Below are 130,366 nucleotides of genomic sequence, written 5' to 3' on the forward strand. Positions count from 1 at the left end.
CCATCTTGCCGGACCTAACCCTCGTGGGAAACATCTATTAAACCCCCAGATTATCCGTAATCTGCCCGGGGTCGATTAGTGTTTCTTCACGTACTTATGAAAGTATTTGAAAATAATCTTGTACTCAAATTCCTATTACGAATGTTTTGTATTTGTTTCTTAGGTTCATATGCGTTTGTGGTCTCAATATCAAACCACATACTAACTCCAACTAATGGTTGTATGAAATGTGATTAACTAAATCACATATGAAGTCAGATTCGAGGTTCACCATACGAAGGTTACGGTTGAGTCTACAAGTGTGTAACACAAACTCTCAATTTTCAAAATTGATATAATACTTGACCATTTTGACAATTCTCCTCTTTCAAGTGGACTTAAATGATGGCATTCATGACATTAATAATGTGTCCTTTTTATGTGGAGTGGGGTTTGCGTTACTCGCCGATTTTAAGTGATGAGGCAGTTTTAGTAAGATCGGTCCATAGGATGTCGTTTTTATCAAGAAAGAGGAGGGTCGAAGGGGTGGGCTAAGACAAGAAAGTTATTTATTATCTTTTTTTTTTCCATTTTCTTTAAGAGGTGGGCCAACTAATCTACAAATAGGCAATGTGAGGCTAACCCACTTGATAGAGACATACCTTTTAAGTGGAAGGTATCGAGTTCAAACCTGAGCAGCGGGTAACATTTATATTTATTAGTGTAAAACAGTGGGAGTGTCGTTAAGGAAAAAAAGCACATACTTTCGCTGTGTTTCCGAGTTCATTTATGAAAAGAAAGGGAAGAAAAAGAAAGTTTTCTCTTATTGTGCTTTATTTTGGCATACAAACTTGAGAACACCCTTTTATATTCCCTTTCTTTTCTATCTACTCTAATAAAAGACTACCATTTTTGTCGCCTGTCAAGCTCATAACTCTCCTCACATTTTTTTTCAACCAATTTTAATATATGGTCCTTATCTTTTAAGTCATTTCAATAAATAAATTCAATATTTTTATTAAATGTAAATCCTAACCGATTCATTTATTAACATTAATGGTGAAATAAGAAAATAAGGAAATATAAAAATTAAAGTTGTAAGCCTGTTAGAATAAAATTTTAAAGTCACGGTAATTGCAAATAAAGAAAATAAAGGTGCATAATTGTCGAATAATTTAGATTTGTATGGCAAACTAAAAATCGTTTTTAAACTAGGATTCGAGCAACAGTGCATAATTTTTTATATAATATTAGTTTCAAATTTGAATTTAATAATTTTCTCATATGCATTAGAACTCAAGAAAATGTATATTTTCTTAATTTTCTCCAAATATTTTGTATAAATATTGCAAACATGGATAATACCTGTCATATAAATCTTGGTGTTTAGCATTAAATCATTGAAGTTGAATATTTTAACTATAATCCATATGTATAACGAATTACTATATGAATCATCTGTCATTTTGTAAGGGTACATATGAAATTAATCATTTATTCATATGACTTTTTTGTGTAGTATCAAATATTTTAGCAATAAAAAGATCAATATTTAGTTTTCAATATTTTCTTTCATAATTCAGACAAAAATTTTCATAAACACTTATTTTATGACTTGATTTATACTTTTTCTTATACATTTAAATATAGTTAATTTAACATGTCTTATAAGACAAATTACTTAATTAAAAGCATTCAAAATTTTAAACCAAAAAATATGCTTCAATCCCATTCCACTATTTTCGCTTTTCAAAATCATTTAGGATATTGAAACCTAAAATATCGTTTTCATTAGGTATTTACATAATCTCAATATTATATTTATTTATTAATTTTATTTTTATACAAATACAACGAATTAGGTTTACATTAGTGTTACATGTTTGTTAGTACATAATTAAAGTGTTTATCATGGTTTATATTCAAAATAATAAAGCTATATATAGAATTTAAAAAAAAATTACAGTCATAACATTTATTATTAAAATATGTTATAAATTCAGTAAGATTCACACTCATTTAATGTAACTTAATATAAACATTTATTATTTTTATTTTTATTTTTTATCATTTGTAACTTAATCATGCTTCTCATTATTCCATTCTCACATTAATTAAAAAAATAGTTAATCCAGTTAAAAGTTATTTACCATGCTTCTATAAAATCGAAAATCTTTGCTTCTTTTTTGTTTTCTATAAGTTGTTAAAATATATATATCGACTATTAAATATTTTAACAACTTCCCATAATATTAAGTAATAACACGTGATTAGTATTCAAATTTAAGCATTTATAATCTAATACTTTCAACTACTGTAAATAAGAACAACTATCTTCACTTTATGCAACTTTAAATTTTCTAATATTCTGTTAACTCATTATTATTTGAACATGACTTTAAGGTTAGTATGCTTTTGTCATTTTCATGGCAATTACATTTCATATGAAATAAAAGAAATCATTTTGTTATACTTTTTCGGTTTTATATATTGCTTGATTATATAATTGTTAATTGTAAAATATAAAATCAATTAAAAATTTGTCATACAAAGAATATTAATACCAACAAATTTATCATAAATTCTAAAGATTCTAAGGATGATTATATCAACAAAGTTAAGGTAATCTGATTTTTGGGATAATCATGTATTTTTGATAAATGATGCTAGACTGTCGCTATCTAGTAAAAAACAATTAAATCAGTGTCCTAATCATCTTAAGCTAGTCAGGGTAAGTAGGGTGTCGAACCACGAAGAGTATGTGGTCAGTGTGAAGTGAAATCGATTCCTAACATTATGAATGTTCTTGTGAATTATGGCCAATACAGAATGTTCTTGTGAATTATGGCCAATACCGGGTATATAAGCAGTGATTCCAAATCCAGAGGTTAATCGTACTCTAGCAACTTTACGTAAGGCAGAGTTTGGTTTTTTTAGGGTGATAGTGGAAAAGTTGACAGATAAGTCGCCCTTACTGCCACTCTACAGAACCGTACATGAGATTTTAACCTATATAAAAGTGCTGATCACACTAGCAAACGATTTGGTTTTATAAGAAACGAACAATTAATCATGTATTCACTCAATCAAACAAAGCAAATCTCACCCAGGGTTCAAGCAAGTAAACTAACCGCGATCTCATGCAACTTAACATATTAACTATCAATGATCAACGCAGATTGACTAACTAGATAAACCTTAGGCATCCACGCTCGCTAACACACGACACTGGTTATCAAACGGTCCCTACCAGTGTGACTCAACTAAGGGCAAACGTATGCTTCATCATATTCAAACTAGTCAAAACAATCCTATAAGCAATTATCATAGCAACTGGCAAACTAATTGTTCTAATAAAAATAAACCTAAACCGACTGAGTGCACAATAATACCAGACATCAGTACTCATAGATTAATCAAAGATGATTACAAATAATTCGTTCTTAATACATGAGAAAAACTGTTAAATACAATACTTTACATCCTGGGTATGACTCGAAGGATCTAGCCGCGTCTCGGCATCTCTCGGTCTTCGATTATGATGATTTGGATCATTTCTATGGCTTTCAGATGAATAGAATTGATGGTAGGCTGCTCTCCTTCAAATGCCCTGGAAACTGAATGATCGCGCCTAGGGTCGTCAAAACGAGATATAAAAACAAACTCTAACTTTCACGACTAAGGGGACCATCGCGTAGCGCGATGGACCAAAAGTCAACTGATTATTATATTTTAAAGGGCATCGCGTAGCGCGATGCCCAGCCTTCCACACCCATCGCACTACGTGATGGGTCTCTTCACTCAGCAGGTCCAATAATGTGTCTCAATTCGCGTGCTGGACATCCCGGGTCTTCATTCCGAGCTCGTACGGGTCCAAATTAAACACGTTAAGTACCTGTGACCTGAAACACAATAAACAAGTATGAAGTACCAAAGTTCCTAAACTAAACAAATAAAACGACTAAGTTAACAAGCTAAAATATGTACAAATAAACCGAACACCAATAAACATGAGTAGATAATTTCAAATGACATCATATTAATTGATTAAAATGTATGATATTTTATGTGCATGAATATATTTTTTTTATTAATTTAACGTATACATTATCATTTATCTAAGGTTGGTATCTACCTGAAGAACCTTATTTGTCACACAAAGACACACCTATATGTTACCTAGTTTTACTTATTTATAACATATATTTATGTAATTTTAATATAAATTGTATCTGTAATAACTGTATATTTTGTAATCAAAACCAATACTGAGAGCTGGTCCGATCTCCGGCGAGAAAATGGAAAGCAGGAGGGTATTCGACGGAGGAGCTTCAGATTCCAGTAATAATAATAATCGAAACGCTACCACTAATCTCTCACTTCAACCTAATTACACTTTCCCAAAACTCCAGGTATATTATATCTATATATATTCCTACATCTATCTATATATACGCACTTTATTCAATTTCAGCTTTAGGATACTCGACTATTAATTGCATGATTACCATGTACACAAGTCAATTTCACCTTCATAGAATATTAGATCTCCTTTTGATCATTCGGTTCAGATTCGGACTGTGTTGAGTGAATTTGATCTGTGAATTAGGGTTTTTGGAAGCTTATGGTGCTAGTGCCTTTGATTTCAGGAAACATTAGAGCACTTAGCATCAATTGATCCGATACACTTGTGCAATGAAGCTAAACTCGAGTACTGTCGTGCCACACGAGACTTAAGAAGCTGCGGACGTTGTGTTCAAAGTGTGTTGACTTCGTGTGGTCATGCCTCTTTATGTGAAGAATGCAGCCCGCGCTGTGATGTTTGCCCGGTATGCAGATTTCCGATACCGAAAACTGGGAATAGACTTACTCGATGCCTGTTTTATGAGTGCGTTGAGGCAGGTCTTATTTCCAAAAGGTATGATGATAGGTTTCAAGAAAAAGATGGTGACAAACAACCGACGACTGATGTTGAAAGACTGCATTCGTTCTTTGATGTTGCGTTGGAGAACAATTTGTTATCATTGATCTGCCACTATATCCTTAAGTCCAAGATACGCTTATAATAATCTGGTTTCGATAAGTCTGAGATACGTTTATCTTAACAGTTTGTTAATAGATATCACAGATGTTTGTATGGATGAAAGTGCTGTTTCTAGTGACCCGATTGTTGCTTTATTGTTGGATGAAGTGGTTGTGAAAGACTGGTGCAAGAGGATGTTTAAAAATATTATTGCTGACCTTAAGCCAATTTGTATCCTTCAACGTTTTGATGTGTGTGCACTGTTTTAACGTTTGTTGTAGAATTGACCGACTTCTTTGATGTTGTAAAGATAATCTTGATGCTGAGAAATCGAAGGAAAAGTCAAGTGTGCTTCTCAAGTTTACAGTGAGGCTAAGTGGCATATCAACCATTCTTGAAGAATTGGAATCTTCTTTGAAAGATTCTCTTTCTGCACAGCTTCATGATATTTACCATCTACAGGAGAGCATATTAAAGACAAAGCAGGTTAGATTTAGACTTTTGGTAAATATTATCTTTTTAGTATGCGTTGTAATAGACTTGTGGATCATGATATCTAGTTAGGCAGTCATGCGTTACTTGTGATAACGGGTTCATTATAAAGTGTATTTTTTGTTGGAAATTTGTTTACTTAATTAATGAATGAACATGAACAAAACTTTTTCTTCATTTAGTTAAACGAGCGAACATGAGCACATGTTTCGTTCATTCACTTATGCTTGTGAACATTCGTTTACATTTGCTTATGTTCGTAAGTTTGCATATTTAAGTTTATGTATTCATTTAAATTGTTAGGCTCGTTACAATTTAGTCTAGTTTTATTAATTTTTAAGGCTCAACAGATTGATATTCACATTTACTTAGAAAGTTATAATTGGTGCCAGCTCAGTTATATTCATTTATATTTGTTTATGTTTAGTTAATTCATTCGTTTACGTTCGTGTGAACCATCTGTTTGTACCATTAGCAAACAGACATAAACAAACACGTTCATTTAATTAACTGAGTAACTGACGAACACAAACAAGAAAACCCTTACGTTTAATTGTCTGCGTCCGATTGTTTGTTAGCTAAAGTTAAATGGTTCACTTGTTCGTTTACATACCTAGTATTTTTTAACATGTCAACTTCCTAAATTGCGTTATTCAAGTATTTAGATTGTTTCTAATGATGCTATTATTTTCTAATCAAGTTGACACATTTAGTATTCAATTAAAAAATGGACAAAAGTGTGCGGGTCAACCCAAACCCGTTTGACCCCGTTATTTTTTTACGTGCTTGCACTCGGATTCCCAGCATATGGAGATGATGATTTGGTACACAAGGCACAGGTTTCTTGAAGATCTAAATCGCCATGAGAGTTTCTCATCTTGGCAATCTGATGTTCGTGAAAGAAGATCAATGTCTATAAAGCGCGCCTGGCAGTCCCCTATTGAAACCTCATCGCCACATGATGTGATCCTGTTCATTGATGATGCTTTATCAAATCTTGACAAACAAGAAGTGTATCCACCAGATAAAGAGCATGAACTAGAAATCGCAGGATTATCATTTTCCAGAGCCAAAATGGAGGGTATTATAGGAAGTTATCCTTTTGAAAACATGAAATCGGCTATTGATATTCTCTTTTTATGTGGAAGCTCGGATTTGGTGGTAGCAAAGCAAGCAACTGTATCCTTTTTCATGTATTATATATAGGCCTGTAAATGAACCGAATGCTCAGTGAACTGTTCGTGAATATTTGTTTATTTAACAAACGAACGAACACGAACAACATTTTTTGCTCATGTAGTTAAATGAATGGACATGAACACATGCCTCGTTTAGTCATTTATGTTTGTAAACATTCATTTATACAAGTTTGCTCATTTATATATTCATTAAAACCTTTTAGGTCTATCACAATATATTCTAGTTTTATGAAATCAAAATCACCCATTACAAGTTAGTCTAGTTTTATTATTAATTGTTTGGTCCAACATATTGACGTCCACGTTTAGTGTTTACTTTCAATTGGTCACTTAATTATGTTTGTTTATGTCCCGATCATCTATGTTCACTTAAGTTTGCTTGTTTATGTTTAACTGTGTTCGTTCGTTTACACTGTTAACGAATGAACATACACAAACCTGAACACGTTCATTTTCTTAACACACGAACATGAATAAGCAAACTCCATTCGTTTAATTGTTCATGTTTATTCGTTTGTTAAATTAAATTTAAACGAACAAACATGAATATGCACTGCTCATGTTCGTTTGGTTCGTTTACTGGCCTAATTATACATTACTAGGCCAAATATTTTTCCTTTTTTTTGACAAAACAATGATTTAATATTTATATCTCCTTAACTTAAAATAGTTTTTATATTATCTATTCGACCGGCTCTGGAAAATACCAGATGATAAGTGGAGATTCTGTGTAGACGATTTTTCTGCTACGTTTAATATCACGAGGCATTCAATAATGGAATCATTTACTTTCTATCTGCTAGATGACCACAGTGATGAGGCCCTACAGGTAATTTTCTTTTTTCTTTCATATTTTCTTGTAGTTTTAGTTTTATGTTTTAATCATTAATCGGTGTCATTTTATAGGAAGCTTGTCATCTTCTTCCCGAGATCGTGGGCCCGCAACACATCCGAAAGTTGCACAAGTATTATTGGAAAGACAAAATCCTTATTCAGCTCTTATGGTTTTAAGGTGGTCAGGTAGTGATAATGGGGCCGAGTTGGTCTCACTTAACGAGGCGATTACTGCGGTTCGGGTCCGAGTTGAGTGTGGTTTTCTGATTGAAGCGTTTATGTATCAGAGATCGGTTTGCACAAAAGTTAAGGCAAACAAAGTGTGACAATTAAACGATGATTCTGAAGATGGGTTGAGTTGGTTGGAGATACTCGTATCAGAAATTTGTCTTCTTTGCATTCGAAGGAATTTAATCGATCGGATTATCGGGCTACCGTGGAATTTAAATGAGGAGAAACACTTGCATAAGTGTCTTCTGGATTATGCTCTTGAAACACCTTTAACAAATATAGGAAGTCTTCTTCTTGTCTTCTATCTTCAGGTGATGTGTACAAATGTGCTGACGCGGACTTTGAAAATTGAACATTTTATTAAATTGCATTTTTTTTTGTCATTTTAGCGTTACCGATACCTTGAAGCGTATCAAGTTGATAGGAAGATTAGAAGCGTTGAGGAAGATTTCATTTCTAAGAATCTTGTTAATGAAGATGTGAAAAACCGAATGGTTGACATGCAACGTTTGAGAGCCGGGTTAGTTGTAAGTTATCTTTCGCAATCTTTTTAATTTTAATGTTACATGTGGTAGAAATATGAGAGGAACATGCTTTATTGTTGCAACTGATATATAAGAAACTTAGTAAAAAGTCAACATTGCAATCAATAGAGGCGTATAAATGAACTGAACGAACATGAATGGAGCATGCTCGTGTTCGTTCATTTAACTTTAACAGAACAAACGAGCGAACACGAATAATTAAACGTACATGTTTTTCTTGTTTGTGTTCGTTTGTTAACACAAACAAGAATTTTACTGGGTTTCTTTGAAAGCAACCTCTCTATTCTTTGGGATAGAAGAACGTTTTGCCTACATCTCACCCTACCCAGACCCAGCTAATAGCTGTGCTATTGGTGGGAATTTTATTGGGTTTGGTTGTTGTTGTTAACAATGTAAACAAGCTGTTCAGAATGTAAACGGACAAACATAACTGAACATAGATAAATGAACATACCTGAGCTAAAACCAATTTTAAGTAAATGTGAACAACAATGTATCAGGCTTAAAGAAGTTATTAAAACTATAGATTAAATTGTAATGGGCCTAAACGTAAACTAGCAAACATAAATGAACGTAATCGAACAAACATAAACAAATTAAATGAACGAAGCATTCACAAGCATATAAGAACAAACAAGACATGCGTTCGAGTTCGTTTGTTTAACTAAACAAAAAAAAGTTTTCGTTCATGTCTGTTTGTTTATTAGATAAACAGACATAACCAAGCGTCCAGTCGAACGACGGTTCATTTGAACGTTCGGTTCATTTACGCAGATAAGATATCTGATTATTATCATGCTTGATTGATTGAGCTGTGGTTCACAGGACAAAAGCATACAGCTATTGCCAGAAGTTGACCAAGAAAAAGTCAAAAATGGAGATATGACTGAGTTTACCTTCCCAGAAAATAACAACAATGCTCCAGAAAACCCTAATCTTTTCAATTCTAGCAACTTAACCTCATCATCATCATCATCATCATCATCATCATCGTACTCAGTATATCCCACCAATAGCAATGCTATGGTAGGGTCTGAGGAGGGTAAGATGTAGACAGCCTTACCTCTATCCCATAGGGATAGAGAGGCTGCTTCCGGTGAGACCCCCGGCTCGATAGTAGTTTTGAATCAAGCCTTGGACATAAGACACATAACACTCTATCATCGGGACACCGGCTGATTGGTGCATGTGCCCTTGTCTTTCGGCTATCAACGCCACCACATGATACCTGATTAACCTTCCGCCACTTTTAACGTTATAAACACCTCTTTTCTTCTTCAAATGAACCGTCGTTCGACTTAACCTCTTCTTACATAAACACCTCTTTTCTTCTTCAATCGGGTGAGGAAACCCCGTCACCAAAATCAAATTTTGGTGGATTAACAAATTACAATACTCCCGTTTCAAAATCTGTCATCAAATTTGATTATAACAACATCTACGACACCGTTAAAAGAATTTAACCGAGGCTCTTCAAGGATTTGGAAGAATAAGTATCTTCAAAACGAGTCGGTTGACCAGATTCCAAGATCTAGGAATATTGCTAGTGCTAATCTTGAAGATTCATCTAGTAGTATGAGTGTCTTATTAAAGTCAAAAGCTTCTGGTAAATCTGCATGGTTGAGTAGACTCGGTAAAGATGCTGGCATGGAGGATGTTATGGATATGTGTTGGAGGTATGAGAATATATTCTTTTCCTTTTTAACTTATTACTCTCTTATATCATGAAAAAGCTACATTTGTTTATGTTATAGTTTTAAGTTAAATATGCTTTGACTGTTTATCATCAATATTTTCTAAAGCTGATAATGGACAATTATGTAATTTACTAATTTTAATTTGGAATATTTTCAAAAAAGGCAAGGCTGTATTTTTCTTGAAAAATGAAAGTTCATTTCTTTTAAGGAGCATAATGTTTTTTTCCCTTAAGTTTTTTTCTTTTTTTAGCGATCCCGTATGTTTTATTTTGGAACCATGGATGATTTATAAGCTAGCATTTTATTTTTTCTAGAATAATCACTTAACATTTGCGTTTTTATTAGTCAAATATCTAAAATATCCTCAGAAACAACATTGATCAGCCTTGTGGATGATAATCAATGTTATATTATGATTCTAGGCTGTTCATGAGCCGAGCCGAGACAATGCAAGCACAGGCTCAGCACAGATTTGAACCTGAGCTGAAAATTTGAGCTGTAGCCCGGCTTGGCTCGATTTGGCTCAGTTTTAATAAAAATAATGACAAATTTTATGAATTGCACAAACAAAACGAACACTTCAACTTTCCATGAACAAAACAAACACCGAGCTGAAAATTTGAAGTGTTTTATTATAACTGAGCCGAGCTTTACAGCCCTAGAATCATAGCATTGATTGTCATCCAGAAGACTGATCATTTCTGTTTCTGAGTGTATTTTAGATATTTGAATAATATGCAAATGCATATGTTAAAGCGATTATTTTAGAATAAAAATAGTGCTAACTTATAAACAATCAACTATTCCTAGAGAAAAATTAAAAGATTTTAGGAAAAGAGAACATTGTGCTCCTAATTAATTTCAGAAAAAAATGAACTTTCTTTTTGTAGAAAAGCAGAGTTTTTCCGCTTTTGGAAATATTCCTAGTGAAAATTACGTAGTTGTCTCCATTATCAACTTCATAAACAAGCTCAAATTTTTAACTTGGTTTCAAATTTGAATTCTCTGGCTCGGCTCATCAACAGCCCTAGTGATGATTCTTAATGGACAAAAATGTAATCTTTGCTCAGCAACAAAGATGAAAGGCTTCCTGTGCAAACAAATATGAACGGTGGGCCCAGATGGCGGTCAGATGATGCAAGTGACCATGAAGATCAGCAGAGCATTGATAGACTGACAGGCGGCGTTTCCACAAGAAGATTAAGAAGAAGCAGGCTCACCAGAATATGACTTGTTTCAAGATTTCACGGACCCAGAATATGACTCGGTTAAAAGTAGGTGACAGTTTTTTTCTGGCATAGTTTTGTATCTTATTAGAAGATGAGTACAAATAGTGTTCATTTGAAACTTGTGTCGTTATCAAACAACTTATTTTTTGTATCTATTGCATGTTTACTCATAATCAATTAATCTTTTCTCAAATTTTCGTGTTTAGTTTGAATTTGATTTATTAATAATAGTTAAATTGGAAAAAAATGAGATTTGTGTCCAACAAGTTCCATCGAACAGTTTTAGTTTCACATCATGAGAAAGGATTTTGACTACGAAGCAAGCATTTTGACTAGTGATCTGGTTTTAAAACTATAAACTAGTTATTTGTATCTAACTAGTATTACCATCCCCCCCCCCCAGCGTTTGCTGCGGCAGGGTATAAAACCGCGATTTACATATCCACTCCACTCAAATATATGGAGTTACCACCACCGCCACCTTCGCTCGCCATCCCCTCTCCCACGGCCAGGAACCAACGTTAACCATTATGAAAACTAAACAAAGTGCAGACTGTAGGTCAACCACACACGCTCGTTGCGTAATGTTGGCACACAAAAATTAGACCGAATCTTAAAATAAAGAAAAAAAATTAACTAAGTCAACTTAACATCTGCGTATTATGACGGGGATATGTTAAACAGCGAAAATAGACATAAAAACGTTGAACCACACACATGCGTTGCAGCTTGTTAACTCGTTAAATTTAGACGTAAATGTTAAACAAAAAAAATTGTAAAAGATGAAAAAGTACGGTAGACCAAAGTTGAAGGTGGAAAAATGTTGGCAGCTAAAACTAAAAAATATTTTACGACATATTTGTAAACTATGAAAAGTGTAGGGGTCAAAAGAAAAATATAAAGAATATTACATGTACAAATTGGATGCACTTTGTACAAAAGAGTGAGGCATAGTTCTCAACAAATGTATTTGTATAAATTTGAGGCGGTGAGGACGACCGCAAGTTGCAAGGTGGCGGTTGTTGTTCGACAATATTTCGGAATGAATGTCAAAAAGAATGAATCTAAAGCGATTCATTCCAATTCAAACTTATTTCATTTTCTAAGTAAACATGTTACTATGAATCATACTGATTAGATTTAATTCTATTGAAGATGAACAAACCACTCCTAAACATATAAAACTAAACGTGTATAACAGAAACCAAACTAAGTATGAATATACCGGTTATGACTCATGTATACATTAAAAAGCCAATTTGCTTACTGTTAAAACCAATTTGGTAATCAAACAAAAGACCAATAAAGAGAAGAAACTAAAAAAAAAGAAGTAATGATACCAATTTGGTAATCAAGAAAAAAAAAATGTATCATGTGTACATGAGTATTTACGGTTAAATCATCTTTTATGTAAATCTCATCGGTCATATAATAACTTTATAGATTATTTATTAGGTAATTAAAAATCTAATTAATAATTAAACTACAATCCACTTGTTATGTAGGGGTAGGTGAATTTTACATATAACAACTTAAGAATAAAATACTCATTGCATATCATATATTTTTCTTTTACCAATGCTATGTGAGGTGTGAACGGCGAGAGGTGAGTTTGACACATAGGCAACACGTATGCGATGGAGGTTTTGTGTTTTGATTCTGAAATGCGAAATGCGTTTGTGAGGTGAGGTAGAAATGAATCATTGGACTATATATGATATTTAGAAAAATGAGAAAAAAAAAAAACCTAAACTCGTGCCCGTGCTGTGATTGTGTCCCATGCCAAAGGGGTCAACCTAAGTGGTTAACCCCTGTAGAAGCAACAAAGAAAATAATAGTAGTTAAAAAAGAAAACCTTATTCTAATAGTTTTTTAATTTATCTTTTCAATAATATCATCTTTTCATGTATCCATCTCTTCTTTATAATTTTTTATTATACTAATAATTAAACATTTTTAAGTTAAATAATCACTCTTAAATCAAAGTGAGCTACAAGTACAAAAGGAGGGATCTTCAAAGATTTATTAGAGATATTGTTGTTCTTTACATTATCCTATACGGCTGCACATATAGGGCCCCAATTATCGTTTTTGTTCTTTTCTATTATTCACATGATTTGGTACTTCATAGATAAATAAAGGACCCTATCAGGGACACCTAGGCATCTTTTATACATCCCGTATAGAATTATACGAAAAGCTATACGGGGCTCTATACGTCCTTTATAGAACTATACGGGGTGTATTGGTTGGTTTTTTAGAAAAAAAGGTGCAGATGTTCAAAGAATTCTCCTAAATAAATGATCTCTTTGTTATTTAAATTATCATTGAATATATAAATATATAGTTTTCATGTCGGAAGATTTTTGTGATAATATAAATTAATAATGCAGCTACTTATGACTTTATGAGATCACATCCTGTTTTGTATCATACATAAGTAGAATTATAAAAGTTAATTAGAGACTTATATCTTTCTTGTGCATGTTTAATCACTAGAAAAGTAGAAATATAAACATCAATGAAATTTTATCTCAAAATTTGAAATTTGTAGTAAAGATAAGAACTCAATTCATTAAGAAGCATTAATACAAAAAATACATATCTATGTGGAAAATCCAATATAAAGAATATTTAACGTACAAAGTCTTTTTGCGTCATATTGCGCATGAAATAAATTGATTACACATAAAAGTTAATTGATTGCGCAGAAAGTAATTGTGCATCAAGTAAATAGCTACGCATTATGTTTATGTCTATATACACTTTGTACGCTTACGATAGTTTTTCCATATATATATATGTAATGGCTGACATGAGGGGTATGTTTAACGTGCTCTTTTTATATGATTACTAGATTTTATCCCCCCGTATTACGGGGTTGTTTTATATTATTTGTTTTTAATATTTATATATGTATATTTGGATTTTAATTTTATTTATTGTAAGAAAATTAATAATTAATATACTTGAGGTTTGATGATAAAATGGCTTCACAAATAAATGATATGTTATAATCTGGTTTAAAAACTATCTGGGTTTGGTGATACCCATTACCCGTTTATTTTCTTTATTATAAAATTTTTCTTAATTATAAATAATATCAGATAAGATATTAATTTTTAGAATATCCCTATTTTATAGGATTTTCATATCAAATATTTTATAAGATTAGTTTTTAATTTAATGAGATGCTATAACTCATTTAAGAGCTAATTTGCTTTGGTGAGACTATACCCGTGAATTCGGGTCAAATGCATGAGAAACCTTCATTTACAAATAAAGCAATCTGATGGCTTGAGAGAATGATTGTTTTACATTTTTTGTTTTTTTAATATTTAGTTTTTGGATTTTAATTTTCTTTATTGTAAGAAAGTTAATAATATACTTAGGGTTTGATGATGAAAGGGTTTCATAAATAAATGATATGTTATAACCCGTTTAACAGCTATCTGGATTTGGTGATCCATGACCCGCTTATGTTTTTTACTATAAAATTGTTTATTAATTATAAATAATATTTTTTTTTTAATTTGATATTAAATTTTAGTATATCCCTATTTTATATGATTTTCATATCAAATAATTTATAAGATTAATTTTAATTTAATAAGATGTTATAACCCGTTTAAAAGTTATCTGGTTTTGGTAAGAACCATACCCATGAATTTGAGTTAAATCAATGAAAGATTATGTATTTAAAGTTGTAATTATGTACATAGATTGTGTTATTTGCGCACATAGATGAAAGTGATTCGGGTATATAAGTTACGTAATCATCTAACATATTTTAGAGGTATCAATTTCATACCAAAACCCTTACCATACATATAGTTATTTTTAAGGATTTTTACATATTTCCTTTTCATAACCTTTGAAATTACATATTTTTCTAAGATACAAGTTTTTAATGCAAAATGTATAACGTTCTTTAAACATTATTTGGAGAAATATGTAATTTCAAAGTTTAAGAATAGAAAATATGTAAATGCCCTTTTTTAATATGTATATATGCGTGTGAAAGATAAAATGTGAAGGAAGAAGAGATAAGGTGATATAAATACTTTTTTGGTGGATGGTGATAGAAGGAGCCCAAGTGTCGAAAATAAATTTGAATAAAGGTTGATGATAAGGTAGTAAATGATATGATCTCATGTGTTTTGCCAAACTTAGTACATCCAAACCACCTCTCTTTCCCATAAATACGATTCGCACAATTTATGAAAACTTCATTTTCACTATTATTGACAAATTAGTTAAGATAATAAAAAGATTTATTTACATGGTAAAATAACGAGATTATTTTATACTCGATTTCGTTAGAACTTTTCTCCGCTGTATTCATAAAAATCGAGTAAAAATGAAGAATAAATTCATGATTGTTATGATACGGAAATTGCTTTTGACAGCAAAAGCGTAAGTTAGAATTATCGTTAGGTAAAGTGTAATTGTGAAATATTATCGGCCATAAGTTATAGTTATGCTTATTAAAATCTAATTTTCTTATTTAAAAAGTTACTAACTTTTCATAATAAAATGTATAGGATTAGGATAACAACTCAAAACTGAATTAATGAATTTGAAAATCAAATATCCGTTCATAAATAAAAGGAACTCACAATTCACACCATTGACTCAGTTGGATATTAATATTCCACGTCGAGAAACACCACCTCAAAGACGCCAAAGGCCCCAAAAGGCCAAATGCGGCTTTCATGCCAATCGATGTTTAAACGTGTCTATGTTAGTTTATATTTTTTTTAGTATATAATGCTTTTAGTACATTTTGGTACAATTATTGGTTGCTTTTAATTTCTTACAGATCATATCTTATCAATTTTATAAACTTTTATCAAGATTTACATACTAAAATCTACCTATTATATTAAATCAACACAATTTTGTCATATGTCATTCAACTAGACCTTTCACAAAGGCTTCAAGTGTACAAGTTTCTATTTTTACAATTTTCCTTTCATGAATGATAAAATGAAAAATATATTGTTGGTGGGAATTGACTTCACTACCTTACTTTCAAAATGTGCATGGCTTACCAACTCAACTATAATAAATTGATATTAGTCTTCTCTTTTTCTTAATTGGTATAGATTCACAATCTTCCATTTTATTACTTTTAAAATACAAATAAAAATTATTGTCACTAATCTATGTATTTTAAGAGATTATTTATATTTGATGAATTCATAAGATATGTTAATATATATATATATATTATTAAATTTAACTTTTTTTTATTTTACTTTTTAGCTACCCGTGTATCACACGGGCTATATCCTAGTAGAGTATATAAAACTTAATGTTTTGAAATAATCACACACCTGCCAGTTGAACCGGTTATGCCAGATTTTAGTAAGGCAACCGGCATTAAGACTCGTAGTATGTTTGGACGGTTTGTTAAAATATCAAACCGCTGTTTTTTTTTATTTTATAAAATACTGATTTAAACCGGCAAACCGGTTTTAAGCCAAGAGATTTTTAATATTTTATTTGTTGCCCATATTTTTTAAAAATGACTTTCAATCTAGCGGATAAATTTGAAACGGGTAAACACAATAACTAACGAATTCGTTAGTCAACCAGTTTCACATCCAACAAAACAAGTAAACAAAACTTGGGATTGAGCATATTTAACTATTTAATGTTAGGTGCTGTTTGTTTTTCAGAGGTAAAATGTCAGAAGACTGCGAAACCACATCTGCCAACATCTGTAGCAGAAGAGGTGGACCAAAACTCTGCAGTCTGCAACAAGAAGACTGTTTGTTTTTTAACATCTGCAGACTGCTAAAATAAGCTGAAATTTAAATAATTAAAGAAAAATAAGTAGTATAAACGATGATGGTTCGGGTGAAATATAGGACTCAAAAATCTTTAAATACCATCATCTATAAATATCAAAAGAAACTAAAACTTGAAATTCATCAATGATTTAATAATCACTATAAAGAGGCTCAGACCTATCTAAACATTGGTGCAAAAGGTTCAAAGTGCCATGGCTGCAAGGGTACCTGCCATCCTGCATTTTTGCCACGCCAGGCACATATCCTGAGCTGATGTTAACTCGAACAACATTAGATCATCACAGCCACAAACCTGATTTCATATTTCAAACAACCATCGAAAAAACCCAAATCAAATGTCAATCGACATCGACAGAGGCGGCAACCGGCGTCAGAAACCGTGGATTTAAAAGCCATCACTTCCCCACACCGGAGTACAGCCACCACACCGAATCCGGTAACAATCAGAGGTCATAAACCCTAGATTTAACAACCGTAATTTCCCAACATCGGAGAGCTGCCACCACCACACGATCGCTGCCTAGGGTTCGTAAATCAAACCCGGTAACAATCGGCGATGATGGCGGCAATCGATAGAAAAACACAGCCATAAACAAAGATTATGGTGACAACAAATGAAAAGAATAAAATGAAGAGTGAAGAATTGCTGGTGGAGTCATCAGTAGCAACTTGGCTCATCACTTCTGGGAGAAGAGGTTAAAGAAGTAATAATACCAACACTTCTGGGAGAAGAGGGCGCGCGGACGTTTTTTAATGAAACGTCTTCGAAAAAACAAACACACTGCAGAGCCCAACGTCTGCGCGCCCTCTTCTCAGTGCAGACAAAAGAGGTGGAGAAGTCCTTCTGAGGAAAAACAAACAGCACCTTAGTCATTTTTCAAAAAGGATAAAATGAAGATATTTAACTATTTAATGTTAAAAAGTTGACAAACTTATACCGTAATTTTGACCAACGATATATAATTCGTGCACACATACTAAATAGAAGTTTTATTCAACTCCAAGAAGACCCCAATTTATTCCATGACACGTTTATAAATAAAAATATCTTTGACCAAAGTTTAATTTTTATAGCGTATTAATCACGTGCAAATTCACCGCCAACTCATGCGTAGTTGCGTATAACGTGGACGGAAGTATGGATATGTTACAATTTCAGGAGTCTCATTTTGTATTACATTCACTTTTAACCCAATACATTTCTTTTCAAAGGTTTCAAAGAGAAACAGTTACAAAACGTTGATTATTTTAACCAAAATGTGTTATAAATTTTGTATTTTAATACAAGTATTATAAAACAGCAGATTTTGAATGCTTTAATAAGATGTATTCATGTATATTCTTGACCTTTAACTTTTGATATCAGCCAATAGCACATCTCATATAACTACGCTTCAACTTCAACACTTGTCGGACTTGATTATTGTGACTGCAAAACTCGATTCACAAACTTAGTGAAAAATGTAAATGATTGTACTTGGTGTGAGCAACGCAATAAATCGGCTATTAAACTTTCAGTATCATATATAAATTACATATAAAATAACTTTTGAGGCTACTTAGCAATTAGCATTTGTGTCTATGCATTTGGTTAACCTAGCTCACAACACATGCGTTAGAATGAAGGTATTAAGTATGAAGTATGAACATACGAGGAATATGACCATAATATAATATAGGTTATGTAAGTCTCTAACTTAGAGAACAAGAAAACCTATTCTAGGTTGGAAACAAGGGCCATTTGTAAAGGCAAGTGGATGCATATGAAAAATGATTTTTATAATTTTTTCTAACAAAGCTAATTGCTTTTATATCTAATAATAACACATGCGTATAAACTATTTCGTATGAAAGGAATAAAATATGGGAAACCAAGGCAAAGAAAACGAACATAAACATGAAATTTGATCTCAACAAAAATCGACTGTTTCTGTTTATTATAATTCTTGATACCCTAATTAAATATCTCTTAACAATTTATTAATAACTTAAAGAACAAGAAAACCTATTCTACGTTGGAAACCACATTTCCTTATTTAACTCGATTTCCTTACCATTCAAAATAACATAACAAATAAATTAAGCTTATTTTTAGAACTCTTACGGTTGTACCTTTGACTTTCACTTTTAACTTGTTTCAAGATTAACTTTCAAGTTTTCAACAAATTTGCATGCGCTAATCACTTGCACATATATTCGTATGTTTATCCTCTCATCTACCAACCACATTGGGTGTGACTTGATTGTCGAAGTTTGAACCAATCAAGTTACCTTATGGAGGTTCTAAATGGGAGCTTTTCATTTAACACTTGACAGGAAGCCGGATATTATTTGGTTAATAAAATTCAATAGAGACCAATAATTGAGGAAGTGTGAGATTTTATGTGCTAAAAAGCATTAATAAAACTTATGCAAGTGTATGATATTTATCATAACTTTTTTTTTAGCTTCTAGTTAAGAGAAAAATATTTGATTTTTTTACTAGTTTTTTCTTTAAAAATCTTACAAGAACCAGCTACACAATATATATATATATATATATATATATATATAGAGAGAGAGAGAGAGAGAGAGAGGAGACGGCTTAACGGATTGCATGCAATTTGAATTTTGAAAAGACAAAAAACTCGTTAACACCACCACATTGTGGACTTATCACCAACACTACAATAAACTATATGATATGTAGCAATATTCATTACGTCATATGTATTATCCTATAACATAACCATAATTGATTTGTCTATAGAGTATAGAATGTATTGTTAGTTAGTTGCAACACTTCTTTTGAAGGTTTTAAAAAATTTTCAATAAAACGTATACTCTTTTCATATACGAGTATACAAAAATAAAAAAACAAAAAAAATAGTAATAATTAAAAGAAATTCGACGCTAAAAAAATAAATAAAAAATTATATCATCCAAGTAAATACAAGGACTAACTTTATCAAATACCAATAACACAAGGATCCCACAATAAACTTGATACCCTGTCCATCCTATATATATTACTTGCAAAAAAAAGGGATAGATTTTTCGCTTCATTTCCATATTTATAATATTTGATCAAATTCTTTATATAAACTCCCCACCACCATCAATCCAATTCATTATATTAATTATAATTATTATCCCCAATTCGATTACTCAACGCAATTGAGCGATGACCAGGCGATGCTCTCATTGCAGCAACAATGGCCACAATTCAAGAACTTGTCCTAATCGAGTCCTCAAGCTATTCGGGGTCCGGATTACTGATGGCTCCATCCGAAAGAGTAAGAGTATGGGCAACTTGACCCACTGCACCGGATCCAGTAACAACTTATTCAACGCCGGTGATTCGCCCGGAGATACGCCGGATCTTAACGCCACTGCTGACGGGTACGGGTCTGAGGATTTTGTTGCCGGGTCGTCTTCAACCCGTGACAGGAAAAAAGGTTAAATTTTGTTTTTAATTAATTTATTTTGTTTTAGTATTCAATTTTGCGAATTTGTTGTTAATTAGTACTATCGGTGTTAGGTATGTGATTAAATTGATGTTAAGTTTTAAAATCAAATTGATGTTAAGTATTTTTTATTATTTTTATTTTGTTTTATAATTCAATGTTGCAAATTTGTTGTTAATTAGTACTATCGGTGTAGCAGGTATTGGTTGCTTTTTTAGTAATCAAATTGATGTTAATAATTCAAAATATTATTGTATTTGATTTTGTTCATTTAATTTTGTGCTGACTTTGAGAGAATCATTACACTAATATTTGTATATGTTGAAGATTTTTTATTAATGCCATTTAATTGCTTCTTTGCTTTCTGAATTCAAGAAACTTAAAAGTTTGGTGCATATATTAATTATATGCATTTAGTAATCAATGTGTTAATCTCATACCGATACCATTTGTCGGTTTTGGGCTCAAACCCGTCGTTAGGTTTTTGGATTTCGCGATGGGTTTTTGCTTCGGTTTTGCCATTTGGGTTACATAAAACCAGACTGTCTGTTTTGGGTTGGGTTCGGTTATGTACTGGCCGGTTATATTACCAATTTATTATATTATCAAGTTTTCCTTAAACGGGATGCGGGTGTTTGGTACTTTGGTTTGCAGGTGTTCCTTGGACAGAGGAAGAACACAGGATGTTTTTACTAGGTTTACAAAAGCTTGGAAAAGGCGATTGGCGTGGAATCTCAAGAAATTATGTGATGATAAGAACACCAACTCAAGTTGCAAGCCATGCTCAAAAGTATTTCCTCAGGCAAACCAATGTTTCTAGAAGAAAAAGACGGTCCAGCCTCTTTGATATCGTACCCGATGATGTAAACATCACTTAACTGCTTTATAAAATGTTTGTTATGTAAACATTGAATTCACTCCTTTCGTGTTTTTTAAATTGTGTAGTCACAACCCAAGCAGCTGACAATACCGACACTAGAAGAAGAAGGCGAGTCAATGGAGTCGATGAATTCTGCTAACTCAAACACGGTTGACTTTCATGTTGAGGCGCCATCTGCACCACTGAATCTCGAACCGTCACCATACTTGTATCTGGTCATGTTTCCAGCGTATGTGCCTTCACTCATACCGGTTGCTATCCCGTACTGGCCCGGACCGGGGTCAGGTCAAGATCAAGGTTCTTCGGTCCAAACCGAGTCTCATGAGGTTCTGAAGCCGACAGCTGTTCATTCAAAGAATCCAATCAATGTGGATGATCTTGTTGGCATGTCGAAGTTGACTTTAGGTGAGCCAATCGGTGAAGGTGCACCGAGTTCACTGAAAGTGGTTGGAGGGTTGAGCAGGCAGTCTGCGTTCCATGCGAGTAATCCGGGTCCGGGAACTTCTAACATGGATTTAAACCATAGTCCTATTCATGCGGTTTAGAAGGCAAAAAGGATCTTAAGTTTTTATATTTATATTATAGGGTTTAGTTATGCTTATAGACTATACTATTCAGCCTGTTGAGTTGGTTTTTTTTGGACTTTGGTTTTTGGAAATAGTTGAACTAGTCTTTTTGCTAAAATGCTTAAATTGAACAGTCAATTAGTTCTTGGTTAGAATGCTTTTAAAGTTGACCTGTCCTAAGGAGCGAGCGAGAGAGCGAACGAGAAGTTGTTCGAGTGTATTTCGAGCGAGTTTCAAGCCATTGGTTACTATTGAACAATTAATTGAATATGAATATTTTCATAATATGTATTGAATATGAATATTTTCATAATAGGCATTGAATATATTGTATAGTAATTAGTTTTTTTTTCTTATTTTACCTTTCTGTCACTTAGTTTGTCATTAATCTAAAATTGAATTAGTGAAATTTCAATCCTTGAAATCCATTTTCAAGATCAGATTACCAACCTGCAGCCATACTGGATTCAATGCTTTTAGAAGACATGAAGACACTGCTTACACAATCACCCACACCAGGAGAATCCACTCGTTAATGCTTAAAGTGCGACGGTCGCCTTTTGTATGTTGCTAACTTGATTTTTAAACAGAAGCTTAGAAAAATATCATTGTAATTACCGTAAATTCGTAAGCTTTAAAATATTAAATATATGGATATGAGGTGAATTTATATCAAGTAAAATTGATCGAGCATTAATAGCAAAATAAAGAAACATAATGAGATATCAAGTAAAATTGATTAAGCATTAATAGCAAAATAAAGAAACATAATGAGATAGTAATAATACTATTCAATGAAAAGCTAACATGACTTCAGAAATGTAACATTGTAATTTATTTAAATGATTTTAAGTCAAAAAGATGTAAATCGAAATTCAACCAACTATAAAATGTGTTATGCTATAGAATGAGAAAACTAAACGCTACAGTAAAGTGTGTGGATTTCTCGAATTGCCCACAGTTAGTTTTTTTTTTTCAATTTGATTTGAGTAACTGAGCATATGTTTCTTTAAGCTTTACATCCCTCTGTCTCTTCTTGACTTTGTCCAATTATTGAGAGAGAAACGAACACAGAGCCGCGGGAACCTTGCCGACGGCCTTTATTGGTCGTCTTGAGTTTTGTCTTCGGCTGGCCTATGTGTATGAGTGCCCGTAGTCCCTCTCTCTCTTCCCTGTAACAACACAAGTAACCACATCATGATATTGTCCGTTTTGGTTGGACGAACCATCATCTCTTCACGGATTAAAAACACAACACGCCATGGTAGGGAAGGTACTTATAAAGAAGGTTTCATTTTTAATAGACTTAAAAATACTTAATTATAGAACATTGCATCTTTTTTCATGTTATCCAACAAAACGCAATTTCAAAGTAACTTCTTTCCAAACCGTCAGGGTAACTTCTTCGATTCATTTTTACACATTTATAATCAATTCTCAGTATTTATCTTACATAATTATCACCAAATTTAATGATATGAAGTTAGTAGTTAATCATACCAAACAAGAAAAATTCTAATTCAATCAAATTCCAAAAATCCCTTTAAACATTCCAAAGGTGGCGAATTTGCCAATAGCCTTAGCACACAAGTCGAACGACCAAAGGTGGCGAAATTGTTAGCACTCGCCTTAAAGCAATCAGTAGCAACATCACACACGAATCGGAAATCCGGAAACAACATCCACAACTCCTAATTTCTATAGCCCAACTAACAATAAAAGAAGCATCATCCACACGATCCAATTAAAGGGTATAAGGAACTCATGACTCACACCCAATATATCTATATGATATATGACGCAATTTATTTATACTTTTCATGGAACAACAAAGAAAATCTGAGAAATTATCATAGAACGTATACTCTAGTTAATTACATAACAAATTGGGAAAAAGAAAATTAATACAGAAAAACTTAGCATCTTGCGGACATAATTATTACTAGTATAATGCATATACAACTACACAGTTATTATATTTATGCTGCATATATTATTTCACAACAAAGTACAGGCCGGGCGTGCTGCAATATGAATCAAGTGATAAAGATACAGGAAAAGCATCACATATAGAACAAAGATGCCACCAAAAGGCACATTGATCCTATTTTTCCAAAATGGGCAATAATGGCATAAATCGAGGTGGGATCAAGACCTGCAACAGAAATGATACGTTCTGCTGTGGAAGCCAGGGCGTATATTAGGAGATTGGTAACAAAGAGCTTGATGAGTTTGGAAAGGGAATCCAGCTTAATTTCTACTAAAGCAAGTAGAACATTGATTATAAAGCCTAAAGCAGAATGGGGCATGGCGACAACTCCCCCAAGGCCCCGAATGCAACTCGTCGGTAACAGTGAACCTAGAGATGGCACAAAGGCGCAACTACACTACCGCTTATTGCTATTGATGCTAGAATAACTACGTGAAGGCCGTGTGAAGTTTGATTTTTAGGCTTTGAGAAATTTATTCATGCATATAATGTCTTTAACATAATTACATGTGAATACAGATTCCTATATAGAGATCTCTTTTAGGTGCACCACAGATTGCATAAATATAAAATGGGAGAGTTTCAGAGTTAGTGCAGGGCAATTCTCCTTTGGCACTGTTATTCTTCTCTACCCTATGCTTCTTGTTACTACTTTACTCTATATTCTTTGCATGTGTTGTGGTGGTGCTCCTGCATGTATGCTTAAATAGAGTTATCTAGTTGAAACAAACTCATCGATTAACTGAACCAAACTGACTAAACAAAACTGGTCGGTTTCAAAACTCCATAACATAGGTTTAATTATGCAATCTTAATTTAAGTATTTAACCAAATATCACAAACTTTATTACCAAATATCATAAATCATTGGTACTTTGTTTCAGCTTTATAAATATATTTCATTAAAAAGTAGTGTTTGCATTGATACGAAAGTCAACCAGAAAACAAACTACGTTGCTAGCCATTTACCAAGATTGGACTTGGAATGCGGACAATGGCCCATAGTAGTTAGTGGCGGACTCAAGAAACTTTCTTAAAAAAGTATATGAATATAAAAAACCGGTAAAAAAACAACAATTTTTGAACCTGTTTGATTAACAAAATGAAAACTTAAATAAAAAAAAGGTTTATTATTTTAAATACATTTTTTATCAATCAAGATTAAAGTAAGAAAAGACAAGCTCATAAAAAAACCATTTTAGTGAATACTTTTCAAATAACTTATTTTAAAAAATACTCTTTCCTTTTTACGTTTAAAAAAAAAAAAACTCTAAACATGTGTGTATAATATGATTAAAATAGTAAAGCCAAAGTTATATTTTAAGTTAAAGTAAAAAAATTAAATATATCGCATGTCAAATTACATGTGAAGTCTTGCATTTTCTTTTTTTTTTTCAATTGCCATCTTTCATCATAAAGAATGGAATATTCATTCATGATTGGGTTTTCACATTTAACCCTTTATAAATGATAAAAATTACATAATCACTCCTGAAATTTCAAGTTTTCATATTTAACCCTTTATACACGGGCCCTTTAAAACAAATTTCAAGTTTCCTATGAAAACTCATTTGTTTACTAAGTAGAACGGTCGGAGTAGTGGTAGCACCTGACATGTGTATATTGAAGACGAAGTAGAAGATTAAGACCCGCTTAAACTATTATAAATACTTGTCTTTGTGTGATAATATTTCTTTGACATTAAACTCTTTATTTATTTATGTTTAATCTATAAGTTTCAATAAGAAATATGTTATTAACAATTTTTTATTTCAAAATGATCAATAAACTAAAATTATCTACCCCCCCCCCCCTTTCTAGATTCTTACGAAAATATAACCCATAATTACACAAGTAATTAATTAGCATTGGCAGGACCCCACAAGTAAATTGAGAGGATTAATCAAACACGTACCGATCAATTTAGCAAATTTTAGTCAATCAGACTCAATTATGTATGCATGCATGACATTACGTGCCAAATTAATGTTTGAATACGTTTTTGTTTAATTGCTTGGGTTTACAGGCTAATGCTTTGATCCTTAGGAGCTTAACAGATGGAAAAGGTATATACCCCGTAAGTGTTCACTGTTACACATCTGGCGTGCCATTGCTGTGAGTTAGGGTCATTCTTCTTATGTTAGGATTTCTATGTCTGTTCAAAAATGATTTAGGCTGCGGAAGAAGAGCATAGAACGATCTCACCATTGTCCAGTTGCAAGTAGACAAGTAACTAGATAACAAACCATAGGCAGTTTTTTGGTACTAAGTTCCCTTTTTTTTAAGGCAAGACATATGATTCGTTTTTGGCCCAAAGTAGAAGAGGAAACGCGACAGGAGAATCCGGGCAGGTCAACAACTGTGGGCCTTGCCTTCGTCTGCATTCCAAGCCCATTCTTGGTCAGTGGCCTAACAAAAGGATTAACCCAACATAATGTTAAAAACTTAAATAGCAGATCTTCCGAGTTCCGCCCTTCATTGAGTTGTCTAATTTCTTCCTGAAAAACAAAACCTTTTCAATTTGGAAAATGTATACAATCAGAAGGTTGGTTAATTATAAGGTGTTTCCAAGCCGTGAACCGTTGGCCAGACCATTACACCTGGGCTGTTAAACCGTGAGCCATATTGTATTACTCTTAGCATGACCGAACAGGCCGGTTTGGTTGGTTTTCACACCTTTAGAACATCCCTAGGTGACTGGTGTGGTAGTTTCCATGCTTTAACCGACAAAACCAAACCGACCTCAAAACCGATGGTTTGGTCAACTATTTCTTTAAAAAACCGATTTTTGTGGGTTGGTTTTGGTTATGCTGTGTGTAATAACTGAATCAGCCAAAATGAATGAAATGTCATCAATTTGAAATATCATGCATGCTTAATGTTTAGTTGGAGGTTACAGAAGATATTCTGATTAATATTTAAAAATTGGCTATTACTAAGAACATTTTACTAAGAGTTAGTAGAACACACTAACTTTGGATTTGAGAAATTTATTGATGAATATACTGCCTTTAAAACAATGACATGTTCATACATATTCCTCTATAAAGATCTCTTGTATGTAGTAATTTCACAGAAAATGGAATAATTAATTTGGGCAATTCTCCTTTGGCAGAATGTTCTCTATTTAGCTTTCTTTTGGCAGAAGAATAATAATGCAGTTCTCATTAGGCATCCAAGTTAACTTTGTAAACAAATTCTTACCATTCCATCATATATATTACATTAGATAAACAATATTACAAGCCGATTATTAGGAATACTTGTCAATCCAAGTAAAACTTAATTATAATACTATAGATATATTACACAGATTTTATTACATCCAAGTACCGTATAATAATACAACGCGCGTCAAACTGAAAAACATTAAAAAGATAACAAACACACCAACGATGCCACCAAAATAGTAAAGGAAGCAATCCTCCCCAAACGAGCTATGATGGTGCAAATGGAATCAGGACTAAGTTTTGCAACAACAATGAAATGTTGGGCTGCTGAAGAGAAGCCATACACGAGGACACATATAACGGACAACATGACGGCCTGAGGGTGAGTATCGAAAGGAAATTTTGTGTTTCCCTGAGATTTGATTGCCACAAAAGCAAACAGATAAGTGATGACAAATGTAAATGAAGATGGCAGCGTGTCTTCCATGAATGCTCCTTGTGGGTAGTAATTCTTCAAGAGTTGGAGGAAGAAAACAACAGCTTTGAAGAAGACGTTATGGCTGGCTTCTACTTGCGCGACGTTGTTAGCTTCTTGGTCATTTTGATTATCAGCTGAAGGCATCATTTTTGTGTTAGGATGAAAACAGATGATGAGACTGGAAGATGTTTTTAGTGCAAGCAAATGGTCTAAGTTTTATAGGAAGATGTCAATTTGTCACTAAAGTTAACTTATTCAGAGCACATTCTGCCAAAGGAGATTTGCCCTGCAATATGGTGTTTCAAATCATAGTTATTAGATTTTCTTTGAGTGGTGATTGAGTTTTGTAACACCCTCACTCACCTAAATACAACAGCCTACATGGTCAGAGTCCTTGATCGTATATGCTTAACAAGGTTTTTATATTGCTTTTGCTTATTTGTAACTTGTGTGTGCCTTGAGAACTGTTAACTCCGAATGCTTTTGTGTTTTGTTTTGTTTTCCCCCCAAGTTATAGATTGTTAATATGTTTTTGCTTATTTTTTGAATGACTATATGATAATTAATACTAGTTCATATATGTTAGACAGTAATTCATGCTCCAAAGAAGTCCAAAACAAGTAAGACTTCCATAGCCCCATACTTGGTCAAAACTATTTAACAAATTGCTTATATATAACATATGAATCGTTGCATCTTTTCTAATTTAACCTAGGGAAATCAATATTTCCTAGTTGAAGCATATTTCCTGAATTTCGACCCAAACCTTCCTAAATCTGACAAATACCAGCCAAAGATTGTTTCGTTCTTGTTGCTAAGCGTTGTCTCATGAGCCTTAATCGTTTTCTCAATATCTTGGTTCCTGGTCGTCATCGTAACTATGGTGGTCGAAATTTCTGTTGATCGAGCGTCCAATGATCAGTACTGAATTGACAATCTGCTTATTTACATTTGACGCCCGAATTACTACACTAGTACAGTTTACACCATCCATTCCTTAACGCTAAGCAGGCAAGTCCGGTCAGGCCAAAACAGGCTACGGTTAAATTAATTTTATGGTGGCTAGTGGTGACGAGTGGAAGTAGCAGAGAAGGTACCCAGAGCCAAATATATCACATATAATTATAAATATGGAAGATGATCAGCTGAAAAGAATTATGGATTATGGTTTGACTTATACAGAATTTCCTTCGGTTACTGAAAGTTAATTAGATGCTGCAAGTTGGATTGCAAACATGACGGATCACTCTTCCACAAGTGGATGGTATTCTTTCTCGGGGGAGGAGTTGCATTTGAGCATCAAAGAAGCAAACTTGCATAATCAACTCAACAATGAAATATGAGTTTGTGACATTAGCAGCCGACCACTAGTATCGAAGTTGAGTGCCTAAGAAATTGATTTATGAAATTCCATTGTGGCCTAAACTCACACATATCCATCAGCTGTGATAGTGAAGCTAGCTATCTTGGCGAAGGTTTATAATTAAGTGTGCAGTGGAAAGTCTATACTCTTAGGGGTATCCTAAAAATAAAGTTTGGACCCAGGAGCAGTGGCAGACTCAAAATAAAGTTTTTTTCTATCCCTGTGAAAGATACGCATGTCTAATAAATTTTTCGATTCAAATTCGGTCATGATGTCGTATACTCATGTATTCATCTAGCTTTTTATTCAATTTAAAAAGTATCTATATATGTTCTAAACATCTTATCTTAAGCATATATAAACGAAATCTTTAAAATCTCTCTGATTGCTCTCTATATTCTTTCAAGCCACTAGATTGTTTTATTTGTAAATGAAGGCTTCTCATGCATTTGACCCGAATTCACGGGTTTGGGTCTCACCAACCCAAATAACCCTTAAATGGGTTATAACATCTCATAATATTAAAAGCTAGTTTTAGAGCCCGTGTCACACACGAGATAATTCAAATTATTAAATTATAAGTAAAACAAATAATTACATAGCGTATATGAAAAAAAAATGTATTACATCTATACTTGTATCTATACAATGTGTACATAAATTGATTTTATTTATATCACAAAATGATTTTTTTAAATGAACTTAATAAAAAATGTCTGTACAAAAACGTACCCGAGAATGCTTATTTCTATTTAAAAATTCGTTCTCGGTGTCCTATGTGTATAATTGAAAGAATTTTGGGTATGAACCAATTTTGAAAATAAGACTTCTCATACGATAGTAGTGCTAACCACTCAGCCTAAATACAAAAGGAGTGTTACCTTTATTGATATATTTATCAATTTACCACCCATCAAAGGAAAGTAGAACATTAAATTGTAACAATGGATGTTTTTAAGAAATATATTTTTCTGAGCTACACCATGAAAAAGATTTTGAAAAGTTTAAGAGGGCTTCTCGACTTTGTCATAATGACATTATAAAAAATAACATGTTAACTCATTCATTTTGTGAATATTTTGTTTCACTTGAGCATAGTTTTGCATGACATGCTTTTCATACAACGTTCTTATCACCATTGAAGGAAAACTTAATGTTGACATGAATATTTCAAATTTGATAAAAGTTAAGCATTGATATGCATGGGGGTGGCATGTCGAAAATGCTCGCAATCTTTTCTTAAATTTTAATAGTCGAGGGAAAAATAGTCAGTTTGCCAAATCCCGAACCTTTTTATTATTTCAAAAAATGCATTTAAAAATAAATTTGAAACCCGAATCATGTTTAAAATTCTAACATTTCATACTTTTGACAGTGTAAAATCAATACTTTGAACCCATAACAAATTTGACGATAAATTTATTTTGCATTCTCAAACTTTTAAAAATACTCAAAATTTTCATTTTTGGCCCGTAACAAATTTTGACACAAATATAGTTAACTTGTATCAAACAATCTATTTACCAACTTTTGACCTATAAAATTAAATTTAAGTTACACAAAAAAACTCGAAATAATTTTCATTTGAGAAACATGATTTGCTGTTGATTTTTGGAATTCACTAAGTATTTTGAAATACATAGTAAAATAATATGTTAATATTTATATTTATAAAAATATATAGATATTATATAAAGGGATTTTTACATATATCCCCTTCCTAAGATCATTAATTACATATATCCCCAACCTAAAAAATTCAATTACATATTTCCCCTCTTTAAAAACCATTAATTACATATTTCCCCAAATCAACAAATTAATTACATGTTTCCCCCTTTTAAAACATATATATTACATGTATATCCATTTCATTAAATATAACTTATTAAATGACTATTTTAACCTTATCCTTAATAAAAGATTTTACATATTTACTCTTCCTAAAACATATGCACATATTTATTTATATCTTTAAAATTAACTTATTGAATAACTTTTTTTACTAAATATTTTTATCAATGTCAGACATGTTAACCAGCGTTGGATGCGTTGCACGTCTGAAGTTGGGTAATGCGTTCGAAGCCGATTAACGCGTTCGACTCGGGTTAACACGTACAACACCGGTAAAAATATTTTAGTAAATTTAAGTGTAAAATATTAATTCAATAAGTTAATTTAAAAAAAATGGATAAATATGTATATATGTTTTAGAAGGAAAATATGTAAAAAAAATTTGTTAAGAATAAGGGCAAAAATAGTCATTTAATAAGTTATATTTAATGAAATGAATAAATATGTAATATATGTGTTTCAGAAATAGGATATATGTAATTGATTTGTTGATTTGGGGAAATATGTAATTAATGATTTTTAAGAAGGGGAAATATGTAATTGACTTTTTTAGGTTGGGGATATATGCAATTAATGGTCTTAGGAGGGGGATATATGTAAATGCCCCTTATATAAATATAAATATAGTGTAAAAGGAAAGTGAATAATTATTGATTTATTACATATATTAGGGTATATTAGTTTTGAAAGGAAAAAATTATGAGAATTAACCAAAACATGACAAGTGTCTACATTTATTAGAATAGGTAGATTAATTTCACCAAATATTTGATGTAAAAATTCTATAAAATAGGTATATACTAAAAAATAACATCCATTTTCTAAAAAAGATATTATTTATATTAAGAAACATTTTTATAGTAAAAAAAAAATAAGCAGGTCATGAGTTTCACCAAACCCTGATAGCTTTTAAACGTGTTATAACATCTTGTTTATTTGTGAAACCCTTTCATAATCAAACCTTAAGTATATTATTAACTTACTTATGATAAATAAATTAAAATCCAAAAAATATATAAATATTAGAAACGAAAAATGAAAACAATCCCCCGTAATACAGGAGATAAAACCTAGTTATTTCTATATACACTAAGTATTAAAAAATACGTCATTAATATTCAAAAATCATCAACTAAAAGGCTGAAAAAAGAAATTTTTTTAATACAATCCAAAAAACAGGAAATTTTGTTTATTATTCTAGATTTAAATTAATTAATATTGAAAAAAAAAGTTGACAAATATTAATGATAGGTCTAAATCTTACTTTTACTTCTACACTAAACGTCTAGACTAGGTCATTACACTAATATTTATTCAGGGCTATACCACACATCAAACGGAGAAGCATAAAAATTTTTTTTGCACTAATCTTTTACTTTGTCGACAAAGTTTAGGGGTAGCCCGAGCTACCCCTGACTCCTATATAAATCATCCCCTGCTTAGGTGTTAGAACAACATGATTTGTAAGCTGATCATGCATATTTCAATTATACATATTTATATTATATATAATATAGACAGAATTACAGAAATTGTCTTTTATATTTCACCCAAATTTCATTCATGGTCTCTGATCTTCAAAATTGATATTTTTTGTCCTTTACGTTTTAAAATCCTTCAGCGTTTGTCCTTTTCGCCTAACTTAGTTAATTTTCTCGTTAAGTCAGGTCATGTGCCTTACACATAATGACAAATTAGTCATTTTATCTATTAAATTAAAAAACTATTTTAATAAATAAACAAAAACAATAAAAGAATATATATTTATTCTCTCTCTCCACCTTTTTCTTTTTCCCCAATACCACAAAGCTCTCATGCAACCACCACCAAGCTCTCCGGCAGCCATCACCGCCGTCATCTTCTCCGACAAAGAAAACCACCTCCACCAGCACTCTCACCAGAAACCACCACCAACAACACCACCTCCGATCTTTTTTTTCCGGCGATTGTTGTGGTGGGAGTCTGATGATAGGGCCCCACCGTAATCCAAGTGAAAACTGATACCTGGAATCATCAACAACTTCCGTTCACTATTTGCTTCCGGCCGTCAAATATTCGCCGGCGATATTCGCCGTCGCCGGTGAGCTGAACTAAAATGAAAACGAGTGAGTGTGTAACTTTTTATTTTGGGCCTTGGGTTTTCATCACTGTGTGAAATTTGCTACAATGTTTAACGAAAACCTTCCAGTATATATCCAAGATTTAGCTTTAGCTTTAGCTTTAGCTAGCCCCATTGAACAACAACAATCATATTATTATTATTATTATTATTATTATTATTATTATTATTATTATTGTGTTGTTGTTGAACCCTAGTTTCATAACCTCGTGTAACAGTTTATAGATGAATGTTTTGTGGAGTTGGGGTTTAAGTGTGTGTAATAATAATAATAATTCTATCAATTTGACTTTATCTTCATTTGACAAAGAATATGCTTTATCCCCATTTTGTTAAGTTCTTTCTCCAATTAATTGGTTTGAGTGTATTATGTATTGTTTTAATTGGGGATTTATAGCAGGGGATTTGATTTTTGTGAATTTAAGGAAAGATTTGATAATCTTCTATTGGTGTATTGGTGGTGGTTTTCGGTGGGAGTGGAGGTGGAGGTGGTTACCGGAGAGCATGGTGGTGGCTACCGGAAATCTTGGTAGCTATGGAGGAAGAAGAAGATGAAGAGAGAAAAAAAGAATTAAATATATATTTTTAGTTTTTTATTGTTTTTGTTTATTTATTAAAATAGTTTTTTAATTTAATAGATAAAATGATTAATTTGTTCTCATGTGCAAGGCACATAACTTGACTTAACGAGAACAATTAACTAGGTTAGACGAACGCTGAAGGATTTTGAAACGTAAAGGACAAAAAAGATCAATTTTAAAGATCAAGGACCACGAGTGAAATTTGGGTGAAAGATAAAAGACAATTTCTGTAATTCTGTCTATAATATACTAATGGGCAAATTAAGACGCTTATTTTAAATAATTTACAGCATTTAATGCATGAGTTACAACATTCAATAAGGACAAAAATGTCATTGTTACATCAAATCTCACGTGCATTTGATTTTTTTTTCAAAATAATTAGAATTTTTATTTATTAAAGTTACAACATTGGTCCTTCATTTTTTTAATAATATATTTTTATTTTTACTTTTAGCCCAATTATCCCCATGCTTTTTAAACGGTCATAACTTTAATATTTTTTAAAATAAATGGTATCATAAAAACGAGCATTTTATTATCATTAATTTGAATATGATATTGCTATAGTTTTCGAAGTAAAAAAAAATTTATGCAGAAGTGTTTGCGGTTCAGTTTTGATGGCTTTAAATTAAACCATGAGCCAACTTTACACGTTTTTTTCATCGTCGAAAACCAAAACTGAACTGTTTAAAATTAAAAACCAACTAAGCCGAGCCATTACCAACGATTAGGTTCTGATATAGTTTCTACTTCGATAATAAATTGAGTTTATAAATAAGAATTATCTGCCTATACATTCACTTCAAACTAAGTACCAACTAATACGTTTTTTAAGAGAATCATAATATGAACAAATATAACTTTGGTCACATAAATGATAAATCTTATTAAAATAAATAGAAGGTGAATTCATTACAAGAACAAAGATTACAAAAAATTCATACTAGAAATTGAGCTAAATTAAAGTTATAATAGACGAGTTTACTCATATTACATAAAACTTTGTTTAACTATATCTAATATATATTATAAAACATATCTAATACTAAATAAGTAAATAATTAACGTTTCAATATGTACGGTCAGATCTGGCTTCAACCGTGAAATCAAACCGACGAACGGCCTCACAGTTTACAAAATAATAAACACCCATAATTTGTTACATGATTACCAAAATATGTGTTTCCTGCTGCATCATACCGGCATTCTTCTAATATACATACATACATGTACTTGAAATATTACAAAGAGATGAGTAAGGGTAAAGCAGTACAAGTGTAACACAAACTATTTAGTTATGTCTTTTAACACTAACATCTAATATAAAAAAAAGGTTTTAAAATCAAAATACACATTTTTTATTTTATTTATTCTATCTAGGTTATGATATAAAGTTGATTGAAAACCGAGATGGATTCTAAACCGCATATTCTTTGGTGTTGTGAGTTCAAAAAAATACATATTTTTTAATATAACTTTTATATATTTAAGTGTAAGAATAAAAAAAAAAAGAAAAAAAACTTGTGTTTTGATGTTTAAAATTTTTAGATATTACATGTTAAAAAATATTCAATAAAAAACGTTGGACGTGACATCATTTTGATAGCACGAGACATCCAAACGGGTTAGACTTTGGATAAATTCTACAGAACCGGACGGAAAGGGTGATGCCACGTCGGAAATGGTGGTGGGTAAGTTTGGAGCATCACGCCAAAATTTCATTGTCACGAGTCACGACATTGCGATGCCAAATAGTAGGTGGGAGTTTGGAGAATCATGACAAATTTCTATTGCCACGTCAGAAATTGCGATGCCACATCAGAAAGAGTTTGGTGGGAGTTTGGAGACAAATTTCTAAAGCCACCTCGGAAGCTTCGTTGCCATGTCAGATACTGCGATGCCACGTCAGAAATGTGGATGCCATGTCCTCTATCCATCTATATATACATCACTCTTGATCCTTTAAAGTTTATAAACTCAGATCCTTCAACCATCACGCCTATGATGAATCCTTCTACAACCGGTTATAAACGAACCGACGAAGAAGAAGCTAACAACAATGGGCAGCTAGAAGACAGCCGTAGCATCTTCTCCAGAGCTGCTGTTTTCATCCGGGAGCTTTGGAGCAACGAGCATTCATGGAAGACATGCCTGGTCCATTTAAGTTCGTTATCACTTCTTTGTTTGCTCTTACTGCTATCAAAACGCAGGGAAATCCTAGATTTCCTCAACAGACCAACCCTTGGGTGTTCAAGCTCTCCGTTACCTGTGTCATTGTCTACGGGCTCTTTTCAGCAGTCCAATATTTCGTTGCGACCATAAATTATCGCCCGAATTCCTGGAGTGCCATCACCACATCTTTGGGAAGGATGACTTGTTTGTGTATTTTGGTTGCTTCCTCGGTATGTTTGCTGCATTTCTGATATGTTTCATTCGTATATCCAGTAATTGATTATCTAATTTTACAAGTTGTTGCATACAAGACAATATTTGGTTGATATTAATGTTTCAAGATCATATGTTTTATCTCTTAATTAGTATTCGTTTGCTAGCAAGATTTTATGTGCAGCCAAAGGCCACTTTGTATTTTCATGATTTTTGCATATATTGTAAGTGACAATGATGAACAGATATTGTTTGCGTTAACAGTTCTACATGTAAAATGTTATTGTCATTTAACTGGACAAAATCGTCGTATTTTATATTACATCATGATCATGTGACAAACCAATCATTTTATATATTTAAATAACTCGTTGCACCAAAGACGTTAAAAAGTAAACTAGTTTGTTATAACTCGTTGCACCTAGCTTCTGGGTCAATTTGATTATCAGCTGAAGGCATCATTTTTGTGTTAGGATGAAAACGGATGATGTGAATGAAAAAAAAACAAGTTATATATTCCAAATTTTGAAATACACTTCGTCATTGATTACTACAACATAAAGTTAGTTTAAAGTATAAAAAATATGCATTTTTATAAAGTAGATAAGTTGAGGGCAAATCTCCTTTGACAAAATGTACTCTGAATAAATTAGCTTAAGTGACGAATTGACATCTGCCTATAAAACTTAGACCATTTGCTTGCACTAAAAACATCTCCACCCATTGATTTTTGTTGACATGGTATGGCGTTTAAATTGGTTTATGGGTGGAGACAAACGTTTTTGTTACGTTTGGTTTGCATTCTCTAACGTTTGGGAGGTGGGTTTGTAGTGACCTCACCACAACCACTACACACAAATCATATATATACACACACACACATATATATACATATTTATTATATTTTAAAGAGGCTTAGATTGGTTTGTGGATGGAAAAAAAGTGAGGTTTTTTGATGAAAAGTTTAGAATATAATGTGGCAATAAGGTGGACGTTTGAATTGGTTTATGGGTGGGGATGCTCTAATAACATCTTTCATTCACATCATCCGTTTTCATCCTAACACAAAAATGATGCCTTCAGCTGACAATCAAATTGACCAAGAAGCTAGCAACGTCGCGCAAGTAGAAGCCAGGCATAACGTCTTCTTCAAATTGTTGTTTTCCTCCAATTCTTGTAAGAATTACTACCAGGAAGGAGCATTCATGGAAGACACGCCGCCATCTTCATTTACATTTGTATAAAACATATGCATTTTTAAAAAATATGCTAATTAATTAGTATATATATTTTTTCAAATCTATAAATAAAAGTGATAAAAAAATATAAAAGAGAGTTAATATTTCCATTTACTTTTGAAGTTATTATTAACTTAACTTGACCAACTAGTTTTGAAATATTTTTTTCTCATTGAAATATGTGACTATTATGTACCGATCCGACACAACCCGACCCCACCCGATCCAATCCGGGATGTTTTAACATACGGCAATACAAAATTTACCAATCTGACCCCTGCGGAAAATATTTCTGGGTCCGCCATTGGGCGTAACACACGTCACACAGTGTGATGAAAAAGCTCGGAATCCAAACTAACAACCTCGTAAGACCTAGCTCAAAACCTTCGTTGTCAATATCTACCAAAAGTAACACAATGACAACACTTACTTGATATTTACAAAGCTCTTCTATGTAAACATAAAAATGAATCACAAGTAAGACGCTACTACAAAACTAAGCATTTGCAACAGCCTATTTTGGGTCGGAAAACGGTTGCAACTACCCTGTTGTGACCGCTTTGCAACCGAAAGTTTAGTCGGAAAAATGCTTGTCGCAGTTGCTCTGTTGCGACCGTTTTGCGACTAGTTACATTTGCGACCGTTCTTCAGTTGCAAATCTTCCGACCAGTGCCGCGGTCGCACATCTTCCGACGGGTGCTGCGGTCGCAGATCTTCTGACGGGTGCTGCGGTTGCAGATCGTCCGACCGGTGTTGCGGTCTCAAACCTTCCGACCGGTGCTGCGGTCGCAAATTTTCCGACCGGTGCTCGGTTTCTACGATCAACCTGCACCTGCTCTCTTGAGGCGGATTTACGACCATATTTCTGTCGCAATGCAATAGAAATATTTTTTGCAAAAAAAACTATTAAAATATCAAATCATAAAATTATAGATGCAACACAAACAAAACTGGAAATTTCTATAAAAGACGTTCAATAGAAAATGTTATTCGAGTTCTATAAGCATATATAAAAATATGTTATTCTAGCAATACATGCTTTTTGGTAAAGAAAATGCGCATATGCTTTTCTAGTTGATCCGCATATTCATGAATACAGCCTCCTAATTCGTGTCTTCAGTCTTCACATCTATTCCTCATGGCCTGCTCATCAGATAATTATTAACATTCTAGTTGATCCAAGTTCTAAGTTCTATCTCTAACGCCAATTAGTAAAATAATTTATCGATTATTCACCTGCACAGGCGCTCTTAGGCTTGATAGACGACCATCATATCCATGAGCTCTAAACCTGCACTTTGTGAGCATTGCAGAAAACAGTTAAATTCATGCAAAGATTCATAGGAAAGAGTAAAAAAAACTTCAAAATAGCATGGAAACCATAATTAATCTTGACTGAGTTATGCAACTTAATCGTTCTTACTAATGCAGCAATAATACTCTCCTGGAAATATACCTTGAGAGCATGATGCCCGGCCTTAGTTCATACCTAACCACTATACAAAAGAATTAATTCATGTTACACCTTAATAATATACTACTCCCAAGTCAATAACAATTGGCTAACGAACTAAAACAGTTTTAAGATTTATTACACACTTAAGTTTCAATTAATTGCAATAACAACGGTAGATATTAATGTTCTACTACAATATAGATATATATTACATAATATAGACTGTCTAAATATGAAACGAGCCTACTTTTTATTAAGAGACATGATACTGTTAATTTACAATCACCATAAGATAATGCATAGAAAAAACATTTACATCACCTAATTATGTAGAGTAACAAATCTTACCTCATAGCATATCCTACTGATACAATGACGGCTACAGCCAAAGTGTTTGTTAAGTTCCTGTATATATCTAATTTGACCAACATTCATTGTCATCGAAGTATAGAACCCATTCAAGTGATACCCATGACAATAGCTAAGATAATTTATCACACAATAGAAAATATTATTGTAGAAAGTGGAAACTATTGAAGGCCCTTAATAGAATAAACTCATATGGGCTTATTCCTAAAATTTGATACATTTTCATCCTTTTGTTTGACATATAGGATAATTCTACACTCGTTATTACCCTCTATTTAGATAACAAAAAAACAAGGTGGGCAATAATGACTAGGCTAGTGCGTTTTGCTTTACTTTGGGATTATAAAGACTATATTATTTTAATGATAATCTAATCTTCTGCATAAAATGAACGTGTTGCATTAAAATGCACTATGGACAACTTTTGACATGCTCAACCAGTTTCTATTTCAGCTATCTTTTTAGTTTAACCCATTAGATCTACCACAAACAAAATATAACTCAAACCAACCATTCATATGCAAGCGGGTGAGTTTGTGTCAGCCCAAAACATTTTAGAGAGAGAGAGAGAGAGGAACCTTTAGCAGCATCATTCCAAGATCCGAGTCATCATGCTCCAATGGTTTTTCAACAACAGAACCTCGACTCTAGCAGTAGAAGTGATCGTGTGCACTGGTTCAATGAATGGAAAAAACAGTTCAGCCTATATTTGAAACCAAAAACCGAATAAACTCAACCGATACCGAACCAAATAAAAAATATATATAATCGATACCGAAACTGAACTGAAACCAAAAAACAGAAACCAAGCCTAAACAACACTGAACTGAAACCAAAAGTCGAATAAAATCAAATCGAACAAAAGCAAAACGAAACGAAACTAAAAAAACCGATACTAAACTGAAACTAAAAATCGAATAAACTGAAAACGAACCGAGACAAAAAAATCCGACTCCAAAAAACTAAACAAATTGAAACCGAGGTGAAACATAACCAACAACCAAAAAAATTGAACCAAAAGGAAACCAAAAAAACCGAAATTAAAAACCAAAAAAACTTAAACCGAAACAAACCACATGGTTGCTACCATAAAAATCATTTGCAAAGAACCATAAAAATAAAACTACCCCCTTCCATTCAAGTTTGATAAACCCTAAATCAATTTAAACTTAAACTTAAACACAGAGTAAGATGTTATGTAACATCCGGCCCCTCGCACCACCAATATTGTCTGCTTTGCCCACGAAGAGCTCACGGATTTGTTTTTGGTTGCCCAAGTAGAGATTTCCCAGGAGGTCACTCATCCTGCTACTACTCCCACCTGAGCACGCTTAACTGTGGAGCTCTCCTCTCGTCCACTACCGTTAAGCCCAAAACACGTTGGTGATTTAATAGGCGGGACATTTACTTATGAACCAATGATCTCTCCTGTCCACGACCGATGTGGGATTTGCCTATAACACCCCCCCTTTTGGACTCATTGTCCTCGATGAGGTTTGCCCCACCATCCAATCCAGATGTGGGATTTGCCTAAGGTGTACCTCGTGACACCCCCGGGGACTCACCTTCTCTTATGAGGTTTGCCCCTCCATCCCGCACGGCACAGGAGTGTCTCTAATACCACTTGTAACATCCGGCCCCTCGCACCACCAATATTTTCCGCTTTGCCCATAAAGAGCTCACGGATTTGTTTTTGGTTGCACAGGTGGAGACTTCCCAGGAGGTCACCCATCCTGCTACTACTCCCACCTGAGCACGCTTAACTGTGGAGCTCTCCTCTCGTCCACTACCATTAAGCCCAAAACGCGTTAGTGATTTAAGAAGCGGGACATTTACTTATGAACCATGGACCCCTTAAGGGGGGTGGATTATGACATCCCACATCGGTTGGGGAGGAGAACTAAACATTCTTTATAAGGAGGTGGATACCTTCCCCATCATAACGCGTTTTGGGCGCTTAATGGTAGTGGACGAGAGGAGAGCTCCACAGTTAAGCGTGCTCAGGTGGGAGTAGTAGCAGGATCAGTGGCCTCCTTGGAAATCTCTACCAGGGCAACCAAAAACAAATCCGTGAGCTCTTTGTGGGCAAAGCGGACAATATTGGTGGTGCAAGGGACCGGATGTTACAAGTGGTATCAGAGATAATCCTGTGCCGTTTGGGATGGAGGGGCAAACCTCATAAGAGAAGGTGAGTCCTCGGGGGTGTCGCGAGGTACACCTTAGGCAAATCCCACATCATGGATTAGATGGTGGGGCAAACCTAATCGAGGAAGATGAGTCCAAAAGGGGGGTGTTTGTAACACCCTAGGCAAATCCCACATCGGCCGTGGACAGGAGAGATCATTGGTTCATAAGTAAATGTCCCACCTATTAAATCACCAACGCATTTTGGGCTTAACGGTAGTGGACGAGAGGAGAGCTCCACAGTTAAGCGTGCTCAGGTGGGAGTAGTAGCAGGATGAGTGACCTCCTGGGAAATCTCTACTTGGGCAACCAAAAACAAGAGCTCTTCGTGGGCAAAGCGGACAATATTGGTGGTGCGATGGGCCGGATGTTACATGCTATTACTTAAATAGATACCAAAAAATTTGCTACAGTGAAATCTTCAAAAATTGTTACACTAAAATGGCACATCAAAACCTTGAACAAAATTTGAGACTAAAGAACTCACCAGCAAATCAAAGAGGATGAACCCGATTAAGAGAGGAGACGGTCGACTCTTCTCTTCTCGTTTTCCACATTTGAAGCTTCAATTGCAAATGTAACCAAACAAATTAGGAGCCATATTATAACTAAAAAAAACAAATCATAGCAGAAGTAACCCTTTTTGTTAGGTTGAAGAATGAAACTTAACTTCAAACTTTGAAAACAGTTAACAATCATTTAACACTTACAAATACAACATCAACTTCAAATGTAGAAAAAAGAATAAAAAAAAATTAACAGGTTATAGAAAAATATTTGCACAAGAACAAGAAGTTAAACAACATCCAGATGTAGCTGAAAATTATCATCCCATGATTCTCCGTTATCCAGCTTTTTGATACTACTGCCAAGAAATGCTGCAGTAGATCACCTGATTTCGTTAAAAATGTAAACGTTTCAGAACTTCTCAAGGCAATAAATAGACACAGTTGCTAGATAAGAAATGCATTACCAAAGCCTAACAGATGCGCATCATGTAATACTCCTAGCTCATCCATCAATTTCCAATCACTTAACAGCTTTGATAGTATCTGACATCCAATATTGTGTACCTGAAGCATTATTATTATTATTATTATTATTATTATTATTATTATTATTATTATATACAATAATATAACTATTAACACATGCCATGTATAAAATTGACTTTCAGTTGAACCATATTCGTGTGCCATGATAACTACAACAAAAACATAATTCAGATTCAACAATCACCGAATCACTACATTAGTCTATAAAACCCTAGAATGCGTAAACGGTAGACGAACATCAAGGCATCCTATAGATGTCGTAACCGGTTTTTGAGTTGAAAATCCCTACCTATGTAGCTGCCGGTTCGATTATTAACCGGATTGGTGTTAAAAATTGAGAACCGCACATAAGCAAAGCGGTCTAAAACCGAAGCGCAAAAGCGCACCGATCGTCGTACGGGGGGCACAAGGTTTTTATATAACTTTTTTATACGTCTCATAAGTTTTTAGCATCCCATATTCCCATTCCATTCCCAATGTTTAGCTAAAAATAAGCTTTATATAGGATTTAGTATATAAATTACCTATATGTACAACCTAAAAAGTCATGTGGTACAAAATTCTGAAGAATAAATATGAGCTGTGTACAAAAAGCTAAAGCTGCCTCAGGTGCGTTTTTTTGCTTAAAAACAGCGCCTGAGCTGCACTTTTTGGCCTTTTGTCACCTTGTATAGGCAAACCGCAAAAGCGACAACACCATCCCTTTGTATCACTTGCTCTGGTGCGCTTAACGCGTGCTTTTTTAAAACCAAGTTAACCGGCTAACTGTAACATCCAACTTTTGTTAAATAATACATAATAGAAAGTTTGTTATTAATTGTGTGTCGTTAAGTTAGTCGTGTGTTAAGTATTTGGATAATATTTGGAGTAGGAATTGGGAATGGGTGGTGGGACCCATGAAACCCCCCCTCTATATAAACCCAACCGCTTCTTCCTTTCTTTTCTTTTCTCATCCAAACACACGCACACACACTCAAGAAACACACACATACTCTCTCTAGCACTCGGATTTAAAATCCAAGCCAAAGAAGGGTGGAATCTCGTGTTTAACATCCTCAAGCAACAAGAATCACGTCCAGATCTGAACTCGAACCCGAAGCAAAAGGTGGGTTTTGGTTTAAATGGTTAAGTTTTATGGTTAGAATCGTCATGCAAACATATATAATGATAGATCGGGTTGTAAAATGTAAGAAAAATATAAACTTGGTAAGTTATAACCTCTTGGGTACACTTTAAGATGAAAAGGTGGCGTTGGACTATGAGAGATATGGGTTCAGGATCAGGTGCATGGGGTCAGAATGTATCGAAAGATGGCTTTAAAATGGTAAAAACGACGAAAGGCAGGAATTTCTCATCGCACAGCCATGCGAAGCGAAATCAATAATTTCGCATCGCATGACCATGCGAAGCGAAACAGTTCCATGCGAAGCGAAAAAGTTATGTGAAGCGAAATTCCATGCATGCGAAGCGAAATTCTTCCATGCGAAATTTTATAAAATTCATTTTCTGTTAATGCATTTTTGTTCACCCCCAGCTAGGGGCGCTGCCCCTTGGACCCTGCTAGGGGCTGCCGCCCCTAGACCCCGCTACCAGGGGCGCTGCCCCCGGACCCCCGTTAGTTGAGGGTTTCATAAATTTAGATATAGGAAGTAGTGGTAATAGATAATTGACACGCGTAATGTATTGTACAGTTAGCCGTGCACAACTAAAGAAGGGAATTACCATTAACAGCGAGAGAAATCGACTCCAGGTGAGTTATATCCCCATTTCTCTTTGAAATGTTTTCGGGGCTGTGTGCATACTCCTATGTGATAGTTAATATATTTACTTAATTGATAAGTGTATGACTATGTATTGGATATTATTACTATATAATGATAGTATAAATGAGCATGTATATATATATATATAATATTATATACATGAGACAGGTAAAATATACACGTATGATAAATGTATGGTTATTCGAGGCAGTAGGGACCAGACCCTTATAATATTTGTGATGTTAGGGACCAGACCCTTATAATATCCGCGATGATAGGGACCAGACCCTTATAATATCTGTGATGTTTAATATAGAATAGCTTATGATATACCATAGGGTTTTATGAAAGAAAGTATGTAAGTACGTATGCATGTATATAAGGTATGTATGAAAGGAGTAATAGAAAACTAAGGTATGAATACGTATCTTCGGACGCGTACGAGTAAGGGTATGAATGTATTGTATGTTAATTGATTAACTAGAACTCATTCAGCATAGCTGACTTTTAGTATGTACGCATGCAAATAGGTTAAGGTAACTGGCTTAAGGAGGGACACAAGGCATGGACTGAAGAGACTGGCATCCATGATGAAGTGTTATGACTGTTTTAATTAATTATTTATGAAAAGACAATTTGTATGTTAAGACAAGAATGAATGTTTTGTAATGTGATGTTTGAAGTTTTTAATTATTCCGCGAAGTTTTTAATTTACTCTGATTTTAGAACTGTGTTTATGAGTAAATCCAACGCCAAAGTAGGGTTACCGGGAACGGGGCCTTACACTAACTGATAATATCTTACTGATGTTAACCTTATAAACATTAACCGTATTAGCCTATGTTCAGTTAACCGGTTTCTATGTGAAAATCCCTAACCGTCGGTTAGTAATTGGTTTCGACGATTTGCACCTCTAGTACAAATGCACATGAATTTTGCTTTTGAAATTAGGTTTAGTAAAGTAATTCACCAAATACGAATAATATTCTACTGAAAGCACGTCGTCGTCGTCGTCGCCGCCGCCGCCGAAACCGTACAGAAAAATCTCCTGATAAAATTAGGTTTAGTAAAGTAATTCACCAAATACGAATAATATTCTACTAAAAGCACAATATCATCATCATCATCATCATCTACAAAACCGTACAGAAAAATCTCCTGATAAAATTAGGTCAAAATTATCACGGAAAATTAAACACTACTTATGCAAATTCATCACTGATTTCAAGTTCAAATCGTACATCAATTGAATAATTATAGACCGGTAACAAATTATTATTACGATTATTCAAACCTTGAACGGCTTCCTGAGCCTGACACGCAATACGTGTTCTACGGCTACCTGATTTAGACCTTAGGCTCCCCGATCCAGACCGTATGTTTGATTTCGATAAATTTACAGTGTTCTGGCAGCCGGAGACGGAGGATGAGGCGATCGGAGACAATGATGCCGCCGGAAAGCCGGAGGTACGTAGAACTACGAGAGTTTCAAGCACACCAGCCATTAAAACGAATATGAAAATGGATTGGAGAGTGTGTTGTGTGTGTGGATGACCGATGGTTTTGGTTTCTGTTATTCGATTAGATAATTGCCTAATTGAGTGGATGGATGGGTATCACGTGCTTTGCACACCTTTTGTCTTCTTCTTGGGCTGGATCATAGGTAAAAGTCACATGCTGTGCTTTATTTTTAAAATAAAAGTTAAAACTCCGACCGCTTAATAGTCGGTTGCAAAAACTACGACCGCCTACTGGTTGCAAAAGAACTCCGACCGTGCCAGCGGTTGCAAAAACTCCGACCGTTTACCGGTTGCAAAAAACTCCGACCGTTGAAAACTCTGACCGAAAATTAACGGTTGCAAAAACTCCGACCGAAAATTGGCGGTTGCAAAAACTCCGACAGAAAATTAACTTTTGCAAAAACTCCGACCGCTTAGCCAACAGTTGCAAAAAAACTCCGACTGCCTAGCCAACGGTTGCAAAAATTCCGACCGCTTAGCCACCGAAAATTAATGGTTGCAAAAACTCCGACCGCTTAGCCACTTTGTCAAGTAATTTACATTTTCGGTAGCAAATTTGCAAATCGGTCGCTAAATTTGCTACCGTTTTTTTTTTTGTAGCAAATTTTGGTAACAATGGCTGAATTTTCTAGTAGTGAGACTTCCATACTTGCAACAACTTTGGCAAAAACTCTTTTAATAATTGGGTTATAAAATAGACAGAAATACCAATTTTGTCCTTTAAACATAGCTGATTTATGGATCAGGTCCTTTAAAAAGTTTACTTTCAGGCGGTGTCCTTTATATGACATGTTTATTTGATTTTCGTCCTTTTGACTAACCACCATCCAATTCATCCGTTAAGTGGTTACATGTGACTAACAAGTGAAAGGCTTTTTGGTCTTTTAACATTCCTCTAAACCATGTCACATATCTTCTCTCTATTATCCTAACATTTCAACCCCAAATCAGTTACTGACAAGAAACCAAGACCCTTTGTTCTAAAATCAAAACTAGTGAAGATCGAACAGAATTAGGGTTTTTGGGAGTGATGGGTGGGTATTCGGTTGAAGAAAAAGATGAACAGAGAGAGAGGGATTATATTAAAAAATATATATATATATATTCTTTAGTTTTTTCTAAAATCATTTAAATATATTTTTGGGTTTTGTTAATAAATATTAATAATAAGGGTCTGAAAGTACCATTATGCCCGTCACATGCTAAGCACATGCTTGGACTTAACCAGGTTTTTGGATGACATTTAGTTAAAAGGACGAATATCAAATAAACATGTCATATAAAGGACACTGTCTGAAAGTATACTTTTTAAAGGACATGATTCGTAAATCAACTATGTTTAAAAGACAAAATATGTATTTCTGTCTATAAAATATGAATATTTCGCTGTTGAAGCATATTTTCTGATTGACAATCTGCTTATTTACATTTGACACCCGAATTACTGCACTCTTACATTTTACACCCTCTACTTATTACAGTTTACAACAAAGTTATTGGATTTTGATAATCCTAACTTTTAATTTTCTTTTTACATTTATGTGGTTGGTGTATGATAAAAAAATGTATAATTAGTGGGCATATCACCCGAGAGCCAAGAACATGATTTTAGCTTGTTATAATAAGGACGTTAACATGAGGAATTTGAGATATGTGGTCTAATAGCAGATCAAGGCATGCTAGGCCCCCTCATCTAGGAGAATACATGTCCAAAACAATGAAGAAAGCATACCGATCAGTAATTAAAGTAAAGTTCCGAATAGCAGACTTGGCGCACAGCGCTATCTTAATGTCCAAAAATCAAAGTTTATCAATGTTATCGTATAATTATTATTTATAAGAAAAGTCCAAAAACAAACTTTATCAATTCCAATGTTTGTGTAAATATGCATGAATTGTTGAATGATATCGTTTGTGAATTACCAGAATATTTCAGATTAATATATGGAGACATATTCATAAATCTCTTGATAAACATGATTCTAGGTTTAAATTTACCAGTTTTATAAATAATTAATATAATATTATTGTATTTTATAAAAATATGGACTAACAAATAAAAACTATTTTTAAGACGTTTAGGTTTTATCGTCCATCCATCGTCCTTTTGCATTTGTTCCATTCACCCCCAGCCGAAACTTAAAACGAAGTTGTCACACATAATAAGTATATAAAGGAAGGGGTCCTTGCCTATGGTTTCTTCAGACTCTCCCATCATGGCATCATGCAATTCAATCCATCATCCCTCACCGACCATAAAGAATGAATCAGCTGGCCACCACAGAAATCGATATACGACCCCCAACCCTTGAAGACCAAACTTGGTACATTCTTCACATCGGTCAGCCAAATCCCTGTCCGTCAGTTCTGGGTTCACTATAACCGGGGAGTAGTCTTTAGGGGAGAAGGTGTTGCCATGCCACATTCCACTCTATGCTTTATAATCGACGCTCTCATTGCTTTAGCAGCAATTAAGTCTCAGAGCGTACCTGGATTCCCATTTCAAACTCATCATCGGTCCATCATGCTATCTGTTACCAGTCTCCTCATGTACGGACTCACATCCGCAGCAGAACTCGTTGTCTCTTCTGCAGGTCTTGATGTCACTTTTGCTTATGCCATTACTGCTCACTTGGGGAAAATATGTTCCTTGTGCATTTTGGTGGCCTCTTTGGCGTTTTTATTCTATAGTATACGTGATAATTTCCTGTATCTCTTACTTGTTGGAGCAAACTTTCATGTTCCTTTCTAAATAATGTATGCACGCTGTGTAAAAATGCTATGGATAATAAGTGGACATGCTCTGCATGTCGGTAATGTAATAATAATGCTTGCAAGATGTTAAGTTCGTTGCCAATCCTATAAGAAAAGGTGTTTTTTTCCCTGCTTAAGGGTTTAGTGATTCTCTCATATAACTGGAGACGTCTGGAGTGTATATGTTCATGTTCCTTGATGACGGCTCACCGATATTTTTGTTCCAAATTAGTAGATTAAAAACTGTGTTTCATGTCTTATAGATATTCGTTGTGAATCGTGAGCTCCTTTGCCGATGATTTTGTATAGGGCCTTACTGCTCCACCTATAATTATGGGTTAGACATTCCCATTCACCTTGATTGTAATTTGTGAGTGTAAACCATAAGCTTGTTTAGCCCTATCTACCTTTCTATGGTATATGAACAAGGACATTAGGAATTTAAGGGATGTGGTTGTGCTTTTGAACCATGTGTCATATACAAGTCCTTGTAAAACTTGCAACAAGACGACGCAATTATAAAAGAAATAAATGTTTTATGTAAATTCCTAAACTCACATAAATATAAACACAAATAAGGATATTTCCTCAGGAAGAGTAGATTACAAATGATAATGCTATTATGCTAAATTCAGGTGTTTTCACGTCTCGTCTCTTTATAAAGTTAAAAATGATGAGATAAATTATAAAAGATCAATAACTCTCTTTTTCAAACTAGCTGCTGTAGATAAAATATTAAAAACTAACAAATAAACTTGACTAATATACCAAATAATGAAAACTATAATAGATAACAAACCAGCATATAACTTATAGAACGACTTTAGAATCAATTATTCAAATAATTTTGATGCATAAGGAGTTGATAACTACTAAAAAGGGCCGAGCTGAGTGAGAGTGATGTTTGTTTATAGTATTAAGATGAACCAATGCTATTCGCAGCAACCAAACACTACAAATAAGAGTTGTTTTACCTAGGGCAAACTTGTCCTAAACAATCTTGTTATGGGAAAAGACTAATCATTGATACTAGCTTCATCGACTTGTTATCGACTGTACGTCACCGTCTCACCATTGGATCACCCATAGTTCTTTCTGCAATAGAGCGATTTTATTCATCAGTGATCGTACTTTATTTGATATAAAATTCTAATACAATATTTTGGTTTGACTTGTCGTAGGAGAAGTGATGTGGTTTGCACAGCTTGGTTAAGAATGCATTATTTATTTACAATCACACCGACATTGGAGAAATGACCGATGAATGTCATTTGTCATTTGCTTTTTTGGCCTTCATGCAAGTAATTTGGTGGACCAATCACTGCTCAAGTTTAATTTACATAATAGTAGAACATTGAAAGAAACTTAATTAAAAAACACAGTTGCTAATAGTTTGAATGAAATGGCAAGAGTCTGAAAGTTTCAAGCCCACACTTACAGCCCCCGTTTGCTGTTGTGGGTGTGGCTCTTTCTTTCGCCCCTCTCTCAACGGGCGTGAGGTAAGTTCATTTGTTAATTTCATTTATATTACCTAATCACAAGTACACACTTCATCTCATTTCTTAAAAAAATATATATTTAAAAGATGGAACTACTATGAGAGTATTACACATCCAGCAGGTCTTCCATTCTTATCTCTATAATTACACTACAAATCTTTATATTTATCTTTTTTCTTCAATTAAATAATATTTTATTATACTTTTATCAGTATACTTTTCTTTCTGCTTTACTCTGAATCAGTTTTCACTTAAATGGTTTAGACCATTGCATATGGATATAGTGTAAATAAGAAACAAAGTTGGTGTACATTGCTATGTAAAATTTTATACATAAAAAAAATTAAGACTGTGGACTAGAGTGAATGAATCTTGACTAAAAAGTAGTCTTTTCTTTCTTTCTTTTTCTTTAATAGACAAATTAAATAGAAAAACCTAATTTGACTAATGGGCTTAACTTTGAATATTCTAAGCAAGAAAAGCGTTATGCCTTTTCGGATTTTAGGTAAGGAACTTAATTGCATTGTTAAGTTATCAAGTAGTTATTTGAATTATCGATTTTGAGTGAGAAGCAATTTGAATTAAGAATAATGGATATGCATCAATTAGAAATATGTGATCAATAAGGAAAGCTAAAATTTCAAAAAGATCAAAAGATCATAGCTTTTTTTTTATGACAATCTAATTTATTTACTATATATGGTAGTTAATTAAAAAATAAAAAAGTAACTTTTACATAGGTATAATAGGTATAACAGGGATGAGCTCGGTACCGTACCGATACTGACCGGTATCGGTATCGAAAATCCCGATCTTGAAAATCGCAAATTTTTGGTACCGGTACCGGTACCAAAATGTTCGGTTCAGTACCAATACGGTGCCGGTACCGGGACGGTACCGGTATTTAAGGTAAAATTCGGGAAATACCGGTACCGTACCGTACCGATTCCGAAAACTCAAAACCTTGGTACCAACGGTACCAAATCAGTACCGATTTCGATACCAGTACCGGTACCAATCGGTACCATACCGATTTTTGCTCATCCCTAGATATAAGACTCTTATTCATTTTTTTAACTTTCTTTTGATGGTTTAACTGTATAATTAAATAGAAGAAATTTTTTTTACATAAAACCAAAGTATGTATGAATGTGATTGGTGGTAAATTGGTAGACCTACTCTTTGAATCCTCACACCCGTTAACACACTAGCGCTTAAAGGGTATCAAGCTCCCTTAGCGCGCCTCTACTGCTCTACACAATACTTATAATGATTTCACTAAGAAATCGTTGGTAAGGTGACAGGAACGTCACCTCACTACAAATAGCCAAATAATATTATTACATCAACATATCCACCAACAAACATATTAAAGAAAAAAAAACTTCTATTACACCATAAAATTAATGATAATGTAATATTAGATAAATACACTACGTTTTTTTTAATATCAAACTAAATGTGTGAAGAGAATTCCTGCCCCTGCCCCTGCCCCTGCCCCTGCCCCTGCCCCTGCCCCGTTGTCAATTTTATAATTTCGTTTTGATCCATCTTTAACAATAGCTGTACCAATTAACAAATTTTGTTGAATGTGTCAAAAACAAAAAGAAATTTACAGTTATTGTTTACTAATAATGTTAAAATAAGATCAATATCAAATATAGGAAAAAGTTAAAATACAAAGGAAGACAAAAATGAGAAGGGTGAGAAAGATTTGTGGCTACACAAAAAACCCTTTAAAAAAAATTCTAAAAAATTAATTAAGAAAATCATAACTCAAAATATAAATGAAAAAATAAAAAAAACAAAAATGTTTCCCTCATCATTCTCGTTAAAAAAAAAACCCCCGAAAAGACACAATGCAGACAAAAGACACAATGACGAAAATGAACAAAAGACACAATAAATCGCAAAATATAACACAATGCCGAACAAAATGTAACACAATGTTGACTAAGAGCATTCTCAACCTATCCCCTATAATTTTGTGAGGGGAATTTGTATATTATAGGGTGGAGAGAGAAAATGTAGTGATTTTTTGTAAATTTGGGGGAAAGGTAGTGATTTTTTTGTAAATTATGGTGGAGAGAGAAAATTGTAATAATAAGTGTATAAAAAATATTATTTAATTAAACTGTAGAGAGAGATGTGGTGTTATATAATGTAATTATGGAGATGGGGATGAGGGACGGGCTGGGAATGCTCTAAATATAACACAATGTCAAGGAAAAAATACACAATCAATGACGAAAATAAACACAAAACACAATGATAAACAAAAAGATACAATGGTTTTTTTCACTCAACATAGTGTCTTTTCCGAGATTTTTTTTTAAGAACGAGAAAGACGGTAGAAACATTTTTGTGTTTTTACTTTTAAATTTTGAGTTATGATTTTTTATTTATTTATTTTCAATTTTGTTTGAAGGTTTTTTGTATGGCTATAAATCTTTCTCATCCTTCTCATTTTTGTCTCTTTTTATAGAATAACTTGACCATTAGATATAGGCAATAAATATTGAAAAGGTTATAGTACAAAACTAATTGAAGAAAATATTAACTTTCTTTTATTTACCGAACTGCCCCTATGGCCTGGCTGTTAGGCTACATGGTGACATGGTGTGGACTCCCACGTACGAGCATTTGATAAAATGTCAAAAGGTTACAACCGTTTAAGTTGAATACAGCAAAACAAAAGGCAATATGATATCTAAAACATATATGGTTTAGACTTAAAATATTTCTGTGGCTAACTTGTTTGTAGACTAAAATCATTTGTGAAATTATAAAGAAATTACGAATAGGGATATACTCAAACTTAGTTTGTGATTTGCATAAATACGTAAATTATAGCATGTGACGCCACTAAATCTGAGGTGGGTGCGAAGGATCAGGATAACGTGGCAATGGCACTTTGTTTAAGTTGATTTTATTTACTAGCAATCAGCTTTGAATAAACTTTTTAGTTTCACAAGTTCCTCTTGTTGGAGATTAAATTGGATTTAATCGTGTTCTTGAATCGTGAATACAGAAACTAAAATTCTTGAGGTCGCCGGTACTGTTTTGAACGAAGAGATCTTGGAAACGGGGTTTCTATAATAATATTATATCGTCATAATATAATTGAGCTTTAGAAGAATCTGATGAACTTTTATGAACTTGAACTATTAACTTCAAAACTTCAACATTATTTCATGCTTCTTTTGTGTTACTTTAATGCCCAACTAATAAGATAGCATTTTGAGATCTTGCATCTCGAACTCATTTTTCATTTGACTTTTGAATTTCTCAATCTTGGTTTGACTTGATCCAGTCACGATAAGATAATAAAATCCAAACCTTTCAATGTTTTGTCGAGTTTTTCATTGCAAGCTCATGGGCCTTGGCGAAGACCGTATAAAGCCTTTCGTAACTTATAAACCATACCGTGTTTCCCGGAAACTTCAAAACCATTAGGCTGCTTCACGTACACTTCTTCCTTCAGCTCGCAATTTAACGCCGATTTAACGTCCAAATGGTAAGCGAACCAACCATAATTCACTGCAATTGCTAAAATCATCTTCCATTCTCGCCACCGGGGTAAAGACTTCATCAAAGTCTACCCCATGCTTTTGCACGTACCCCTTTGCGACTAATTTTGCTTTGTACTTTGTTATTGACCCGTCTGTGTCACGTTTGGTTTTAAACACCCACTTCAAACCAATCGCCTTGTGACCCATTGGTTGGTTACATAAGTCCCACATTTTGTTTTGTTTGATTGAGACTAATACGGATCTCATTACTTCTCGTCATTTTTTAGAATTCTTTGCATCTTCAAATGTAACTGGTTCTTCATCTAGGGTAAGACATTATCCTTCACTCGACATTACATAATCTTCAAATCTTTTAGGAGGGACCTTTTGACGACCATTTGGCCATACAAACGTTGGAAGACATGTTAAGAGCATGTGTAATAGATTTTGGTTGAAATTGGGATGACCATTTACAATTAATAGAATTCTCCTATAATAACAGTTATCATGCAAGCACTAATGTCGTCCCATTTGAAGCACTTTATGGATGAAAGTGTTAAACCCCGGTGTCTTGGGATGAAATATGAGAATCAATTATCAAGTCCCAAAATTATACAAGAAACTACTGGCAAGATAATTTGAGTCAAGGAGATATTGAAGACTGCACAGGATCGTCAGAAGAGTTATGCTGGCCATCGGCGTAAACTGTTGGAATTTCAAGTTGAAGATAAAGTGCTACTGAAAGTGTCTCCATGGAAAGAATTAGTTCGATTAAGCCAGAAAGGAAAGTTGAGTCCAAGGCTTGTTAGACTATTCCAAATTATTAAACGAATTGAACAAATAGCTTATCATCTAAAGTTACCAGAAGAAATAATCGGTAATGCATGATGTATTTCATGTAAGCAACTTAAGGAAGTTCTTAGCTGATGAATTATTAAAGATTCCTCTTCAAGATATTTAGGTAAATGAAAAATTGAAATTCGTTGACAAACCTTTAAAAAATGAATATAGAAAAATCAAGAATTTCAAGTATAAGAGACTCGTTCTGGTCAAAGTGAAGTGGAAGTCAAGACGCGGACTAGAATATTCTTGGGAATTGGAATCAGAAATGAAAAGAAAATATACGCACTTATTCAAATAAATCTCGAGGATGATATTTAAAATAAGGAGGAGAAAATGTAACAATCCAAAATGTGTGATTAAGAATGTGAACTATGGGAAAGTGGGTTTGTCCCACACTGGTAAAATAAAAATGGCTTATCCCACATTAATAGAATGATAAACTTGTGAGCTCCTTATAAGGACGATGGCTCATAAGAATATATTATTATATGACAAGACACACTTGGTAGCATTAATAGAATGATATTCCACATTAATAAAATGATAAACTTGTGAGCTCCTTATAAGGAGGAGGGCTCATAAGAAGATATTCTTATATGATAAGACACACTTGGTAGCATCAGCAAGGGTGTAGAGCACTTGACGCACACCCACACGATCGCAGTCATGATCACTGGCGAAGTGCAATGGGCGCAATGTGGAGCATTTTGCATTTCGCACACCCGCATCACTGTCACCCTACGTGATGGATAATTACAAACTAGTCTTTTTGTTGAGTGGGACAAGGTCATGACAGGTGTCGAGCCGATTGGTGAGTCAAATTTGTCATGCTACTTGATGGATAATTACAAAATAGGGCTGACTCGGCAAGCCTATAAGACCATTGCGCTATGCGTTGACCTTCCTTTTAAGCTGTCGCGTTGACTCTTACGGGTCATAACTCGGTTGGCCGCGTTGACTTAACCGAACCGGTCCATTATTTCCTACAATACCTTGATGTAAACATTTGGTAAACCAGGTTACAAGAGATTGCCATACGCAGGAAAAAAAGGTAAAAAGGTTTTAATTTACGTGATCATAATCATGCTACATGGATTTGATGTAAGATCCTATGAAAGCACTTAGGTCCACAATAAATGGAATGCATGTAGAGCATATGTTAAAGCATAGTAGATATCTACCTCTATATTTATAATTACCCTATAATTACTATATTTACTCTCTCATTTTTAATTAAATAATATTTTTTTTGTCTTTATCGTTACATTTTTAATCTGTTTCAATTACAACCACTTCAAAAAAGTATTAAAAAAATTATAAAGCGTGAACATTGTTTCTCCATTTTTACTTATTAATAGTAACTTTTTTTCTCTTTCTTTCACTCACAAATAATTACAACTACTCCATAAAATATAGAGAGCACGTACACTCACATATTTATGGATGAGTTGTGAATGCCTTAAGTATATAGAGATCTAGACATAATCAAAGCAGGTATGGTTTAAATAATCAATACATTTGACTAGTTTTAGATATGCTTGTTGCATAAGTATGATCCTATATATTAAGGTGGGGTCATCCTAGATTCGTGATTTGAGATGATTTGAGAGAGCTTGTATAATGTACTGTTACCTTATATTTAATCCATTTGTTCTTCTACCGGAGTGATCAATAATGACTTAAGACTTTTGGGTCAATGATGTGAATGATACATGTTTGTTCCTGCAGTTTCTTTAAAAATTGTGGTTCATGATTCAGCAATAACTTGAATTTTGTAGTTTGGATACAATGAACCCAATTTAAAAATAGATTGAATTAAACTGCTAATCACACGATGCTACTTCAGATCGAAAACAAGTAGGGCAAAGAAAGTTATGAGTTCGCATTATGAAATCGGAAAAACATCTTTCATGGAGAAAAACAAACTAGGTTATCATAACATCTGTGAACACCCACGAACAGATAAACTTGATTAAACAAGCAATCACACAAACTTTCAATCAAAACCACTTTTCGTCTAGTTAAATAAGTAATCACCGATTCATATCATCCTGAACTCAAACCAACTAGAGTACTAAATAACTTTTCATATAAATAAGTAATCATATATTCACATATCATTCTAAACTCAGACCAACTAGAGTAATTAGACCAATTAGAATACTAGACTGGCACACGTGCATGTGATTAAAAAGAAAAAAATTACAATAAAGTTTCAATTTCAATGTCTCATACACACAATTCAGATTTATAGGGTGCAGGCGACCCACCATGGAGACCCTTAGGCCCGCCCTGGTGGTCTTAAATAGATAATCGTATTGTTAAACTGTATGAACATATATTTGAGCTTCAGAATTTTGGTTTGGCATTTATTTCTGGATGTCACTAGTATTAACTACTTTGAAGTATTTAAAACCATTCAAACCAAAATGCGTTTGTATCCCAGGGTACAACAACCGAAACGATATGTGTACTGCCGGTGATGGATCTCGCACTCGAGAAAGCACCGAGCTTCTTGATGTTCTTGAATTATGAAAAAGTAAAGAAGATAAACATAAACATGAAACATATTTTGAGAGTACTCCTCTCTAAGGTTATGAAAGACTAGAGAACTCAAACTATGCGAATTTTGGTATCTATCAAATTTGTGAGTTATGAAACTCATTTTGACCCAAAGAGAATCCAAACATATCATTTATTTGGATAATTAATTAATCTTGTAATAAAAAGATTGAATTTCTTTAATAATTAGCCTACACCAACTGAGTCTGTCGTGTGTACCGTGCAAGCATCTAGATGTCCTTGTCGTGTAACTTGCACCTTCATTTAGGTGTGCCATGTGTGTGCAACACAGGATCCTGTAACATTTGTCATTTTCCAAATCCAAAACCTGACCCGCTTAAAACTTTGGGTTTTTCATTTTTAAATATTTATGTTGGTTTATGTTAAGAATTAATCATTTATGGTTTTAATCTATAAGTACAAACTCTATTTCATGCATTATGGTGCTTAAAATTGTATTTATACAAGTCTAGGAGTCATTCTTGCCAATTTCTGAACTTGCTGCAAAACTTCATCCGTCACGCTACGTGACGGCCATGTGGGAACTCATGTCGCCCTACACGACATGCTACTTGCAAACGTAAAATTCGTTTCTTCTCGTTTAAGTCTCCAAATCACTTCTAAATTCGCTTTTGATTCGATTTCTTGATTCTAGAATGTTCCTAGATTAATTCCTATCGAAAACCACATACCTTTCTCTCCAAGTTTTTGAGATTTCATCTCTTAATTAGTGTATTTCATTTCCATTCAAAAGAGGGTGGCGACGCAGCTTGTTGCCCGCTTACCTACCTCTCTATTGTAATTAGATCCTTTTATGAAACCAATAAATGTTGGGATTGTTTGATAAACATAAACTTTCAAGTTTTATGTAAAACTGATCAAATAATCGATTAAACATAAACCCTGATCCAATTCCTATATAAACCAAGCTTCTTTGCCTTTGCCACATCTTTACAAACCATCAATTCCGTTTCTCAAGTCAGATTCAAGGTGTTCTTAGTGTTCTTTGTCAGTTGACTTTAAAAAGTCAAACCCGCCTTCAAAACTTCATCTTACACTTCTTATTCGGGGTAATTTGTATTTGTTTAATGTTCGTTATCATACTTGATTTAAAACACATCTATTCAATCCATGGATTAGAGTTGTTCCAAGGTTCAGTTGAATCAAATTCTTAAAACCAGGGTTTATGTCTAAAAATGGGGATTTTTTGCTTAATTGTTCATTAAAACGAATTTTAACAGAAACTAATAATCAAATATATCGTTTTATATATATTAGGTTCGTAGGAAGCAAATCCAAAACCTCATTCGAATGAAAGAACTTGAGAGGGTCTCACAGGCATCTCTCTTCGAGCGGCAGTGCAAGCCGATCTAGTTTCGGGATCAAGTCCGATAAAACCCGAACACTCGCTTAACTTATTTTAATTTTCCATCTTGTTCGGTTCGCGTATTCTAATCAAACCGAATTGACCAAAACTCATTAAATAATATTTTCATATAGGTTTTATATTAAAAACCAAATTTTTAATTATTTATTTTATTAAAGCTGCAAGTTCGTTTATTTACTCGTTAAACTCCCGATTTAAGACCCAATCACCTAGAACTTGGATTTTCATTTATTTTCTTTTACATTCTCCATTATTAAGTCATACTATTTTCCAATTAGTTTTTTTTTAATTATTTTCTCTCGTGTTGGTCGGCTAGTCTAGAAGTTCATTTTTACTTGCTTAACCCGTCGTTTGTTTTTAAGATGAATAACTCATAGTCCCCGTTTTACTTTTCAAATATTTTGGGGTGTAGCATTGTACCTATTTCAACTCGAATATTTATTTATATATTTACATCGCAAACACTATCCATACTTATCTCATTTTGATTGATTTCATCTATAATTGTCATATGCTTACTTGTTACTTGACAACTTGCTTAGATGATTAGTTGATTGGCTTGTTATTACGCAAGCGCAAACACGAACTCAAACTCAGAGCAGTTTAGCTTGGAAGGTTACATGCGCTTCCCTGTAGACTGACTACGTGTCAGGGATGAACGGAAGTTTTCATTACATTATTCACGTTTAAATTTATATTTAATTGATGTCATTATGATAATTGGATTGTTTTTATTTTATTATTGCGTATATATAAACCCGACCTATGATTGCTCACCAACCTTGTGCTGACAAATACTATTTTTACAATGTTGCAGGTTAAGTTGCTCGATGAAGTGAAGAACGCGTAGTTATACCTTTAGGGTATTTGATAAAAATAGGTAGAATTTGATAGGTTAATTGTTGTTCTTTAATATTAATCCATGTAATGTGATATTATTTGTAATAATATAAATTTAATATATTAACGCTTTTTATAGTAGTGCGTGCTTATGAGCAATCGTTTTGCCTCGACATTTTCTGTCGTAAGTTGGGGTGTTGTAGATAACATGTCACTCATGTATTATTCTTCCATAACTTTTAGGTTGTCCACTTGAGTCTGATACTATATGAAACACTAAAAATGAGTCATGGTCGTCTCCAAGAATTGCTAAAAAATTTTGGGCCGAAGGCGAATATAAATTCGAGCATTAGGTAAAATATAAATCCGATAAGTTATATATAAAAAGTAATCGAGTATTGTATATGATTTAAATTTAGGCCTGATTTTAAGGTATTATTTAAACAAAACTTTTGATTGGTCATAGTACAACTTTTTTTATAAATATATACATATAAATTTAAAAAAAAAATTGGGCCTCTAGTATGAACGGGCCTAAGTTGGTCGACTTCTCTGCCTCCCCATCCCAGATGGTCCTATAATGAGTACTCCTTATGGACTTGGTTTGGTTCATTATGATGCTCTTATGAAGTAGACACAAACCCGTAAATAGTTATTTATACAACTCATATATATAAATATAATTATTAATGTCCAAAAATAGCGATGCTCTCACAAAGTAGAACACAAACCATTTTAAGTTTTATCCTAGTACCAATGTTTCACAAGATGACAAAACCTTAATTCACTTCTAAATTTTCTTATCTTTTGTTGTTTTAACAACACATCTTGAAGCATTGATTTTCATTCATCATAGGTCCATTTTGGACTTGGTTTGGTTCATTGTGATGCTCTCACGAAGTAGAACACAAATCCGAAAATAGTTATTTATACAACTCATATATATAAATATAATTATTAATGTTCAAAAATAGTGAAACTCATTTTAACTATAAATTTTTCTAACAAGCTCCATCTAGGCACGCCTTAGCTTGGAATTAAGCTCTTAAGAAGAGCACACATCCATATATTATTAATTATACCTAATCGATTTAAATAAACCAATTAACCTAGTTATCATTTGATTTATTTGATTGAATTTGACTCAGTTATTCGAATAAGCAAGATTTATAAAATTACTAGAAACCGAAGCGAAAGCCAAATTCACAATTTGGTTAGATTTTCTCTTAGGTTCAGTTTTCGAGTTTTTTTTTATTCTTGGTCTTTTACACTCTTAACGAAAAGCGGTTAGCGAGGTATCCCCTTGAACAAAATTGCCCCCACACAAACAAAATTTGTAACGTCTGTTGACATAAAATCAAAGAGGCACACAAACTCCGCACATTAGTTTGTACCCAAACACACCTTCTTGTGCAATTTGTTGCAAATACTTTTCATTATTACAGGACAATCCTTGTGGAATAAGTTTCTAGGAGAACAAGAATATAACAAACAAAGAGGATATGCCAAGTTGTCTGTATGCTTCACGATTTAGGGGTCGCATATAAAAATTATTCAACTATTTACAATTAATCCAAGAAGATGTCATTTGTAAATCGCCATTGATCCACTTAGCATTCATTGAGCGCCTTAAACGTTTTTAATTTTTATTTCTTTAATTTACGTTTTTAGCCTTAATTTTAAATATAACTATTATAAGACCTCTAGACTTTAACAGCTTTCTAATCTAAACAATTTCGTAATTTTTTTTTTAAATTCCCATTTTTGTTAGGAATTTTTTATTTTTATATTTTTTATATGTCTAACGACTCTGACTGAATTATCGTGTCCAGGACTATTTGCTGAATGGTTGCAACGCATGGGTGCCACCGGTTAGAGGTGGACAAAAGAACCAGTCAACCGAACTGACCCAAAAATCAAACCGAATCATTTTGAAACCGATTATTTAAAAACCGGTTTGGTACCGATTGAAACCGGTTGTAATTTTCTCCACCTAAACCGGTCAAAACCGAACAAAACCCAAAACGAAACCGATCATAACATGGTCAAGAAACTGGTTTCTACTCGATCATAAACCGCTTTTGACTTTTGTTGTTTAAACCGAACCATTTTGAAAACGATTATTTAGAAACCGGTTTGCAACCGATTGAAATCGTAGGTTCGAAACCGGTTTGTAATTTTCTCTACTGAAACCGATCAAAACCCGAACTGGAACCTAACAAAACCCAAACCGAAACCGATCATAACCTGATCAAGAAAGTGGTCTCTACCCGTACCTAGAGGTGGACAACAAAACCGGTTACTGGAACCGGTTCGGTGGAACCGAACCGGAACCGAACCGGTTCCTACCCGTTTTTCGTAGGAACCGGTTCGGTTCCGTTTCAACCCGGCGATCCGGGACCGGTTTGACATTTTTGGAGGTGGACCGGGTAGGAACCGGAACCGAACCGGAACCGGTTCTGGAACAGGTTCGACCGGAACCGGTTCGGAACCGGTTCTAGCCGTTGGAGTAGTTCTAGCCGTTGGGAAACGGTTTAATGGCTGTTTTTTGACCGTTGGGGTCAAAAATGGTCGTTTTTTGGCTCCCCAAACACCCCACTACTAGTATAAATAGGTATTTGGTGTAATGGGTTCATCACAACACTCAAAACGCAAACCCGAACGCAAAAAAATACAAAAAAACGCTATTACAACGTTCTGAGTTCTCTAATCTCTTGTTTTCTCTTCTTCTATATTCATATTTGTTGTTATGGCTGCCTCACAATCATCGGTTGGTCAAGGTTCCACCGCCGGACCAAGTTTCGTTCGTATTGTACCTCATAATCGTAATCAAGAGATTTGGTGCAATTGGGATTTGGTTGAATTGAGTGACCATTGAAGGCTCGGTGCAAGTTTTGTGGAATTTATTTAAACCCACTTTCGAATTCAAATTTGAAGAAACACATCGAAAGACCGTATTGCAGGGCGTTGAAACAGAACGTCGAGTCGCAAGAAACGCAAATGGATAGTGAAGGCGGAATATTTACATACCAAATTGATCGAGTTCAAGATCGTATGGCGAAGTTTGTGATTCAAGAAGCTTTGCCGTTTAGCCACTTCGACAACCCTCGCTTAACCGCCATGATTCGAGATACGCTTCAACCACAATACACTCACGTAAGTCGTCATACTCTTAAACGTTATTGTTTAAAATTGTGGAAGAAGGCCAAAGAGGTACTAATTGCATATTTTGAAAATATAAATACGGGAATAAACTTAACTAGTGATGTTTGGTCGGCTCCACATGGTCTACCCGAATCTTATCTTTGTGTCACCGCTCATTGGGTAGACCCGTCATCGTGGGAAATGATGAAACGCACCATTGCTTTCGAACTCTTTGAGTATCCACATACGGGAGATAATTTGTTTGAAATTTTAGATTATGTTATAAAAACTTATAAACTAGAAAATAAAATATTTTCAATTGCATTTGATAACGCGTCGAATAATACATCGGCGGTTGATAAATTAAAATTAAAATATACGCCGATTTGCAATGGTGTATTTTTTCACTCAAGGTGTGTTGCACATATCATTAATTTAATCGTGCAAGACGGACTTGCTTCGGATGAGGTTACATCGGTTATAAACGATTTTAGAGTAATGCTACATGAAGTTTTTAAGAAAAGTAAAAAAAGACAAATGGATTATAGAAAATTTTGTAAAGATACGGGAAGAAAAGCTTTGGGAGCTAATTGGGATGTACCTCATCGATGGAATTCCACTTGCATAATGTTTCAAAGTGCTTTGAAACAAAGAGAAACTTTACAAATGTTTCATTCTAGTCTTGCCGATAATGATTTGGCAATCCCCTTTTCAAATGAGAAATGGGAAATTATCAATGACTTATCGACTTTTCTTGAAGTTTTTAAAACATCAACAACGAAACTATCGGGAACGTATTATCCGACAAGTCCCTTGGTTCTTTCGGAGTTATTTTTAATCGTTAACAATCTTAAAGAATTTGAAAATAAAAGTCCAATGTTTTCAAACATCATATTACCAATGAAGTTTAAATTAAAAAAATACTTTCTTGAATTGCCACCGATTTTTACTTGCGCCGCCGCTTTAAACCCAATGTTAAATGTTACGGGGGTTGAATGTGTGATAGACGAAATTTTTTCAGCCTTAGATATGCATGAAGTTGACCCAAACTTTTCAACAGAGGCACAAAATGATTTTAACTTGAATTTTAAATTTATGTATGACTTTTATATAAATAAATATGGGTCAAACATACACATACCTACGCCGGGGGGGTCTTCATCAAGTTCAAGTGCTACTAGAGTACGAGACCCCATGATTAGCCTTATGAACACCGTTCGCAACGTAACGGCTAAAAAACAAAGGGGTAACACCCCTTCAAGCGAACTAGGAAGGTATAGTGCATATGATTTCTCTACCGGTTTATCCGAAGAGGAATATGGCACTTTTGATGTTTTGGCTTGGTGGAAGGTAAAGGAAACCGAGTTTCCGATTCTTGCCACCATGGCCCGTGATTTACTAACCGCCCAAGCTTCTACTGTAGCTTCGGAATCTGCTTTTTCTCTTAGTGGCAGGGTAATATCGGTGAGAAGAACAAGACTGAATTCGGAGTCGGTGGAGATGTGCATTTGCTTGAAGGATCACTTTGACTCAATCGATCGTGTTCAACACGTAACCACTCTGGAAGACGAAACACCACTTGATGTTCGAGTGCACGACGAACAAGAAGGCGTTTCTACAAGTAATTCTGATGAATAAGTCGCCACTCAATAATTACGACGAACAAGAAGGCTTTTCTATAAATAATATGTCACACTTTATATTTATAAGTTTAATGTTTTGTTAGTTTGTTTTTGAATATTTTAAAACATGTAACCTTTTTTTTTTGAACTTCTTAAAGTAAATAAAATGAATTTTATGTTAATTGTTTTTTTTATTTAACATGTTATACAAATACGAATCGTATAACACCGCTCTTGATTATAATTCAGCATTTGACTTGCGTAAGCCAAAAGACTATAATACATAGCAAACTCAACAAATGTAACACGATACAGATTTAAGTTCACCATTACACGATACAGACTAATCAATTCAAACACGCTGACACTCATAGCATTAAGTTCAATATGTTGTTTACCATTGCTCTGTGGGTGAACAACAAAAGTAGCATGAGCCTCTTCAGAAATCAGAAGAACACAAATCATCACCTACACAATCAGCGGAAACGAAAAACGAAAAAAAAAATAATATTTTACACTGTAACCGGTTGGAACCGGTTACAGTGTAAGAACCGGTTTAGGAACCGGTCAGAACCGGTTCCACCGGTTCCGGGTCCGAGGGTTGGGGAACCGGTTCGGTTCCCTAACCGGTTCGACCATGGAACCGGTTTAAACAGTGATGTTGACTAATGGAACCGGTTCTGAACCGGTTCCGGTTCCTTTGACCAACCCGATTTGATCACCCATACCCGTACCGATCATAAATCGGTTTTGACTTTTGTTGACCAAACCAGTTATATATCGGGTTTTGAAAGAATAGAGGGGTGAAAGTGTAAATAGCATCATTATAAAACCAGTTAAACCATCCCATCCCATCTCATCTCATCTCCAAAGAGGGCAAACTTGACATAACAGGGGGTGGGTTACCCCTAATTTTCCGTCAAATCAACCGTCGAATCGAATGATGAACTTCTCTCTCAAACGAGATTCTCAAGATTAGCTGCTGAATACCGCGATTCGTTTCGTGTTTGGAGGAATTAGAAGAATCAAGCGTGGGAAGAGGTCGGCAAGTGTTCCGTGACGTCAGTCCTTCAAATTTCATCCACAAAGTTTGTTAATTGGAGACTTCAGCTCGTTAAATCCTTCACTTTCATCGATATTGAACCGAAGAATCAACGCAGATTATTAAAGGATTCGGCGTGTGAAGAAGCTTAGGGTTTGATCTTTTCGAGTTACTGAAGAGTGGAAAAACGCAAAAAATTAGGGTTTCTGAGCGTTTAATTTTTGTACTGTTATTAATATTATTATGTTTGTTTTGGTGTTCAATTTAGGCGTTTGATATTTTTCCTTTATATTATAACGCCTTCATTGATTACTGGTATTATCTTGTTGTTCTTGTTGCTTGTTTGTTTTGAGGGAAAAGAAAAAAATTTATTAAATAGTTATGGCAGTATATTACAAGTTTAAAAGTGCTAAAGATTATGACTCGATTTCGATCGATGGCCATTTTATAACAGTTGCCTCTTTGAAAGAAAAAATATATGAATCCAAGCAATTGGGCAGGGGCACTGATTATGATCTTGTTGTCACCAATGCCCAAACTAATGAAGGTTGGTATTATAATAATGATTTCGTAATAAACGATATTAGGGTTAAGAAAACTTGTTTATTGTGTGTACATATTTACAATTTCAGAATATCTTGATGAAGACATGTTGATTCCTAAAAACACTTCGGTTTTAATACGCCGGATTCCCGGACAGCCTCGCAAGCCTATAGTTGCAGCACCTCTTGCTGAACAAACCGAGTACTTTTTTAAAACCTTTTAACATTTTAATAATTAGTTAATATAATATTTGGTTATTTAGTTATTGTTTATGATTTGCACTGCAGACCGAAAGGGGTTGTTGAGCTGGCCAGTGCTCAACAGGCAAAGAGTAACTTTTCAGGAGCCGGTGCTTCTGTTACCAACAATTATGTAAGCTTTGTCTAGTGATAATATTATTAGGGAAAGTTTATCGTCTCTTAGGATTGTAACAAGCTTATCTGGGAATTTGTAGTTTGATGGTTCAGAATATGATGAGTTTGGAAGTGATTTATATGAGATTCCTGAAGTTGTCCCGGTTATGTCTAATAATCAAGTTAATGAAGCTCCGGCTCCTAGTAAAGCTGACGAGGACAGCAAAATACAAGCCCTAATTGATACACCAGCCTTGGATTGGCAGCAGTGAGTTTGAGCTTCCTTCTTTGTGATAATTTGATTTCATGATATGGGACTGATGTTGACTTCTTGACCTTCAGGCAAAATTTTGATGGCTTTGGTGGCGGTCGGGGCTTTGGGCGTGGAATGAGTGGTAGAATGGGTGCACGCGGTTTTGGTAATTATTATATAGGTTTCGTGTTTTCAGTTTCTTGTATGTAGCTGATTTAATCATATAATAAACTATATGCCGTGTATTTTTTCATTATTAGGCAGATGGTTTGTTTTATGTCACTGTAATAACATAACTGTGTGAAAAAATGTAGAAATTATGCTATTGTTTAAATCTAAAAGCAGATTAATGTTCTTGTTTGTTTGATATTCATTATGCCTGGGAAACTGGGCAGACCCGGCAGGCTCGGGTCATGGGTCAAAACAGATGCAGTCAGAACAGGTTTGGGTCAATATGGGTTCTGAGCAAAAGGAGTTTGTGTCAAAATGGGTCGTTTTAGAAATCAATTTGGTTCAGGCCAAAGGGTGATGGTAACTGCTAACCCTATTTAGACCATTTTATGTTAACATGATTTATAATGATTAGCCGTTTTGACCCATTGAGTAATTTAAATTGAACCAGATTGACCTGTTGACTGATTTAGATATGATTCAAAAGAAACCGTTTACATTTTCTATTTGCCAAACTAACCCATTTAAAAAAAATAGGTCATGGTTGCCACCTGTAATATTCAATTATTTGCGTCTATACATCAATTATGGTGTTGAAAACTAAGTCACTCTTTTTTTTCTAATTTGTTAGGTCGGGGAGGTGGTTTTGAGAGAAAAACACCACCACCAGGCTATGTATGCCACAGATGCAAAATGCCAGGTAGATTCATCAATCTTGTCACACCATTTTACTTTCAATTCCGATATAAGGAGCTTTATAACTTACCCTTTTTCCAGGTCATTTCATTCAACATTGCCCTACAAATGGTGATCCTAATTTTGACATCAAGAGAGTCAAACCGCCAACTGGCATTCCAAAATCTATGTTAATGGCTACCCCTGATGGTTCATATGCGTTACCAAGTGGTGCGGTTGCGGTCTTGAAGCCAAACGATTATGCATACAGTTTCCCTCATGTTTTGTGAATCTTATGTAATTTATTATAAAATATATGTTATAATTATAGGGCGGCTTTTGAGAAGGAGATTGAAGGTATGCCGTCTACGCGTACAATTGGTGATCTGCCACCCGAACTTCACTGCCCGTTGTGTAAACAAGTGATGAAAGATGCGGTTTTAACAAGCAAATGCTGTTTCAAGAGCTTTTGTGATAAATGTATACGTGATCATATTATCGACAAATCAGCGTGTGTTTGTGGTGCGACAAATGTGCTAGCGGATGATCTTTTGCCTAATAAGACGTTGCGCGATACGATCAACCGGATTTTGGAGTCGAATAATAGTAGCGGTGAAAATGGTGGCAGTGCTTATCATGTTCAAGGTGTGTATTGTTAGGTTTGTAAACGAACCGAACGCAGTATGTTTGTCTTCGTTTGTTTATCTTTAATCAAGTGTACAATCAAAACGAACGGGTTTTTCTTGTTTGTGTTTGCTTGTTAAGAAAATTAGCATGCTCGTTTATGTTTTGTTCGTTAACAGTATAAACGATAGGTATTGAACATAGATGAGCAAACCTAACTGAGCTAAAACCAGTTAAAAGTAACATGCAGAACAATAATTGAGCCTAAAAAGTTGTTAATAACTAGACTAAGTTGTAATGGGTTAAACAATTTTAAATGAATGCATCAGTGAACGGAAAATAACGAACTTAAACCTACGTAAGCTAGCAAACATCAATGAGCATAAACAAGCGAGCATATATGAAATTTTAATGAACAAACATTCACGAGTTTCTTAAATTTTTCAGATATGGAGTCTGCAAAATGTGCACCACCAGCACAGCCTAAAATTCCTTCCCCTGCCCCATCCGCAACCTCCAAAGGGGAGCAACCGCCACCACAGGATGAGGGTGATACAAAGGTGCAACCGGGGCCCGCGGAGCATGATGTGACACCTGTCGTTCAGCAGACTGAATCGGGGAAAGCTAAAGACAATAAAGCCCCTGATGTGTCTGAAGCTACTTATGAATCCAAGAGTGTGATGGAACCGGTCCCTTCACAGGGAAGTGGTCGGCCCGTTGATGATGAAGTGCAACAGAAGCAAGCTCCGACTGAAGCCGGTAAATATTCTTAGTTTAAAAAAAAGGATGAAGATAAAAGTATTATTTTGTAAATATTCAGTTAGTGATACTAACAATAACAATATCTTGCTTACGTTTTTTTTTTCAGTGAAGAAGAAGAAAAAGAAGAAAGTCAGCATGCCTATGAGTGGTACATGTTCTTATTAATGTTTTGCAGGCTTGTAAACAAACCGAGCGAATACAAATGAGGCATGCTCATGCTTCGTTCGTTTATTACTTCAACTATAAAACGGTTGAACACAAACAATTAAACGTACATTAATTGTTTGTGTTCATTTGCTAAGAAAATGAATGTGTTTGTGTTCATTTATGTTCCGTCATTAACAATTTAAGCAAACAGCTCATGAACAGATATAACAGAACATAGAATAACGGACATAAACAAACATATACGAATATAAATGAGCGAATGAGGCATGTGTTCGTGTTCATTCGTTTAGCTAAATGAACAAACATTGTTGTCCGTGTTCACTCATTTACTAAGTAAACGAACTTCTTATCAAACTGTCAACAACCGGTTCACTGAACGCTAGTTTCTTTTACAGGCCTAAATGTTAATAATACATCGTAAATAAGAATAAAGGCTAACATACTTATTATTTATTTTTAATTTTTGCAGCAGCGGAGATGCAATGGAGGGCGTCACAGGAGTATGGCCCCGAGAGCTATATGATGCCTCCGGGTCCCAATCCTTACAATCCATATTGGAACGGGATGCAACCCGGAATGGATCCATTTATGGGCCCGTACGGTGGTGGCATGCCATATATGGGTGGTAACGGGCTTGGGCCTGGGCCCATGGACGTGCCTTTTGGTGGCATGTTCCCCCAAGACTCATTTGGTGTACCGGTTGGACCCATGATGCCTCCTTTCATCCTACCTCAAAGGTATTGTTGACTTTCTGGTTTTCAACCTGCTTTTAGTAATTATTAAGTTTTATAAATTATGTTAAATAGGGATCTTGCTGAGTTGGGAAGGAACATGAATCATGGTGGGCCCATTATGAGTCGAGATGAGTTTGAAGCACGGAGAGCTGAGTTAAAGAGGAAGCGGGATTTTGAAAAACGTGGTGGAACCGGAAGGCTAGTTTTAGCTTTTGAATCATGTTATTATTTCATAATGACATAATTTATTTGAACATTTTAGCTTATAAATTATTTTGATTTGTTACAGCAGCAGAGAGTTACCAAAAGAGCGGGAATTCAGCCGAGAAGATGGTCCAATGAAGTCAAAAGCTGTATGTAACTATTTTTAAGATTTATCTTGCTATTTGTTTGTTTACACTTTACTAAAACTGCTGGTTTGATTACAGAGACCGGTTCCACCACCAAGCAGTGATGGTCACCGCCACAGAACCGAGAGACCGTCACCTGACCGCCGTCGTTCCCGAGATGACGCCCTGTCCTCAAAGAGGAAATCTTCTAGTGATCGTTATGATTATGATGACTACGACGACTCACACCACCACCGCTCACACAAGAGTCATCACCGCCAGTCGGAATCATCATCTACTAGAAAACAAGCCCGGGCTCCGCCAGTCTCAGAATCCAAACCAGTTGAGGTAACTGCAACTGCAGCCAGTGATCGGAAACATAAGCCGAGCGTGTTTTCTCGCATCAGTTTCCCGGAGGAAGAAGCCGCAGCGGCAGTGGCAGCGGCGGCTTCTAAGAAACGAAAAGTTACATCGAGCTCGTCGGAAGTGGCAGTGGTTGCTGGATCTGCAGCAGTGGCCAGGAAGAGCAGTGCTAGCCCTGCAGCTGCTGCAGCCGACTTAGATTACGAGTCTAGTGACGACGACAGGCATTTCAAGAGGAGACCGTTAAGATACGAGTCGTCTCCAGTGAGGGAACAGGGCCGTGATCGAAAGCACTACAGCAAGCATAGATAGCTGAAATGAAGCAATCGTGCAATATGATCTCTCCTTTTTCCATGTTTTGAGAATCCGAATACCTTGTGGTTTTTTTTTCTTTATGGTGTATGAGCGTAATTTTAACCTTTGATTTGAGATAAATAAAATATTTGAGTTTTGCAATTTGTGTTTCTTTTGGTTCTTTTATAATAACTATAACTGATTTTTAATTTTTGTTAACGCACGAAAAACACGCCTATGTAGCGTATAAATGTGTAGGCTGTGGTTTTAATCATGTCATTCGTGTCGAAAACGAAGTAAACAAGATGTTATAAATTGTTGGCATTTGTATATTTGTTTTAGTTGTTAGCTTTACAAAGGTTATCAATAGAAAGCTTTGCCATTGCTGCAGTACCAACAGAGTTTCTGGGCATTATCACAAATTCACTTTTAAAATGTAGAAAGAAACTTTACAGATTATTAAATCAAACAACTATGATTGGAATATTGGTAAATATAATTAAATAACCACCCTTAATAAAATAAGAACACTGCATAGTCAAAATATCTCTCCATTAAAAAGGAACATAACATAATCCAAATCCAAATTAAAACATAACAAAAGACAACTAAGTTTTCAGTCAAGAAACCCAACATACAACTCAATGGGTTTACCCAAACCTAGTTGGGTTCTCGCATGCTCCATAAAGCGGGCAAAGAAGTCGTCGTCCCTGACAAACAAATGGCAATACGTAACATCCGATGCAGGCATTGCACGTTTGTAATTAAGCATCAAACTTCTCTCACCGTCACCTAGGTCCACATCATCCATTGCAGGCTCCATCAAATTATCCATCAACTCCAAATATGTAAAACCCGGAGGCAACTTCAAAACATGTTGCCTGAGGGTGTTTCCGTTGTCAGGCGTGTACTCCCATTCGCCGAACTTCCATGACCCCCCGGTATGAAGCACTATTTCTATTTCTACCAACTTGTTTTCAGATGATTCCATTATCCTAAATAAATAAACAAAGCATCATAACATAAAGAAATAATAACAATATATTAATTAAGCAACTACTGTCTCATGATATAGAGAGTTTAATTTTCTAACGAATCAAAACTACTACAAATTCATCGCATAACTTACTTAATTGATACTAGAACTGACTACTATTTTATGACAGCAGAAGATAAAAATATATGTGGAATCAAAACCCTAAAACATATGTTGTTCAGAAACAAAGGAATAGAAATTAGTTTTGAAATAAAAAACTGTAACATACTAACCTTTGAAACCGAAATGAAAATCGAAACGGAGCCCTAACTGCATTTGCTTATATATGGGGTAAAATTTGAGTTACCTACACATATGGTCCCTACGGTTAATAGATTGGAGGTGTAAGGTTAAAAGTAACAAGTTTGGGTTACGTGGTTTTGATTTTTTAATAAATTCAGGGTCTGATGCTAACACTAACTGATGGACACTACCATGACGGAACCATCGTCGCCAGAGCAAACCCTTTTTTTTTCACGTGATATTCTCTTGTAGGCGTAGCCCCACCGCACAATGGACCAAATGGATTATAGTTGGATTAAGTTTCTCTCTCCTAGGGATGTTCCATGTAAGCGATGACGTGTACATCAATGGTGACTGGATTCGTCATCTTAGATGGTTGGATCCAAGTTTATTCCTTTACACGCCATTTCGTTGCGTGAGAGCACAAGATGAGACCAATCATCTAAGATAACTGAATTGAACGCCAAATCATTGCAAGCTCACGGATGTATTCCTTTAAAGATGCATATATGATTTGAAAGGCATGCAGTTTTAGTTTATGGAATGTAACATTTTTTGAACAGTATTCTCACTAGTATTCTCATGCAAAGAAAGTTACGTTGATAATTTTGATTCTACAAAACAAAGCCAATACTCTTTCCTTGTATATTTATCCAACCTTCAACCTTTATGTATTATATTATCAAGTCTTACGTTTTCTCAAGTTACTACTTCACATTCATTCTCATCTTATTTTAGTAACCTTTAGCATACTCTTTCATCCTCACTTAAAATGTATCACCTAAACAATGCTCCACTCATTGATGATCTTTTATATTTACACCAGTCACACTGGACGACTAGGTTGTTCAAAATGTCGAATGTCATGGCAACGAGCTTGTTATTAAATTGAAGACAAGTGGCATGCCTGCTCTGTTTATTTAATTAAAGCCCATTATTAGTTTCTTGGGGATTAAGTTGTAAAACCTAATATGCTCTATATATATTCGTTGTACTTGTAATTCCTCATTACGAGTGAGGCAGAGAGCAATAATAAAGTATCCTGGTTGCAGCCCGTGGACGTAGGTCAGCCAACCGAACCACGTAAATCTTGTGATCTCTTGCATTATTATCGTGTTTGTGTGTGCTTTGCAATACCCGAATCCCTAACAAGTTGTATCAAGATCCGAGGTTACGGTTACACACGGACGAAACACAATGCTAGAGAAATTGTTTAGTCGGTCTAGGGTTTAAGGTCGGCAGCTCCTAGCCGCCTACCGGCCGCAGTCGATGGTTTGAAGATCACCCAGTAAGTTTCATCGAATAAAGGCCACTGCCAAAAAAAAATTATTACCGCCAATTGGTTTTCTTTTCTTCTTTGGTATTGCTTTGTCTTGTGAAGCAACCGACAGGAAGACAACCAGAAGCCACAGGTGGCATAGCATTGTCGGTCAGAAAGAAACCAAAGGGACATGTTTGTGTTTCTAGTTGTTTCAGTTTTCTGATTAGGGTTTGGGTTGGTTTGAATTTTGGTTTTGGGATTTTGATCATCGGTTTTTGGCTGTTGTCGGGCAGTTTTGCCGAGTGGTTTTGTGGTGATTTTCGGGGGTTATTTTGTTTGTCCGAGTTTTTCTTGATATTGTTACCTAGATCCAAAGTCGGAAATTCTTAGTTTGAGATAATGGCTGAGAGCGGGAAACTTCAGATTGAGAAGTTTGATGGTAAAGACTTTGGTTGGTGGAAAATGCAAATGGAGGATTTGCTAGTTCAGAAGGATTTGGACATGGTATTAGGTGAAAGACCGGAGAAGAACCAACCAGATGAGTAGGAAACTTTGGATAAGAAAACCAAGGTAGTTATTAGATTGTCGTTATCGAAGGATGTTGGGTTCAACATCTTGAAGGAAACCACAGCGCGTGGGATAATGAATGCTTTACGAGAAACCTTCGGCAGCTAATAAGGTTTTCCTCATTCGTGAACTGGTAAACACGAAGATGAAAGAAGGAAGTTCAGTTACAGTACACATCAATAACTTTAACACGATTTTGTCAATACTTGGGTCAGTTAGTATCAAATTCGATAATGAGGTTCAGGCTCTGCTACTGTTATCATCATTGCCAGATAGTTGGTCAGGGACTGTTACAGCGATTACTAGTTCTACCAGGGAGTTCACTTTTGATGGGATTCGGGATCTTATTCTAGGCGAAGACGTCAGACGAAGAAATTCAGGTGAATCAACAGGTGATTTAATGCATGTCGGTAGAGGAAGAAGAAATAACAGAGGTAGTGGGAGCGGGAACAGGAAAAGGAGTCAGTCTAGGACTCGGAAAGATGTGGTATGCTGGAACTGTAACGAGGCAGGACACTTTAGGAATCAGTGTCCGAATGATAAGAATGAAAAGAAAGAAGTCAACACAGCAGAAGAATACTTAGAGGATGAGGCTTTAGTTCTTAGTGTTGAGGGTAATGTTGATTCCTGGTTCATGGATTCTGGTGCTTCATTTCATGCTACCCACAGCAGCGAAGCATTGCAGAATTTGAAAGAAGGTGATTTTGGTAAGGTTAGACCGGCGAACAATGATGTTCTTGATGTTACGGGCATGGGTGACATGAATTTAGTTACTTCAGCCGGTTCATGGACCTTGAAGGATGTCAAAGTGATTCCAAGCTTAAAGAAAAAGTTGATTTCTGTTGGACAGTTGGATGAACAGGGGCATGAGGTTAAATTTGGAAACGGACAGTGGAAATTTGTTAAAGGAAATCTTGTCATAGCTCGAGGAAGAAAAAGGGGTTCGTTGTATATGGTCAGTTTATCGTCTGAGGGATTGACCGACCCAGTTAAGAAGAAGACCAAAGTCCGGTTCACAGAGTCTAGTGGGCAGAAGAAGGTTTATTTTGCAGGAAATAAATCCAGAGCCACAGGTCAGATTCATGTTGAACGTGCTAGAAAAGGTTCCGAGAAACCAGTAAGGGGTTTTCGTGGCAGTGGGAGCACTGCGGTCGACCAGTCAAAGCTTTAGCCAGAGTTACCAGACAGTGGGTTAAGAGAACCGGTATTTCAGCAGTTAAAGTCTCTCCAGAAGATTACCTACTTAATATGGAGAGTGTTGTTTGTTCTCAAGGTATTCCAGGATTCGGCAGTTCGTGTAAGTGGGAGCCGGTAGGGATAGAGAATGAGTCAGTGGCAGTGGTAACCATGGCTGATGTGTTGGAGCTCGGGGGAGCTTCAATGGACCTTTAGGTTAACTGATGGGAAGGCAGATGCAACCAGGAAGACGAGGAAGATTACAAGAGGTACAAGCGATCATCGATAGGCAGTTGAAGATTATCAAGCCTCCAAGTGGGAGATTGTTGGGTTTATGGATGCTTAATTGGGCCCGAGTTAAAAGACATCTTTTGTGGCAGACTAATTAAATTGAAGACAAGTGGCAGGCCTACCCCGTTTATTTAATTAAAGCCCATTATTAGTTTATTAGGGATTAAGTTGTAAAACCTAATATGCTCTAAATATATATTCGTTGTACTTGTAATTCCTCATTACAAGTGAGGAAGAGAGCAATAATAAAGTATCCTGGTTGCAGCCCGTGGATGTAGGTCAGCCGAACGAACCACATAAATCTCGTGTGTCATCTTCGTTTATTATTTTCTCTTGTAGTATTATCGTGTTTGTGTGTGCTTTGCAATACCCGAATCCCTAACAGTTTATGGGTAGAGTGTCTAGTGTAAAGGCACCAAGGAATCTCGATGAGCAAAGTTAAAGGATACAATATCTATTAGGTATTGTTGTTCGAGATGCAACAACCATTGTTCTCAAAAAAATAAAATCCGCCATGTCTTAAAACCCAACTGCAGAGGAGTTAACAAAACGTGCACGCTGTGTCATCCTTTATTTATGTGGACGTTCATTTTTAGTGATACCCCCAACAACTTGATAAGCTTGTCATTTCTAAATCACCTAGAAGATTTAAAACAAAGTGGGCGACTAAGTTGGGGTAGTGCTGTATTAGTATCTTTGTATAGAAATATGTGGTCTGGTGTATTTCCTGCAGCTAGGGACGTGGATGAGAATTTGCGTATTAGCACCCGTATATTATCATAATTACCAAAATACAAGTCCATATGCCACTATGTATGTTACAACATACTTTATTTTTATTTTAAATTCAAATATTGCTTAATATATATAAATCTTTTTTAATTTTCATAGACGGAGGTCGCTTGAAGTTCAAGGATGCACCATCCAATTTGGTAGTAACTTGAGAAAGATGAAAGGCTTGTAAATGGAATACATAAAGGTTGAATGTTGGATAATTATATAGGAAAAAAGTATTGTTGTTCTTTCATAGAATCAAAATTATCAACTCCCGTGAATCAAATACTAGTGAGAATAGTGCTCAAAGGATGTTACATTCCATCATTTAAAACTGCATGCTTTCAAATCATATTTGCATCTTCAAAGGAGTACACCTGTGAGTTTCAAATTAATGAAAGTAGGGAGTTCAATCTAGGTATCTCAAATAGCTGGTTTCATTCGTTTGCTGCCACGTGACAGAATGGTGTGTAAGGGAATAAACTTGGATCCAGCCACCTGAGATGGTGGATCTAGTCACAACAAATTTACATGTCGTCGTTTACATGGAATGCCACTATGAGAGATGAACCCAATCTAGATAGCTAGGCACCCAAAATCCGTTTAGTCCATTGCTAGGGACCTAAAAACTACTTTTTTTCTTAATAAACCTACTGCTTTAAGAATCGATAATTAAGCATGATGGCAAGCCCCTTCGCGATTTTAATTCCCTAGCCGTAATTTAAACGGTCTGACTCACAGTTTGACCTAATCTAATTTACACCCCCATAAAAAACTCTTTTACAACGACAGAAATACAATTTTTGTCCTTTAAACATAACCACTTTATGGATTGAATCCTTTAAAAATTTTACTTTTACTCTTTATCCTTTATATGGTAAATTATTTTGGTTTTAGTCCTTTATACTAACTAACCACCATCCAAACACTTAGTTAACTGACATGATGTTCAATGCATGTGATGGGTATAATGGTAATTTCATTTTATCTTTTATTTCATTATAATTAAAAAAAAAAAATAAAAAGAGACCAGGTCTTCTTCTCGCTCTTCCAAAATGCTTCCCTGTGACCACATCTTCATCTTCATTTAACCCTAACACAGACAGCCCACCCCCATCTGCAAATTGTCGTTCAACAGCCCACCTCCACCTAAAAACCTTCATCATCCCTCTCTCTAGATCTTGTTCATAACCCCTGAAAACACTAGATCTGTCGCCGAGAATGTCTCTTAAGCACCACAGGACTCTCTGTCGAGAGTGCGACGTCTATCTGAAACAGTGAAACTTGATGGTGTCTTTAGTCGGCCGCCTTCAAGCCCGTCGATGCGGCCACCCGAAACCCTTTAATTGGAGCACCTTAACTCCTGCGATGAGAGATGATAAACACAGTGGTTTGAAATCAAATTTGAAGAACACAAGTCTGCCTTGAAATCCAACGATGGTCACGGATCTTAAAACCCAAATCTCTGAGTACAATGCTTATTGTTTTTGTAAAAAATTGACCTTACAAACATCGATAATCTGGAATTTGAAGTTAATTAAGATTATTGATATCACTTTTACATGAGAAAAAATTAAATCCATTTATGTTTTAGCCATGGATTTGAAGAGTTTTTTTATCTTTATCGTTTTCTTCATATTGTTCACCATATCTCTATACAATGGCTTTGAAGATTTGGGGTTTAAGAGCAAATTGGTGAATTGTTTGTTTTTACATAGACAAGACAACAGTAATACAGAAGATGAAGGAGAAGGACAATTTAATATATTAGAATGGTATTTTAGTTAAGGAGTTGAAATTACCAAATTGCCCATCACATGCATTGCATATGATGTTACTTAACTGACTTTTTGGATGGTCGTTAGTGTAAAGGACTAAAACCGAGATAATTTACCATATAAAGGATAAAGAGTGAAAGCGAACTTTTTAAATGATTCAATCCATAAACAAGATATGTTTAAAGGACAAAAGTTGTATTTCTGTCTTTTACAAGTTTTATATTTGAATTTTCATGACTATTACAATTATTATTTTAAATTTAAATTGCAACTTGATGAAAAATGTTGCCTGTTTTCTATTGATAAAGACATTAACACATTAACAATGTTAGGTATCAATCGTAATAATAAAATAGTATGAGGGTTGAGAGTGTAGCTAGTCAATTGTAGTTATTAAGAGCATGTTTGGGATTGAGTTTGAGAAATGCTTATTGACTTATTGGTGTTTTCAAAAAACCAATAAATTAAAATGTGTTTGGCAAATAAAAAAATCTTTCTTATTTTAGCTTTTTGAAAGGGTTAAAAAATAGTTTTCCAAAAGCCCCAAATCCTGACTTTTCAAAATGATTTTTTGAAAAAAGCCAATAAACCAATAAACATTTTTCAAACTCAATCCCAAACATGCTCTAAAAAAAATTGTTATGGGAATGAGGTTAGTGAATGATTTTGAGAGTTTTGTCTCCCTCTCCTCGGTGATTCTTTTTCTTCTCCCATCTTTCATTCGATGGCTCACTATTTCTACACGTAACAAGCACTTACGTTTAATTGATGTATTTTTCGATAACATTTCATTCCGTTGTAATTACGCCCTCCTCCTTTCCACGTGAAAAAACGACATTCAAAAAGCTAAAAAGGGATGCTGAGACCTGATAGATGTTATGTAGCATGCAAATATGATGTGTGCGTAATAAAGTACACATCAATCCAACATCATTGTGCGTATTCACCACACCACAAAAGCCGGGTGTCATAACGGCTAATGAGGTGCTTGGGTTGGTTATTGTTGTTATGATATAAGTAATCCAGTGTCCCAACGCCTCCTAAGTATGTTTCAAACCGCAAATGAAACAAAAAATGCACAAATGAAAATTCCTCAAACCACACTTTAATCACATCACAGTCGATATTTATGAAATTACAAAAGCCCTAATTTTATTGCAAGTTTGACACCAACACAGAAAAGACAACATACTACTCGCCCACTCTTTTATAAGATTCTTGTCCATAGAGCCTAGCCCGCTACAGAACGAACACAATACAACTACCTGCAAAGAGATGTTCGACGCCATTAGATATCTGAAATGACAAAAAACGCCCATAAAACCAAGGTTATGATCCGTTTGAACTCACATGCAAAGGTTGAAATCATACGACAGTTTAAAAACTATGAAAAAATTCCAATGATTTGAAAAGATCTACAGATTTCCTTAAAACATATCATAATTATAAAAAACCTGCAGCATCCAATAATAGTATGCAACAAGAAATACACAATATCATGATTCACAAAGTAGCATTTATCAGCTTTCAGTAAGGCTGAAAACGAACCGCCGAACCGGACTTCCGGATGTCCGTTCGACGAGAAGTTCGTTTATGTTCGTCCGTTTAATAAACGAACCGAACATGAACAAAAAACTTTCGTTCGGTAAGCTTAACGGACGAACACGGACAGAGACTGCGTTCGTTCAATAGCGTTCGTGAACGTCCGGTAGTGATATGTAATCGTTTATGTTTGTTTGTCCATTAGGGTCCATTAGCGTCCGCTTATACAATATTAATGAACGAACACGAACAAACTCAATTCCTTGATGAATGGACACGACCACAAATTTTCGTTCGGTAGAGTGTTCGTGAACCGTCTGTTTTCGTTTGTCCGACAAAAGTTTAAGAGACGAACACGAACAATGTCTCATCCGGTTCGGTTCGGCCCGTTTACAGCCCTAGCTTTCGATTAGCACAAAACAATCATCCCAAGCTATATCATCCTACTAGACATTATCATCACCATAAAGACGCCACATTTCTATAAAACAAGATGCTAATAAACCTAAAATCAATACATTCTACACATTGAGAGTAGGTATATTCAAATACCTTCAATGGATCATCCCGGTTTTCCTAGCATAGGCGAAAATCCCACCGGCTTCAATGACAGGCCCCGCATCACCAATCGGTTTCAAATTATACTTCTTCCCGGTGGTATGATTAATCAAAAGACTCTCCTCAAGCTCAATTGTCACCACATCTCCAGTACTACACTCATCACAAACCCTAACTTCCGATTCCAACGGATATATCTCTCCGGTCGCAACCGAATTTCTAAAAAAGATCCTCGCATACGATTCCGCCACCACGGCCGTCACTCCCGCAGCTCCCAACGCCACCGGCGCGTGTTCACGCGACGAACCACAACCAAAATTGTCTCCGGCGATTACTATTGAGTATTTTGTTTGGTACTCTCCCGGGTCAACGAACCGGGTTTTGTAAGATGCTGGAAGTCCGATTAAGGCGTAGGATCCAAGTTTTTTGTATTCGTCGGGTTTTGATGGGACTAGGGTTAGGTATTCGGCGGGAATGATCTGGTCCGTGTCGATGTTGTCGCGGACGACGTAGCAGGTGCCGTGAAATGACGTGGCGGAGGCGGGTGGTGGTGAGTCGGATGCTGACGTGGCGGAAATGGGCGAACGGCGGGTTAGGGTTTGGGAAATTAGGGGTTTGAATGAGTGTGTCTTTGTGGGGTTGGAGAGATTGACGGTGGAGATTGAAGCGGGAGATTGGTGGTGGTGGCTACGGCGGGTTAAGGAGGATGAGAATGTGGTGGTGTTGGTGAATGACGTGGCGGCGGCTGCCATTGTTGGCTGTGTTTGTGTGGTGGAGGACGAAGAAAGGGATATGCAGGCGCGTCGATGAGGCCAGCAGCCTTGATTGAATAAACTTGGCTGGTTATAGCCCAAATTTTATAACTGAAAATGACCATAATAAATTAATAATAGCCGGCGGAATTATATATGTCCACTAGTTTTGCCGGTTGGCAGGTTAAACCTAAGTAACGTCCGAATTTTAGAAATAATAGATAAAGAAATATTTAAATAAAGTTTGTTATTTAATCGTCATATATAAGCCATAAATTAAAATAAGATATGGTAGGCTTAAATGGATATAGACTTAACAATAATAAAACATGGACTTAGTGAAATAATGGGCCTAAGGTCCATGAGCTAAGGGTATAAGTACCCCTTAAACCTTTCCTAAAACCCTATATCTCATAATTCCATACATTTCCATTTTTACCAACACACGCACTCTCCATACGTTGAAACCGAAAACGAGATCCAAGTTGTTTTAGTGATTTTCGCATCCAAACAACAAGAAGAATCAAGATCTAGCTCGTGTCAAGACTAAAACTCTAAACCGGATTTCGCTTAGAGGTACGTTTGTAGTATAAAGGTGGTGCTTTCGATGTTGGTTCTCCATGAAAATTAGTAGAACCATAGATCGGGGCCTAAGGGTTAATAAAAATATAAACTTGACGTAAAAAATGTGGACGTTGAGGGTCGGATTCGTTTGCCTCATTGGTTAAGTTTGATGCGTTCATAGATCTAACGAAATTTGAGTGAAAGATTGGAACTTGAATCAAACCAAGTTTTGATTTTGATTAGTAAGAGTAATAGAAGTAAGTTAATAAAAGTAATAATAATAATAATGTAATAATAATAACAATAAATAGTAGTAACAAATGAAGAAAGCATGCAGCAAAACAATAATCTATATATAAATTAGTGAAATGGAAGGGATACTATCCAAGCATTCTAGCTTAAGTGGTGGAGCAGTTGCTTTGAGTGTGAGAGGTCACAGGATTGAAACCCGGCTTTCGCTTAAAAATTTTTTTATGCGAAAAAGTTCATGCGAAGTGGGCTGCAAAGAGAATGGAATTAGCCCAGCTACTAATATAGTTCTGATGGGCTTGTTATAGCCCAGCCCAAGTGTTAATAGGTCTGTTCTTTAGTTAATCCAAGATGAACCAACAAACTAAACTAACCAACCTAGTCACCCCGTATAACCCGATATATTTTTTAAGAGAAATAATCCGCTAAAGCAAAGAAATATGTATATATAAAATAATGGGAAGATATGAACGCAAAACAAAGACCGTCATTAAAATGAAGTTATTTCGTTAGATTTGTTAGCCCAAACAAACGAGCCTAGCTTATCAAGTATGCTAGATTAATAAATAACAAATTTAATTAATTATGTTAGTACGTGGTTTAATTAATGAATATATATGTTAAACAATTAGCCGCGCACAACTCAGGAAGGGAATTACTATAAACGGTGAACGTAACAGGATCTAGGTGAGTTCTAGCCCCTTTTATGTGTTATGTTTTTGGGGCTGTGTACATACTACGATGTGTTTAGATTTATACATTTAACTTAAATGGTAAGTGTATATTAGATATATGTTTGTGTATGAATATGAATGTTATTAATTGATTAATTAGTATGCACGTAATGTTATATTAGTTATGATTGAAGGAATTAGAAAGGAAATGAGATGAAGTTAGAATGGTATGGTATGTTAGAGGGCACCGGGCCCTAATAATAACCGAGGTATGTAGGGCACTGGACCCTTATAATATCCAAGGTAAGTAGGGACTGGACTCTAAGGAGATCTAAGGTATGAAGGACACCGGATCCTTATAAATTCCGAGGTATGTAGGGTACTGGACCCTTATAATATCCAAGGTATGTAGGACACCGGATCCTTATAATTCCGAGGTATGTAGGGCACTAGACCCTTATAATATCCAAGGTAAGTGAGGATCGGATCTTATTAGTATCCAAGGTACGTTGCTAGTAAGAAGTATGAAAGTATGAATGTATGTATGTATGTACGTATGTATAATTGAATGATAGATGATTGAGTAATGATCAATAAGTATCTTCGGACGGTATTGGTAAGTAAGTGAATGTAATGTACGTTAATTAACTAGAACTCACTCAGCGTAGCTGACTTTTAGTATACACGCAGGCGAGTAAAATGAGACAAGTTGCTTGAAGAGGACATGTGGCAAATAAGAGGAAGACTGGCATCGCTATGAAGAAGACACCCGTGTCGTTTGATGTTTTATGTTTTACGTTTTATGGATTTATGTTATGATATTTTAAGACAAGATGGTTATGTTATGAATGAATGAATGACCTTTAATTCCGCGAAATGTTTTAATTAATTCTGATTTTACGAATTATGTGAATGAGTAAATCCAACCAGCGTGAAAGTAGGGCACCCAGGTCGGGGGCCTTACAGTTGGCGACTAAGGAAGAATGGTGGTGGCAACGGTCTAGGTTGTTATTTTGGGGATTTTGTGTAAACAAGGGCTATTATTCAAAAAGCATTTGCTCAAAGTGGCTATTTTGGTCATTTTCCATTTATAGCTTCTTAAATAAAGTTTTTACACAACATTAAACCATAATGATAGGGCGAGCCTTGTGTATGAATGGGACGTCACGGATTTAATTTATAAATATGGATGTGTACATCAGTTTCAAATTGTTCCGACACCCCATTCCTATTAGATTAGTTAGTAATGAACCTATAAGAACGTTTAGTTAAATGGGTCATGTTTTTTTTAATGTTTTTATGTCATAATTAAATGGGTCATGTTTTTTTAATGATTTTATGCCATAACCTGAGCTAATTTGAGTAGTTTGTGACAGAACTTAGAAGATAGAAAAAGAAATAAGCTTCAAGTTTTATAGTTTAACCATAAAAGTTTTATATTTATATTAATACTTGTGATAAATTTGTAATGTAGTTTGGGATAAGAGAGTTGGACTATTTTTTTGCCAAATTCTAACATGAAACCATCTGGTGCGTATATTTAAATTGATTTTTGTGACGCTTTAGAGTTGAAAATAATATTTAGATGCAAAAGTTATCAATAATTAAGGGGGCGTCCGATTTATAAAGAGAATCAACATTTGAGAGAGGCAGAGAGTTGAACTTTGAAGGATAATTAATGAGCAACAGTTTTATAGCTTCAACGGTCAAAAAATCACTTGACCTCGTACATGCACATGATGATTACAGGACACAGGAGTCCCCATTGTTGTGTTCAACAATGATGAGTTATTACTATAAATAACAATAAATAATTACGAAATAACTTCCTTAATGCTAACAAATCTTCCCAACTCAATTGACAGTTGTGCTGCAACACCAATAGCTACTGCAATCAACCCATCGTTTAGATCCACCAATGGTATTTTCTTCCCTTCTGCCTTCACCGCATTCAAGAAGTTCAAATGCTCCAAGTAGCTTGAACCATGGTGCAACCCATCATATCTAACACATCAAAATGTTGATTAGTTTACAATTGAAACAACATATCTTTTAAATGTATTTGACACGCTAGTCATTACTAAAAGAATTTAAAATTATTACTTGATTCGATGATCTTCGGCTCTCATGGTTCGTACACCATCTCTTCCTTCAACTCGCAGACCATACCGAACAATATTCTCGGGAACAAAGGCTTCGCCCTGAAAATAACAATATAAAATACTTAAATTAAATAACTATCACAAACAAAATATCACATTCTATAACAATTTGATTAAATCAATTCAACATATGAAATGCTACAAAGTTGCAAAACATTTTTTTGATTTTGACTTTGACTTTATGGTACATGTATCAAACCTTTCCAATTTCACCAATAACGGAAATTTCTTGCTCATTTTTACTTCCCTCGGCAAACATACAAAGATCAAGCATGCCTCTCGACCCGTTTTCAAATTCAACAATAACATATGCGTTATCAATAATATCAGGCACCTGAATAAAAAACACAATATACAGGTTCAATCACAAAATAATTTAAAAACTCTATTAGTTTAAATTATTTAATGTTTTGATTTTTGACTTTTGACTTCTGATTCTGGAAGTCAAAAATATAAAGAGCACAATACCTTTCCATCATAGATTTCATCTTTATGATTTAAATCAATAGCTCCAGAAGCCATTACACGAACAGGATTCGAGCCAACAAACAATCTCATCAAATCAAGAAAATGGCAGCATTTTTCAACAAGAGTGCCTCCACTGTTACAATTAAACCTGTTCCAATTATTCACCTATAAAAAGACATAACTGATCAAGAACATAATCATCAAACCAAACCTAGTACAAACAAAAACAGTCGGTTAGTACGATTTCTACCTTAACTAGAAATGGGAACCGATGTTCTAGAATCGAAACCATTCTGACATGTCCCAATTTTCCACCATGAACTATATCTATCAATTTAGCCACAGGAGGCATGTATCTATACTCCAGTCCAACCTGTACCAACATTTCTGGTCTCTTTTTAGCTGCTTCTATCACCTGCATTATGACCAAAGTTAGCCCTTGATAACCGTTTAGTGGGTCCTCTTTTCATTTATTCATGTATTATATAAACGAGCGAAGAAACAAGCAAAGCATATGTCTTTTAGGGTGTGCATGGGTAGGCTTGGGCCAGTTTCGGTCTCAAACTGAATCAAAGACCAAATATTCTGTTTGGGAGTCTTTGAAAACCGTTAGCTTTGTGTTTTTTTGGTTTTAATTACTTGCAAAACTGAAGCTGAACCGAAAATTTAGGTTCGGCTTGTTTTTTGAAATTTGGGTTTTTCAGTTTTTGAAAACAGTTCGGTTTCGGTTTTTTGGGTTCGGGTTCGGGTTCGGTTCGTCCTTTTCTGTTTCGATCACATGCAACGAAACCGAATCGAAAAATCGGTTTTTGAGTTTTTGGAAACTGTTTGGTTTAGGTTCGGATTGATTTTTTCTGTTTTAATTGTATGTGAAACCAAAATCGAACTAAAAATTCGGTTTATGAGTTTTTGAAAACCATTTGGTTCCGATTTTTTCAGTTTGGGTTCGTTTCGGTTTTAATTACATGCAAAACCAAAATTGGACTGAAAATTCTGTCTTTACTAAAGCATAAAACCAAAATGTTGGTTTTCGTTTGGGCTCTGTTTTTTCAGTTCGGTTATGTTGATTTTTTAGGTTACAAATCGATTCTTTCGCAATACTTTTTAAAAGAAAAAAAAAAAGAATCGTTCACGTGTGTCAAATGTAGGATCTTTTATGAGAAAAAAAGGACCCACAAAACGAAAATATGATTTCTGTTATGAGAAAGTGAATATATAACTCAGACTAGAATACAACTTCCACTTATGTCAGCATAAGTTGTGTTTTACCCGATCCCATTAATTAGCAGGACATTATATTGGTGAGTCACGTGAGTTAAAAATAATGATTAAATTATAATGCTAACCTGTCTGCAGTCTTCTACAGTTGTGCATAATGGTTTCTCCACTAATACATGATGAGTTCTAGGGTGGTTAATAATATCCATCAAGATTTCATAATGAGTCATATTAGGAGTTGAGATAACCACAACATCACAAAGCCCACTGTCCAACAGTTCCTTGTGTCCTGAAAACACCTGTTACAGTAATTTCATAAAGTTTTATGTTGTATAATGTCATGCCCTTTAGTTTAGAGACCATTAAACCAATATTGTGGACAAGACTTCAGGCCCAACAAAAGGCTAGAGGGCCCAAGTTAGCCCTTCCCTTTATATGAAAAAACACCTAATTGGATAAGTTTTCAACTCACATCCGTTGTGTTTTTGATTATCCATTACAAAAAGGAGAAACATAACATTTGAAACTTTTGGAAACAACTATTTCAAATTCACCTCCTAAAAATGAGATGTTCTTGCACTTAAAAGGACCCACAACAAATTTGTAGTCAAATTCTCAAAAAGAACAAGAATTTGCACCGGTGATTCATAAACTTTCTAGTGGTTTACTCTCAAAAATTGAAGCTGTTTCACTTGATAGGACCCACACCAAACTTTTTGTCAATTCTACGTATCCACACATATACCACACATATATAGATGGCAGACTAAAGTGTGGTTTTTATCTGTATGGTTTTTTAAATCTATGGTTTTAGTCTAATAGTTTCAAATATCCAATTTTCGTCCCTGTGAATTCGTTTCACTTGCAACTAAACTCGACCCTACTAACCTTGTTAAGTCTGGTTGTTAAACTCATCAGCGTGCCCCAAATAAACCTCAATCCTAATTCGCAAGCCCCCTCATGTGAGGAGTTGAGGTGTATTTGGGAACAAAAAAGGACAAAATTGTTTCTCACGTGAAAGGCACGTTGATGGGTTTAACGATCAGACTTAACGCGGTTAGTGGAGTCGAGTTTAATTGCAAGTGAAATGAAACCACATGGACGAAAATCAAAAATTAAAACTATTGGACTAAAACCACATATTTGTACAAACCACATGAACGAAAACCGCATTTCACTCTAGATATTATGCATGTTTACATATTGATATGTTGAAATTAAATGAGGAATAAATGTTTTTTAACATAAAATGGTAATTAAATTTCAAAAATCTGCAGTCAATTTTTTAACTTCATTCCCTTCGTTACAATCTATATATTATAAACGCATAAAGCCATAATAATATTCATAACTTGTGATATAGTGGGGCAGACGGTTACCTAACTAGCTTATGTTTCACATTAAAACAAAATATACACGTATATTTTATGGTTTTAATATTGATTCTAGAAAAATGTCCATATAAGGTGTATATTTGTAATAACTAGAGGGTGTATGAAACCGAAAACCAATCCGTAACAACGACAAAAAAGAAAAAGGGAAAAAAGAAACTGAAATAGCCAAACTGAGAATAATCGAACTCAAACAAAAACTTACCTTTTGCTTTTATTGTTTCATAATAACCAAGATTTCGTTTCGGTTTCAATTTTGCAAACTAAAACTGAAAATCCCAACCAACCCGAATTTATGTATTGTAGTTTATGTTTAATGCGAAGTAATTTATCAAAATTTTAAAAATAATGTAACCCAAATGTTTTAGTTAATTATTATCAATAATAAATTATTAGATAACAAAAAGATTTAGATCAAAATTCATTATTTGAGTTACTTGCTTTTTTCGCCTAGATATTTCAAGTCTAAATTGAAAAACCGAAACCGAATCCTAAACAATTGTTCGAAACCAAATAGTTGTCAAAAACTAAGAAACCTAATTTTCAATTTTTAGTTGGGTATGAACCCATAATTAACTCAAACCGACCCATGCACATCTCTTTTGCATGTACCATTGCATTTCTTAATTAGAAAGTTGTACATTTTACGTGAGAAATTGATGCTATAGTGAGTTGTACCTTGAGTGGCCATCCAAAGGACTCGGCAAACTCCATGGAAACCTGTTGAGAGGGAAGATGCGGATCGGCCACACAGACGACTGCGGCCCCTTGGGTCCGGAGATGGTAGAGATTACACAGATGCTCTCTCCCCATCATTCCGGCCCCGATGATTCCATATCTCACCATTTTATTCTCCGACTTCTTAATATTCACTCCAAACCCCATCCAGTTGAGATCGACTGATTGCATTCTTATTCTTATTGTAATGCAAATATATAAACCTGCATTGGTAGGTTTATATACATAACGAAAGGAATGATGCTTTTGGAATCAATTAATAGGTGAAGATTCCACGAGATAGTGTTTGAGTTTGTTTTTATAGTAATGTTGCATTTAATAATTCACGAATAAGAGAGAAGATTGTGGAAAATGGATAGGGATGATGATGAATAGAGTCCGATATATGGGTTAGATCCACGTCACGAAACCTCCATGGTCAAATCAAAAATATATTTTAACCACTAATTTGCATTTAATATATTTTCTTTTTGTATTTGTGGGATGAAAAATCAAAAATGTGTTTTTGTTTATGCAATTTTCTTAATTCTTTTTAACCTCTAATTTGTATCATCCACAGGCCGCTGATCCAATATTTTCATAACTGGGTTGGATAACGAACCAGCCGATAGACATCCAATTCACCGGTTCAACCGGTCGGACCGACCGAACAACTTTGGTAAAAAATAACGGGTATGGCTAAAAAAGGATCTTTCAAAAAAAAAATATTAGTAAACCGGTTGAACCGGTCTGGTTTTCCGATCAACCAGTGGAACTTGTTCGGACCGGCCGGTTCTCTAGGAGCCGAGCGATCTACACAGAACCAGACTGGACTGACCGGCTGGTCCGGTCACAACAACATTTATGTGATCATATTCATTCCCAGAGTATCAAAGACCATCCTTATGAAGAAACCTACCATTTGCAAGAAAATCCACTGATCTAATCTGAAACCGTTTATTTTCTATCACAGATGACACATAACCTAAAACCTCTCTATTTTTCAACCATTTGAGCCGGGGATTATTGGCATATCATAAAGAAAATTCATAGTGCTATCAGTAATCACGTTACCAGTTAGACTTTAGTTAGATATCTTAGTATACTAAGAGCATTCTTATCCTATCTCCTATCCCTAAATAAAAAATTATACTAAAATCATTACATTTACTCTCTTCATTTCAATTAAATAATAATTTTTATACATTTTATCATTACATTTTCTCTTTCCTTTTCTCACAACCACTCTTAAAATATATTAAAAAATTATAGGAGATAAACAGTAATTTTTCAAATATACAAAAAAATTACTACTTTTTCTAAAATATAAAAACTCATCACTTACAACACCCTGAATCACTCTCTAAATTATAAAAACACCCCTCATACAAAATAAGAGGTCGGATGAAAATGCTCTAATGCCTTTAAAAAAAATTACAAAACTTCTATAACATATATTATTTTAAAGAGGTTGAAATATTTGGTATTGTTGACTAAAGTTGAGTAGGAGACTTCCCTTAATTACTTGGTCCCGTTCTTTTTCTTTCTTTTAACAACCAACAAAATAAATTATTGAAAATCGTTAGCAAGCCTCTAGGTACCAATACAAGAAAATCCACCAAACAATACAAAACATAAATATAATATACAAAGAAGCTACAAATTTTATCTACGATATCTATATTCTAGGAAAACAAATATTTTTTAAAGTTATTTGCATCTTAATACATCTATATTTTGAATATAAAAATTATGAAAATATATACACCTAAAAAGGTTGTTTAGAATAATGATAACTAATATTATATTAGAAAAAAACTTATGTGGCTTAAATTTTATGTAGTCAGTTTATCACGATAACGCAATATTAGGTATGTTTGTTATTTGATTTAAAGATGTGACGTAAAAAGTTACCAAACGTATTGATATTGTATATTTGTTAAATGGTGGTTATAATTAACATATTAATTTTGTGTTTAAAATCCATGTGTTGCATTGTGAAGAAATTAATACTAGGAAAGATATTATATCTCTACGTGTAAACGGTGTGATGTTAATTTCATGTTTCTATGCCAACGACTTGATATCATCGGGGATAAGGTTGATGGGTAGGAGTAGATTTCTTCAAGTGTGAATCATTGTGTTAGTAAAAGTGTTCCTGAATATTATGATTATTGATTAGTCATAAAAATATTTGTTTTACTTAAGGTATGTGTTTATCAAGTATTTAAAATTATGATTTGGGTTTGTTTCATTGTGTTGGCCTAATAAATTTAAAAATCATTGGTTACTATTCTTATGTGGGGGTTTAAGTAATAAAATATAGTAGTTCAATATTTTAATAAACTTTAAATAAATATTTTTTTTAATATAAGAGCCACATACAATTGACTTGCTGATTCAATAATATAAGAGTGATAGTTAAGGTTTAGAATGGAAGTGATGGCTAAGATTTGAGTTTTTAAGATTTCAGGTTCAAAACTTTACTTAAGGGGTTACCCACAGTGTTTCTTTTTTATGGTAGTCTTGAGTGAGTCAAGCATGTAACGTCAAAATCAATATAGACAGTTAACATTTCGTATTAAGAATACTTATTTAAATATTAGGGGTAGTTCTAAACGTTATTAAAAATATATACATATAAGAGCCACGTAACAAGCCTTGAAACAATAATCAATTTAGGAGTATCTACATCACAAATTTAAGATATCATTAAGTTATCTTTAAGGGTATAAAATTAGGATTTTCCAAACGAGTCCTACTAGGACACCCATACACCCATCAATACGCCCCGTATAGCCCTATACAGGACGTATTGATGAGTGTTTTAGAAAAGGGAAATTTCTCAAAATAGGTATTTATGAAAACAAAATTCTAGTTTTATGTATGATTTTCAAAAAATTCCAAAAATAAGTATTATAAACTAGTCGTGACGAGTATATTATTTTAGTACACGAGTAGTTTGCAGATCCAATCAAAACATGCCACGTGGCCATAAACTAACTATGAGGAGTAAGTTCACTAACCATCTAGTTGTCACGACTAAAGTAGTTGCATGCCTCGTAATCAACACCCACGAGTACTACATAAATGTTTTAGTCGTGACGAGTAGATTACAATTTTTCGAGACAGGAGTAGTTTACTAAACTAATTATAACGAGTTGTTTCGTTTATCAAATTCATCGAACCGGTTAGTTTTACAAGAAATTAACTGGACTGGTTAGACCAACAAAAGCGGATTTTATAAAATAACTAAAGTGTCATAGCGAGACGCTAAAATCGATTACACCACTACAACAGACCACCAACATGTTAGACCAACAAAAAACACCTACACGTTACATATTAAACCTTTCCCAATCCTCCCAAGAATCAATCTCAATCTCGACCTATACAAATTCACAAATACTATTATTTTCTCAATCAAATTTGCCATACAAGCAGATTTTCCTTCAAACACTATGGCGTTCCTAGCCTTCCACAAGTATGGATGGCAATGAAACCCGAACCCAATGGGAAAACCAGAAACCCGACATAAATGGGACGGGTAATACCCGACCCATTAGGGTTTGGGATTAGTTTTGAAATTTTCATGGGTTTGGTATTTGTAATATACCCGATTACCCGTTGAATTCAATACGCGCATATATATGGTGGGTTTTCCTAGAAAATACACCAATACGTCGCGTATTGCCCTATACGCAGCGTATTGATCGGTGTTTTAGCAAAAAGGTGGGTGTCTCTAGAAAACCCATTCATTGTGGATAAGATTTTGGATTATATTAAGGGAAAATTTCCAAAATAGCCCCTTTTAGAAATAGAGTCCCCAAAATAGCCCTTTTTTCTTCAAAATATTTTAGAATTTGGACTGTCAAGACGCATTGAGAAAATATAAAATAAAGAGGGAGCTGGGCAAATTTCGAAGGAAAGTTAGGGAGGAGACGGGATTTAGGGAAATAATGAAGGTAAAGTGCAATTTTTTTTAAATCTTGGAGCAAAAGTTCAAATTTTTCTAAAACTTTTTTCTCAAATGCCGTATTGAGAGACGGTTTTTTTATGTTTCATACCTTTTCCGTCCATATTTTCAAATTCTAGAAAAAAGAGATTTTGAAATCTCGTCTTGAGAGACGAGATTCTCCCACCACCACCACCCACCGTTCGCCTTTTACCACCACCACTACCGCCACCATCCATCACCACCTCCCACCGTCCTCCACCACCACCGTTTACCACCCACCACCACCACCACCCACCCCACCACCCGCTCACTGTTTAGTTCAGAGCTGGAAGTGGAACTAGATTTATCAGCACCCACCAAATTGAAAATAAACATGATTCATCAATCATTTATTCTAAACTAGATTTATAAAATATAAAAAGAAAAGCCCGATCCTCAACCATGGCTTAGAAAAATTTACAACATGATTGATTGGCTAAATTGACTACCTTAAATTTTGCATATAACCAGCAACCATACTCATCTTCATACGCCAACAAGTCAAGTCTTTTTCATCATATAGATCATCCTAATTGAAATTTTCAGAGCTGGAAGTGGAACTTAAACATTGAGTGGGTGGTGGTGGTGGGTGGTAGACGGTGGTGGTGGAGGACGGTGGGTGGTGGTGATGGATGGTGGCGGTAGTGGTGGTGGTAGAAGGCGAACGGTGGGTGGTGGTGGTGGCGGCAGAATCTCGTCTCTCAAAACGAGATTTCAAAACCTCTTTTTTCAATAATTTGTAAATATGAACGGAAAATGTAGAAAACATAAAAAAAACAGTCTCTCAAGACGGATTTTTGAAAAAAAGAGTTTTGGAAAAATATGAACTTTTGCTCCAAGATTAAAAAAAATTTGGACTTTACCTTCATTATTTCTCAAAATCTCGTCTCCTACCTATCTTTCCTTCGAAATTTGGCCTACTCCCTCTTTATTTTTATCTTTTCCCAATGCTTCTAGACAGTCCAAATTCTAAATAATTTTGAGAAAAAAATATGCTATTTTAGAGACTCTCTCTCTCTAAAAAAGACTATTTTCAGAATTTTCTCCTATATTAACTAAAAAGTTAGTGTCAACGTTGGCACGGTTTCTACTGACAAGAAAAATAAAGGCTAGCCTAAACCTACCTTACTACCTAACTTGTTAATTGTTAGCATTCTTAACATACCTTCTATTTTTAAATAAAAAATTACACTAAAATTCACTTTATTTTCTCTCTTCATTTCAATCAAATAATACTTTTTATACCTTTTATCATTATCTTTCCTCTTTCCTTCACTCACAACCACTCTCAAAATATATTAAAAAATTATATATGATGAACAGTAACTTTTCAAATATACAGAAAAATCACTACTTTTTCTAAAATATAAAAACTCTTCACTCACAACATCCTGAATCACCCTCTAAATTATAAAAACACATCTAACACAAAATGAGGGGTTGAATGAGAATGCTCTTATACCTTTTCTTTGAATTTTTAACTGATTTAGCAATTTTATTTAATATGTTACTTATCTCTAGCACACTATTTCTATGTTAAAAAATTAAATATCACATAACATTAGATATTTTATTATCAATTCATAAACTTTAGGTAGTTTATTACATAAATACACTAATTTTTTTATTTTAATTTACAAACAATATGAAATTTGTATTAAAAAATACAAAGTATCTCTAAAAACTATTTAAAAATAAAAATCTCTGAAAAAAATAAAATAATTAGAGAAAAAAACTTATTTTTAAATAATAAAAAATGTTTATTTTAAATAAGAGAAGATGTTTTATTTTGTTATTTAAAATAAAATAAAATATCATTTTCAAAAAATATAAAAACAGTAAAGAAAAAAACTTAAAAAATGTGTTTTAAAAATAATAAAAGATAGCAAAATGATAAAAAATAAACAACAAAGGTTTGAAACACATTAATGTAAAACTTGAGGTAGGGGTATGTTTAGTAAAAATGAGGGAAATAGGGTATCTTTGGCAACACACTGAAAATAAATTTTCTTTTTTGAAACAGTGACTTTCTTGTTTGTTAGGCCACAACATTCCAAATTTGAAGAGCCCCGTTGTCTCACTCTGGCAGACTATGTTATCTTAACCGGACACTTGCTGGTTTCAGAGTTTGGCTTGACCCTTTCCCGGGAAACCATACCTCCGGCTACCATTTGACATGTGTTGTGCCACCACAAGAGAAATTCTCTGACGGAACACACGGTGGGACGAAATCTCGGATGAGCTTGGGATTCGAACTAACAATCTCATACATTCCACCGAAAATGACACAAGTAATAATTAAACTCCAATCCACATTAAGAAACCCAAACCTTATATCACTAACCCACGGCTAGAATTCACAATGAAAACAATTGCTGATAAGATTTTGGAGATTGAACTGCCAACTCAGATATGAATATTGCCAAAATGGAAATATATTTGTTTAGGTGAATGAAGCCAAACTAAATAAGACGTGACTATTATGATCTTTAAAACATATAAATTATTTATTTACCATTAACAAAATGGATAAAGCCTTTAAAAAAACTAAAAGAATAAAACAAAATGTTTATTTAGTATCAATGTTATAATTTGGAAACGGTTACATAAATTCCTCTCTTAAATCCTAGACTCCCTTATTATATACTAGGATATAGTCCGTGTGATATATGGGTGGTTAAAAAAATACAACAAAAAAGTTAAACTGAATAATATGTATAATAACATACCTTATGAATTCGTAAGATATAAATAATTTTCTAAAATACATAGATTAGTAAGAATAATTTGTATTTGCATCAGAAAATAAAAATAAAAGATTGTGAATCTTTACCAATTAAGAAAAAGAGAAGGTTACCATCAATTCATTTTAGTTAAGTTGGTAAGCCACAAACATTTTAAAAGCAAGGTAATGAGTTCGATTTCCACCAACAACATATTTTTTATTTTATCATTAATAAAGTGGAAATGGTAAAAATGGAAATTACACACTTAGCAGTCTATGTAAAGGGTCTATTTGAATGACACGTGGAAGTATTGTGTTGTTTTAATAATATATGTAGATTAGATTATATGTAATAAAGTCAGAGTAAATTTTAAGTTCTGAATTCAAAACTTTAAATGTTAAGTTTGACCAATTCTTGTGTTATATATTGGTTTAAATGTTAATTAGCGTTAGGATTAAAATTAATTGATTAATTATGTGAAAATTACAAACATGGAAAGTTGATGACATGAACATTAGGTGGACACCATAGGAGAAGAACAAGTGGACAAATTGGTTTTGCTTTAATATATTAGTTAGATTAGGTTAAGTATCAATGGAATACACGGTTAAACAGTGTTAGCTCTATAAATAACAGAATGATAACTGAAATAAATAAAAAATGTAAAGTTAAAATTATAATTCACAAATTTGACCCGCATGTGCAAATTTATCAACAACAAATTCACAAACTACAACAATAAATTTATAAAACATATCTATATTTGTAATGGACAATCTGGTTAAAAATATAAAATGTAATTATCAAGTGTATATAACCTCCTGAATTATTTAAAACAAACTCTGGATTGTAATTGTAATGGTTCTTTTTAATTTTAGAATCATATCTCATGTACTAATTGCCTATGCAACACAAAATCTACATATACTAATAAAATAAAATAATGATTATGACGTGGCAGCTCCATATTCTTTCTTGTCTAAATTTTCCCGCTCAAATTCCTAATATCTATCGATAGTCATTCTAAAAACTTTCCATATTATAAATAAAGATTATATATTCTAAAATTGGATATTTCCTTATAAAACAAATAACTTGGACAATTCCTTATAAAACAAATAACGTTTAATGCAATTTACATGTGAAAATATAAACAAATCAATTTTAATTTTAATTTATAATATATAATAATGTCATGCATAATAATATAAAAAAATATACTAATAATAATAATAATATACGATTTCTTAGATTACGTGTACATTTAAAAATTAAATAATTTTTCTTAATATCTTAACTTTTTTTAAATATCTATATTTTGTAACATAACAACAAAAACATGTATACAAATATATTATCTAATTTAAAAAATCTTTTCATATGTAAAAAACGGATTTACATAAAAAAAAGAATTTTAGGGATTTGTGACATTAATAGCTGATCAGCCTAATATTTATTCAATATAACAAAATTTGAATTATTTCTAAAAATTCTATTTAGTCTTTCTTATTTGTTTCAAATAATTTATTATATTAATTTGCACATTGACAAATTCCGTGTAATACATGGGTTCTAAAGCTAGTAATATATAATATATTGACCCATCATATGTTTTAGATGGTCAGCATGGATGCAACTTAAGATTAAAAACAAAGCTGAAATGTGTAACACCCCGGCTAAAGCGGAAATGCCTGAGTGTGACATACAGATTGCTCAAACACACATGACACTATTAGGTGACCATAATAACATTATTTCATTTAAATCTTCATGTAACACAAGTTTATCAAACAATACAAGTTGTAACAAATAAACAAAATGATAAGTTTTCTTTGAATATCCTATAAGCATGCTATGTGTCTTCTAACATTCATCCTCGTATCTCTACACCTGTAACATATGCATAAAATAAAATTAACTATGAACATAGCTTGTGAGGTTCCCACAGTTTGATATAATACGTAAAAATCATACAATTCATGGACAAGTGATAAACGAGCAAGTAAAGTCCTTTCCAGTTGGTATCAACCAACGTACTTGGGTAATCGCGCAAGTAAGGTCCTTTCCAGCTAGTAACAACCAACGTACTCCAATAATGAGGCCCTTTTCCACTTGATACAATGGACCTGAGTGCAAAGGGGAGCGTATGATCATACTTATTGAGGCTACCACATGTAAGTAAATTCGAGCAAGTAATCAAGTAACACACAAGTCCATATAGTGAATTGTAGTTTTTAATCAAAATCATAATACTTGAATTTGTAATAGATACATATGCTACCCCAAAATATGAAAACGTTTAAAAAGGGGTGGTGAGAAAACTCACTTTAATAGTTAATAAGATATTGATAACCAAAAGTGTTGTAAAGTAGTAAACGGCGTATGAATTGAATGCGTCACAAAATCCGTCTTGAAAGATCCGCACTGGCTAGGATAAATGAATACGAGACTTAATCGATAATCTAACAGGGTTATATATTGATTAACTCATATTGAAGTTTAGGGATTATTTTACTAGTTTTATATTTCTTGATTATTATATTAGTATTTATGTTTTAACGGAAACGCGTTTATTGATATAATATAATTAAATTAATTAATGAACGCGCAAAGTTTATATGTTCGGGACTCTTGGATTAAAGTTTACAAGTTGGAAAAATACTTGGCGTTTTAACGAAAAGAATTTTAAATGATTTAAATGTTACGATCGGAGTTAAATAGTAAAATTTAAATTCATGTTTTAAGAAAGCGGAAGTTCGGTTTTTAAGCAAAATAGATTAAATGTATTATATATTTAATTTATATAATTTTTATTTAATTTAAAAACAATTTTTAATATTTTATTATGATTTAAAAGATTTAAGAAATAATAAATTATATTAAAGGATAATTAAATAATAAAACTTGATTAAAAAAAAAATAAGGGTCTAACCCGGGTCTATGTGTTACGAGCTTAAGGTACTAACCAGTTGATCCAGAGATAACATTCGCTTATGATATGATTTTTATTTATTAAATATACCATTAGATTTAGAGATATATTATTTATAAATAATAAAACAATAAAAATGGTTGACCCGGGTTTTGGGTTTAACAAGACAATAGTTCAGCCACTGTACAGGTTATGCTATTTGTTTAAGATATGGAAACATTTAATAATATATAAGGTTTAGATTCATCTTCTTCAATTGAAACCATAGGTTTTCAATTGGAGAAATCGGTTCCATGTATGAAAGATTAAGTTTAGGGTATATCATTAACGAGTTAAAATGGTTCATAAACATAGTTTTATTACCTTAATTGATGCCTGAAAAAGGATGAACGACGGTGGCTGGAATCCGATGATTAGGAGACAAAATACGGTGTTACAGAGTGTATAATTGTGAGATTAAAAGTGATGAGCGAGTTTAGATGCTAGATTAGGTCCTTTTTATAGTGCTAATTGGAGCGTTTTGGAGTTATTGATCGTTAATGGAATTTTTATAAATTTTTGGCGGTTTCGCTGTGTGATTACGGTTGATTAGGCGGTGATATACGTTTCTTAACGATGCATACGTGATTATCATTAAGTTCTAATGTCGTTATATCATTTAATTTGGTCAAAACATGTGATTTGAAGCTTGAATGTGGCTTGACGGAATTTTTGGCGTCGCCGGCGGCCGCTCATCGGGAAAACGACGGGGAAGGCTGGTGGGAGGGGTTTGGGTTATATTATTAATATAATACTATTAATTTGAAATAATTACAACTTCAGCCCTTGTTCTTTGAATATTTTTTAAACATAACTTAAGTTATATTTACAAAACTAAATATAACTTACGAATTGAATCCCGAACTTTAAGTGTAACATCCCGAAATTTCTAAAGTAATATTTATTATATTATTTTGTCGGGTGAAATAAACGAGTTAGTGGAACGATAATAATAATAGCAAAATATGAAGACTTAGTAGGATAATTAGATGGGATTAGATATGGACCAAAAGGAAATATGGGCCTTCGGTCCATGGGCTTAAGGGAGTATAAATACCCCCTTAAACCCCAATCCTTTCCATTCCATCCATTTATCCATCCTAATCTCTACACACTCCAAAACACACACAACCCGAACCAAGATCCAAAGGCGAGGACCCGAGCTCGTTGGTGCTAGATCGTCGTGACGAACCAAAGCAACAAGACCAGCCCGTGTTCGTAGTTCGACTCATTTACGGTACTTTTATATCGAGAACTTGTTCGTTTAGGTTTGGATTAGTATAGAAATGATAGATCTGTGTTTGTATGGTAAAAACGAATCCAACAAAGCTAAACTTACTGAAAATGGATATGATTTGATGGGTTAATCGATTGATAAAAGAACCCGTAACCTATATGCCTAAATCGCACCCTTTAAACATCGATGTTAGGTCGATTTGATGGTTGGGGTTTGTAGGCGCTGGTCAGACGATTCCGTGGATACCTAAATCGAGTTATTTGGTTAAGAAACGAAGATGATTAAGGGATTTAAGGACGAACAGTACCTGCAGCTGGACAACTTCGCCTGCAAGCTAAGTTCGCCTGATGAACTTCGCCTGCAAAGCTAAGTTCGCCTGATGACAACTTCGCTGCAAAGCTAAGTTCGCCTGATGACAACTTCGCCTGCAAAGCTAAGTTCGCCTGATGAACTTCGCCTGCAAAGCTAAGTTCGCCTGATGACAACTTCGCCTACGGCCAAGTTCGCCTAACTGGTAACTTCGCCTAAGGCCAAGTTCGCCTAATTGATAACTTCGCCTAAGGCCAAGTTCGCCTAATTGATAACTTCGCCTACGGCCAAGTTCGCCTAACTGATAACTTCGCCTAAAGCTAAGTTCGCTTAAGGTTTAACTTCGCCTAAAGTTAAGTTCGATTAGAAAATAAACTAAAAACGATAAGTAAAAGTAAGCTAACACTAGGCCACCAGATTAAATCAGGCGAGTATTGATACGTGTAACTTATACAGACAGCCGAGCTCAGTTAAAGAAGGGATTTACAACTATCGGAGGAAGAAGTAGAGTTCAGGTGAGTTCTAGCCCCATTTATGTGTTATGTTTTCGGGGCTGTGTGCATACTCGATATGTTTGTTAATACGCTTATCCTAAGAGATAAGTGTATGCCTTATGTGAATGATGTGATGTGTATGAATGATTGCTTGATGGTACGTGAACGATCTTCGGATATTGCATGTACTGTCACGTTGTAACGCTATGTTTAAGGTAAGTATGATATGTATGCTTATGTGTATGAACGTGATAAAGTTAATAAAAGAAGGAAATGATGGTTGTATGGTTACGAAAAGGGTACCGAGCCCTAATAATACTCGAGGTATGATGTATGGTTGTATGGTAACGAAGAGGGAATCGAACCCTACTAATATTCGAGAACTAGGGAACCGAACCCTACTAATATTCGAGGAAAGAGGGTACCGAGCCCTAATAATACTCGAGGAAAGAGGGTACCGAGCCCTAATAATACTCGAGGAAGGAGGGTACCAAGCCCTAATAATACTCGAGGTATGATGTATGGTTGTATGGTAACGAAGAGGGAATCGAACCCTACTAATATTCGAGAACTAGGGAACCGAACCCTACTAATATTCGAGGAAAGAGGGTACCGAGCCCTAATAATACTCGAGGAAAGAGGGTACCGAGCCCTAATAATACTCGAGGTATGATGTATGGTTGTATGGTAACGAAGAGGGAATCGAACCCTACTAATATTCGAGAACTAGGGAACCGAACCCTACTAATATTCGAGGAAAGAGGGTACCGAGCCCTAATAATACTCGAGGAAAGAGGGTACCGAGCCCTAATAATACTCGAGGAAGGAGGGTACCGAGCCCTAATAATACTCGAGGAAGGAGGGTACCGAGCCCTAATAATACTCGAGGAATGTAGGGCGTAATGCTCTTTATAACGTAAGATATGAAAGTAAGTTAATACAAAAGAAAGTATGAAAGTATGAAAGTATGAATGAAAGAATATAAGTTTATGTGTATTGTATAGTGTATGATTAACTAGAACTCACTCAGCGTAGCTGACTTTTAGTATGCACGCAGGTGAGTAGAATGAGACAGCTAGCTTGAGCGGGCACATGGTGGGCGAATAGGAGACTGGCATCTGAAGACTCAAGATGTTTTAATGTAATTGACGTTTATTTTGAAAGACAAGAATGTTTAAATAAGGCAAGTTTTGGATTGTTGTAACGTTTCATGAAAGTTTTTATATTCCGCAAAAGTTTTAATGAACTCTGATTTGTAAGAACTGTGTTTATGAGTAAATCCGACGCTAAAGTAAGGCTACCGGGTTCGGGGCCTTACAAGTTGGTATCAGAGCATAAGTTCGAGAGATTTAAGCATCCTACATGCTTAGACTCGAACAGAGAATGAGATTTAAAATGAGAAAGAAAGAAGATGCCAGTTCAAGATAGCCATGTGTCACTCAAGCAAGCTCAGTAAAGGTAAAGTGTATGGTAAATGGTGTATGTTAATGTTGGCTTATTTGCTAAATGTAGAATGAGTGCAGGTTAGGGATAGGATTAATTGATCTTAACTGATTAACTGTTTAAGAGTATAAACAAGCACAAGTGAAATCATGAAGGGAAGTATGTAGAACCTGAGGAGTAACGCAAATAGTTAATTACACTTGATCAACGTCATTAACTACTTACTTACAAATCATGTGCTAAATAATTCCTAGAGTGATGACGTTTGTGTTTTCCCTTTTAGAATACTAATGGCTGGAGCTGGAGAAATTGTTGGAACTGGAGGTCGCACTGGACGTCGTGGCAGGCCTCGTCTTGTCCGGCAACCCTCGGTAGAAGAAGCTTCCAACACCGGAGACGAAGGAGGCGCAGCTGGAGGAAACTCGAGCAACAACGAAGGACATCAACTTGACCCTACTGTTCTAGCTGCCATTGCCCAAGCTGTGGCAACTGCCATGAAGACTGGGAATCCCGAAGGATCTGCTGGAAGAATTGCTGAAGGATTAGGAGAAAATGGTAGGAAGGATGGTGAGGGAGGGAAGGGTGACTCGAGTGAAGCTGGATCTGTCAAGGTCGGTGATGGAAAGAGAGGTCGAGGTGGGTGTAACTACAAGTCCTTCAAGGGATGCGACCCGCCGAAGCTGACTGGTTTGGGAGACACAATCGCTACTCTTCAATGGATAACCACTATGGACAAGATTATCCGCATTAGCGAATGCCGTCCCGACCAAGCTGTGGGTTATGTTACTCAGTCATTTGAGGAGGAAGCTATGTATTGGTGGGAAAGTGTGGAGCAGAGAAAGACTAGGGATGAGATCAAGGCGTTGAGATGGGACGATCTGAAAGAGTTGGTGACGAAGAAGTTGTGTGCAGATGCCGAGGTTGAAAGGACGGAGATGAAGTTCCTGAATTTAAAGGCCGGTATGATGACGCATCGTGAGTATACTACTGAATTCAACCGACTATCTAGGTTGGTGCCTGATATGGTTGACACTGAGGTCAAGAGAATCAAATGTTATGTGAGGGGATTGCCACAAAAAGTCCGCATGTTAGTCAGGGCAAATAAACCTGCTACTTTTGACTCTGCTGTTGAACTTGCAGAAGTGGTTTATGCTGACCTGGCTGAGGACGATGTGGTGGTGGAGGAAAAGAAGGAGAAGAAATGGGCTACCTCTGCTAAGCGGTCTGGCGAGATGGTGACAACAACTGATGGGAGGAAGGCCAAGGTTGGGAACAAGGATGCATGTAAGACGTGTGGGCAAGTGCACCAGGGAGAATGTAGGACTAGGACAGACAGGTGCTATCGGTGTGGAAAGAGTGGGCATTACTCTCGAGAATGCCCTGATCGTCCAAAGTGCTTCAAATGCGGAAAAGCTGACCACATGGCTAGGGATTGCAAGGAATCAGGGGCGGGAGGTGCGAAAGGATAAAGACTTGGGGAAACTGCAGAGAGGAACACTTGATGAAGGAATAATTGCTCATGCAATGGTTTTATTAAATTACATTTGCTTAAGAACTTGTTTTGTATTAAGGTTTAAAACTTATGTTTATCAGTGACGTGTAACATATTAAGTTTGGTTATGAATGATTATTATGTTATGATGAAATGTTGTTTTAGACAATAGTGTTAAAAGTACTAATCGAAGCCTTGGAAGGATGAGATGAGTCTTGGTACATCGAGAGTCTCATGGACAAGCTACCTTAAATAGCTAAAACACATGACCACCATTCGATGGCTGCAAAGTCGGGAGTAAGAAGGACAACTCAGAAAGCAAAGGTGATTCAATAAAGTGTGCGATTATAAAGAAAAAGGTATTCTTTTACAAAGATATTCCTTTTAAAGAAATAAGCTAGGTTTCGGGGACGAAACCTCTTTAAGGAGGGAAGACTTGTAACATCCCGAAATTTCTAAAGTAATATTTATTATATTATTTTGTCGGGTGAAATAAACGAGTTAGTGGAACGATAATAATAATAGCAAAATATGAAGACTTAGTAGGATAATTATATGGGATTAGATATGGACCAAAAGGAAATATGGGCCTTCGGTCCATGGGCTTAAGAGAGTATAAATACCCTCTTAAACCCCAATCCTTTTCATTCCATCCATTTATCCATCCTAATCTCTACACACTCCAAAACACACACAACCCGAACCAAGATCCAAAGGCGAGGACCCGAGCTCGTTGGTGCTAGATCGTCGTGACGAACCAAAGCAACAAGACCAGCCCGTGTTCGTAGTTCGACTCATTTACGGTATGTTTATATCGAGAACTTGTTCGTTTAGGTTTGGATTAGTATAGAAATGATAGATCTGTGTTTGTATGGTAAAAACGAATCCAACAAAGCTAAACTTACTGAAAATGGATATGATTTGATGGGTTAATCGATTGATAAAAGAACCCGTAACCTATATGCCAAAATCGCACCCTTTAAACATCGATGTTAGGTCGATTTGATGGTTGGGGTTTGTAGGCGCTGGTCAGACGATTCCGTGGATACCTAAATCGAGTTATTTGGTTAAGAAACGAAGATGATTAAGGAATTTAAGGACGAACAGTACCTGCAGCTGGACAACTTCGCCTGCAAGCTAAGTTCGCCTGATGAACTTCGCCTGCAAAGCTAACTTCGCCTGATGACAACTTCGCTGCAAAGCTAAGTTCGCCTAACTGATAACTTCGCCTAAAGCTAAGTTCGCTTAAGGTTTAACTTCGCCTAAAGTTAAGTTCGATTAGAAAATAAACTAAAAACGATAAGTAAAAGTAAGCTAACACTAGGCCACCAGATTAAATCAGGCGAGTATTGATACGTGTAACTTATACAGACAGCCGAGCTCAGTTAAAGAAGGGATTTACAACTATCGGAGGAAGAAGTAGAGTTCAGGTGAGTTCTAGCCCCATTTATGTGTTATGTTTTCGGGGCTGTGTGCATACTCGATATGTTTGTTAATACGCTTATCCTAAGAGATAAGTGTATGCCTTATGTGAATGATGTGATGTGTATGAATGATTGCTTGATGGTACGTGAACGATCTTCGGATATTGCATGTACTGTCAAGTTGTAACGCTATGTTTAAGGTAAGTATGATATGTATGCTTATGTGTATGAACGTGATAAAGTTAATAAAAGAAGGAAATGATGGTTGTATGGTTACGAAAAGGGTACCGAGCCCTAATAATACTCGAGGTATGATGTATGGTTGTATGGTAACGAAGAGGGAATCGAACCCTACTAATATTCGAGAACTAGGGAACCGAACCCTACTAATATTCGAGGAAAGAGGGTACCGAGCCCTAATAATACTCGAGGAAAGAGGGTACCGAGCCCTAATAATACTCGAGGAAGGAGGGTACCGAGCCCTAATAATACTCGAGGAAGGAGGGTACCGAGCCCTAATAATACTCGAGGAATATAGGGCGTAATGCTCTTTATAACGTAAGATATGAAAGTAAGTTAATACAAAAGAAAGTATGAAAGTATGAATGAAAGAATATAAGTTTATGTGTATTGTATAGTGTATGATTAACTAGAACTCACTCAGCGTAGCTGACTTTTAGTATGTACGCATGTGAGTAGAATGAGACAGCTAGCTTGAGCGGGCACATGGTGGGCGAATAGGAGACTGGCATCTGAAGACTCAAGATGTTTTAATGTAATTGACGTTTATTTTGAAAGACAAGAATGTTTAAATAAGGCAAGTTTTGGATTGTTGTAACGTTTCATGAAAGTTTTTATATTCCGCGAAAGTTTTAATGAACTCTGATTTGTAAGAACTGTGTTTATGAGTAAATCCGACGCTAAAGTAAGGCTACCGGGTTCGGGGCCTTACATTAAGGTGCGTCAATAACCTAAGGAGAAGTTATAATTTGGATGTTTAACGTATTATTGCAATTCGTTTAAATAGAAACTATAAATCCCGTAGATTCATTATTTGACAAAATGAACCAAGGAACAAGCGAATGTGAATTGATTGACACATAAAATACATGAAATGAGCTTGAGATATAAAATAATATATGTATATATATTTATAAACAAAAACCGAAAATTTTGAAATGAGTCAGGTTTTCGGGTTGAAAAGTAACGAATGCTACAAAATGCAGCAACAAAAAGGGGACCGTCATTTGAAAATTGCGAGACATAAGCCTGGGTGGTGAATTGTAAGTCATAAGCTAGAAATGCAGCAAAAAAAGAAAAAACAAAAGGAACCGTAATCTGAAAATTCTCAACCATTTTGTGTCTCTCATTAGTCATCGTTGAGTTAATATCATGAACGTGTAGTACATAATCAAATCAACTTCACTAAACTCTGCCATTCATCTAATGGTAAAAAATAAAGATTTAAACCTTTGGCTTCCTTCCACATATGTGTAAGCCATCCCTCAAAGCCATTCCACCATCAACTGCCCAAACCTTTACTTATTAACCGTAAAAGGATCATCATAATTAGTTCCTAAATAGCAACCAAACAAACCTAATAAAACAAAATGGTGCAAACCAAATTTTCACATACTAACTTATTAGCTTCCAAAAACTTTGATCTGCGTAATTATGACCTTGTAATGGACAAAATTGCTCAACCTTTTGGAAGCAAAATATATAATCTTTACTATATTATATAATTTATAATATAACATTTTAGAGTATGTGAGATTATACCAAAATAATACCTGTAAAACCTTGATTATCAAACTTGTTAAAAGAAAATAGTAAACATCATACCAACAATTATCACATGAATGTCTCATCTAATAGAAACCTTATTCAGGTTCATTAAATGCTTCCTTACATCTCCAAAGACAAAGTTGAAAGAGAGATAATAAACATCAGTTTATACAAATTTTATAGCAACTACACTAAACTAAGTAATGAAAAATTAACTACAACATCATGGTAACTGTACACTAAATACTTTTAAATGAAAAAGAATAATGGCGATCAAGTTATTTAAAATAAGCAAATGGATTGATACATAACGAATAGCAAAGTAAACCACTTATGTTTGAGTTGTAACTCTATAACTGATAGTGGTAAATGAACAACTTAAACAAAAGAATGAGAAACAAACTAAAACATATTCAATCGTCAAAATTACAATGTTTGATATCTCATTGCATAATAATAATTCTTGTTTACATTATCTTGAAGTCAATCACTTAAAGAAAACAAAAGGAAGGCAATTTTCAACCCTACACTTAAAAAAATACATATATTTCCTCAAAATCAATATATAAATTGAATGTTTTTCAAAACTTAGTGGTTTGGTAGAAAGATCATATAAGAACAAACAAACATAGTTCCAACCGATTGGAAGATTGATCGGAAAATTTCAAATGGTCCAGAATCAAACCTTGTCCCTTCAACTCCGGCTTTCTCATTATTCACCATCACAACTTCATTAGAGTTTTTAGAGTTATAAATAATCTCAAGTGTAACATTCCGGAAAAATCCCATAATTATTTTGGGTCAAAGATGTCAACTTTGAAAGATGAGACATAAAAAGTATTCTCCAATGTAAGTAATGGAAAAATAAGATAAGAAAAATAAAAAGGAAATAAGAAAATTCATCCCACATGTAAAGAAAGAAGAGAGTGAAAGTATATGAGTATAAATATGAAAGAGGATTTCCTCCCACATTGCAAAATTATAAAATTTGGAAGCTTTTTACAAGTAAGAGAATTTCCATAGTAATATTCTTATATGCCAAGATGCATCCAGTGGTCTTAGCGGAGGGTGCGAACGCGCACGGTGTAACACCCTAGGAAAATCCCACATCGGACGTGGACAAGAGAGATCCTTGGTTCATAAGTAAATGCCCAGCCTCTTAAATCACCAACGCGTTTTGGGCTTAATGGTAGAGGACGAGAGGATAGCTCTACAACTAAGCGTGCTTAGGTGGGAGTAGTAGCAGGATGGGTGACTTCCTAGGAAGTCTCCACACGGGCAACCAAAAACAAATCCGTGAGCTCTTCATGGGCAAAGCGGACAATATTGGTGGTGCGAAGGCCGGATGTTACAAGTGGTATCAGAGCCACTCTTGTGCCGTTCAAGATGGTAGGGCAAACCTCATTAGAGACGGTGAGTCCCCGGGGGTGTCGCGAGGTACACCTTAGGCAAATCCCATATCCTGGATTGGATGGCGGGGCAAACCTCATCGAGGACGATGAGTCTAAAAGGGCGTGTGTTTGTAACACCCTAGGCAAATCCCACATCGGCCGTGGACAGGAAAGATCCTTGGTTCATAAGTAAATGCCCCGCCTCTTAAATCACCAACGCGTTTTGGGCTTAACCTCATTAGAGACGGTGAGTCCCCGGGGGTGTCGCGAGGTACACCTTAGGCAAATCCCATATCCTGGATTGGATGGTGGGGAAAACCTCATCGACGACGATGAGTCTAAAAGGGCGTGTGTTTGTAACACCCTAGGCAAATCCCACATCGGCCGTGGACAGGAAAGACCCTTAGTTCATAAGTAAATGCCCCGCCTCTTAAATCACCAACGCATTTTGGGCTTAATCGTTGGGGATGAGAGGAGAGCTTCACAGTTAAGCGTGCTCAGGTGGGAGTAGTAGCAGGATGGGTGACCTCCTGTGAAGTCTCCACCTGGGCAACCTAAAACAAATCTGTGAGCTCTTCGAGGGAAAAACGGACAATATTGGTGGTGCGAGGGGCCGGATGTTACAAGTGGTATCAAAGCCACTCTTGTGCCGTTCGGGATGGTGGGGCAAACCTCATTAGAGACGGTGAGTCCCGGGGGTGTCGCGAGGTACACCTTAGGCGAATCCCACATCCTGGATTGGATGGTGGGGCAAACCTCATCAAGGACGATGAGCCCAAAGAGGGGGGGGGGGGTGCTTGTAACACCCTAGGCAAATCCCACATCGGCCGTGGATAGGAGAGATCCTTGGTTTATAAGAAAATGCCCCGCCTTTTAAATCACCAACACATTTTTGGCTTAATGGTAGTGGACGAGAGGAGAGCTCCGCAATTAAGCGTGTCCAGGTGGGAGTAGTAGCAGGATGGGTGACCTCTTGGGAAATCTCCACATGGGCAACCAAAAACAAATCCGTGAGCTCTTCGTAGGCAAAGCGGACAATATTGGTGGTGCGAGGGGCCGGATGTTACACACGGGCACGAGCACGAGCGAAGGGCGGAATGTGGTGCTTTGATGACGCACTTTGCACTTCGCCTTATAAGTCTACTTCATATGATGCGAAGGGATGCTTCGCGCTATGCGAAGGACAAAAGAAACCTGAGGCGGTTTATTAGCCGTTCGCGTTACGCGAACGAACTAGATGATGGTCCTTTGCGCTACGCGAAGGAACACTTTTCTACCTATAAATAGGTGGCCATAGGATGAATCTCATTCGTCCAACCACACTCCGATCACACTTATAACCTCGGAATACGTGCCACGATCCTGATATTATGTAGTTTTCGTTGTCTCGAAGTACGTGCAAGTAGTAGAACCTCTGTCGGTTAATACTTTCGATTTCCCGACGATAAGTAGAGGTGCTGCCCGCATCAAGCTTAAGCATTTCATATAAACAAAGCTATACAAGGTAGGGGTTCTGTCCAATTATTTTATTATTTATGGCTTGGACCGTAGTCGGGAATATAGCCTGTACCTTGATCACATAATAAGTGAAATATAGATATCATAAGATGAGGTTATAGATAAAATATCATTCTTTATTTTATATAAAGATTTTATAATATTTCTTATGAAAGAAGAAACTCGATATATACGCTTCTTCATGAATAAGAAACGTAGTGTATAAATGATAAACAAAGAAAGAACTAGAGGTCCTTATGTTTTATAAAGAAACGAATATCAAGGCAAAGGTTACGCAAACAGACTAAAGGTCTGAAGCTAGATCGTTGAACTAGTATTTATAAAACGTTATTCTCGTACAATAGGTCCGAGGTAACAAGAAAGCATAAATCAGTGAGACACACTGATCAAGAACAAAAGTGAATACGCTTAACTCTTTTATGTGTCATATAAATTGTTTGAATGGGATTATGTATCCCTAAAACTTTATAAACAAAGGCAATCGCTGGCCCTCAGACTATCGTATACATTTGTCTGGATCCTTACATATGTGGGTAAACGGTGGGCATACCGCACCACACTTGCTAATGCCTCCGTCACGTTGGGCCGGACCTAAGTAATGCCCGAAAGAGGATTATCTTGCGTATATTGGTAGTTTCTAAGTCCTCAAACGTTGGGGTGTTCGGTAAGTGGTTTCGAGTTGAGCTGGATGTTTATAATAGTAATTCAGACTTTCAAAACTTGATTATTTCCTATGCCATGTTGGGCTGAGACCTACGATGTCTCAAGGGATAATTAAGTATCAAAATTATTTTGTGTTAACGTGTTCATCAGCATATAGTTGACGTATTATTCCCAACATTTCAGGAAAATAAGCATATTACAGGTAGCAAGGATTTGAGTCATTCATGGAGATAGACGCTCACTATATGGAGATGGTTAAGTTTTAAATTAATAAAATAATATAAACAGGTTTATCAAAACTTTATAAATCATATACTAGGATATTCACAATATTCGAAACCTTTTCGGAATAAATTAATATTTTATTTGCAAGCACTCAGATATTAAAAATCCAAGATGTTTTCAAAATAAATAATTTATTTTAAATAAAGTCTTCCGCTACGAGAACCCGCAACTCTGATATATTTACAAAACAGGTACCAACTATAGTCACACGTTTAGGCCCTAAGTTGGGGTGTGACATCAAGGCCTTTAATTAAAACCATAAACTGTTATGTTTTTACATTCATCACTTGAAATAAAATATGCAACCTGTTAGATTCGAAAGGAAATAATAAGATTGATCGTTACTATACCATCGAGTAATCATTGATATGTTAATTAATATTTTATCATACTTTAGTATTTAATAGTCTAGTATTTATAATGTAAATTAATATTTACTGAATAACTAAAATAATTACCTTAATCGTTCGAGTTGTCAAACAAGTACTTATTATTTGGACCAAATACAACGGATCTCAAACATCTCTGGACAATGATCTGCAATTATCAAAATTCTGGCATCGACTTCGCCTTTCTCAAACATTGCATTAAGAGAAACCGCCCCTAAATATTACCGTGGATTAGGGTTCGTTCTTAAATAGGTGAAATAGAAAACATAAAATTGCAAATGAAATAACATACCATCCTTATTCGTGAATCCTTAGATGATGGGATGGAGGTTTCTCATCGATTGAACATGGTAGCCAGATTCAATCCCAAACCCAATTGTATATCCAGATTGAATTCGTTATATGATGTACCTTTTATTGTTAGAACACCGATAATCATGAGCCGTCTATTAAGAATCATGGATGAGAATACGAATTACAGCAAACATAACCCTATTTGTGAAAAGTCTTGGCTGGAGAATAAGAATTTTATTTTATAATACTAATATTAATAACCCGTAGAAAATCTAAAAGCATGGGCGGAAAAATAAAAATTTAGGTGATTGAGAAGGGGACGCATGCCCTAAAATGGTTTCCTTTATTATATAGGTTAGATTGACTAACCCTTTAAAATTAATTACATATTTCTCATCTTCGAACTCATATATTACATATTTATCAATTTAAATATTAAATAATTATATTTCACAATGAAGTAGTTTTCACATCAAAATAGAAGACAAATATTTTAAAAACCCATTATTTTAAAAACTATATTGATAGATCTAAAAGTCATAATTAACTAACTGACTAACTAGATGACCGCTTTATTCTTAATAAACGAATTAAATATTACATATAACTCTTCCTAAAAGCATCAATTACATATCTACCCAATTTAATTTAAACCCAAACCAAGTCGGTGTTAAGATGAACATGTCAAAGCAAAAAAAATTTAATTGGAACCGAAGTTTTTAATCGTTAACAAATATAAAAAGTACTTTTAACATAATTTATGGGTTGAATATTTTTATCATGGGTGGCATACACAACAAATAATTTGAGCTTTAGTAGTAACAAAAAAGTCGTCAACGACCCTAAAAGTCGCCACTAAAATTAATAGCGCCAACATACCTACGCTAAAAAGTCCGCTAATGGTCCAATGTTGTAGCTAAAAGTGTCGTCGTTAATGTTGTTGCCGAAATTTGGTTAGCCAACAACGTTGAATTTCGACAGACTTGTAACGCACTCTATTACGCATTTTTTTGTTGGTACTTTTGGCATCTCCAGCTTTTTGCTACTATAACAAATATATTTAGAATTTTTCCAAATACTCACTGCAACCATTGGATATATATAAACATACAAAAGTACATAAACGTCAGCTATGTTATGTTTTGTTCAAATTGAACATAAAACTAACAATTGAAACATTAAACTAGCTAGTCCATATTATTATTTGTCTCCCTCATCTGTATCATCCTCGTTGCCTTTATTTGATGCCCTTCTCAAATCAATAAAGCATACCTGTAAGGCTCTTAGACCACACAATTCCATCCTACATGTCATAAACCACATACTAATATTTTCAATGAGGTTAAACATAAAGACTTTTTATAATTTACAACTTACCAGGTCAATTGTGAAAAACTTAGAAGGTTTCTTTTGGCTTTTATTCTCTCTTTTCAATAACTCAAACTCCCTAAACATGGTAGTGGTCAACTCCTTTATTATCCTTTTTAATTGCAAGTTATTCATGTTTTTACAAAGTTATTTTCCAGTAAGATAAAAATGTATCTTATATTAAATTAAGATGAATGAGAAAATGGTTATCAAAACGCAAAGAGTCACTAATCGAAAATTTTCTAAAGTGAGCTAAAATATGAATAATCAAAATTGCCTGCCACAGGTTTCAAAAATGTCAAAAAGATATCAAAGCCATATTAATTAATTTCAATGATATAAGTGAATAATGATTATTTAACACGTTATAATTAAGTGTAAAAAGCCATAATCAAGACTAGTCCATCAGTGCATGAGGCCAAGTCTTTGCTATGACAAATGCATGGACTCGAAGAGCCAAAAATAACACATGTTAAATACTTACCTGTTCATCTATCATTCATACATACATAAACACATTCATACATTCGTTCATAATTCATACTGTCTACATACCTCGGATATTATAAGGGTCCGACTCCCTACATACCTCGGATATTATAAGGATCCGGCAACCTACATACCTCGGAAATTATAAGGTTCCGACATCCTACATACCTCAGTTACTATTAGGGCCCGGTGCCCTCTAACGTACCATACAAACATACCTTTGTTGCATTTCCTTTTTACTTCCTTCAATCATAACTAATATAACAAACTACCTGCATACTAGTTAATCAATTCATATAATTCACAATCATACGGAAACATATACCTAATATACACCTACCATTTAAGGTAAGTGTATAAATCTAACACATCGTAGTATGCACACAGCCCCGAAAAACGTAACACAGATAAGAGGCTAGAACTCACCTGGATCATGTTACGCTCGGAGTTAATCGTGATTCCTTTATTCAGTTGAGCTCGACTAACTTTTTATTAAATAACACGTATTAATTCTCTATCTTTTATTATTTAATAATCTTATGTCAACGAAGCCGACTTTATTGGTTATCGAGCCGATCTCCTAACGAACTCTTACTTTATTAGTTTGGTGGATCCTGACTTAATTATTTATGAACCGGTCTTTAGGTAATGATTATTTACGAATTCATGTGTTTATGTGTCTTTACGAACACATGGGAGATAACTAGTAATGAGTCGGGTTCGCATTTAGATCGAGTTCAGTTAAGTTTCTTTTACACTTATCAGTTAACCCTTATTAGCGAGCTCATATATTCTCAGCGAGTTTTAAATGCTAATGGTTTATTATGAGTCGGTTATGGGTTCTAAACGAGTCGGGTCTCGGTTTCGGGTCTCGTTTATTTTCTTATCATTTTCTTTTATTATCACTTTTATTGTTATTACTGTTATTATTATAAACAGTAATAGGAACCATACAACCCCGGAAGGTCCTCAGGGAACACCTCGGGATAATCTCACATAATAGGAACCTCTTTCACTTCCTTTGCCTCAGCCGAAGCATCGACAACATACGCTAGGTAGGCACCGCACCCTCGCTTTAACATTTTCTCAGCTTTTATCATCGAAATGACGTTATGCCCAGAACTTTCCTTATTACCATAAACTGTCACTGTACCGCCATCCAAGGACCTTAATCTTATCAATCTACTCTTACATACTATCTATGCCTCAAACTCAGACAACCAATCCATTCCCAAAACCACATCGAGCCCTCCTATGGTCATTACATAAAGTGTAACAGGAAACTCACGTCCCTCTAACTCTATCTTACCATCCTTAACCATTCTCATTATCCTAACAGAGGTATCACTAGCCGCATAAACATTTCAGGCACGCGACAACATGCCATTTTAGCTAACTTACAAAATGTTACATCTACAAAACTTCTATTAGCACCTGAATCGAACAAAACAGAAGCACAAATACCGTTTACGAGAAATGTACCTGTCACAAAATCGGGAATCTGTTTGGCCTGTTCCTGTGTCAGCATGTAAGCCTAGGTCTTTGGCCTGTTCTTCTCAGCATCTCTCTTCCCACTACCTCCAGCTTCACCCTCAGTGCATTCTCGAGCCATATGACCTGTCTTCCAACATTTGTAGCAGGTGGGTTTTGCTTTACATTCATGAGCATAATGCCCCACCTTCCCACACTTAAAACAAGCATTTGACCCAAACCTGCACTCTACTCTATGAGGCTTCCCACACCTTATGACACATATCGGTACCAACACTCCACTTACATTCACCACCATGAATTTTCCCACAAGTCTTACACGATTTCCCTTTCCCATACCTTCTGTTTCTTATCCTTGGGATTCCACATCTGAGTACCGGGCCGCTTAGTGTGCGTAACCCATTTCTTTTCTTTCTTCTCCTCTACCACCACGTAATTCACTTCCAGGTCATCATAAACCATTTGCGCAAGTTCGACCGTGGAATCAAAAGTAGCGGGTCTATTCGCCTTGACCAGTGTGCGGACATTCTGTGGAAGTCCTCTGACATAACACTTGATTCTCTTTGCTTCGGTATTCACCATTTCGGGCATAAGTATCGACATACCGTTAAACTCAGTAGTGTACTCACGGTGTGTCATCTTTCCTGCTTTCAAATTCAAAAACCTCATCTCTGCTCTCTCGACCTCAGCATCAGCACAAAACTTCTTCATTACCAACTCTCTCAGATCATCCCACCTCATAGCCTTAATTTCAGCAGCAGCGTTTCTTTGTTCAACATTTTCCCACCAGAGCATAGCTTCATCACCAAATGATTGAGTAGCGAAGTCCACAGCTTGGTCGTGACGACACTCGCTAATGCGGATAACCTTATCCATTGTGGTTATCCACTGTAGAGTAGCGATTACGTCACCAGTACCAGTTAGCTGAGGTGGGTCACAACCTTTGAAAGTTCTGTAGTTGCAACCACCTCGGCCTCTCTTTCCCTCGTTCATCTTCACAGAATGAACCTCGCTTGATGCCTCAATCTTAGTCTCGGTATCCTTCTTACTACTCTCCCCAGTCTTCTCAACAGTCTTGGTATGGCTTTCAGTAGACTTGTCGGATTGGAGATTCTTCACTACAGCAGCAACTGCTTGAGTAATTGCAGCTTGGATAGCAGGATCGAGCTAATACTCTTCTTCAAGTACAGTCAGGCTTCTGTCTTCACTAGGTTCAGTAATCGGTTCTTCGGAGGATACTCGGTTAATATGTGGCCCACCACGGCGTCCCTTGCGTCCTCTTTGTCCAGCAGTCTAAACACCACCAGCCATCTGAATTCTAAAGGAAAACACAAACATTGTCACGTGAGGAACTATTTAGCACAAGAATAGTAAGGCTGCAGGTAATAACAGTGGTCAGCTGGGATTAGCTGCTCACATTACTTTTCGTGTCCTATACATTTTCTTTCGTCAGTCTATTTGTGCTTGGTTCTACTTACAATAGTTAGAACATCAAACATTTCAAGTACAAACATTCAATTCTACCACTAAAAATTCATATAACTTCCCTTACTTACCCCTACGTTATGCGCAAGGAAATTCACGTATTAAGCTTGCTTGAGTGACACATGGCATTCTCTGACTGGCATCTTCTTTCTTTCTTTCTTAAGTCTCATTCTCTATTCAAGTCTAAGCATGTAGGATGCTTATTCTCTCGAACTTATGCTCTGATATCAACCTGTAAGGCCCCGTTCCCGGGAACCCTACTTTTTCTCGGGTTGGATTTACTCATTCACATAATTCGGAAAATTAGAGTTAATTAAAACATTTTGCGGAAATAAAAGTTAACCATTCATACATAACATAGTACTTGTCTAGAATAAAATAAAATAGGTCTTAAACAGTAAACATAAATAACACGTGAATCTTCTTTATAACGATGCCAGTCTTTATCTTATTGCCGCTTGTCCCCATCAAGCAACTTCCCTCATCCTATTCGCCTGCGTGTATACTAAAAGTCAGCTATGCTGAGTGAGCTCCAGTTAATTAACATACATTACATTCACTTACTTGCTAATACGTGTCTGAAGATACGTATTAAATACTTACATGTTCATCTATCATTCATACATACATAAACACATTCATACATTCGTTCATAATTCATACTGTCTACATACCTCGGATATTATAAGGGTCCGGCTCCCTACATACCTCGGATATTATAAGGATCCGGCAACCTACATACCTCGGAAATTATAAGGATCCGGCATCCTACATACCTCGGAAATTATAAGGATCCGACATCCTACATACCTCAGTTACTATTAGGCCTCGGTGCCCTCTAACGTACCATACAAACATACCTTTGTTGCATTTCCTTTTTTACTTCCTTCAATCATAACTAATATAACAAACTACCTGCATACTAGTTAATCAATTCATATAATTCACAATCATACGGAAACATATACCTAATATACACCTACCATTTAAGGTAAGTGTATAAATCTAACACATCGTAGTATGCACACAGCCCCGAAAAACGTAACACAGATAAGGGGCTAGAACTCACCTGGATCATGTTACGCTCGGAGTTAATCGTGATTCCTTTATTCAGTTGAGCTCGACTAACTTTTTATTAAATAACACGTATTAATTATCTATCTTTTATTATTTAATAATCTTATGTCAACAAAGCCGACTTTATTGGTTATCGAGCCGATCTCCTAACGAACTCTTAATTTATTAGTTTGGTGGATCCTGACTTAATTATTTATGAACCGGTCTTTAGGTAACGATTCTTTACGAATTCATGTGTTTATGTGTCTTTACGAACACACGGGAGATAACTAGTAATGAGTCGGGTTCGCATTTAGATCGAGTTCGGTTAAGTTTCTTTTACACTTATCAGTTAACCCTTATTAGCGAGCTCATATATTCTCAGCGAGTTTTAAATGCTAATGGTTTATTATGAGTCGGTTATGGGTTCTAAACGAGTCGGGTCTCGGTTTCGGGGCTCGTTTATTTTCTTATCATTTTCTTTTATTATCACTTTTATTGTTATTACTGTTATTATTATTATTATTATTATTAAAGTATAATTACTAATATTATTATTACTTATTACGACAACACCCCTTCTCCACCTGGCCATTTATAAGCAAGCCCCCCCTCCCCTTACCTACTTCTCCTTCCTCATCTTCTCTTATTAGAACCTCAGCCGCCGCCTCGTAATTCCAGCCATCCGGCGACGAAGACAACAAGACATGGGTTTGGGTTTTGGTTCACTTATCTTTATTCACTGCTGAGCCGAGTCCTTGAAGTCCATCGAGCCGACCCGAGCCTCCATCTACTCGAGTCGATTGATTTCAAGTCGAGTTTTGAGGTTTGGCTCGAGTTTCTGTTTCAGCCGAGTTAGGGTTTTGGATCGAGTTTCTTATTCCAGTCGATTTTGGGATTTGGCTCGAGTCCTAATTCCAGTCGAGTTTGGGATTTGGCTCGAGTCCTTATTCGAGTCGACCACTTGTTTCACTCGAGTCAATCCTAACCCACTCGAGTCGGTTCCTTTTTGGCTCGAGTTCGCCATTTCTAATCGAGTTCATCTTTTGATTCCAATTGAATCCAACAGTTTGGGTCTAGTTAAGCCCTCACAGTTTGACTCAAATCTTGCCTCAACACAATTCGAGCCGAACCATTCCTTTGGGCTCTAGTTCCTAGTTTGACTCGAGTGGGGTCGAGTCTCGCACCCCTATTGAACACCGGTTCGAGTCCTTTACGACTCATTCTGCTGGAACATGGACTTGGGTCTAACACGCCCTTCAACAGTTCCCGTCCGACCTCGTAATCAAATGAATCCATTCACGCGAACAGATCTTAAAGTGTGTGTGTATCTAGCTAGTTATTAGTATTTTTATCTTTATTAATTATTATTCTTTTTGTGTTAAATCATTTAAACCAAATTCTAGCTTTTTATTCGGTTTAACTAGAGTTTATTTAGGTCGGGTTTGACTTGGTTCGTTTCGCTCCATCTTTTATAATTCCGTTTTGTTCATTTATTAGTATCCCATAACAAACAAGAACAAAATGAAGAGAAATGAAAATAATAGATCTCTAATACATACATACCTTTGATTATAAGACTAGATTAGATCTTGGATACTTGAAACCTTAAAGAACCTTCTAGATCTTGAAAAGGATGAAAGGAATGTCTAGTACAGGGGTGAGTATGTGTGTTGTAACATTCGTTATTTTTAAAACCCAAAAACCCGACCTGTATTTATTTAGTTATTTTCTTACTCAAATATTCCTTATCTAATATAAACATCGAATATTTTTTTATTTAGTTTTGTCTTCGTTTCCTTTAACGCTTACTCCATTACGTTCACTTGTTAACTATTAAACTTTTAGGTTTCGTACTATTTCGACTAACTAAACCAACTCTAGGGACCTAATTACAAAATTTTTAAACTAATTATATTATCTTTTTTTTTGTTTCTTCCCTCCGCCGTCGGACCCCCCACCTCTTGTTTTCATCGCAAATCAAGCCGGAAAATCAGGGGTTTTGTTAGTATGGTTGAACGCGACCTTATAGTTATGGAAATTTACATCAATTTACAGCTATGATGAACGATCGTGTGTAATCTTGCATTAAAACCTAAACCGCTGCTACCTTGACCTCAATACCCTATATATACTTGTCCAAATTTCAATTAAACGGCACCACACCATCCTCGTAACAGCGCAAACCTAAGCCCTAACCTAATTCTGTCATTTGAAGCCGTCTAGATCGAAGTAGAGACTGTTTTGAAGCCGTGAACCCTAGACCCGATTTCCCTCAATCGGCCAACGTTTCGGGTAATGTTTATATGCATTCAAATTCGTTTTTGTCTAGCAAACATAAACCCCAAACCAATTTTAAACAACCATAACCAATTAACCTAATTTGAATCTAGGGTTTATTTTTGTAATGGGGAAGAACATGGCTGGTATTACTTATCAACTTGCGTTTCAGTTTCATAATCAAAATAAGGCGCTGGCCATTGTTGGATCTAAGAACCAGCCTGGCGCGTGGGTTCGAGTCCCCCAGGCCCGGTTCTAAAGGTTTTATTTTTTTAAAAATCTTTTTCTTGTTGTTTTACTATTATGACATAACCATAATGCTAAATAAATATTATTCTAGCAAATCAAACCTTATAACTTCCCCCGTTATTTTAATTTATTACTATTATTATCCTTAAATAAATTATATACATTTACATATGTTTATAAATAAAGAAAAGGAACTAATATATTTTTTTACCACTAGCTAATTAAACCGAACTAATGACCTTATATTTTATTAGATATAATATTCATTTATTTAACCATAATTGATATTTATGTTACTTATATGGAAATCAAACCTAAATGCAATGATAATAATAATAATAATAATAATAATAATAAAATGCATGTAATAATCCTTGTAAACATATAAAGTCGTATTCGCTTTATTAACACCTTTACAACCTAAAAATAAAAGAATTATTTAACGCGTCCGTAAATATCCCAAATCCGTCATTTAGTCATTTCTTTATTTTACTTGTTCGTTTATAACTCATTGTATATTTAAAAACAGGAACTTTTGTCGACGTATCTCGAGGAGCTCGTCCGCTTTTATCTTAAACTTTTATCGCTATCTCATTTCATTAATACGCCTGTTAAAATGAGTTTACATAACCACCCCCCTTTCCATATTTTATATTTTGGGGGTAGCTTGTATACCTTATTAACTTTTCTCATGTTTTATTTCCTCATTTATTCAAAACACATTTCAATTTATGTTTATGTGTGATTATTGCATGCTTTATGATTATGCTCTATGTGCTTAAGTGTTTATTTTATGTTTGGTGGTTGGTATCTCATCCTCATCTATTCTCATCTAGTATGATCATACATTTACCTAAGTACATTGATTTTGTATCAATAGAAACGGGTCCACATCTATTTGGTTGTTTATATTTTCTTAAGTTTTGTAATGCTCATCATTTACATATGAATTGTGATTTACCTATATATTTATATACATACATACATACAACTAAAACTTATGTATTCTCACCAACATTCGTGTAGACAAAATCTATTTTCATACATGTTACAGGTTGAAGTATTTGATATATTCAAGATCGAAGATAGTTAGTTGACCTTTGGATATTTATTCAAACTACTAGTTATGATGTATTTACTTATTGAATTTGTGTACTTGTTTAATGTTAATGAAGTTAAATAATTATTGTCGCTTTAATTAGTGTCTTTTGAGCTACTGTTCAATCAATACGTTACGCCCCGGCATGTTCCGTCTTTGGTCGGGGTGTGACATGTGTGTCTGATGATTGGAATGTTAAATGCATGATGAGGCAATAATGATAATTAGGTTTTTGGGTGGTTTATATACGCTAAGCCCATGGCTTTAGACCCATAATCGTGTTCAAGCCCATAAATCATCATAATCCTTTCGTCTCACCTTATGATAACTTAATTAAATTAAATAATGCAACACTGCACACGACTAAAATAAATTTATATTATTTTATTCGATAACTTCTTAAAACGAGGAAGTTACATAAGTTACACTAAATATACCCTAGCAGATTGTTAATTGACATGAAATATGCAAAAAAAAAAAAAAAAAAAAAAAATCAACTCATTTACTTATATTACAAATCATTATAAACTATAGATGAACACATGAAATAAAGTAACGAAATTAAAAAGATCAATTCGCATACTATGGGTCAAGCAATGCTGAACCCATGGGTTAGCAACAGTAATATCAAACCCAGTCAGCAGCAACTCTTGTCGAAAAATACCACACATACACATAAACACATAATTAACAATGTATGATACCTAAACTTTCCAAAATTACATCTTTCAATAGAAAGAGAAACTTTTGTAGTACCAAAATTTGATTTACAATTGTTATCGTTTAATCAACAAACACCCTTAAGACGAAAGAAAAAATTCTAGACCTTTCTTTTTATGACACAATGTAAAGCATTATTTCAAAGAACATGCTAGAAGCTCAAGTAAGCAAGGTCGTGATTATAACAAGAGGTTTGCATCAACCATAAAAAATCGCCAGAAAGAGAACTTACCAGACGAAGGATCGTCGCCATGGGTATTGTTGCGATCGAACGTCGAAAGAGCCGTTGTTGCTGGAAGGTGATGTCTGGACTCTTTTGTTCTTTTACATGTTCGTTGTTCTTGGAATCTACCATTGGTTTTGTCATTAGGGTATTGTAAGTTAAAGGTAAAGGGTAATCTAATCTAACTATCTAGCTATACTATGAAAAGAATCTAACCATACTATTAAAAAAAACTTATTGTCTACGCGACATTCAACTTGGCCTTCCAAATAGGTTGCCAAACTGTACGAATTTCTAATTTAACAATTCCATTTCATTGTCTATTTGGTTTATTTAAAATTGTTCCATTTTAACAGTTCTAAATCGAAATTATAAAATGAAATATATGTTGTCGGTGGGAATTGAACTCACAACCTTGCTTTTAAAATGTTTATGGCTTACCAATCTAACTAATTTCTTTCCATTTTAATTTCTTTTAGACAGAAATACAAATTTTTTCCTTTAAACATAGCTGATTTATGGATTAGGTCCTTTAAAAAGTTTACTTTCATGTGGTGTCCTTTATATGGCAACTTTCTTAGCTTTTCATCCTTTGCACTAACGAACGTTAATTTTTTCTGTTAAATCACCTCATGTGCAGAGCAAATGAGGGCATTTTAGTTTTTTTACTCGTATAGTATATCTATTTATTTTTAATCATTAATAAACTAATAGGGGCAAAAAGACTAAAATACCCTCATGTGCACTGTACATGAGGTGCTTTAACAGAAAGACTTAATGTTAGTTATTGTAAAGGACGAAAAGTAAGAAAAGTTGTCATATAAAGGACACTGTCTGAAAGTAAACTTTTTAAGGGACCCGATCCATAAATAGGGGTGACAATCTTGACCCAAACAATTTCAAATGGGTCAATTTGGCTTGTTCTAATAATTAAATAGGTTGATTTGGGTCAGAGATTTTAACTAAATGGGTCAAAATGGGTCGTTTGAAATTTCATCTTGTTACTTTCGGGTCAAAATTGGTCAAAGTATTCAAAGAAATGGGTCGATGTGGGTTAATGTCCTAAGCAAATGTGGCAGGTTTCGGATCGGAACCGGTTTCCGTACGAGACAAATTTCGGCACGAAACGGGTTTGAGATTTGAATGGGTTCGGTTAAGGTTTCAAGCCAACACAAGTTTTCGCACATGACAGGTTGGGTTTTGGTTTCTTTTTGGTCGATCCTAGACTCGTTTTTTGTTTTTTGTTTTTTGTTTCGTTTGTGTCCGATTTTTAGTTTCGTTTTTGTTCGTTTCAGTTTCTTAGTTTCGTTTTGATCGATTTTTTGATTTCGATTGATTTGGTTCGGTTTTGGCTTTTTGTTTCATTTCTGTCGATTTTTCGGTTTCGGTTCGTTCTCTCTCTCCTTTATGGAACGAGAAAAACGGAGGAAACATTTTAGTTTTTTTTTTTTTTACTTTTTTGGTTTTTGATTATATTTTGAGTTGTAAGTCCCGAATCTGGATCACTACAATTATGATATCAACAATCTAGGTGTTGGTGCGGAAATCCAACGCTAGATGATTCAAGAATCCTAACAAACACAAACACGTAAAACACACAAATGGCTTCAAAACACACATTAATATTAATGTCGGGTGCTTAAGCACTAACAGTACAATACTTGTCTATGATAACCCTTAGACGGCCAAAATCACACGTGAATGAACAACTATAACCCTATACAAAGACATCTATATATATAGGGTACCAGCATACTGGCCCAACAAAAGCCCAAAGCCCACCGAGAACCATAAAGTTCTCGGTTTACATAATATACCCTACCTAAGCCCAACATACAAGCATAAACCACAAATATAGCCTAACATTCTCCCCCTTGGTTTATTGCTTGATCAAAACTGCTTTGGCGGTAGACAATCATCATCAATCTATACTTTTATTTAGGCCATTTGGTGTATATACTGTGGCTTCGAAATAGACACTTGGAGGTTTAGTGTCATATTTAGCGCCTTAATTTAAAAACCTGGCTGGGAGTCCGACACAGGTCATGCTACTATCCATATGAAATAGATAAACATGATGTTCGTCATCATGGATAGCAACGAATATTAGGCTTGATTGACTCAGAAAAGTCAAGCACGATGTATCTTTGGTAGGATCAACAAATCCTCGGTCAAGGTTTGACCGAGAATGCTTTAACAACTCTTCAAAACGAATATCTCTCTGATTGACCAGAAGAATCTGGTCAGTCCATGCCGAAAACCTCAGAGCACTGTTCATCATCTTCAACATGCCACCAATCACCATTAATGACCAAACCTGTAACTACAATCAATGACTAAAGCCAACCATCAGTAACTTCAACATAGATCAAACAAACCGTTTGAATGATGAATCAAAATCAAATAATCTCTAACAATCTCTCAACCATAATAGAGTTCCTTACCTATTTAAAGAAATTTTTTTTTATTTTGAGAATCTCAAGGAGACAAGAAAAGAAGTAAGGCAGCGAGATAGGTGAAAGATTTGATGGTTAGAGTGAGAGAAGATTGTAGAAGATAAGAGAAGTTGTATTTTTCAAGATTAATGAGTGCCTTTATAAACTACCTGGTCACATCAGACCAGACCGAAAACAATGTTTTGCCGAAAACATGTGGCTGAGAACTGTTCACTGAAGGCATAGAACTCTTAAATCTGGCCGAGAATAAGAAGCAGCCGAGAACATCATCATCATAAGCAACTAGGACCAAAAATGATAGAGCCGAGAACTCAGAAATCATGTTTAACCGATAACTCTAACCGAGAACGGTTACACTTTAAAAATATCTCAGCGCACTTTGAAAAGTATCCCGACTTATGTGAAAAACGATCTCTTAAAAACTTTGTTTAGACATGAGTAAACACGAGGCAAAAATAAAATAAATGAAAGTAGATGAGAATAGAAAAATAAAAATAAAATAAAACTAAACTAAAATAAAATTTACCTATCCAGTCTTTAGAAAATCAAAGTATATTGGGGTCAAATTTCAGCTATTTAAAAACCACCTTGAAAAGATCCGAACATGAGATCATATTGATTAAGGTACTTTCACAATGATTCATTTTCAGCATTATTGTGACATAATGAAATGGTTGATAGTAGGTAATTTTCATGAATTTCATTGCGATAGTGATATGATTAGATTCGATTAGGCATAAAACTTACATGGACATCACTTATGGACCTCTGATGCCCCCTATCTATTCTCAAGGCGTATTTGGCTTTCCCCAGATCACCCCAATTTGACTCCAACCCCTTAGTACTTGATCAAAATACTTTTCTTTGTACAAAACAATTTTAAGCTTTAAGGTTGAACGTTTGACTTACATGCTATCCGGACTTACAAGCTTTACATTCAGGGTGTTTAGGACTTATTTGAGTGCCCCACCCCTGTAGTTCCCTGAGACCCCTTTAAGCTTTTAGAAAACAATTTAATGATAAATTAGATAATAATTTTTAATTCTTTTTAATATGAAATATAACCTTTTTGGCGATCAATATACTAACGGGCTCGTGTATGACTGGGTAATTGCTTTTCTACCAATCATTCGGAGAGATGTGTCTAGGGACATGCAAATATTTTCAAAATGACTCTCCACAATAAGTTTAGCAGATTTAGTTTATATCACTTCAAACTTTTAATTATCATGAAAAGCTTCCACACACATCAATAACTAATCAAAAGCCTTTTTAGCCTAATAACTTCACACGTTAGGCACTCAAAATTAATTTATCTACCATTTCTCAAAGGTTGGATCAATTTTCATTTGAAAAACTTTAAGCAATCTGAAAAGCTTTTAGCTGAATAATAATATCATTTCCTAGATGATATTCCAAAGACGATTTAAATCCAATCACCTCAGCTGCCTTCAGTTTTCAGGTAAATGGCTATCCTATGTGTCTACAGGTAGACAATAGGACCAAACACATAATAAAATGTGTCCATCAAACTTTAAGTGGCCGACATGATTTTCCGTGAAAGAACATAAACCGATAGTTAAACCAAAAATTAATTTTTTTATGTATGTTTAGTTGCCCCGGTCACTTTCAGTCCTAAGGTTAATGGCTATCCCGTGAGTCATGAATTGATGACAGGACCAAACATATGAAATATGTCCGTTGAACTTGAGTAACCAGCATGATTTTAAGCAAGAGAACAAAAATTATTAAATGTTTTATATTTTTTTATATTTTGTTTTTTTTAAATAAGCGCACACACACACACGCACACTCTTTTTGTATTTTTCTAAGCGCGCGCGCGCACACACGCACACTCTTTTTGTATTTTTCTTTTTCTGCCCCTAAATTTGTACAAAAAATATGACTCAAAAAAAAATTTATGTACACAATTTAAACCTCAAAAATACTTAGTCTTCAAAACGCAGCATTTTGAGAAACCCTACACACATTGAATCTGGCTGTTCCGACCGGCTTCGTAAATAGGTCCGCCACATTATTATCAGTGTGGACCTGTTCAAGATGAATTAGCTTCCGGTCGTAACAGTCACGGATAAAATGAATTTTAATGTCAATGTGCTTGGTTTTAGAATGCTGAACGGGATTCTTAACAATTGCAATGGCAGCATCATTATCACAAAAAATGGGAGTATCAAGAAATTCCAAACCGTAATCCAGTAGTTGATTTTACATCCAGATAACCTGAGAGCAGGAGGCTGATGCAGCAACATACTCCGCTTCGGCAGTCGAGGTGGACACCGTCTGTTGTTTCTTACACTGCCATGAAATGAGACGATCTCCTAAGAACTGGCATCCGGCAGATGTAGATTTCAGACTGCAAACATGATATCGGGTCGGCTGGCGGTGAGGTTCATTAGAGACCCGATCATTGATCGATAGTATGTTTGATCTACGAGACTCCCTTCCAGATCAGATGACAGTAAAGGCCTTTCCGCCATGGGAGTGTTAACACTCTTGGAATCTTGAAACTCAAACTTTGCGAGCATATCTTCAACATACTTCCCTTGATGCAGGTAAAATTCCTACCGAGCTTTGGCGAACCTGTAATCCCAGAAATGTTGTCATTTCACCCAGCGAACTCATCTCAAAACGTTTCTTCATTACTTCTTCAAACTCCACGCACAACTCAGCACTGGTGGATTCGAAGATAATGTCGTCTACATAGATCTGGACTAAGATAAAATCTTTTCCGACAGTTTTGCGGAACAGAGTTTGATCAATGGTTCCTCGCTTGTAGCCATGATCTAGAAGATGTGATGTCAATGTAGCATACCATGCTCGAGGAGCCTGATGAAGCCCATACAATGCCTTGTCTAATTTGTAAACATGATTTGGCTTCTTTGAATCAATAAAACCCGGTGGCTGTTCCACATATATCTCTTCCTTGACCTCGCCATACAGAAATGTAGTCTTAACGTCCATTTGATACACTGTGAACCCCATAAATGAAGCGAATGCTAGAAAAATTCCGATGGCTTCAAGTCTAGCCACCGGAGCATAAACCTCAGTGTAATCCAACCCTTCAACCTGACGAAAACCACGAACTACCAATCGAGCCTTGTTTCGAACAATAACCCCGGTGTCATCTTGCTTGTTCCGGAACACCCATCTCGTATCAAGTGCTTTCTTTCCCTCCGGTAACTCAACCAATTTCCAAACTTTCAACTTGTCAAACTGATTTAACTCTTCATGCAAAGCGTCTACCCAACTGGGTTCCTGGAGGGCCATGTCTACTGTCTTTGGCTCTATCTGAGATATGAAACAGGAGAACAAACAACTGTTTATACTTCCAGTCTGACTACTGGTGGACACGCCCATTTCAAGAGAACCTATGACGTTCTCAATTGGATGATCCATCTGAATTCTTGAAGGAAGTAATTGATCGGAAACATCACTGATAGAATTCAAGTTTGACAAAGTCACGTCAATGTCAGCAAGGGGGTTCTTCCATCCAGAGGTCACTGTACTATGTGAGTACGAAGTGCTGGCGACATATTCATTTGGAATGACATCGGGAAATAGTGTGCTCTCGAAAATCTGACGAATAGGACTCTCCCCCTCAACTGTCGCGGTATCTTTAGGCGGACTTGGCGAACATTCATTTTCCGGAACTGCTATCGGCTGAGAGACGGATGCGGGTTTGTCGTCAATAACTGGTTCTAGGATGTCATCATTCAGAAGTGGGGAGATGTGGGATATTGCATTTGAGTCATCTTTCTCAGCATCCACTGTAGTGCTACCTGAAGGTTCTGTGTTGATGACCGGAAACACATTGAACTGTTTGAAGAGTTCATTATAATCCAATAACCAGTCCGGACCAACACGAGCATCAGTCTCATTTTCTTCCAACCAACGAACATCATAAGATTCTAGAATCTGTTTGTAGACTTGTTGTAAACCCTGTAGGCAGTATGGCCCGCATAACCAACAAAGTAGCAATCATCAGCTTTGGCCCCAAATTTCGGAGTAGACTCGAGGTTCTATAGAGTGCATGGGTAACCAAAAGCCTTGAAGTGCGCGACAATAGGCTTATGTCCATAGACAATCTCATAAGGAGTCTTCATTTGTGATTTGTTGATTATCACCCGATTCTGAACATAACAGGCCGTATTAATAGCTTCTGCCCAGAAAATAATGGCAGCTTAGAATCACACAGCATGGTCCTTGCCCCCTCGATAAGAGTCCTGTTTCTCCTTTTAGCCACACCATTCTGTTGTGGAGTCCGAGCTGAACTGTACTGACGAAGCACTCCCCTCTCAGAACAAAAATGATTCAAGGATGCATTCTTGAATTCCTTACCATTGTCACAACCAATTCCTTTCAGCTTCAAATTCAACTGATTTTCCATAAGTACCACGAATCTCTTGATCAACTCTGCAGTTTCACTCTTATTGGACAAGAAAAACACCCATGTAAAACGTGAGTAATCATCAGTGATAACCAAACAATACGAACTGCGAGAGAGACTTAAAACATGAACTGGACCAAAAAGATCCATATGCAATAGCTGAAGAACTGAGGAGATGGTGTTGATCAGTTTTGGCTTATGAGATTTACGATGATTCTTGCCCAGAGCACAAGCCACACACTTTTCAATGGTAACAAAATCCTTAACGGGTAATCCACGTACCAAATCATTTTTAGTAAGTCGGTTTAGATTTTTCATATTTGCATGACCAAGACGACGATGCCAAAGCATTGCATTATGCTCAGACACTTTTGAGAACAAACAGGTTATTTCATCAGGAACGTTTTTGTTCATGTCGATCACGTAAGCATTATCCTTTCTCTATGATCGAACAAGAATCCAGTCTTCTGGTATAGTAATACCCGGTTTCAAAATCAAACACTCCTTTTTAGTAAAATGAGTTGTAAACCCTTTATCACAGATTTGTGACACGCTCAATAAACTGTGCTTCAGTTATGGGACAAAATTTACGTTTTCAAATTTTAGAACACCGTTACTTACAGTACCCTTCTGTGTGATCTTTCCCTTTTCTCCACCCGCAAAAGACACATACCCACCGTTAAAAGTTTGAATGTCGTGTAGTTGGGAAATGTCTCCTGTCATGTGCCTGAAACAGCCACGATCAACATACCAAGGTCTGATGATATTCCTCCATAGCTGCTCCTGCACAAAGTGCGGAATTAGTTAGATATTGGCACCCAGTCCATTTTGACACTGGGTACACCTGACTCATCTACACTAGTTACGGGCTGCCATGACATATCTTCTCGATTATCTAATATGGAAGAAGAAACCTTCTTTACCGGAGACTTAGGCATCCATTTATATTTACCATTGTAAGTTTTACTGTTGTTTGTACGAATGGATAGTTTAGTCTCTGGTTTGCGTGTAGCGGGAACAAATGAATTTGTTCTCCCGACAGGCCGAAGTTTAGAAATCGAGTTAATTTTTGAAGTAGAAACATGGTTTCCACCCCTTTTCCGAGACATGTTAGGCTTGGTCTGATGAGGATTAAACCTGCCAGATTTGTTTCGGTTCCAATCACCGTCAGAGGAATTAGCCGTATGATGCCTAAATCTTTTCCTGTATGAATTGTGAGGCATATAGGGCATATTCCTCTGATAAAATCCATAATATGGAACATATGGACGATGTGGACAATTTCTGGCAATATGACCAGGAGTGCCACAATTAAAACAAGTTTGACGTTTTATGTAGAAATCACTTTGGGCAATTCCTTGTCTAGACAGGTTTTGTGGACCAGTTTGTTTAAAGTCGCGAGAGCCATGTTTCACATTGTGAAACATATCACCTTGTTTGTCATTAGAGCATCCCTCTTTAACAAATTTTGGTGGTAAATACTTGTTGAATTTTTTGGGTTTTTCAATTTTATTTGAAACCACATTATCAGAATTTAAAGTTTCAACTGAATCAATCACACAAGAATCGTCGCTCTTTAAAACGGAGCCCACACAAACAGTCGGAATAACAGAATTCAAAGCAGGTAGTTTTAAAGTAACATCAGAATTAAAGTCTTTATTAAACGAAACACAAGCTTCATCATCCTCATCAGTCCAATCCTCAACAATTACTTTCTCTGCACATGAAGTAAACACGTTAGTGTCGTTCACTCCTGAGGTGGTTGCACTCACATGATCAGATACGTCATTCTTATCATGTTTATCGTACCTCATGTCCTGTACCTTTTCTTCCTGTTCTTTGGTGACAAGAAAGTTGAACATAGTTGTCATTGTAAGGTGGAGGTACCTTGTTGTATCCTAATCCCTCACCTTCCTTCTCCTTCCACCATAATTGATTGTCAATCATTGAATTAACCACCTTACTGGAACCCTCGAACTTTTTAAAATCAAATTCAGCTCTTTCAAATTTAGCATTTAAGTTCAAAATTTTCAATTTGGAGGCTTCCAGTTTAGCAGTTAATTCAGCAATTTCCTGCTTGGCATCTAGGTGGTGACAATACTTTATACTGAATTCAGACTTAAGCTTAGAGAGATCCTTTTTATATGCTTCTGTTTTATCTAAGAAGGATTTTTCATTTTTCTTAAGTTTAAAGTTTTCTGATTTTACTCTTTCCATGTCTCTGATCAAGTTATCATTATGAAGTTTATATAAGTTGATTTTATCAACACAATCTAGAGAACATGGTTGAAAGCTTACCTCAGATAAGCTGGAGGGAGTGAACGCCATGAATGCGAATTAAAGTTCCTTGACTTGCTCCTCAACAGTGTTTTCCTCTTCAATGTCTTCAACATTTGCAAAATTTGCGATCTGATTTCCAATGTTGAGAGCAGCCATCTGATCCTCCCAAGAGAACTGTTGAGCAATCAATCCCCTTTCACCATTTCCCGAACTCTCACCAACATCTCCCCTAGCATTACCCACTAGAACCAGCGCCCTTTCTGTGTTTCCTTCCTTCGCTGGGTTAGTACATTCACGAGCAAAATGACCCGGCTCGTGACAGTTATAGCATCTCAAAGTTTTCTTGTTAAAACCCACCTTCTGATTATTAGGCATGTTCCAATTGTTTCTACCAGTCCTCTTAGTGAATTTCTTGGCACGAAACACTGCCATGGCGATTTACCAAGCAATATCCATTTCCTCAACATCATCAGGGTGAATCTGATCAAGTTCAGTAGCCACAACTGGTTGAACCAAGTCTCAAGCTAGAAATGCATTATAGCAGTTCATGAACCCTGCCATTACAGCTATGTTCTCCTGAGTCTCTTTCGGAATGGAGGGAAGCTGGCTTGAGTTCTGACCTTGAGCATCGCCAGCAGATGAAGGTTGTGCAGACTTGGTGAAGAAAATTGGAGCTTGTTGAGGCGGAGTAGAGTAAGACTGGCCTTGAGTGGACTTAAACATCTGAAAGTTTCCTTGGGTTGGGGGTTGCTAAGTGGCCTTGAACATAGAGAAGCTATCTTGAGAAATAAGAGTATTGTTGGAGGCAACGTTGTAACCAGCTGCACTGTAAGAATTCGCATGGTTTATTTCACGTTTCTTGTCGTCCATATCACATGCCTTGATAGTAGCCATCATCTCAGAGATAGACATTCTGTTGAGATCTTTAGTCTTCTTGATAACAGCAACATTCATATCCCAACTCTTTGGCAATGAGTT

At 35.1% G+C, this 130,366-nt stretch overlaps 4 protein-coding genes and 2 pseudogenes across 6 annotated transcripts; 3 read left to right on the top strand and 3 right to left on the bottom strand.

Annotated features, from left to right (window-relative positions):
• Nucleotides 1-4,244: 4,244 nt before the first annotated feature.
• Nucleotides 4,245-11,230, top strand: LOC143612560 (E3 ubiquitin-protein ligase HOS1-like; annotated as a pseudogene). The gene is made up of 11 exons (XR_013149962.1): nucleotides 4,245-4,391; nucleotides 4,629-5,026; nucleotides 5,088-5,233; nucleotides 5,313-5,488; nucleotides 6,299-6,673; nucleotides 7,364-7,522; nucleotides 7,600-8,069; nucleotides 8,148-8,285; nucleotides 9,129-9,262; nucleotides 9,607-9,979; nucleotides 11,071-11,230. The product of XR_013149962.1 is annotated as an E3 ubiquitin-protein ligase HOS1-like (transcript).
• Nucleotides 11,231-20,173: 8,943 nt separating this feature from the next.
• LOC143612557 (transcription factor MYBS3-like) lies at nucleotides 20,174-21,944 on the top strand. Its single transcript, XM_077086511.1, has 3 exons — nucleotides 20,174-20,485; nucleotides 21,149-21,357; nucleotides 21,440-21,944. The coding sequence occupies exons 1-3, from the start codon at nucleotides 20,212-20,214 to the stop codon at nucleotides 21,917-21,919; spliced, it is 963 nt and encodes a 320-aa protein (XP_076942626.1). The 5' UTR covers nucleotides 20,174-20,211; the 3' UTR covers nucleotides 21,920-21,944.
• Nucleotides 21,945-65,018: 43,074 nt separating this feature from the next.
• On the top strand, nucleotides 65,019-69,960 carry LOC143612555 (E3 ubiquitin ligase PQT3-like). The gene is made up of 14 exons (XM_077086509.1): nucleotides 65,019-65,220; nucleotides 65,306-65,417; nucleotides 65,504-65,588; nucleotides 65,671-65,837; nucleotides 65,912-65,988; nucleotides 66,625-66,693; nucleotides 66,771-66,927; nucleotides 67,000-67,313; nucleotides 67,740-68,051; nucleotides 68,161-68,202; nucleotides 68,692-68,959; nucleotides 69,029-69,177; nucleotides 69,246-69,289; nucleotides 69,385-69,960. The coding sequence occupies exons 1-14, from the start codon at nucleotides 65,055-65,057 to the stop codon at nucleotides 69,958-69,960; spliced, it is 2,538 nt and encodes an 845-aa protein (XP_076942624.1). The 5' UTR covers nucleotides 65,019-65,054.
• Nucleotides 69,961-78,164: 8,204 nt separating this feature from the next.
• On the bottom strand, nucleotides 78,165-79,935 carry LOC143612554 (3-isopropylmalate dehydratase small subunit 1 pseudogene; annotated as a pseudogene). The gene is made up of 2 exons (XR_013149961.1): nucleotides 79,163-79,935; nucleotides 78,165-78,333 (listed from the first exon to the last, which is right to left on the bottom strand). The product of XR_013149961.1 is annotated as a 3-isopropylmalate dehydratase small subunit 1 pseudogene (transcript).
• A 3,200-nt stretch (nucleotides 79,936-83,135) lies between these two features.
• LOC143612558 (uncharacterized) lies at nucleotides 83,136-87,566 on the bottom strand. Its single transcript, XM_077086512.1, has 7 exons — nucleotides 87,325-87,566; nucleotides 85,384-85,554; nucleotides 84,288-84,452; nucleotides 84,038-84,202; nucleotides 83,769-83,903; nucleotides 83,511-83,608; nucleotides 83,136-83,411 (listed from the first exon to the last, which is right to left on the bottom strand). The coding sequence occupies exons 1-7, from the start codon at nucleotides 87,553-87,555 to the stop codon at nucleotides 83,222-83,224; spliced, it is 1,155 nt and encodes a 384-aa protein (XP_076942627.1). The 5' UTR covers nucleotides 87,556-87,566; the 3' UTR covers nucleotides 83,136-83,221.
• A 25,609-nt stretch (nucleotides 87,567-113,175) lies between these two features.
• LOC143612556 (uncharacterized) lies at nucleotides 113,176-113,801 on the bottom strand. The gene is made up of 2 exons (XM_077086510.1): nucleotides 113,452-113,801; nucleotides 113,176-113,383 (listed from the first exon to the last, which is right to left on the bottom strand). Exons 1-2 carry the CDS (start codon nucleotides 113,799-113,801, stop codon nucleotides 113,176-113,178), a joined length of 558 nt encoding a protein of 185 aa, XP_076942625.1.
• Nucleotides 113,802-130,366: the final 16,565 nt, after the last annotated feature.

The sequence above is a fragment of the Bidens hawaiensis genome, unplaced genomic scaffold (genome assembly GCF_021521415.1).
Source record: "Bidens hawaiensis isolate Kalapana, Puna unplaced genomic scaffold, B.hawaiensis_p1.1 tig00035001_1, whole genome shotgun sequence".
Lineage (NCBI taxonomy): Eukaryota > Viridiplantae > Streptophyta > Magnoliopsida > Asterales > Asteraceae > Bidens > Bidens hawaiensis.

Excerpts from the sequence above, each read along its gene's own strand:
- LOC143612555 (XM_077086509.1), top strand. The coding sequence starts at position 65,055 with ATGGCAGTATATTACAAGTTTAAAAGTGCTAAAGATTATGACTCGATT. Across the intron at positions 65,418-65,503 it reads CCTCTTGCTGAACAAACCGA|ACCGAAAGGGGTTGTTGAGC; the intron begins GTACTTTTTTAA and ends TTTGCACTGCAG. Across the intron at positions 66,928-66,999 it reads GCGGTCTTGAAGCCAAACGA|GGCGGCTTTTGAGAAGGAGA; the intron begins TTATGCATACAG and ends TTATAATTATAG.
- LOC143612556 (XM_077086510.1), bottom strand. The coding sequence starts at position 113,801 with ATGAGGTTTTTGAATTTGAAAGCAGGAAAGATGACACACCGTGAGTAC. Across the intron at positions 113,384-113,451 it reads GTATGGGAAAGGGAAATCGT|GTGTGGGAAGCCTCATAGAG; the intron begins GTAAGACTTGTG and ends ATGTGTCATAAG.
- LOC143612558 (XM_077086512.1), bottom strand. The coding sequence starts at position 87,555 with ATGCAATCAGTCGATCTCAACTGGATGGGGTTTGGAGTGAATATTAAG. Across the intron at positions 85,555-87,324 it reads CCTTTGGATGGCCACTCAAG|GTGTTTTCAGGACACAAGGA; the intron begins GTACAACTCACT and ends TTACTGTAACAG. Across the intron at positions 83,412-83,510 it reads GCCGAAGATCATCGAATCAA|ATATGATGGGTTGCACCATG; the intron begins GTAATAATTTTA and ends TTGATGTGTTAG.
- LOC143612557 (XM_077086511.1), top strand. The coding sequence starts at position 20,212 with ATGACCAGGCGATGCTCTCATTGCAGCAACAATGGCCACAATTCAAGA. Across the intron at positions 20,486-21,148 it reads AACCCGTGACAGGAAAAAAG|GTGTTCCTTGGACAGAGGAA; the intron begins GTTAAATTTTGT and ends TTTGGTTTGCAG. Across the intron at positions 21,358-21,439 it reads TTGATATCGTACCCGATGAT|TCACAACCCAAGCAGCTGAC; the intron begins GTAAACATCACT and ends TAAATTGTGTAG.